This window comes from Eretmochelys imbricata, chromosome 8 (assembly GCF_965152235.1).
Source record: "Eretmochelys imbricata isolate rEreImb1 chromosome 8, rEreImb1.hap1, whole genome shotgun sequence".
NCBI lineage: Eukaryota > Metazoa > Chordata > Testudines > Cheloniidae > Eretmochelys > Eretmochelys imbricata.
The window spans coordinates 82,670,566-82,814,744 of record NC_135579.1 but is presented as its reverse complement, the minus strand read 5'-3'; the positions used below and the strand labels follow the sequence as shown (position 1 = coordinate 82,814,744).

Sequence of the window (144,179 nt, the reverse complement as noted above, 5' to 3'; positions counted from 1 at the left end):
CTGAGTTACAATTTAAGATCATTTTAATATTCATATTAAGGGCAGCTGAGAGTCCAGGTAGCACCTTTTCTGAGTAATTACAAAAAACCCAAATAGCAAAGCTTCATACAAAACACTGAGGTGCTAGGAAATAACTGTCAGCAGTCATAACATATGATGCACACTAATTTTATGGATGCAGATGCAAAGAGAAGGGAAGCCAAATGCTTTTGGAGTTAGCTACTGCTGTGTTCTCAGTGCAATTTAAAGAGGTCTGTGCTGACTACTGGACCTTATTTCAATGGCTTTGTATCAAGGAAAGTGGGCCTTGCTGTCCAGTACATGCAAGCTGCTTAGTGGCATGTAAGCATGAATTTAATAACCAGAGCACATGTATAAATTAGAAATATAGTTAGATTCTTGGGTTGAGTATTACTCAGTGGATGTGTGCTAAGATAAAGGGATATGAAGAAATATTTCTGGATTCCTTTTGACAACTCTACTGCAGGAAGGGGAAGGATGGTTTTGTAGTTGAGGTACTCGCCAGGGACTGAGGAGAACTGGGTGAAATTCTGAACTCTGTCATGGACTTCCTGTTTGATTCTGGGCAAGTCACCTCATCTGTCTGTACCTCAGTTCCCTGTCTGTGACAACGGATCTTGTTTCTTTAGCTTGTAGGGTCTTTGGGGCAGGGGTTTTGTCCCACTATGTGAACGTACAACATTTAGCACCATGGGGCTCCAATCCCAGTTGTGGCCCCAAAGTACACATAATGATAATAATATTACATTGGAATGGCTGAGAGCTGGCTGTGTCTTCAACAGATTCCTTCAATGAGCTGTGGTTAAGCGGAAAGGCTTACATCATTGTTTGAGAGTGCTTCCCTGCCTACTGTGTGTTCGATTAGAAAAGGATTTGGCTAGTGCACCCAGCATTACAAACTCTGCAAAGATGGCACAAAATAGATTTAGAGCAAACTTCCAGTTTATTTTTCCAGCAGGGATTTCTCTAGTTCAGTGGTATAAACATTTGCAGAGCTGAGAGTCACACGTCTCATGAGCCCAAGGGCCACAACTAATTTACGTATATATGTTTACTAAATCTGCACAGATGTCGTGTCAGATAGTATCCCCATGATGCATTTACAATATGGAACTTGAATACTTCAGATATATTTTGCTATCTTTAAAATTGTTTTTCCTTGCTTTTTATTTCCCTTTCCCCCCATTTTATTCCCTTTTCTCTATTCATCTGCCACTTTCCTTCTCTCGTGTAGTTTTCTCTTTCTCCCTTTTATTAGTCTTCCCCACTTTCTTCTGGCCTTTTTCCTGTTCCCATTTCCCATTCCCTTTCTCCATCCATTTCTTTTCCCTCTCCATTTCCCTCAATAACTTTTTCTCACTTTCATTGCTCTGTTCACTACTCCCACCCCATTATTACTCAGTTCCCTCTCTCCACTACCCCCTTTTGCCCTCCTCTTTCATTCTTTTGTTCTCTGTTGTCCTTCTCCAGCCTCCTTTTTTTCTATTATTCTTCTTGTCTCATTGTCTTCTCTTCCTCCTCCTTTATTCCCTGTCCACACTCTCCGTGTCTTTTGTTACATTCCTGCTCTCCTTCCTCATTTCCTTCTCCTTTACAACCCGTCTCCTCCAATGTCCACTAACTCATTCCCATTGTCCCACATCACCTACTCTTTTTCCTAGTGGCACCTCTGGAAGGCTGGATCATGGAGTGAAAACAAAGCTCCTCTCAATTACCTAAACCTCTTGGTTGCTAGCATTTTGTTCCAGTTCCTGCATCACACACGTTCTACATAAGTTTTCCCAGTGTCAATAAGTCAAAACTTATACCAAACTATTTCCACTGTGTACTCTTACAGCTCTAGTCAGAACAGAGAGCTCAGAAGGAGACAAAGCACAAAAGAGTTAAGGTTGAGAATATAGTTCACTTATAAAAACATAAAAATATCAGTTATATGGTAATAGTTTCAGTAATTATAAATATTTGTAACTATATTAAAAATAATCCTAAACATTAAACTCCAATGAAAGCTGAAGTTCCTACACCAATCTTAAATCTGTTCCAATATCTCTGGCTTCCCGCAATCATGCAGCAAAGAGTTTAACCACTTGCTACACGAGTTTTGATACATATTTGTTATATAGCAATGTATTTGCTGGGGGGATATGCACATTCCTTTGCAACTTGGCTTTTCACAAGTGTTGAAAGATCTACCAATGAAGGCTGCGAGGACCAACTCCTGGTCCATTGAATGCTATGTGGGTTTTACCATTGGTTGCAATGGAACCACTGTTTGGCCCTTTGAGTTGTGTGGTCTTTTTTTATTCAGTGTGTTGGATGGAGAAGATACAGGTCAATCTATGGCTTCTATATGGAGAGTACTTCCTCCAATCTATGGACTATATTCAATATTCTTTCCCCGGTCACTTAACAGCCCTTGAAGAATTATGTGATGTGGAGACAGGTTACAGTGGGATGATGAGCTTTTTCTCTGTCCTATATTTACAAATGAAGATGGGAAGTACAGTAGTTTCTAGCCATTAGTGAGGAGTTACGTTTTTTGAAGTTCAGTTACATGAGATTTGTTTTGCAGCTAACAAGATAGTATATTGAAAGAGTGAGTGCCTATGAACTGTATTGCAAAGGGAGTATGGAAGTCAATACTAAAGGTGGTCCTCAGTGTACACTTGAAAGCCTGGTGGAATATGGGAGCAAGATTGAAGTTAGTCTTAATGTTGAGGAACTCCAAAATGGCTAACCTAGGTCTAATGTGGCAGTTTTTATTGGGGATTGGTGTCTGCTACAATTTTACACAAAAGACTTGAAATTCAAGAATAAGCAAACTATTACACCAATATTTTTCAGAGGAGGAAGGTAACTTGAGTCATTTTACATGTGCCCGTGTATGTACACACAGACAGAATGATGCTTTCTAGTAGGTCTCTCAACTCACGTCAGAATGGTCTAAAAAAATCTAAAAAATACATTTTTGCAAAAGTATCTTGTAAAGGGGCTGTGCTATTAAGAGCAACTTTTACAGCTTCTTATTCATTAATAAAAGTTATTTATACGTGAAAGCTGAATCTTTTTCTTAGTTAACAGTTGTCAAACACTGTCTAGCATGCTTAATGATACTTTAAAAATATAAAAAAGTGCTAATTAAAAAAAAGCACTAAAAAGTGTCTAATCTGAAAGCAATTCTCATAGTTTAAGCCTTCTTTCACTCTTTTGCGGGAGTACTTGTGTGTTTTTAAAGAGGAACTGATTGCCTTGTCTAGGGAGTGAATTATTTTATTCTTCTGTATTAACAATTCATGAATGATGTCAATAGCTGCAACATGATCTTCTTCTCCCTGTCCCACCAATAACCTCAGCTGTGTCCTGGAGTCATGCCACATCATGCCACATCAATCAATGGTCTTCATGGTCTGTAGCATAGACATGTGAACTGTGGCTTACACTATGTTCTCTTTTGCTCTCTTGACTTGTGGGAGTTGGAGCTGTGCAAAAATGAATTAACTGTTACAAAGTTTCCCAGCATCCTGCTGTTTATGTGATTTGTAAATTACATTACTGGAAAGAAAAAGGAATTGGGGTTTTCAAAGTGTGGGCAGAGATGGTGATAGCCCATTGGGGGCCCTATTTTTGGAGACCTTCCCTCAAACAACACATACTAAAAAAAGCGAATACAGGGCCCCATTGAGCTGCTTGGGGCCCAAAGCAATTGCTTAGTCTGCTTATACCTAGCGCTGGCTCTGAGTGGGGGTCATGACCAGGTGTCAGGAAGTCACCATAACTATGCCCTTTGTCTGTTGCCCATTGATAGGGATGTCCTAGTAAAGCCAGAAGGACATTGTGGGGAATCAAGGAGTTCTTTATAGTATTGGAAAATTCGAAAACCACTGGATTAGAAAGCTAAAGAGCAGCTGAAGGGGGTCAAATTTTCAAACCAGACCATAAAGTTGCACACTCCATTTCTGTTCATGAGCAAAACCCTGCATCTGCATCCAGAAATGACATTTAATTATACACACACAAAACTGGGTAAACAAACATTAAAATGCCTGATTGGAAAAACAAAAACAAATGCAAGATTATATGCAGACAAAAATTGTATGCTCAAATTGGAAGGTGTAAATTTAGGCCTTGATATCGATCTGAAGTATGTACATGACTTCCTCCACTTTTGTCCTCTTTAACTTCAATGGGAGTGCTCACAGGAGCCAAGTTAACTTAAATGTTTGCAGAATCACACCCCAAGAGGCTAGATTGAGACCACCTGCAAAAACTGTGGCATGATTAGCATCTGATTTACACAAGTTTTACACTAGAGTAATTACACTCACTTCGTGTATGGCATGGTGCATGATAGATAGATAGATACATACACACACACACACATTGAGGGACTCTAGGCTTTCCTATGTACATAACAAGTCTTTTCAACAGACATTTCTCTCAGTTTCATGATTGCCTTTGGTATGGATGCTTGAATGGTTAGCCACAGTGGGGAACATATTGTGATTTAGAAAAAATAATCTTTTTTATGCCTTTCATTAAAAACAACATTTTTGATGACCGGAGCATCCGTAATAAGGCTTTACAAACAAAAGGTAACTTTGGTTGCCAGACAAAAAGAGTGAAGAGGCAAATAAGTGAAGCTAGTTTGAACAAAAGCCGCTGTGGCCTCTGCTATGAAGCATTTGATCTCTCTGGGGAGGGAGGAGATACAATCTATCAAAAACATGTTTTGTAAGGTAGCAAGCCGTATATCTGAAAATATAAAATCTGAGACGACTCCTCTTATAAATGAACTTGAGAGAAGAAGAGCTTGACGACAGAGCAGTTATAAACAAAGGAGAAAATGAAAGCAGTGGCAGAACGGCAGGGCACGTGAATAAAGAGGTAGGAGATCACCAAAAGGGAGCATGAGAATAAATATCAGTCAATGGGATGGGTTACCCAGGGTAAAGGGTAGACAGCCTGAAAAACTAAATCCAAATTTCTTGAACATCTTAGCTCCTAATGATGCAGAGCATGGTACTGTTTTTGCTTTTCTATTCATAGCACTTATAGCCGCTATTCATAGTGTATATTATGATTTTACATTTCGTTTTTTTTCTCTTGCTGCTTATATTGTCTTTTGTTGATTTCCATTACAATAATTACTAGAGAAGTTGTACAATAAGAACAAAACCAGGTCAGTTCAGGATGACTGTCTAGAGTATGTGTCCTTAGGATCCTTTCCCCTATCATGTTGATTAAAGTACGTTCAGATGCATTCTGTACTCCACTAATATATTTCAATCATATTTTGATTAAATTCTTAATGTGTGCCTAAAGAGCACAATGGAGATCAGTCCCCCTTAGCCCCCCGCTATCTTAGGCACTGTACAAACATATAGTTAGATACAGTCCTTGCCTCTGAGAACATACAGTCGAAGTGGACAAGACAGATACAGATCAGGGGAAAGGGAGCTGAGAAACAGAGCTGCACAGGAATTAAGTGACTTGCCTAGATTAACATAGGAAGTCCATGGCAGAGCTGGGATCTGAAGTCAGATTGCTCAAGTCCCAGTCCAGTGCCTCTTCTGAAAGATATTCTACAGCACATGTTATACAAATTTTCCATGCTGACCCCCTTTGCTCACAGTACTTTTTTGGCTTAGAGTCCACAAAATGTGTTCTGCATATGGGCAGCAGCAAAGTAAACTTCCCCACACTAGCCCGTCAGTTGCTAGGGCTGACCATTTACTCTTAGGACAGGACCATTCTTTTTGTTTTCACGACTGCACACTGATTAACATTAACATCAGGTCCCTGTGGTCTCAGTGGCACACTGGTCTTATGTATTGTGGCATGACCTCCTCCTTTCTGGGGCACCCCTTTCTGAAACCGTGTAGCAAAGTTCTGTAGCAGTTAATGGATTGCAAAATCATTTGAGAGTATGTGATTTTGGTGAAGTCTGTTTCAACTGTATTTTAAGTGGAGTATACACGTTTAGCAGTTTTTCATATACTTGCGCTGTGAATAGATCAAATGGTAAGATATACACAAATGTTTGATTTACTTTGAAGGAATGAAATGCCACCTGGCATGTGTACTCAGTTTGAAAGGAACCCTTGCCACCTCACATTCCATATACATGGGTTGCAAAGCTCCCTTTGTCTACACATTCCTGGCATGGAAATGCCACAAAGGCAATCAGAAAAGAAAATGAAAGATTTTTGTTTCAAGAAGGAGATTTCTGTGGCTAAATTCTGTTTTGGATTATCTGATTTCTGAATCACAAGTGAACATGATTAAATCTAATGGAAATTACACATGCGCATCCAGGGAAGTGTACACCCTAATGGTGCACATATCTGTACTAAACTGTGCCCAAACATTATTGAGTATATTGTGGGATAACCCTGTTAGATTCTATTTTATACTTTTAGGGCAATCATATATTTCCAGTCTAAATTACTTATTTTAGTTTGAGGGAAAACAACAGAACAAGATACAACAAAGTAAAGTCTTCACAGGAGAGCACAGTGGTTTTCAAAGATGATGGGTTTTTTTAGCCACCCAGCTCTCAGTAATTTCAAATCTCAGTGTGGGTGCATACGTCACCTTTGGAACAAACTACATCTGAACTGAACACAAAATGGCAGCTGCCTCCAGCAGACAACACAGATCTAGATATTTAAAGAGCCTGTACACAGAAACAAAATCACATCAAGTAGCTCCATACGCTGCAGCTGGGATTTGGGATAAGAAGTCTTTTCTAGCACTGACTTATATGATTATATGAAAAACAGTGGTTAAGGGCTGTATTTTCACCTCAGTTTCTGTGTGGATCCCATTAACATTAATAGGAGTTCACTATGTGTACCAAAAAAGAATATACTGTAGTAGGTATTAGAGTGTGCTTCAGTTTTAATGGCAGATTGCTGCATGACCTGATGCACTAAAATAGTTAAGTCCTGGGTTGTTTCAAAATGCACATTCTCTTTAGCTGTCTTTGTTTGTTATTGCTGTTTATATCTTCAGCCCTTATTGTCCTGGAACAGCTCTGAACAGTTATACAAGTAAATGATTTGAATATGACTCAAAAGAGTAAATAAACCCTTACCCTGCAATTGTTCTAGGCACCAGAAAGAGCAAACAATTATTTTGACAGGTAGACAGGAGACAGGTCAAAGTGGTCTGCTGAAAGTTTGCTTTCAACAGAGGTCAGCAATGTAAAGCTTTTTTTATTTCATGATGACCTGACAGCATTCACAGATACAGACTTCATTCCCAGAGAGAATGTTTGATTTCTCATAGGCAGTCGTTGGTTTGTCCATATCTTTTCAATGGTGTTTTATGTGCGTGTGTGTTAAAAATAAGTGTTTGTTTCTGAATCATGCTGAAAAATCATTGTGAAATCAATATGAAAATCATGATTAATTTAAATCCTTACCTGTCTTTGATGCGGCTTCAATTTGGACAATGAAACTAGGCAGGTCAGGTTCACTTTATATTTATAGTCAGTTTCACTTTCTGCTTCTCATTGTTGCACTCACAGCTTCAAAACTGCAGGACTGCCAACCTCAAGCCTTCAGAAATCATGTCTCAGTCCCCACAAAACCACAAGATTGGCTTAAAAATAATAAGATTTTAAGTAACAAACTTTGGCTTCTTTTTATTTTTCTTCTGGTCTTTGAGCCTTTAGTGGGCACTTGAAAACCACAAGGGCTAGAAATTTACTTTTTTTAAATGAAAACTGTGGTTCTCCTGCATTCACTTGATTCCAGCAGCTTTAAGCAGAACACCAAATCAAATATCATAAGAGCTGGCAATACTGAAACTGCAGGGGAATATTGGAATGTCAACAAAATAGTTTTCATTCAAAATATTCTGTCAGTGTTGTGTGGGATGAGCCAGTGTCCCTGAAAACGTGGAGTGTCCCTGAGTCCTAGTCCCTGTACAAAGAATGGTGTCTTGTGCTGTCAGTACCCCTTCCTGGGCAGACTGGTCTACTTGGAAGAGCCACTGAGCAGCTGAGCAAGTGAAGTGACACAGAAAGTGAGAGAGCAGGAGAATGAGTGCAGTGGATAGAGAGGAGACAAAACAGCAGCAGTTAGAGAGGAGACAAAACAAAAGAGACGTAAAAATACAGAAAACCCCCAAGTGGGGAGCAAGAAATAAATGGAGAAACCAGAACAGAGGGATTATAATTTTAAAAGGTGCTGGCTGGAGAGATGACAGTGTGAGCCTCCTGATACAGCACCTCACCCAGTACAAGGCTGCCTAGTGCCCACACAGAAGCGTTAGATACACACACACACACAAAGCTTCCTCCATACATAGATTTTGAAGGACATTCTGACCCACTGAAATGAGCTACCTACAGCATTCAGGCTGGATTATTCTCTTTATCTATAGATTGCGGATGTATTACCTTCCCTGGCCTTCTTTTAAAAGGGGCCTGCGAGCAACTTGCTCTGAGGGAGGAGGCCTTGTTAGTGCAATTCCATTGGAGAAGCTGGTAGGGAAGTACAAGGCACAGAAAGTTCTTTACAGTTAGTTACACAGTGATGTACAGATCACCTCCCTAATAACAAGGGAGAAATTGACTTGCTTTCTAAGGGCCTGATCCAAAGCCAATTAAAGTCCATTGAAAAACTCCTCTTGACGTCAATTGGCTTTGGATCAGGCCCTACAGCCAAAGCAGCATCTAAAACTCCAGCATGACGTATAACACTCTCCTGGGAAGGAATGTGTTGTCTGCAGAGAGCCTCCAATTACAAAGTTCATAGGAATGCAAGGATCCAGCAGATCCTTTAGTGTCTCACAGCACATAGGAGCTCTTCATTAGCAAACATTCCTCCCTTTGAAGATGAGGAAATACACAAAGAGCCAGATCCCCGGCTTGTGTAAATCATTGGAACTCCATTAAATTCAGTGTTTAAAATCCTCTTTTCTGGAACCACAATACATAGTAGACCAAGCTCATTTCTCGTGTAATTCGGAACACTCTTTTTTATAGTTCTTTATGAGACAGGTGGGTGCTCAGGTGGGATTTAAATGACTAGAGGGCTTTGCACACTAGTTTAGGTTAAGCAGAGCTTGTTCCAATTATATTTTTTCTTGCCTTGCTAGATGAGTTCAAGTAGCTCTCCTTAGATACACCATCATTAAACAGCCAATTACAAGTCCATCTTGGTAATTCATGGGTACAGTAAGAATTGCAGTTCTTGGCTCAGGATGACACTAACGCAGCAATGCAGGGAAATAAGGTAAGTCAGTTCTCCTTCCCTCACACAGCCTCCCAGCATGTCATCTCTAAGCAGCGTGTGTGTGTGGGTGTGAGGAGGGAATCTGTGTGGCCTCTACTCCCCCACTTGATGTGACCAACTAAGCAGGGAGGTGTAGAACCTTGACTCCAGCCAGTGGAGCACCCGGGGACACTAATTACTTCTTTTCTGGAATTCACAGTTCCTTCCTGGGGCTCCTCTTAGGCTGATGCATCTATATGCCACCTCCTCTTAGGGTGATGCATCTATATGCCACCTCATATTCAGGGCATCAAGCAAAGACTCAGTCTAACTCTCACTGATGAGTGTTGAAAGCATAAAGAACAGACTCTTCCCTCACACTACTTTTACACCAGCATAAATCCATTGAGTTCACCTGTGTCAGTTCTGAATACAATGCTGTTGGTAAGAAGGGAATCAAGTCCCTGGAAAGATTCCATTTGGACATGTTCTCACGGGGTTCTCCAGAAACTGCTTTACTATAAAGGTAATTTGTGTGGGGATTTGTGCTGAAGGAGGAATCTTTGTGGTATGGGTCCAAGGCTTAACCCTTAGAAGCTCCAACATGGTGGACCACAAGCGCAATAGGTATAAATGCAACATAAGGCAACATAATACACTTCTCCACTGAATTCTAGAGGCGCTGACTGAGCAACACGTGTTTAACTTAAAGTACTAACTTAAATTCCATTGAGGTCAATGGGACTTGCTCAAGTGCTTTGTTGAATTGGGGCCAGAGTGAGGTAGGGTGAGGCTCCCAACTCTCTCCAACCTCTCTCTAAGGACACTTACTCCCCCCCGGACACTTACTCCCCCCCGGCAATATCTTCAGCAGTGACTTCCTGAATCTCTCAAGCAGTGACTTCTGCGAAGATCAAGAGCCGGCTACCCCACCAGCCAACCCTCATGTTCCCAATGGCCTTACCTCCCTGACTGTACAGCACAAAGCTGCTTCAGGGTTTCATGCCAGGAAGTTACCCCCAGCAAATGCAGAGAAATAGTTGGGGGTGGTGGGTGGGGAGAGGGCGGGGGAAGGGTAGCTGTCAGAGGCTTACCTGTTTAACACCTATGTTATGAAAAATGCCACTCATATTAAGCCCAGATTTACTCCACCCTGAAGATCTATCGCCCCATTACTGTACCAGTGGATATGCTGACTCTTGTAGCTACCCAACAGAGTTTTCAGAAAAAAAAAAATCCCTATATAATTCCTTGCTCCCATCTTATCCATCTATCTATCTACCTAGGTGTTTAGACTGAGCTCACCACCATGATATCTGAGCAATTCCTCGGCAAGTTTATATTGTGCCCCTCATTTTGGTTTTTTTCCTACACCTCGGCTGACTGGGAGATATGATCTTAGTGCCATTGCTTCAGATTAGTTAGCTTCCTAAGCGTTTTCCAGCAGGTGGCGCTAAAATGCTGGGACAGAGTACAAGCTGCACAGCTTGCTTCTCAAATGTCACCCATTGGTGCAAGCTCTGCAGGGTCAGAGGGCTGGTAGATGGAAAAGAAGGTGTGTTTGCAAACAAAGAGTATTTCATCCTTGAAAAAAAATGAGCACTGTATAACTTGAAACTACTAGCAGCATCTGTCTTGAACTGGCCCTGCTAGTTGAGAGAAATTACATCCTTCGTACATGCACATAAGTGTGTGCGTGCGAATGCTGTGGGAAGGCCAGAGTATGTATATGTTTCCTGCAAAGAAACAAGTCTTATGTCTGAGTTATGTACTATCATAATGAATCTGCAAGAAACCAGAATTAAAAATGTATTTATTATCCTCAGGGATATATTCTCCTCTCGATGCATGGGGATTTGTGTGCACACTGTAAGCCCTATTAGTGTTAATGGGAATTATGTGTGTAAATCCCCAAATCCCAGTGCACAGAGATGAGAGTGTCCCCTCAAGGGTCTGAAATATGTATTTGAATTAAACCTGGCTGTTGGGAAACTCATCATGCTGCTGCTGTTATTATAAATTTATACTTACTAGGACTAAGTTTCACCTGAAACAACAGAGCCTGCAGTGCTATTTGTTCCAGCAAATTATTTTGTTAGATGTGATAATCAGTTCACAGCAGGACTGTAAGTGGCTACTCAGACTGTTGACAATTCTGGGTCCCTGCCAGCTCAAAATAGCCTCTGAAGCTGTTCCAAAGGTCACAGAGGATACTCCCAAACCTAGCTCCTAAGGGGAGGTATCCCTGGGTAACAACCAAATAATGCTAGCTCCAGTTTTCTGCCTCTGCTCCCACTGCCTTGTCCCGAGGAGTGGAGTTACAGATCTGCCCACCTCACTCACTACTTATGACAGTCAGGCACATGGGAAGTACATCTGTGGCTGAGCCCCCTGATATTTTACTGTGGAAAGTGGGGGGAAGAGTGAGCGTGTCAGGGAAGGGGTTTAAGGGGACTGGAGGCCCTAAACAGGCTTTTTTTGGCTGGCAGCTCTATTGGAGTTTAGTTAGGGTCACAACAATAGCACCATGTGGCCCAAGGATTCTTTCTCCTTCCCCCACAAACAAACATCAGCTTTGATATTGGTTCAAAGAAGGTCCTGCTCTTCTGCTTACCTTCCAACCCCAGTTCAGAGGTAGTGGCAGAGCTGGACTGTGCCATAAGGTTCATGCAAGCTACTAACTAGGCTACAGTACTCCTTCAGGCTTCACACTCTGGATTGTGGAGAGGAAACAGGAACATGAGAACAGTTACAAAATTATGGGAGGAAGGAAACTCACGGACTATCTTCTCTGCCCTCCTTCCCTGAGCTGCTTCCAAAATCCTCACTGGTTCCCTTGGTTAGCTTACCACAGAGCAGCCATGTATAACCCTGTGGTTTGCACAGCCCAGATGTTTGACTGAAACCCTTTGCATCTAACACACCAGGGTGCCTACATTTAAATAACATCAACAGATACAATAAAATACTAATTCATTAAAAAGAAATTAATTAATTGAACGTTTTAGACTCAAGCAATTATTTTAAATCTCAGCCTTCTATTGTGAGCCAGTGAGTGAGTACAACAAAAGTTCTGTTAAACCTTGAAATGGAATAGATGTAATTTCATTCCTCATTAAAAACACAGTGAATAACTGCAGCAGCATCGTTGTGTTCTTTGTAATGACTTGTTTCACTGATGGATCAAATAGGCTGTTGACAATGGTTGAATGCAACTGACAAGCTCTTCTAATAAGATAAAAAATTCTACATTTTATTGATTACAAAGTAGCAGTGCTAAAATTGTGTTTTTGTCCCTTTAAATTTTTTATTGACTACAAAATAAAGGCCCTTTGCCTTTGAAATTGAACCTTGCCAGGGTATTACAATGAATTATAATCCTAACCTATTTGTGCTTCCTCGAAGGCTTAAAACATTTGCCTTCATGGCAAGCATGTTGTAAAATGCCTGCATTTCCATAGATATTTTACAGGGCCTTCTATCCCACAACTGTAGAGGATTTAAGAAAAGGGGCCAAGTGAACTTAGAGTCTTGGGATATTAAAAGCTATGCTAGAGAATAGCAGAAATTATTTAAAGAGGCTCTTTGATTTGTGTTATGGAGGACGTCAGACTTCTGGTCCCTTCTGCTTTAAAAATCTCTCAGTCTATGTTCCTGAACTGCTTGCGCACTGAGGTCAGAGTCTCATAACACCACATGTTAACAACAACAACAACAACATTACACTGTGTCTTTTACCCGTAAAGCTTCAATGGCACTTAATTATTGAATTCTCTGATACTATTTAAAACTTTGCACGTTCAACCTCAACCCAACATTAATTCAGGGGAAAGCAAGGGAGGAATCATGTGAGCGTGTGCACACACACACACTTTCTGCCCACGGCTGTGTGAGCAGGCAGATCTGGGAAGGACCGTTTTTTTAATACAGGCCTCCAACTGCTTTAAAATGGTCTTCTTACAAAAATCAGCCAACAACTCTTTGCTAAGTGTATCCTAGCCACAGAGCAAACTATCTGTCATTGATCTTCTGCTACCTGTACTGAGACCTGCTTCCAGATCAGCACACCTTGTTTGTTAGCTGGAGCATGAATTTTACTGATTGGAAATTGGATTTAAAATTCCGAGAATGCTGTTTGCCACTAGTTGTGGGAACTTAGTGTTAGCAAGGCTAAATCCCGTGGTTAGGCATTTAAATAAGTGACATGATTCCAAAGTTGGTATCTGCAGGTGCTCAGTCCCCTTCAGTGTCAGGTGACTCCTTTCAGTGCCAAAGGGCGGGTCTACACTACAGCCGGAATCGATGCTCTGAGATCGATCCACTGGTGGTCGCTTTAGCGGGTCTCGTGAAGACCTGCCAAATCGACAGCAGATCGCTCTCCAGTCAACCCTGTACTCTACCCCCTACGAGAGCTTCTCCCATCGACCCCCCGAAGTGTAGACCCCACAGTAACTCGACCTTTGTTGCTTAGCGTAGGTCGACTTACCGCGGTAGTGTAGACATAGCCTTGGTATAGATGGAGGTGACTCACGAGCTTGAGAATATTGGCCTAGGTACACGGTATTGTCATAACCAGCCACTCAGCCTTAGAGGTGGTTGGTGGAGAGAAGCTTGCTATGCTGCTGCTGCTCATTCGCTCTTTGCCCAATGGATAAACAGAGCCCTTTAGTTTCCTGCTTTGTCAGTCTAGCACTTTCAGTTGAAGGGAAAAGAAAAATTTACAGTGCCTCTCAGAAATAGCGCATCTCTGTTGGGTGGCAGCAAAACAAATAGAAGTTGAAAGTAAACACTTTCTACTGGCAGACCTGTCCCTCTTTCTGTGGATGGAGTTACATTTCCCTTTAGCCAGCAGCAAGGAAAAAAGTTCTGCCAGTGAAATTAGTTATTTAAAAGTGTTCACACTTTAACTCTTTATTTGCTTTATCCCACTACACACAAAATGCAATAGTGTGTTAAATGACCCTGTTTTCTTCTGGCTGACTTTAGTGCCGGGTTAACAGAAAATAGATTTTTCTCTTTAGCCACACAAGAGCTACAGTAATGACAGCAGCAGTGCATGCTTCCCCATATAGTCCTCCTGGGGTGTGCTCTGACCCTGATCGGGAAGGGCCACTGCCAGAGGTGACAGGGCAAGGCAGCGCTACACCATTCACTTAGGACACATACTGCCAGGTGCATCTAGTGGAGAACACATCTGGGAATCTCGGATCTCACATCTGATATAAATTAGTGTGGCTCCTCTGGAGCCAAAGAAAGGAGCTACATCGTTTGACTCCAGATGAGAATCAGGCTCCCAGTATGTAGATATCAGGCTCTAAACCCTGCAAATATTAAAAAACATTGTTCAATACATTGAGTAAATTTTGTTTTACTAATTATCTGATGCATTTGCAGAGTCATAAGGCTAGATTCTGCTTTCATGGACACTGGAGTAACTCAAGAGTAACTCCATCAATCCACTGAAAGTGAGACCCAAATCAAGCTTATTGAAGCAGACATGTTGGAGATGTTAAAAACTTGGACTGAAAAAAGGGACAACTTTTTTTGTGAAAAGTTTTGTGAAAAATGTTTCCGTTTTTCAACTGCCTTTAACATTTCCATGTGGAATGCAGACTCCTACTCTTCTGGATCAGCAGTTAATAAGGGCTTTTGAAATGTTATTATTTATATAGTACATAAAATGTGCAAGGCATGTAACAAAACCTGCATGAAGACTGGGCCCTGCCCTGAAGACCTTATAATTAGTAGATGGGGGAAAGGATGTAACATACACTTCAAAGGGCATGTCCACACTTTGCCCTGGGGCTGCAAGTCCCAACTTGAGGAGACATACTTGCACCAGCTCTTGTTGAGCCAGCACTCCAAAATAGAATGCAGGATGGCCTGGTCACCCCAAGTAGTCCCCGTCTGAGACCCTAGGCATGTACTGCCTCTCGTGCTCATACAACTGCACTCTAATTTTAGCGCACTACCTCCATGAGAGCTAGAGTGAGCAGAGCTCTTTGAATTGCACCCCCAGCTCAAAGTGTAAATGTACCCAAAGTGACATAAGGAAAGTTAAGCACCAATCTGGTTGGTTTTGCATTAGTTTGTTTTTAAAATGCATCCATTTTCTGCAGCTCCATCCTCTCCCCATCTGCCCCAGTGCCCTGACCTTGTTCCTCCCCATTTCGAATAAACTCTCCCTCTCCCTTTCCTTTCTGACCAGCATTCCTCACTGCTGGCTGTAACTTGGTGATAAAGATACTCATATCCTCAGCCATCTGGAACTAAGATCAGAAGACACTGGGGGTGATGTTAGAGAATTAACTGATTGGTGTAAAACAAAAGAAAAAATGTTGTCAGGAAGCTAAGAACTTTTGAACCCATTTAAACAAATAAGTGGCAAAGGAGCAGGTTTGTCACAAGAATACATTTTGCAAGATGCAAGCCAAAACATGTAGGACAGAGAGCAATCAGACGGAGCCTTCTGAAACCAATGTTTGTTGGAAGAATGCATCTGTGTAAGGAATAAAAGTTCCTGTCTTTCAAAGAGTAAGATAAAATAGGCCAAATTCTGCTGATAGGTCCACCCTTTGCAAATTCACGCCAAAATCTTTAGCTTGCTCCAATTTGAAACACATGCAAGGACACAAGGAGGCGTCCCTGAATACTCTCTTTTCGGTCTTACCTTTACAAGCATAAAGCTGGTAAAAAAACATGTTATATAAAAATAATTATGCATTTACCGGTTTCTATGCGGTGCCTCATTTTATTTAGTTACAACTGCCTGGAATTTCCACTTTTCCATCAGCACAAATAGAGTTAATATGTTCCTCTTTCAGTAGCCTCCAGAGACTTTACTCACTGTGGCTCCAGATGGATTTCAGAATTTTCTAAAATTTTGCTGCGCTGATGTGGGATGACAGATGTGGGAGCTATAATTTGGTGATTAGGCCCACTAAAGTAAAGTGACAGGCTTACACACAGTTAATGAGTCTGATTCTGCTCTCCCACTGAAGGCTGGGTACTTCAAGATGCTGAGTATCTCCTGAAGTCATTGGGAGTGCAGGTCACTCAACAATTCATAGGAGATGCTCAGTAGCTTGCAGAATTGGACCCTTATATGAGTTTTACATCAGTGTAAATCCTTTTATTTCAGTGGAATTGCCCCGATTTACTATATACTAATGTAAGTAAAATCAGAATCAGAATCAGTGTTCTTGACCTTAACTGCTCCCTCTCACTGGTCTGGAAGTTGCAGTTTCAGTTGAGAGTGGACTGATTCTCTCTCTCTCTCTCTCTGATACAACACATTCTGGAAGCAGAGTCAAAGTATGTTTCAGATTTACAGTCCCTTTAGCTCTTCTTTCTATAGGAAGGTGGAAATCTGAAATGTGACCAGGGAAAGGATGTTTACTTTGGCAATCATCCAGTAGTACTGTAGTAACTGACAGGCGAAGCATCAGAGGTCAGCTTGCTGGAGTGGCACTACAAGGGCTGGAGAAGACATTGTTATGAGCTGGGTTAAACCTTGTTATGGGTTGAGTTAAAACCTCACTGAAATTGTTGTGTGAGCATGCCCTTCACTTAAGATAGTTGTGAGAAAGTTAAAGGGCCACACCTAAAGTAATGGAACTGGCCCAGGAGTTCTGGATCACGTGGGCTGAGGGGCTTTTTGCTGAGTATTATTTTGTGCATGTGTGTGTGAGGGAAGGGAGAACATACAGAAACTGAGGACAGACACAAACAGTAAGAGAGTCATAGGGAAAAAGCAAGAAAGCCAAGCAGTAGCCTGTGAGCATGGTTTATGACCTTGGCAAAAAACTAGAGAGACAGCTGTTTGGGGTTGGCATTGGCTAAAGAGGCTTCAGTTTGTAAGCTAAAAAACTGTTCCTTTTGGTCTTGGTTCTTCCTGCAATTGAAGAAGCAGGACATAGTATATTCCTTTTAAATAAACAAGATTGAATAAAAAAATAATAATACCAGACTCCATCAATTTCAGTTTCCACCTGGAACATCCCTAGGACCCTGAATTCTGACTAGCGGCTTAGGTCAAAAAAGGAAACAATAATATTGCTTTGTTGTCACTGCATAAAACTCTTCATAAAATCATAGAATATCAGGGTTGAAAGGGACCTCAGGAGGTCATCGAGTCCAACCCCCTGCTAAAAGCAGGACCAATCCCCAACTAAATCATCCCAGCTAGGGCTTTGTCAAGCCTGACCTTAAAAACCTCAAAGGAAGGAGATTCCACCACCTCCCTAGGTAATGCATTCCAGTGCTTCACCACCCTCCGAGTGAAAAAGTTTTTCCTAATACTCAACCTAAACCTCCTCCATTGCAACTTGAGACCATTACTCCTTGTTCTGTCATCTGCTATCACTGAGAACAGTCTAGATCCATCCTCTTTGGAACCCCCTTTCAGGTAGGTGAAAGCAACTATCAAATCCCCCTCATTCTTCTCTTCCACAGACTAAACAATCCCTCAGCCTCTCCTCATAAGTCATGTGTTCCAGTCCCCTAATAATTTTTGTTGCCCTCCGCTGGACGCTTTCCAATTTTTCCACATCCTTTGCCAGGTGCTGTTCACCTGTCATGTCAGTACAGAAAGCACAGAACAACAGTCACTTGTATCACTTCCCATAAGTATTGCTTGAACTATGAGGGGGAGAAAGGCGTCTAAAATTTGTAAAATGCACTCATTCCCGAATGGCTTAGAATGTGATTTAATTACAGGCATCACTTTGCAGTGACTTGTGTATACAGTTTACAGAGTCTAGATCATTGGCCATCTAGAGATCTTACTAATTCAGAGAACACTGGCCTCTTGAAAGGCCAATTCACTTTTTAAAAGTCTTTAGGTTGCTTTTGACAGATTTTCACATTATTCACAAAGAGAGAAAGTACAGAGTGTGCTTCAGTTCATCCTTCTCATTGCACATTATACCATATCGAGGTCACCTCTTTTGAACAATTAAGATATATAGAGGTAATTTGAAAACTAGATAAGGGTAGTGTAAATTTTACAGTCCCTAGTGTAGCATTAATTACAGTCCATCGGTGTCCCAACACACTAACACATCTCTCCCTTGTGAAGTGTTATACCACATCTGTTGGCTAAACACCTTCGCAGAAAGGCTGAGAGGCACTAGCATTAATGGCATAAGAAGGAGTATATTACAACATGGTGCTGATCAAATGATCAGTTACTGGGATAATTTCAGAACAGGCAAAATTTCCGGTGGCAGAACAAACTTTTTGGGTATACGTTTGATTATTTACTAGTGAGGCTACTGATTGGTCAAGATCTAGAAAAATATTACTTTCCCATCCCCACCCTGAGTTTGTGAAGAAGGAGGGGCTGAGGAATATTAGAAGTTTTCTCTTCAGGTAGTTTTGGCTAGCTTCCGTAAGCTATTTTTTAAGATTTCATAGTCTTAATTCACTTAGCTGTCCGGCAATGAGGCAGCAAGGGAGGGGTTACTAGCACAATCACCTTGCTTGGTTGGAGGCTTTATTATGTCCTCAGGTGGAGACGTTGTGCCTTTAAAGGCACAGTCGGTCTGTCAGCAGACAAAGGAGAGGTTACTGGCTTTTCACCTTGTCCTTCACTCCTGCTGTCCAGAAGGAGCAACAACACCAGAAGGAAAGATAGACCGATCATCAGTTTGGAGAGCCATTACAGTGAGAAACATGGGCAGGTAGTCAATTCTCGGCACTTCACAGCGGTGTTGGTAATTAATAGGACTTGATAAGGGTTTTTCAGCATGGGGCTAGGGCGGTTTCTTGCTGATGGACCTCTATGTCGATCCAGTCTCCTGGTTTCAACGAGTGCCAGGGCTGCTGTATATAACACATTTTGTTAATGCTTGACAATAATTAAGCATTGTGTTATTCATTAAATGGCTGTCCCTCTGAGCCAGGACCAGTAGGGGTGCAGCCAGTAGTCACATCGGGTGCCCTGTTAGAATTTCATGAGGGCTGAGTCCAGTCTTTCGATTGGGAGTGCCCCTCATATTTTTTAATGCTAATGGGAGGGCATTTGGCCACTTTACATTTGTTTTAGCACAGATCTTGGCCAGTTTATTTTTTAAAATCCCATTTTGACGTTTTACTGTCCCGGCAGACTGCAGGTGGTGGGGGCAGTGGAGATTGTGTTGGATCTGTAAAGCTGCACATAACTTGTTATAATTTGTCCAATAACATTAGGTCCACTATCACCGTTGCTACTCACAGGTATGCCAAATCGTGATACAAAATCCTTAAATAAAGTTTGACAACAGTTTTGGCATTTGCCTTTTTACAGAACAAAGTTTGACAACAGTTTTGGCATTTGCCTTTTTACAGGGAAAGGCCTCAACCCAGTTGGAAAATACATTAATTAAACTAACACACTTATAATTACAACATTTAGACATTTAAATAAAATCAATCTGAATATTTACAAAAGGTCCCCAGGAAGGGGGATGTGCTGCCTGCCTAACCTTGACAGCTTTACCAACACTATGTTGCTGGAAGATTACACACTGTTGGCAGTATTGCTTAACATATTCCTTTCTTTACAAATACCCTTGCTGATTGCAGGCAAAACTGAGGAATTACTTCCCATATTTTCCTGTATTTGTTTTATAGGCAGGTCAAGTTTCAATGGCTTCTATCTTTATTATTTAGGTGATTTGCATTAACACAGGCATTCTTGGCTTGCTTTTGGATTTAAAGTTATCAGCCGCTTAGAGACTTTGTCTCAAAAGGACACAATTAACTTCTAACTTTTAACTTTTACTTTTAAAAACACATTGATTTGAAAAGGAAAACACAACCCATGTTGGCTCCCCTTTGGCAAAGTGACCATTGATTACACAGAGCCACCTTAAGACTTAGTGGGGGGCACTGACTACAGCTTTTATCTGCTATTTGTTACCAAAACAGATTTAAAATATTTTTCCATTTTCCTGGCTTTGACTGCCCTCCTGCAGCCACAACTTTGGTCTTTATTTAAAAACATTTTAAATCTTGTAAAGCATTATGTCACCTTAAGGATTAAATGCTAAATACCAAAATTAAACAACACTAGTTTCTTTTGTTTGGCAAAAGTATTTGTTGGTTTTTTAATTTTTAAAACAACACCAATTCATCTTAAACTTATAAAACAAACATTGTACACACCAGGAGTGGGGGTTCTTTTTTTTCAAATTTGACTAACTTGTTCATAGTTAAATGATTTCACTTAAATAACCTTTTGCCTGGATTATTTACAGAAATTTTTTCCAGAGAAATGTGCCCTTTCTCCAAAGGAATGGCTGCAAAGAAATCAAGATTTTTTTTTCATAACACCTTCTTTTAACATTTGTACAAAGTTTTACTGATTAATTTCCTCCAGTAACTACAGAGTTAACCTCTCACTTTCTTTTTTTAACTTTTTCTACTGTGGTTGCCCGCTTGTCTGGGCCCAATCCTTTTTTCTTTTTTTTTTCTTTTCTTGTTGCATTATTTCTTTCCATGGGCACAGGCATTGTTTTACTACCAATTTATCAAAGAGGGTGGGATTTTTGATTAACCCCCCTTTTATTTATTTACACACACCTATTTACATACACACACATTTAATCCTCATATCTAGAGGCATTTTATTTAACAATAACCTTAATTCTTTATGTCCGGACTTAATACAACCTTTCCCTTATTTGAGGTGGTAACAACCCCTCAGCACCGGTGCTTTGTAGGAAAGGATAGTAGCAGGGCTAGGGACAACGGGAAAGGTAGGAAGAACAGCAGCATTAACAGCACAGTAAAATGGGGGAGTTACACTCACTGGCCATAGGAATAATGACTCCTTGCTGAATGCAGGAGGTAAGAACAGGTTGGATTTTCCCTTGGCCTGTTTTGATAGAGGGTACTGCTGCACTTCAGGAAGGGGTCTTGCTGGGTTCAGGCGAATCATAACGGGTTGGGCAGACCCAATGCACCCAACCTGGTTGGCATGATCGGCTCACAAGGCTTACAAGGAAGGAGAGACCTTAGCCAGCAGTTCCTTTTGCAACGAGGAAAGGCTAGGGTCGATCTTTTCCTGTAAACTGCCAGGACCTCATTGTGAGTGGGGATCAGGCACGTCCAGATACACACCATTTGGGGTACAGCAGATTATACCATTTAATTTACAGAGCAAATCTTTTCTGAAAAGGTTAGCAGGTGAACAAGGGCTTAGGAGGTCAAACAAGGACATTGACGGTCAAACAAAGGACCGATAGAAATGGAAAGAGGTGAAGAGACGGGGTGGGGAATAAGAGTATTGCCCACACCTACCGCTTTTGGATCGACCAGGGCGGTAGGGACATTTACTGTATCCAATGGCCCATCTGCTTGCAATAGTAACACTCACCATCACTGGGTGCCTAGGGGATGTGGACGGTGGGGACCTTGGTTTGGCCTTCCCCTTCTCCCCCTGCGATGGGCAGCTATTACGGGGTCCCTGTATGTTCTGGAGCTGGAATGTCATTAACATAGTTTTAATGTGGCGGTGAGAGTATTTGGGTTTTATTCAAATTCTTATTTTTACTTTGTTTACAAGTGCTAATTTTTGCTTCAGTCAGCTTTCTTTGGGCAGACTGTGAGAATTTTATCGAACAGCTTCTCCCTGATTTTATTTAACTTTTCCTGGTCATGGCCTGGATTTTGCTTGGGCCACTGAGCTTCTTCACAAAGGTGACTCAGTGTTTCCCTAGGCATGACTCCTCATAGAAGCTGGTTTAAATCTGCCCATGTAGGGTTATAACAGTTTATAACAATTTGCAATTCTTTTTTGAATTTAACAGGGTCCTCTCTTATTTTTGGAAAATTTTAAAGTAAATTATACAATTTCATAGGAAACCAAGGTGCATGTGCAGACATCGAGGTCTCATGACCCGAAACACCAATGCCTGGGAATTGGCACAAGGGGAACATTTCCTCAGTAAGGGGAGACACTGTCTGAGTGGTGAACATAAGGGGCTTCTGTTGCTTAATATTTCTTGCTGGCTTAGTTGGATTTAAATTCCTTACAATTTTCTTTTTGTCTCTTTTAATTGTGTTGTAAGTTTCTTCTGGGAGTCCTTGAGACTCCTTATTTGAGATTCACAGCACCGTTTTTTTTTCCTTTTGTGTCTTCATGCCAATAGAAATATGCTTTACACTGACATTGGCCAGAAGCGCACATCTGAGGTGCACAGTCTTGTCAAGGTCAAAACTTTCCCTCCAAGGGAAACCATAACTGTAAATTATCCCTATCCCTGGTATACCAATTTTAATTTTTCCAGAAACTTCCAAGTGAACTAGTGTGTGCCTTTTGGCGGGTCGGTGATTCTTCTTGACTCACCGGCCCCCATTTTTTACCTGGCAAGGCGGGAATCCCCTTGGACCCTCCGGCCCCCAGTATCCCAGGCCTTTTCCTGGCAAGGTGGGGATTCTCTTGGACCCTCCGGCCCCCAGTACCCAACTCATCACACGCATACAGTGAAGGTTTTGTTTAAGGCCTCCATGACAGTCTTACAGCCCCCTTCAGCAAAGAGCGTTGGCTGATACCGCATACTCTGTCGCTTCAGGTGAGGTGAACAGACCAGTCAGTGGCTTGTCAAACCATCTTCAGGTGGGAACCAGAGACAGGGGAGGAAAGAGGGTATGGAAACAGACCGCCCGACAATGGAAGGGATGGGATCACACACTCCTAGACCCAGATAGGGCCCTCGCTGGTCATGAGCCCATGGCTTCGCAGGGCACTCTGGGCGTCTTCCTGTGACTCACACTCACACCAGTCTACCGACCTTCACTTTCACACTGGCACACGGAACCAGGTCTATCCATGACCTGCCCAGGTCTATCCACGACCTGATGCAGTGGCTCTTCCTGGGGAAACCAAACCTGGATGGGACTCTAACCCACCCGAAGGGCATCAGGCATGTTTGGCAGCAAAAGTCCAGATAGAGCTTACAACTTACCCAAGCCCAGAGCCTACGGGCGGTCCTCCACCAGAAACCCAATATAGAGATTTCAAAAGGTCTCTTACCTTTTCAGATGGGCCTGGGGTCTGGTGGGGAACTGCTCGCGGTTCTCTGGCTCTCAGGGGTCACTGTCCATCCGAGTCACTGCACCAAGATTGCGGTGGAAAATTAACCACTCATTGTGTTTGGATTAGAACAAGCCTGAGGCTCCTTTATTCAAGTATTCAATGCATTTATTCAATGTGCATACAGGGAGAACCAGCCAGAGCTGCTCTGGTGTAAACAGAAATACAGGAGCTTATATAGCTGAAAACCACAATTTGTTAAGCCCACTTCCTTCAACAGCATTTTCCTTATTTGGCATATAGTGCAAGCTTCAACAGTAGCTTTGCCTTACTTGGAGTTTAGCAAAACAAGCTTTACCTGTTATTGACAGGTGTTTCTTTTGTGGTTAACGGTCTTTTTTAACTTCTAGCGGTTATGGTTACATTTCTTAAGCTGTGCTGTTGCAATTGTCCCTCAATGGAATTTTCCTCACTCTCTTTTTATGCTTCATATACACAGTAAGCTTGACCAAAGTTTTAGGCCTACTTGGATCTACTTTGTTTTTTCTCCAAAGGAGTCAAAGTTCAACTTCTTGGTTCTTCAAAGCCCTAGATTTCATGTAGTGATGGGTTGGATCACAGAAACCCCCTTGGGGCTGCCAACTGATGTGCCAAGACTACTTCTGCCCCTGCTTTCCTGCGATGGCAGCTTGGGACTTCAGTGCCCTGCCTGGTTTGAGCCAGACCCACTAGCCTGCTGCAAACCAAGACCCAGGTCTGAACCACGTCCCCTAACAACTGTAGGCTTAAACTGAAAGCAGCTTAAGAAGTCTTTAACACTCAGATGTCCAACTCCCAATGGGGTCCAACCCCCCAATAAATCTGTTTTATCCTGTATAAACCTTATACAGGGTAAACTCATAAATTGTTCGCCCTCTATAACACTGATAGAGAGATATGCACAGCTGTTTGCCGCCCCCGCCCCCCGCCCCGGTATTAACACATACGCTGGGTTAATTAATAAGTAAAGTGATTTTCTTAAATACAGAAAGTAGGATTTAAGTGGTTGCAAGTAGTAACAGACAGGACAAAATGAATTACCAAACAAAATAAAATAGAACATGCAAGTCTGTGTCTAATACAGTAAGAAAACTGAATACAGATAAAAACCTCACCCTCAGAGGAATTCCAGGAAGCTTCCTTTTACAGACTAATCCCCTTCTAGTCTGGGTCCAGCAATCACTCACACCCCCTGTAGTTACTGTTCTTTGTTTCAGTTTCTTTCAGGTATCCTTGGGGGTGGAGAGGCTATCTCCTTAGCCAGCTGAAGACAAAATGGAAGGCTCTCCCATGGGCTTAAATTGACTTTCTCTTGTGGGTGGAGACCCCTTCCTCTCTCCTATGCAAAGTCCAGTTCCAGGATGGAGTCTTGGAGTCACCTGGTCAAGTCACATGTCCATGCATGACTCAGTTTTTACAGGCAGCAGCCATGGTTTGTATGCTACCTTGAACGTCCTCATGTAGACTTCTTATGTGGATTGGAGCCTTCCTAGATCCATTGTGCATTAAGTGCTTCTTGTTTGGGCACTTAATTTGCACATTCCTTTCTCAAGAAACTGACCATATGTTTTATTAAGGCTACTTAAAAATCAAGCAAGTACACAGCCAGTATTCATAATTTCAAATACAAAAATGATACATGCATACAAATAGGATGAATAGATTAGGTAGATCATAACCTTTACAGAGATATATTACATGGCATATGTAGCATAAAACATATTCCAGTTATGTCATATATACATTCATAAGCATATTTCCATAAAGTCTTATGGGGTGCACCGTCACACATGGCTCGAGAGAAGTTGCCCTTATGCGAAATGCGCAACTAGCCTAGGCAGCAAATCCACTTTGAGTGTCCATCACTGATATGAGAGGCAGCTTTTAAACCACAGCGAATCAGGCACACCCCTCACAGGGAGGATTTCCCCAGAGGGAACAGAGCAAGTTTCTATAATCAAAAATGTGATTTTAAAAAATGTTTTAAAACAAATACTAAATGAAATACTACTAACAAATTAATGCACTAACTACTTAATTAAAGAGAACCTCTGTAATTTCTGTGGTAGATAAGAAGTGGACACCCTAGCTCTGTCTCAGGCCGAAGCAGTTGAGAAGGAGCTGCCTGGGTGGTTTGCCCAGGCAGCCTGATATAGCCTTGGTGCAGGGCACAAGGAGACGAATGGCACACGCACAGGCTGAACGGACACTGCTAATGAAAATCTCCAATTGAGGGCACACATGCCCCAAGAGTGGAGGACCCATAGGCATGCTACTTGAAGAATAACATTTTCTCTACAAGTGTCCCAGCCATCCCCATTTCCATCTCTTCCCACGCAGCAGCATCCAACAACTCTCCAGCAACCAAAATGAAATGCTGGTTCCTCAAACTATGAGCCTATGGCCGCCACCCTTTGGATTGCAGAATTTGATTGGAGCCTGGAAAGAAACTGTGGGCCCTAGGTGAAAAAAGGGTTATGAAAGCTGCTTTGGATCCCTCCTCTGAAATTTCAGGGATGAGCAAAATGAGTAGGGTTTTCTTATGCTTCTGAACACTATGGGCCAAATCCTGAAGCCAATAGGAGTTATCCTGCAAAACTTCAGGAATGACAGAGCACAAAAAAATGTGAGAAAGAAGGCTGTGGTCTGTTACAGCATGCATCATAACTTCAGTGAAGGGCAAAGCATGCTGCACTAACCCTAGCTTTTCACTGCCTCCATAGCACGAACAGCTAAAAAGCAGATGTAGATAACCTGCCTTTTACTTTAGTACCAGGCATGTCAAATGTGCTGCAGATGCTGCTAATTTCTTTTAGCTCCTAACTCCTTGGTGACAGGAACCATGACCTGTGAAAGAGTCACAGTGGCTGCATGATTTCTAGATCATTTTTGGGCATGATATTTTTGGGGATTTTGCTAATCCGTCATGGAACAAATTTGCAGATTATGTGTTGGAACCTGATCTTTCACCACTAACATAAATGAGCTGATGCTAAACTACAGGGCTTGTGATGAACATTTAGAAGTGTGTCAAGGGGGAAAGTAGTATTAGAGGGAAAGTATGTGCATTAATTAACAAACGAAGGAAGGGATGAAATTAACGATGGCTAAAAAGTAGCTGAGATACCAAACTTTAAAAAAAACTCTTAAAAAACGCCCCCAACTCTATATAATCAGTAAATAAGGAATAACTAATGAAAAATCACTACTGATAATGAGCAGATAAGGGAATACTGTACTTGGAGATCATGAATATACGCAGATCCATTAGTACAGATAATAAGCATCCTGATCGTGCAAATACTTATACATGTGCTTAACTTTATGCACATGAGTAGCTCCATTTAAGTTAATGGGACTACTCATGCATAAAGCTGAGCAAATGCATAAGTGTTTGCAGGACTGGGATTTAGGTGCTAAAGGAGAGTAAACAAATTGTATCACTGATAATTATTTTTGAAACTCATGGGGAGCCAAGGAGGGACCAGAAATCTGGACACTGTAGAAGCAATATTCCAAAAAAGGGAGAGAAGTTGATTCAGGAAACTACTACCTTTAAATCAAACTTCTAGTCCCAGAAAAATAATGGAGCAAATATGGAGGGTGGGGGAGGAAATCACTATCTAGAGTATAATTAAATGATGGATAAGAGCAATGTTAGGGGGCTTATTCCTTCACCCACTTACTTCCCTGGTCCTTCTCGCATGAACAGAGAGCAACAATACCCGAAGTCCAAAGGTGCAAACAATTTGATGTTTATTGGGGTGAACTTCCAGCAAGCATGATTCCAGTTTCCTTCCTTAGTGTCCTCCTTCCCAGCTCTGATACCACAGAGCCTTACACCTGTGTCCTTGTTCCCATTCCTGCCCTTAGCCAAACATGATTCCAATTTCCTTACCCCCATTCCCTGTTCCCATTTTTCCCTTTAGCAAAATGTGATTCCAATTTCCTTACCCACATTCCCTGTTCCCATCTCCCCCTTTAGCAAAACATGATTCCAATTTCCTTACCCCCATTCCCTGCTCCCATCTCCCCCTCCACCCCCCACCCACCCCCTTCACTTCCTGATTGACTGCAGACTAGTAAAACTTGAGTTCGGCTTAGCTATACCTTAACCAATCATTTTCCTGAAATTTAACTAACCAATCCTAACATATTGTAACATGATTATGTAACCAATTATATCCCACCACCTTAATTAGTTTACACCCAGCAAAATTAATTATACAGCAGACAGAAACAACCACAGAACCAGACAGAGATTATATAGACAAACAATAGCAAAGTGGGAACTATAATGACAAAACAATACAGAAGTGAGGATTTCACACACCAGCTATTGATAAGTGAGTTCTTGCCAGACAGGATGCTATCAAACTAAGTTTCCTTTTACATTTTCTAGGCACTTCCCTTTCTCTGGAGGTGATAGGCATTATCAGGAGAGGACTGTACTCCTAACAGCCCAATAGCACCTTATTTCAATGTGACTAGGTTGGAATGTGAGGATGTGACCGGTCGCTTCCCAGCTTATGGCTGCCTCTGTTGATTAGCCAAAGGCCTTAGCCTAAGAACAGGGCCTCAGACTGTCACAGTAAGAGAAGGACCATACACTGGCAGAGAGTGAGTTTGATTCTTTCTTTTATACCTCTAACTAGCCAAGTGATAAGAATACACCTAAATTCTTAAAGTACAGGCCTTCGCAGACAGGATATAGGATATCTATATCCTAACAAGCAACATGGATCTATAATGAACACATTTTGGCAGACAAGTCTTACTCACAAATTGTTCAGATTGGCTTGGGTTTATGTGCAGTGAAGGGGTTATACAAATACTTATGATACATACAAAGGATTAAGTCAGAAGGAGATTTCTAGGGTGTTGCTGTAAGGATTGGTGAGAGTAAACATCACCTCAATGAAATTCACAGATGGTACTTAAGTTTGTGAGTCTCCACCATACCCTCCGAAATGTTAAAGAGTCTCCACCGTACCCTCCGAAATATTAAAGAATAAGTACAATAGGAGATAATACTTACCTATTGGAGGAGAAGAAGATACAGCAGACAGTTGCAAAATGGCTGTTTTAGGGCAGCAGTTGCTTGCATCTGTCACATTTAAAGGGCCAGTAGCCCCTCAAAAGGTATTCTGGGAAAAAGGTCCTAGAAAAGTGCAACCACACACTGGGAGATTTGGTAATCTCCAGGCATTCACAGATGAATCAGTGTCTGTGTAATAGCCTACGGACCTGACCCAAAGCCTATTGTAGGCAATGGAAAGACTCCCACAGACATCAGAGGCTTTTGAATGAGACTCTGTGTCACACACTCCTACTGCCTGCTAAAATTGTGTCTGACTGTGAGTCTCACAAAACATTTACAGCTATTAAAAACTACTAACAGTAGCAACCAAGGAACAGCTTGCTTCAATTGCTTTAAAGAGATAGGATTGTGTTTCACAAGGAAATGATGTGTAAAGCTTTACAATGGAGAAGTTGTCTGTACAGAGCAGATTTAAGTGCTTCCATCTCCACTGAAGTTGACGAGTAGATGCTAAATAAGGTCAGCACAGTTTGTATCCTTTACACATAGGGAGGTGTAGAGACCTGCGTGTATTGTGAAATGCTTTAGCAAGTTTGACATTTTTCTTTAGGTGAAAGAGTGTGAGTTCACTGAAGAGGGTACAGTTTCAATCCTATATCTACCCTAACAACTTCATCTGATATAAAATTAGCTTTTCCAGTCTGGTTTGATGGGGCGGCATCTTCACTTTTGTGCACCGGAGCTGCGAGTGGCACCGTGAGGGAGTTACGTGTGTCTGAATACAAAGCAAAAAGGAGGAGCTCAGCTGGTGATGAGAAGCTGCCTAGCCCCCTCTCACCTTCCCTGGATGGAGGAAAATGTTGGTATTTTTAATGAGCTACATTTTGGCTTTTAGATCTCACTTGTAAGATTTCCCAGGAAGGGACGGGTCTTCCTATGTTTTCATACAGCACCTAGTAGGAGGGGGGCACTTCTCCCGAGTGGAGTCTTTAAGGGCTGCCACAGTACAAATAATAAACAGCTAGAATGGTATTGAAGCTGTGGCTCTTGGGGAGAGGTGCCTGAAGTATTCTGCTTATACAGGGGCAGCACTCATTCTGCCAGCGGCCACCATATGCAGCAGTGCTCCTAACAGCCGGTCCAAAAAGAGCACTATGTGCTACCCACATAATCTGACCTGGCCACACCACCTTGAGGCAGAGAACCACGGTTGGGCTATCCAAGCCTCTCACTGCTTCTCTAACAGACCACTAGGTTACCCATACTGCTTTCCTTGCAGCCACACAAGAAAAGACTGAATTTAATTCCCTATGCAGTTAACAATTTATCCAATTTACAAATGAGAAAATGGCCTATGTGAGAAGAGAAAACTTCCTTGTATGGGCAGACCCCCATACTTATGAAGAGTAGTTTGTAACCACATGGCCCATGTAGGGAATATCTACATGTAAAAATAGTACACAATCACTCAGAACTGAGATATGTGAGGTCTGACTATGGTGTATGTAAATAATTACTTTGCCCACCTAAGTAACATTATGTCCTATAAATAGTAATAATAATCACTATACATTAATGTTGTGCTGTGAATGCCCATGATTGACAAGTGGGACTAAATAGTGGAATAAATGGCCACACTGGGATACTGCCATTCATGAAAAAAGTTAGAGAGTTGAAAAAAAATTGGGAAGGTTTTAAGTGTAATTTGAACAATATTTGCGGTGGTGGTGGCACATACTTGTTTCTTCACAGCAGGCAAAGATTACAGGTGGTCTATTCTGCAGTGTTTCTCCTGCAGCCTGAAACTTCCAAAGCTGGGCTGGCTGTGAGGATAATTATCTCCTAAATGCTGCAGCTTCTTTGAAATTCACTTTCAATTCAGTGAGGAATGGAGGTGAAGTAATTATTTACAGAATGAACAGGTCTTTCTGAACCTAGATCTTATTTATAATGTTCTGTAGCACATCTCCAAATGGAACAGTGAACATAAGCTTTCATTGGTTTAGTAGAAACACTCCCTCTCTTCCAGCCAGCACAATTTCAGAGTTGAATTTTAACATTTTATTTTTATCTGTCTTGTTCACTAATTTTACCCCCTACTGGACCCAACTGGAGGTGCCACAAACTTTCAAAAACTCTTAATCTGTACGTCTCAAAGGAACTTAAATCAGTCAACAAGTAATAAGCTGGACTGACAAATGGGTCATGCAGATTTCTTATTGGCACTGCAGTTTGTTCATGTTATACAACTCGCCGGAGTATGAGTTTTCTTAGCAAAGCCATAGATAATGTGTAGGTGGTGTTTTCCATTTGGATATTTCTGTTGGTTCTGTTGGTTACAGTCTATGCTTTGGTTGGGGTAGAAGCACACAGAAATGAATTTTATTGTAATTACTCTGAACCCAGAATAACATTTCTTAAATTGCATCTGAAGAGGTGGAAAGGTACATCAACAAAACACACAGACTCTGAAATATGATTCGACATACAGACATATTTATGTGGTACAAGATTTATTGATTACACCCTGTCATATCACAAGACCTCTGCTAGTTTCATTATTATTTCATTATTGATTAAAAATGTGGTTTTTTATCATGATTTTATTTTTCCATTTAATACGTGTCAAAGAATAAAGCAACATAGTTTCACTATGTGGTTTTATACCTATTGTAGTATACAGTATTCTTCATTTGCTAAAGGTCCAATTCTACAAAGACTTATGCATGTCCTTAAGGTTGCAAGATTGGGATCTCCAAGAGAAATACAGTGTGGTAAAGTCTTCCACATATCTCAATAAAAACTAAATCAGTCTGTCAGTGACAAACTCATTGGTTACCTGAATACTAATTACACTGCATGCAGAAACTGCTCAGGTGAAACACATGCATCTAAAAATAATTAAACAAATTAAACCATAGGAAAATGGTCAGTACTCAGGTAGCTTAACTGAGGGAATAGCTATTTTCCAAGAGATTTGGGGAGCAACTAGAAAGTGCTGTGCCAGTATCCCAATGGAATTGAATCTGGTTCAAGACTCCTGTCTGCTCACAGATCCACCATGACAGGAACCATCTCCTCTCTTCCCTACCCTGCTGGCTCATTCAATGACAGCCATCTTCCACTAGTTGCTGAGCCCTTTCTCCCACCCTCAGCCCAAGAAGCAACAGTATGTACTTGCCACAGAGGCTGGTGTAGACCACAGAGCAGCTGAAGAACAGACTGCCACCAAAGCTGGTCAGGAAGTGAGAAACTGGCTGCTTCAATGTGTGGCTGAGGGCCAGTTTCAAATGTTCACAGCGGTAGATGGCTAAAGGTGAGGGAAAGGCTCATTCTGGCAATAGTATTGGAAATGAGAAACTTGTGTGGGATGGGGCATGTGTTGATAAGGTGATTGATGTGCCCAATACAATTATATTTATCCTCATTATTTAGTGAGGACAAATATATTAAGGTCCTAAGATTTAAGAATTCTAAGAGCCACATGATAGATCTTCTCTTACGTGCCTGGATCTTTCATCAGTGCCTGGGAGGAAAGTAACCCAACCCATGGATTGGACAGCAGAGTTTCGCTCTAAAATATGTTCTTTAATCATAAAGTCCATTGTAATGTAAACACTTTGTGGGATATTTTCTTTCAAAGGTACTTTTTCAATCTCCCTGAGCATACTGAAGTCATTTTGCAGTTAGTAGAGGTGTTTCTTTGCCCAGACAACCTTAGTACAGGTTACACATTTCTATATGAGATAACAGATGATGCTTTAATAGGGATTCCTGTGAAAACACATATGTAAGTGATATGCATCTGTATATCCCTACAGCTTAAGGAGAATATACAGCTAGCAAAATAGATGCAGCAAAACAGCTATAGAACTTGTTTCTTTATTTCTTTAAATGAACTAAAAGAAACATGTTGAAAGAATCAAACAAAACAGTTCAGTTTATTAACATATTTTACATACAGGTGACCAACAGTAATTACTTCTCTCTGAAAAAAAAAATGAAAAGAAGATTGCCACTTGAACTTTCAAAAGAAGATTTTGACAGAAACATACAATATGTTTAATGGGAAATGTATTGTAAGTAAAGACTTGTATGTAAGGAAAATAGATAAAAACCAAGCAAATTTGACCATTGCTAAAAAGCCTTCTTAGTTATAAATAAAATTATTAAGAGGTGTTCTTTATTTCAACAGAAAAAAGACAGTAGTAGAATTTTATAAACAGCTACATATTTACACAGCCCCCTACCAGTAATGGTACTGGGCCTGATTCTTTAAGGTGTGGGGCACTTCCTGAGAAGGCAGTGGGAACTGAGGGGTCTCTGCACCTCACAAGATCAGGCACTTAAAAGGATGATATGACAGCAGACCTTATAAGAGGACAACATTGGAAATGCTGAAGCAACATGTTTAGACTGCAATCGTGCAAAACTTACACGAGTAGGCCCATTGACATCAACAGAATTATCATGGGCTTAAAGTTAAACACATGTGTAAGTGCTCGCAGTATCCGGGGCCCGGATGGAAGACTATTGCGTGTAATAAAGGAAGCAAAGGAATCTGCTAGGTATTTACAATATATTTTACACTGAAACTAAGGCACATACCCTTGCATTTACACTTATATTGATTTGCCCTTGTAGCTTATGCTCCTGCATTTTCATTTGACAAATAAGGTCAGGATCCTCAAAATGTGTACCAGATGACAAACTCATAAAAACATTTATTTTCCAAAACCTTCCCAAGTCACAATGCTGGATGTAGTAGATATCAATCTTTCAATAGTTAAATAAAATCAGCACCAAATTCTTGTGAAGATATTCACAAAAGAAATTGGACTTACAAAATGTCTAGTCCAAGTTATTTTATTAGACCAGGCCTCGGAGAAATTCCTTGCAAGTTAAAAAAAAAGATTAATAATACAACTATATATTTGGGAGGAAGAAGAGAATTATATGAAACCACAAAACATTTTAAAAATCTACTTTAAATTGAACAAAAGCTTGGGCTGAAGCAGACCTGTCTCTATGAACACTTTAATGGAACCCGTTCCCTGTAGATGGTAATACACAACTTTATGTGAACAATCTCATTACCACAAAAAAGGCAACAGGCATGTTTCCACTAGCAAAGTGATTAATAAAATCTGCTGTGCCAGTTGGTTTTTTCTCTCCCTCTTTCTCTCTCATGAACTGCAAATATTTCTAATATTAGAAATAAACCCTAAACTACGAAAAGTCTCTAGCGTCTTTAGGAATTCTACTCCTTTTCTCTTCTTGTTTATGATATTTGTTTTACAATAATCCAGCTTCTCTTGTGTATGTATACCAATTGTACACAGTATAGTATAAATACTGTGCATGAGTGCACCTTTAAGTACAAGGCCTATACTGGAGAGACAGTTATTGAGTTAAGAGAGGTTAACTGTTCACTAGGTCATTTCATATTTTCACAATGCTATATTTTTCAAAAAAACAATAATAATGTCTGGTCTCCTCTCTTCTTCCATTGTACTGCTCATACATATTTTTCTTCCATTTACCTTAAGCAGCTGAAACAGCAAGGCACATTTTTGAACAACCTATAGTATTCTTCCTGGATCTGAAATGAAAAGATGGGATTAAAACATGACAAATTTATTAACAGATTAATAAAGCCAGTGTTCCATTTTACTTGGTTTTAAAGGTGGTCAATACTGAGGTACTGATTATGGCATTAGGAAAGGACACCAAAGACTACATAATCTCAGAACACAGTACTGGAATGTGAACAGTAAGCCCCAGTTCAGATCCTAATTGAAAAGAATGAAGACCAGATTTATTCAACCTTTTAAATTATTTCATAGAGTAGTTGCACTGTAATCATTTTTGACATTGAAATGCATTGTTTTTAAAACCCTAAACCTGGGAGAGATATCTGAGAAGATAAGAATTTGGGGTGAAATTCTGGCCCCATTGAAGTCAATGGCAAAAGTCCCATGGTCTTCAGCGGGGTCAGGATTACACCACTTATGCCAGAGGGCATGATCCTGTAAACACTTATATACATGAATAACTTTGCATATGTGAACACCACTCATTGACTTCAAAGAGCTAATTCAGATGCATGAAGTTACTCATGTGCGTAAACGTTTGCAGAACTAGGTTCCTGATTTTGTTGCTATATATGAATATTCACATGCAACATTTCCCACAGGAAAGATGGTACTTACTTTTCTAGATAAAACACAAAGAAATATGAAGATGAACATCCCCTGAAATGCATTGAAAATTGTAAAAAGATACGCAGTGACCACTGATCCCTGGACCACATGGAGCACCCCAAAGATCCAGGTAGCTCCAAGAAGGAACAGGAGAGCAAGAGCACCCCGAGCACAAGACCTAAGCAAAAGAAAAACATTGCAATCAATGTGGTGACCTATATCATTTTCTTCCTCTAATCTTTCCTTTGAAAAATGAATGCTTCACAAAGGTCTGAAAACATTTAGCTTTTTGCGGTTGCATGGTGTATACTTTAGGTTGTGCTGCAGTACTATTGCAAGAATATGCTCACAGTCATTGTAGAATAGTAAAAGGGTAAGACTGGATGGATTTAAAACATTGGCTTAATGTTTTTTTAATCTTCATATAAGTTTCCTCTGGTGTACTGCAGTGCTGTATGATTTGATTTTAAATCTACTGTGAGTGTAATTCCCCAAGGTAAACCATATGTCTGTTATGAAGTATTCTCCCCCCAAAACCAGGAAAAATGTACAGTATGCTGTTAGGTGAGCACATATGCATGGCATCAAAGGGATCTTATGGCTTCCTCATCAGAAAATGGGGCCAGCAGTAAAACTCTCTCTTTAAAAAAAAAAAGATTTTGCTTTTACAATGCAAATAACTTCACATAGTTCTAGCTCAGAATATTGCTGCCTTAATATTCTATACATTGATTGGCTGTGATTTATTTTTGCGAACATATTGTATAGCTCCCTTGCTCCAGCAAATTACAGTATGTTGTCTTGGAAATGAAACCACTCATTACTTCCTTATTCATTCTTAGCCCAGTCATTGCAGGACTTCCTTAGAGCAGAAGACATTTTTAGCATTGTTCCTCTGAAAATGAATAATTTTCAACTTCATTAAAACCAACTCACTACATGAAGCTATGAAGGATGAGGGATAAAAGAAAGTAATCAATCAAACAATTTCTAAATCTTAACTGTAAATCTTGGGCAATGCATTGAAACTGCAGGAGTGTTTCTAAGCAACACAAACAGTAAGTTGTTTTCAATGTTCCCTGTAGTACACTTCAGCTTTTCCTGCACAAACGGTTTTCAAGGTCCCTATAAATCAGCTTTAAAGAGAGAGAGTTGATGGAAAAATCATAGCAGCATGCAAAGTAAAAATCCTGGGGAAGGAAAAAGAAAAGAAGGAAACATTGAGCCTCATTGTACGATTTCTTCACAGATAATGTGACTCACTGAGAACTTGGTTTCTTCATATATTTATTATATGTCTCTTTACTCAGGGAGAAATCTTTCAGTTCTGATTCAGGCACAATTCATGAAATCAGTTTTTGCCCGAGTAGGGGCTGCAAGATCTGGTGCTTCAACTGGAGTGGAAAATTAGGCCTTTAACCCTTACCACCAGCCTTTAACTTGTTCTTTATAAAGGGCCAGATTCTGATACTCATCTTGTGTAGAGCTTGTTTACTCTGCAAGCTGTCCCACTCATGTCAGTGGGACTATCTGAGGAGAAAGTCATTGCTCAATGTGAGCAAAAGATGGCAGAATCTAGCCCAAAATAAACTTAATGTGATAACAGAGAATTAGTTTTCTTTCTACAAACCATTAAAAAAATCCTTGAGTAGGCAAATTCATTATTTTTGGAATGACCACTTTAATTTCTGATTGTATTTAAAGGTATGCACAGTATAATTTGTGTTAAAAGGGAAACTTACCTTATATTTTCATAACAGCTAACTTCGGGCTTTAACATTGCAGTGTGTTGAAATACTTTGTAAATAATCACCCCAAAAGCCAGCAAATTAACCTGAGGGAAAAAATGCTTTTGTTTTTAGTTCAGACTGATGTGCAAATCAGTTGTATGTTTAAATAAAACAAGTCAGATAAAGATTTCTGTGTACATGGACTCTAAAGAATCTGTTGTTGGGGGCAAAAACCCCTCTCTCTGATCCACTTATATTAAAAACAAAATTATGAGCCCTGTAATAAACAATGATCAAACAGGTCTGTAACTCTATCTCACCTAAACAGTATCACTGACAGTAGCCTGCAAATGTTTTTATTGATTTCATTGAGAAATCTCTTAGATTTTCTGCTCAAATTTTTTTCCTCTGTGGGTGTGTATATATATAAAAATAAAATCCTACAGATTTATCATTGTACTCTATATTGATAAAATATATGCTTTTTCTTGCCAAATAATATTAATGGCATCATATAATCTGAGGTCTTTAGGGTGAGTAAACTTTCAAGCGAAGTAAAAAACAGAGGTTTACACAAAGAATTTCAAAAATAACTTTGGTTGAAGGGTTCCTTGCTGGGTATTATGTGTTATATTTATGTTTGTTTGACTGGGGAATAATTGTTTTAGTGATTTTTTTGGACCTGTTTTATGATTATCGTGCTTTATTTGTGGTTGAAACAGAAAAAAGAACTAAAAAAGAGGTTTTGCAAATGATGCTCAATTTGCTTGCTTGGCTAGGCTTCAATGAGCTTTCATGTTTAAATTTCTACTACATTTCTTTTCCAAGATATATGGGTTTGCGGTCTTCCTTTTTAAAATTTCTTATTTTGGTTTGAAGCATTTAACATCAGCATCTATTAAAAATGTTAATAAATTAAGCAAGTTTCAGCTGGATGTCTTCCAGATTCTATTTGTAGATGCTTGTGGGTTACGGCTGTAGACTGAATAGAATTAATACCTCCCTCACTTGTTTCTCCAGAATGATTGTGTATTATTTTCCCCCTTCTCTTCCTTTAAAAAAAAAGCATTATAAAAGTGCAGCATCACTATTAAGGTATCAGTTTAATTTTCTAACATTTGCTGTGTATGGGCTCAGAACATTGTTGATTATGTTGGGGGGAGGGGTGGTATTAGGTATGTTGTTAAATGCAGGCTCTGCTTTAATTAGCCTGCTTTAATACAGTAATAATGTATTTACAATTTGATAAGACAGGAGAGAGAGCTGATTAGTAGTTTAGGGAATTAATTCTTCATTGAATACCTTGCACTTGCATAGATCAGGAGATATTTTCTGAAGCTACTTACATTTAAAATTGTAATCTATAATATCTCCCAACCCAGCAGTTTTTCAAAGTTAATTATAAGTAAGTCAGTAGTTGTGATAATTATATGCAGGGTTACTTTTTATCATATATTTATTGGTGAATAATAGATCAAGTAACTTGGTATATACAGTGAAGTTTGCATAGCCAATCTAATGTATTTCTTAAAATACTGTCTAAAAAGTAAGGTAAAATGTGATCCAAATACCGTACGCAGAGAGAATACTCATGGTAATTTCTCTATAAAGTGGCCTAAGATTGGAGACCTTTGAGTCATAATACAAAGCATGTGGCCTAGTTTCTATTCGATGGGCCTGCTACAAAACCCACCAATGCCAAATGAGAGCCTTTTCCATTGACTTCAGTGGGCTTTGTAGCAGGGCCTATGGGCCAAATCCTATTATTCCTTGCCTATAGACAAAAATGTCCTGAAAAGTGAGAATGGGGCAGCCCACAGGGAGTAACTGGGAAAGGGGTGTGTTGGTGAGGGAAGATTCCATTTCCCTGGATCCCAATCGGATTCCCCTACACAGACCATTGACTCTGTCTATTGAGCAAGGTACTAGGATTTGGCCCTCTGTACTAATGTAATAACCATTAATTCTAATCATTTGATTAATCAATTAATTATAAAGGGAATAATCTGTATGTATCAAGGGAATGGGTTAGGTTAACGGTGGCTTCATTGGAGTCTGCTGTCAGAACACAGTTATTGTCTCAAGTAGCCTCATAGGAGGTTGTGTTACAGGGTAATGACAGTGAGCTTTACTTCTGAAATTCAGGGTATTTTGCAAAAGTTATTAAAATCCTAAGTAGGTTTTTACCCCATGTTCTAACATTTCCAAGTACTCTGTACATAAAAAATAATGAGCCAAATACATTTGCAGTGTGTATAATAAAGTGAGAATGCTCAAAACAGTGACTTGTATGCAAATTTTCCAAACCCTAGCAAGAAACTTCTTGGACTGCAGCTTTCCCTGTTAGATGACCCAAGAGTAGGTGATAACAAAATATTTGCAATTGCCACCAAGGAGCCACATTTTTCCCAAGTAAGGAAGGAAGTTACGGTATGTCTTGTTATAAAGTTTGTTTTCAATATAACAAAGGCTGAACGGCTTGAGAAATTGATGCGTGTCCTGACGGGGGTTCTGTGAAGTATGTATTTGTTTTTGGTCTGCTGTTCTAACACTATATGATCTAATGTGGGAAAGGGGAACTGTAATGTCCCCTAGAGATAAATCAGGTCTGGAAACTGCATTCTCCTGCAAAAAACAGGGGAAACTGCAACGTACACTCATAAAAACCAGGTGCCACTGGGCAAGTGGCAAACTGAATTCTTATTATTCCACTTTCCTCCCTTAACATCAGGCACACAAATTAAAAGCTTCTGACATAGAGCCCAAGCCTGCAAGGTGCTGAGCAGCCCCTAGTCCCAATGATTTCAATGGGAACTGAAGGTGCTCAGCAACCTGGAGGATTGGGTGCTTTGCAAGTACAGTTTTTGAAATTACTCTGACTTTTTAGAAATGGCCTATGAAGTTCAATGACATAAGTGGTTGGCCAAAGAAGATAGAGCAGTGGTTCTCAAACTTTTGTACTGGTGACCCCTTTCACATAACAAGTCTCTGAGTGTGACCCCCCTTATAAATTAAAAACCTTTTTTAATATATTTAACACCATTATAAATGCTGGAGGTGAAGCAGGGTTTGGGGCGGAGGCTGGCAGCTCGCGACCCCACATGTAATAACCTCACGATCCCTGGGGGGTCCCGACCCCCAGTTTGAGAACCACTGAGAAAGAGAAACCGCCCCTACCATATCATCTACAGCGCGTTACCTGTTTCTAAATACATTTACAAAAACATATTTAGCCAGACCTATCTTACCTTCTAGTAGCATTTATGTGCACTGGTATATTTGTGGTTCTATAGCTTTTTATGTGAACAACAAAAAAAGTGAAGGCATGTGTAAATGAAAAGCCATTGAAAAAGGAAAATTAGCTATAATGTATGTTATAGATGGAGACAGCTATGTATATGAACCAATTTAATCTCAGATTCCTCCAGCGAGAGTCAGAAATCCAAATGACATCCTGGAATGCTGGCTTTTACGTTAGGATCCATGATGGATCAGAAAGATATCAGACAGCTCCATATTGGGTACACAACTAAGGAAACTCAAGGAGCATAAGTTATTTCATCTTTTGTTGGCACCTTCCAGACATTAGACAGCTGGCTTTAAATGCATTTTGTTGTCATACAGTAAAAGAAGCGCTATATTTTGATTTGTCCAAACACACCCTTCTTTGTAGGATCCTCCATACGCAGGACAGGAGGTGTCAGAAATCTGAGATAAAATCCTGGCCCCAATGGCAAAACTCCCATTGACTTTAGTGGTGCCAGGATTTTACCTAAGTGTTTTCTGGAGGAATAGTGGAGTATCAAAAGATTTACAGGTAAGAATCGACACTACTCTGAGCCCCATCAGATGCATAACTCACTCTGCAGTTTAAAGATGGCTCTCATACATGTATGTCATGGTCTGAATGATGCCATTTTGGAGAAAAACTCATAGGATTAAAAAATATGCAAATTTGAAGAAACCCACAGAGGTCTCAACTAATCAGCTTGTCATGAGATGGGGTTTGTTTGCCAGTGGAATCAACGAAGGTATGCCCTTCCAACCACAGTTATTCCATGATCCATGGAGAAATCTATTTGAAGTGGTTGTACTCTACTTGCTTGTCTACCTCAGCCCTGAGTTAGGATGGCTCCCTCTGAAGCCTGGGTCTCATTGCTTCCCTGCCTCTGCTCTCCTACCCTTCCATTGACAGCATGGAGTTGATCTCTGAAGTTTTCTGGGAACTGGTGATATAGGGAGACAGTCCAACAACAGTGGTGTGTGCTGTCTGGGTACAGCAAACATGCCACTCCAAGGACTCAAAAAAGTACTGAAAAATAGCATTATGTTATTGTCTAAGCAAATTAAAAACTTCCTTGTTGATCTCTAACTGTATGTTTCAAATTGTGTAATCATATAAAGATGATCACATAGGTTTTAAAATGCTAAATGCCCCAAGCTGTTGGAGTCCTGCTAATAGCATATTGCTTAGCAACTGCTATGTTTTAAAATGATCTTTAATTCCACTGTTAAAATGTTAAAAATGGAGTATTTTATAATGGCAGAATAACAATGTTATATCCTGGAGTACATATTATGTTTCTGCTTCGCATTATATGAAACACTTCTGTATTTAGCATCAAATGCTAATTATTTTTTGATGCGTGCCGAATGTTACAATGTATAAAATGTATTAATGCATGCAAAATAACTGCCTGATTCTGCTATCCATACTTATGTTGAGTAGCAGCTTACTCCATAAGTAGCCCTTACTAAATCACTCTGACTACTCGAGGAGAAAGGGTACTACTCAATGTGAGTAAGGGTGATAGAACTGAGAGCTTACTGAGCAAGGAGATTTGCCATCATTTTGCTCCATCAGTTTATGTTACAGCTTTCAGATTTTGCAACCAAGAGAATACTTATTTTTTGTAACGTACAGAATGTGTGGCACAAGAGCAACTGATTGCACAAATATATACAGTGGGTTTCTGCCAGATGCTTTGTTATAAGGAAGAGCATCAGAATAACTGTTAAGATGAAATTTCCCAGGACTATCTAAACTTAACGCTTTATAACAGAGCAGTAATAGTTTAATTTGAAGCTAAGCTTTTCGAGGCTATTTCAAGTACAAATGTATTTACCGAAGAGAAAGGGAGTGTGTACTTTCATAAATGCTATTCTGGTCTAAGAACACTGAAAACACTGTTTAGCTTTTCAGAAGATATTAAAGTCCTTTGAGTTCCAGACTCTAAGGCTCTCCATCATTACAAAGCAGAGCTAGTACAATAAAGAAGGAGCTAATTCTAAAGAATCAGACGTACTCGTTCTGATTCAGTCTGAGCACTCCACATTCAAACTTCAAAAATGACGCCCCCAAATCATTCTTTTTTCCTTTCTCGGTCTCTGTCTCAATAATTGATGAAACCATCTATATGCTGATGTCAGATCTCACAAAAAAGAATGAGAACATTTCTCCTGCTGCTCTCTTAGGCATATACTTGACTTTTTTACATACATCAGATTGATTTTGGCTCCTTCAAACAATGTCTGATGTTCAGCACAGTTGTATCTGTATCATTCCCTTCAATGACCCTTATTATCAGTGGTGGAATTAACGAGTCTGTGATGGTCTGAATTCTGCCATGAAGCAAGAGAGAGAGAGATCTGTCCGGGTACCTGACTAATGGATGGATAAAACAACAACAGTTAGTGGGACATTATTTCTGAAAGGGTAGAATAGAGTTAAGCTGCTAACAATATAACAGTTCAAGCTTCAAATTGAAAATGTATGCCATCTTAATTGCATAAAATTGCACACAAGCTGGCAGTCAAACAGTCTGGGTTTTGTTTCCTGTCTGATTTCTCTCATTATCATCTCCCAAATGGCTACAACTTCTTAAATGCTTTACTTATACAATAGTAACCTTACACAGCAGTGGAAAATGTAGGGAAAAAATTAAGAATTTGTTTAGAATAAAGGAAAGGTCTGCAGTGGTACATGTTAGATTTTGTGACTCTAATTGTCTAAGTAACTTCACTTATTTAAAAGTATGAATATGTGCTGGTTGAGTTCATTTCAGACCCTGTCTTAATAATTATAACATCTTCTCATAAAGTTTTGTCGCTATGAATATTTCATAATCTTTTTTAAACATCCCAAGTTGTGGATTTAGCAATTTGATAAGTGAGGAGTTGTCAACATTTCTGAGAACCCTTTTAGGGAGGCCTCAATAAATAAATAAGTGGTTTTCTGCATTTCTCACGGGAGTGCATAGCTTCTGTTCTCTGAATCACTCTAGATTCAGTGCAGTGTGTCAGTGGATTGCAGGGGCTAGATCCACAAAAAGTGGATAATAAAAAAAGTGGAAAAAAATACTTTCAGTATTGCCCTGTCTAATGCGTAGGGGCCCTTCTGCCTAGTGGAATCCGCAGCACTGAGTTAGGCATCCAGGCTCCCTATATGATGCATGGGAAGAGTTAGACACCTAAGAATGGGATCCACAAAAGCCAGTAAGCTGAGCAGGGAACCACGTAAGCTAGCTAATAGGAAATGCTGAGGAGGGGAGTATGGCCTAACACCTGCCCTTCAAAGGTAGTGAGGCACATCTTTCCATATAGGATTCACAGCCAGGAACCCCCTCCTGGAGTTAAGTGCTGATGCCCGGTCAGTCCTTCCACAAAGGAAATGAGGATATTGACATGGTGATGGTGCTGAAGTCCCTGCTCTGAGTCAGACAACATGAAGATTTGGGTCTCCCATGCAGGTGCCCTGATCACTGGACTACCACCACTTTCTCCCCTTCGGTTTTGAGTAAGGTTCATTCCAGGAGGCTCTGAAAGCACTTACTGGATGGGGTTCCACAGGTGACATAGGCAGGAACACCTAGTCTGAGAATCCCATTGAGGCTTAGATACTGATTTAGGTAGCTTTGCACACGCCACAAGCAGAAATTTAGACAAATTTGGAATTTAGGTACCTAAAGCGTTTGATGACAGCTTTGTGGAGTTTTGAGGATCTAACTTTTGGATATAGGTGCCTAATGAGGCAGTTAGGCTCCTAAATTTCTTTGCGGCTCTAGCCTTGATTTACTAGTTAATTCTGAAATAGCTTTCTTTAATGTTGGTCCTGCAGCCAAGGGTAGACTTCTGTGCCAATGAAGAGCTCCACTGACATCCATGGAACTCCATTTGGGTATAAAGGTGGCCTGCTTGTATTCTATTGTAGGATTGTGGTCTATACTGGTCAATATATGAGAGAAAGTAATAGTTCTGATAGGTTTATATGAATAAACTATTTATTAGATTGAATCTGCCCCCTTTTCTACAAAGAATCTGTACCCTTTGGGCCAAGTCTTAGGCACTTCTTAAGTCCCCACACACCTTCATCAGTGCAAAGGGGATTTAAAGCTGCCTTAAAGCAGTGCCTGAAGATTTCCCTTGCACAAGAGCATCTTTAACTGGTGTAGAGCTGGCTACACAGGGGTCAGCCTTCCTCCAGGACCCCAGGCATGGTGGGCATTAGGGGGTGTGCAGGCTGCTGGGAGGGAGAGTGCCAGCTGTGGGGCAGAGTGACCAGCAGCATGACACCTGGGGATACTCGAGTCAATTGGCAGCCTACAAATACAGGGTGTGTGTGTGAATACATAGCAGACAGTCTCCTCCTTCCCACAGGTGCACAGAGTGCTGCTGTGATGCACAGGGAATCTGTTTTTTTTTTTTTTTAACTGGATTTGTTCATTATTTGATGTATTATTTATCAAACACATTTTGACGTATGGATTGCTCAGCAACTATTTGTTATGACGTGTTCCCTGAATATTCACTATTTCAGCTGTGTGACTGGTCACTTAAATCACATGGTATTGTTTCCGATCCCAGGTTGGATGACTCGAATCCACGGAGCTTACAGGGGCTGGCCATGTGACACTGCCAATGAGAATACTCCTATGAATCTGTGGTCATGGGAATATTTGTAACATTTTTTCTGCAATCATTTTTGTGAATAAAAATTCCCTCCTGAGAATGTTTGTGAAAGATGAATCGAAGTAGTAGAGTGGAAGCAAATTCCCATTTGAATAAATACTTATGCTCATGAATATTTTTCCATAGAATTCACCCATTGATGTTGGTGTCAGAGAGATAATCACAGCTCATCATTAGGAAAAGTACAGGGGACATCACTCTTCTCCGTAGATTGTCTGAAGCAAACCCACACATTCCTTTTAATGAGCACTTTAAAGAGAGACAAAGTAAAGTAGCTCCAATAGCATTTTAAGGGATAGAAAAGTAAGAAGAGAAGTCATCCAAATGTCAGTGGCTTCAGTGAAAAGCAGCATGAAGGTGAAACACACATGTGGATATGATTTCCATAGCTAGAAAAGAAACAGGGTTCTGCGTGAAAATGTGGGGGATTGGGCTGGCTGTGGGATGCAGGGTTGCCAACTTTCTAATTGCACAAAACTGAACACCCTAGCCCAGCCCCTTCCCCAGGACCCACCTCTTCCCTAAGGCCCGACCCCCGCTCACTACATTCCCCTCGCTACGTGGCTCGCTCTCCCCCACCCTCACTCACTTTCAAATTGGGCAGGGGGTTGGGGTGCAGGAGGGCGTGAGGGCTCTAACTAGGGGTGTGGGGTTTGAGGTACAGGAGGGGGCTCCAGGCCAGGGGGGTGGGGCCAAGGAATTCAGAATGTGGGAGGGAGCTGCGGGTTGAGGCAGTGGGTCAGGGTGCAGGAGGGGGTATGGTCTCTGGGCTGGGGTCAGGGATGAGAGGTTTGGGGTGCAGGAGGGGGCTCAGGGATGGGGCACGGTCTTATCTCGGGTGGCTACTGGTCAGTGGCATAGCAGGGTTAAGGCAGACTTCCTGCCTGTCCTGGCACTGCACTGCAGCCCAGAAGCGGCCACCAGGTCCGGCTCCTGGGCAGGGTGGGGGAGAGGGGCGGGAGGCTCCGTGCGCTGCTCTCGTCCACAGGCACTGCCCCGCCGGCTCCCATTGGCCGGCATTCCTGGCCAATGGAAGTGCGGAGTCAGTGCTTGGGGCAGTGGCAATGTGTGGAGCCCTGTGGCCCCCGCCACCTAGGAGCTGGATCTGCTGGCTGCTTCTGGGATGCAGTGCGGTGCCAGGACAGGTAGGGACTAGCCTGTCTTAGACCCACCGCACCACCAACCAGACTTTTAACAGCCCGGTTGGCGGTGCTGACCGGAGCCACCAGGGTCTCTTTTCAACTGGGTGTTCTAGGAGAAAACCAGACACCTGGCAACCCCAGTGGGATGATGTCACAAAGTCTGCAAGGGTAGCTTGCACCTGACCTCCATTCCTCTCCTCTCCTCTCTTTCCTTGGATTCTTTTCCACCAATTTAACTTTGATGAGTGGAATGTTCCTCCAGTTAGCATGTGTGAGCATGGGCCTGGAGAAAGTGGCAGTGGGCCCTCCACATGCTGGCAGAAACTAAAAAGGGGCTGCCAGTGGGAGTTGGGGCCTTTCTTATACCACTGCTAACAACCTGAAAGTGCTCTGCACCCACCAGCATATGGGGTTGTCTGAGAAAGAACCTTTTAACTCTGATAAGCAAAGTTGAAGATTGGGCTTTGTGTGGCAATTGCTTCCATGGCAGAGCTCGTTTGGATTGATTCTCCCTCACGTGCTCCATCCAGGGTGAAGCTGGTCACCATATTTGGCGTTGGAAAACATTTTTTTTTACCTGTGGCACCACCATCCCCTCCCCCTGGAGCATCCAGCTATCAGAGTTTGATGTTCTCAATGTAACAACTTAATAGGAGCACATTCCCTTATGGTGGAAATTTGTGGCCTGGCCTCTTGCTCCAAATTTTCAGCTTGGAAAAGAGGCGACCAAGGGAGGATATGATAGAGGTCTATAAAATCATGAGTGGTACTGAGAAAGTAAATAAGAAAGAACAAGGGGCCACCAAATGAAATTAATAGGTAGCAGGTTTAAAACAAACACAAGAAAGTATTTTTTTCACGCAATGCACTGTCAACCTCTGGAACTCCTTGCCAGAGAGCGTTGTGAAGGCCAGTACTATAATGGGGTTCAAAAGGGAGGAAGATAGATTCATGGAAGATAGGTCCATCAATGGTTATTAGCCAGGATGGGGAGGAATGGTGTCCCTAGCCTCTGTTTGCCAAAAGCTGGGATTGGGTGACAGGGTATGGATCACTTGAAGATAAACTGTCTGTTCATTCCTTTTGGGGTACCTGCCATTGGCCACTGTCAGAGGACAGGATACTGGGCATAAGGGACCTTTGGTCTGACCCAGTATGGCCATTCTTATGTTCTTATGTAAATTATTTGCAGGTGCTTGGGAACAGGTGTATTAAGGATGATTTGGGGAAGACATGCATGAAGGTTTGGGTCTTCCTCTCATGCACAAGTACCAGGGCCTCAATGAGAAAACAGTTACCCCTCCAACACTGGTAAGATTAGGGAGCTATAGTTTGGAGGCTGCATCTGATTGGTGTCCATGGCACAAGGTAGGTGTCCTCAGGTTTTGTGATTATTTAGCACAGCAGGGTTTATGGATTGCTGAACAACACTACAGTCTGAACTACTGTATTTCAATCAGGCTTGCAGCCTTGATCTTTAAATCAACTGCCAATTTTTTCCACTTCATCCAGAGAAATGGAGTAGTGGAACATTTTTCTGAAAGGTGAAAAGGTGACTATTAAGACTTACTTTTCTGAAGAATAATAAAGCTATAGAAAGTCCTTGAAAGAAATTAATTGCCACTAAAAGGCAGACTTAATAACCAGCGTAGATATAAAACAAGTGGTTAAAATGGCTTATAGTTTCTGGAAGATGCACTCTAAACACTAGAGACCAAACAATACACATCTGTGTAAGAAATGTAAATCGGTATCTACAACAATGTAACCTCCAGGAAAGCTTAAACTCTAAGGAGCATAAACGCTAGCTGAAAAGTGTGAGCTGGTGGTAAAGTTTGTTATGGCAGGTGCTGGAGGTCAAGGAACCTTTTAAATAACTTATTGTAGGCTATCAAGAATACTGGCCATGAACTTCACAATTAGAACAGAAATAATGATATCAAAATCTGAAGAGACAATGGGCCTGATTCACCATCCCATTAGTCCAGTTGCTGTTGTTGCTTTTTAAACCAGTGGAACTGCATTGATTTCAGAGGAGCTGCACTATAAAACTGGAGTGGCAGAGTAGTAAATCTGCCTGATATCTGAGGGCTGAGAAATATTTTTTATGCTGAGCGTATTTTCAACATGAAAGATGTGATCAATCAGAACAATCCAGATTAAAGCATTAAGTATGGGAAATTTGCTACATGGGAAACAGTGCAGTAATAGTTTTGTCTAGAACCTCTTTTGCATTGATTACAGCAATATTACTAATCCTGAATCAGCCTCAAATGCACAGAACTAGTATTAAAGCTGCTGAATACTATTTGATGAATGCACTATTCAGTTCATTTGACCATTTTTGTTGAATAAATAATTTGACCAAAGCAGCAAAATTCATCAAATAAATAAAATATATTTTTTTAAGTAATTGACCAGCTCTAATGAATATGAAGGCAGTCCCTTAATGAAAAGCATTAATCTACTGGTAGCCTGCTTTCATCATTCACATGTCACTCTTCTGAATTGTGCAACTGCAATCTGTATATTTTATTCATTTACCCATTCATTTATACACATGAAGTTCAAAATACTATGGTCAATCACTGCAATTATTAGAATATTTCTATTGTACAATGTATGATTCACACATACCATGGTATGTAACCTATTGCTTTTCAGCCTCTGTACCAGATAACTGGTGGATAGCTAAAATAATGCTGATTTTTGAAAAAAACAAACAAACAAACAAAAAAACCCACTCCAGAGGCGATCCTGGTAGTTACAGATCATTAAACCTAACTTCAGTTCCAGGCAAACTGGTTGAAGCTATAATAACAGAACAAGGAGTAATGGTCTCAAGTTGCAGTGGGGGAGGTTTAGGTTGGATATTAGGAAAAAAAATTCACTAGGAGGGTGGTGAAGCACTTGAATACGTTACCTAGGGAGGTGGTGGAAACTTCTTCTTTTGAGGTTTTTAAGGTCAGGCTTGACAAAGCCGTGGCTAGGATGATTTAGTTGGGGATTGGTTCTGCTTTGAGCAGGGGGCTGGACTATATGACCTCCTGAGGTCCCTTCCAACCGTGATATTCTATGATTTATATAGAGGCATTATGATATTTTCTGTCTTGTTATCTATCCCTTTCTTAATGGTTCGTGACATTCTGTTTGCTATTTTGACTGCTGCTGCACATTGAGCAGATGTTTTCAGAGAACTAGCCACAATGACGCCACCATATCTTTTCTGAGTGATAATTAATTTAGACCCCCATTATTTTGTATGTATACTTGGAATTATGTTTCCCAATGTGCACTTGTCCTTCAGATTTCTTTTGGCCCTGTCATAAATATAAAGGGAAGGGTAAACACCTTTAAAATCCCTCCTGGCCAGAGGAAAAACCCCTTCACCTGTAAAGGGTTAAGAAACTAGGATAACCTCGCTGGCACCTGACCAAAATGACCAATGAGGAGACAAGATACTTTCAAAGCTGGGGTGTGGGGGCGGAGGAAACAAAGGCTCTCTCTCTGTGTGATGCTTTTGCCAGGGACAGAACAGGAATGGAGTCTTAGAATTTAGTAAGTAATCTAGCTAGATATGCATTAGATTCTGATTCCTTTAAATGGCTGAGAAAATAAGCTGTGCTGAATGGAATGTAGATTCCTGTTTTTGTGTGTTTTTGTAACTTAAGGTTTTGCCTAGAGGGATTCTCTATGTTTTGAATCTGATTACCCTGTAAGGTATTTACCATCCTGATTTTACAGAGGTGATTCTTTTTACTTTTTCTTCTATTAAAATTCTTCTTTTAAGAATCTGATTGCTTTTTCATTGTTCTTAAGATCCAAGGGTTTGGGTCTGTGTTCACCTATGCAAATTGGTGCGGATTTTTATCAAACCTTCCCCAGGAAAGGGGGTGTAAGGTTCAGGAGGATTTTGTGGGGAAAGACGTTTCCAAATGGCCTGTTTCCCAATTATATACCTGTCAGACGTTTGGTGGTGGCAGCAAGATAAAGTCCAAGCGCAAAAGGCAACATAGTTTGTATCTTGGGAAAGTTTAACCTAAGCTGGTAAAAGTAAGCGTAGGAGGTTTTCATGCAGGTCCCCACATCTGTATCCTAGAGTTCAGAGTGGATAAGGAACCTTGACAGGCCCAATCCTCTAATTTGTCTAGGTCCCTGTGGATCCTATACCTACCCTCCAGCGTATCAACCTCTCCTCCCAGTTTAGTGTCATCTGCAAACTTGCTGAGGGTGCAATCCACGCCATCCTCCAGATCATTAATGAAGATATTGAACAAAACTGGCTCCACTTGATACCGGCTGCCAATTAGACATGGAGCCATTGATCACTACCCGTTGAGCTCGGCGATCTAGCCAGCTTTCTATCCACCTTATAGTCCATTCATCCAGCCTATACTTCTTTAACTTACTGGCAAAAATACTGTGGGAGACCGTATCAAAAGCTTTGCTAAAGTCAAGGAATAACATGTCCACTGCTTTCCCCTCATCCACAGAGCCAGTTATCTGGCCATAGAAGGCAATTAGATTAGTGAGGCATGACTTGCCCTTGGTGAATCCATGCTGACTGTTCCTGATTACTTTCCTCTCCTCTAAGTGCTTCAGAATTGATTCCTTGAGGACCTGCTCCATGATTTTTCCAGGGACTGAGGTGAGGCTGACTGGCCTGTAGTTCCCCGGATCCTCCTTCTTCCCTTTTTTAAAGATGGGCACTACATTAGCCTTTTCCCAGTTGTCCGGGACCTCCCCCAGTCGCCATGAGTTTTCAAAGATAATGGCCAATGGCTCTGCAATCACATCCGCCAACTTCTTTAGCACTCTTGGATGCAGCGCATCCAGACCCTTGGACTTGTGCTCATCCAGCTTTTCTAAATAGTCCCGAACCACTTCTTTCTCCACAGAGGGCTGGTCACCTCCTCCCCATGCTGTGCTGCCCAGTGCAGTAGTCTGGGAGCTGACCTTGTTCGTGAAGACAGAGGCAAAAAAAGCATTGAGTACATTAGCTTTTTCCACATCCTCTGTTACTAGGTTGCCTCCCTCATTCAGTAAGGGGCCCACACTTTCCTTGACTTTCTTCTTGTTGCTAACATACCTGAAGAAACCCTTCTTGTTACTCTTAACATCGCTTGCTAGCTGCAACTCCAGGTGTGATTTGGCCTTCCTGATTTCACTCCTGCATCCCCGAGCAATATTTTTATACTCTTCCCTGGTCATTTGTCCAATCTCCCACTTCTTGTAAGCTTCTTTTTTGTGTTTAAGATCAGCAAGGACTTTACTGTTAAGCCAAGCTGGTCGCCTGCCAAATTTACTATTCTTTCTACACATCAGGATGGTTTGTACGCCCATTGTACGCCCACATCTTGAATACTGTATGCAGTTCTGGTGGAGGATTAAAGGCAAGTTTGAAAGCTGCCGGTATATATAGTTTTATATCTGAAAATTCTGTTGCTCTATCTGTTTATCTCAGAAGAAAAGTAGCATTTCTTTTTCAAAGTATGTAATCGTTTTGTGTTTTTTCTCAGAGATTTCTCCACTGATTTTGAATTAATTAATCTTTCTCTGGAATAGCAACCTTGGAAAGCCTTATGGAAAGAAACAGGGCTTACTAATTTAAAAGGTATTTCCAAGTCCTCATTGCCTTGGAAAAAGCATACAATTGTTACATTCCCCGCACCTAGCACACTATTCAGGAAGGACGAATAGCAAGAATGGAAATAATGCCATCAGTATCCATTCCACAGAACTTAGTACTGACTTCATTTCCTAAATCAAGCATTTCATAAGATATTTTCTATTTTCTCCTTGGAGAGTTACCTGGGTTGAGGTTTTCAAAGTAGAGCAGGCAAATTAGTGAATCCCCTGAAGTACTTTGAAAACCTTCCTGTGTATGTCACTTCTTAATTTCTGTTTTACCACCCAATCAAAACTATCAAAAAGTCACACAGCAGCAAAACAGTCCACTGTGAATGGAGTACATTCCCTCATGGATTTAGTAGTGTGTGCACACATGGTTATTAACAGGTAATAATCAGTGTGTAAGAATATTGTTAAAATAAACAGTGTCAGAAGGCAATTTCATTGCATAAGCAACCACAACAAAACAATTGTTGATCTGGTTTCCTGATCTGCTACAGCCATGTTGTGCTGCTCCACGGATGGAAAGGGATTGGAAACTAGTCAGAGTGGTCTCTTCCTGGAGAGGGAAATTATCTGGTTGTGTAGAACTGACATAGTGGGTCTAACCCATTCCAATCTGTGCCCCGTGATCTTCTTGTTGTTGGGGGCATGGCAATCAGGTTATCACTGTATATCACATATTCCACCTACTACTGGATGATTGGACTGCTTCTGGGGTCAAAGGTGACTAAACATAAATTAGAGCAGTTCTGATGCTACTCTAACTTATGCCAAGGGCTGAGCGGGCATAACTGGGGAGCCACAAAAGTGGGGTCAAGTATCTTTGCATCTTTTCTTAGGTCCTGCACCAAGCACAGCTCAGTTGGACCTGAGAATTGAAACTCATATGTATATATTGTGACAATTTTTATATTTGGATCCCCTAGTTTTATAGACTGGAGTTTCCTTATACTAACAGTGAATTAATCTAAGACACAGCACTGCCAAGAAATTAATGATAAAAGGAAAAACTGATACCCCTCCCCCTCAGAGATATGAGGATGGGAATGGCAAGAACAAAGAAATGTGGACCTTGTAAGTTATCCTCTCAGAAGAAGTGGATAGAGTCCATAAAGGAGGCAGGGGAAATGGCATCCTAAGTCCGCAAAGCCCTACGATCTAGAAGACAGGAGAAAACTGAGTCTTAGTGAGGAGTTGTCTCTCCTCACTGCTCTTCTTGCCCCCTTTCAGCCCTGACAACCTGTCTCCTGCAAAATATACTTCTGCACTACTCTGATGCTGGAGTTACTCTCCACTGGTCTGGTTCCCATGTAGAAGTTAGAATGACTTGAAATTTGCCTTTGGCTTCTGTGCTGGGCTTGGAAGGGATGGGTGAGTGGGGGCTATATTGTCCTGAGTGAGATTGTCCTGTATCTAGTAGAGTTCTCGCAGGAACGATGCACAACTAGCGCGACAGAGCTCAAGATTTGGACCCCTAACTTCTGTGGGAATTTTTGGTACACACATAATGCAAGTAGAATTGGGCCAAAATATATCTGGTATTTTATTCAGCATTAAAGAGGTTAATATTTTCATGTATGTAGTCATTGCTTAAACTCTTTTGCTTTCACTCTACTCATATTGAGCACTGTCACTTTCTCCTTTTAAAAATCCACAAATTTATCACCAAACACATAAAAAATTAGCTAAGGATTGTAACTGAACTGACCATAGAGGCCATAAGGCCCCCACTATACCTTCTCCTTCTTAGAGCTCCTGCTATTGTCTGATCACTGTCAATCTTTTTATATACAGTGATGCCCAATTACAGATGGAATGGTTTGTTAAACTTCAAGAGCATTTCTAGGTGCTGTAAAGTACCAAAAGATGTCTTATTTAGAATGGAACATATAATACCTGCCAAATATACAGGTTTGAAACCACTTCCAATAAGAATTAAAAAGGCCCTCTTCCTATCTGAAATAGGGCTATCAATACTTGACTTGTCTGCCCACGTGAAATAGAGGGTTCTTGTCGTTGACATCGCAATTTAGTTTAAAATAGCTTTGATGATGACAGGGTACATAGGAAAGATAAAACCATAAAGATGACAGTCTAATCTTCTAAGATGACCGATCACTGATAAAAGATTAAGTAACGGAACATTTCAAATACTAGATTATCTGTCTGTTGGCACAGTGTCTGTATACACCTCCTGCTGAGCCTTGCTGAGATACCACTTAAATGTGAAGATGTTGCTTCTTACAGACTAAAAATGCTGCACTGAATTCCTAAAACTATCAAGTTAAAAGGAAGAAAAAAAGTATAAAGAAACAGCCCTGATCTGCCATGGAGTTTTGTTAGTCAAACATTTGTTTTCCAGGCTAGCAAAGCATTTAGATGTACAGCATAGAAATAATTTAGAGACACTATAAAAATAGTCTAAAATAGTCAATCCTGCCCCACAGTTAGCACTCACAGATAAATTGCCAATAGTTTAGTGATTATTAAACACCTTTTATTATCAGTTTTATGAACTATAATAAAAAAGGAAAATTATACTTACAAGAATTATTAGACATGCTGGTCCTATAAAACTCCATATAAAGTTATTCTTTGTGCTGAGCCAACATCTGAAAAGTAAACAGCACAGAATGTCTTGAAATGTGCCCAACTCCTGCATATACTTCCTGTGCATTCTTACATCATGTTATTGACTGAAACAGACATGTAAAACAGCAACTTACACTTCGGTAGTGCCGTAATATTTATATCCTAGCGCTGCTGAAATTCCGACCACCACTGCTGGACTCACGTAACCAAAGATATAGAAGTTCTTGTGTAAGAATCCCTTGTTGTAGATGACTCCCACAACTATAAGGTACAGGTGTATGCCTTCAATGCACATCCATGCAAAAGCAGCTAAAAGGAAATAATGGAGTAATCCAGCAGTGATTGAACAGAAGAGCTAGAAAGTCAACCAGAGAAAGCAAAGTTATAAATAGTAATTAATTTATTACTATTACAATATATGACCTGGGGCTCTGTTTATTAATAATTATGCCAAAAGGGTATCATCATAGTCCAAATTTAACCATGATTTAGAGATACTTGGCCTAAACAGAAAACTAAACGTCTTCATTATTATTTTTCTGTAGCAATCTGTAGGGCAAAGAAAATATATTTAACTTTTAAAATCGAGCTGTGGATATGTCTGTGTCTCCCTGCCCAAATCACATCTATAAATGGACACTCTTGACCCCACAATTGCTGTTTAGTCTATATATTGTGCTGAATTAATCAAGATGCATTTTTCCTTGAGATACCAAAATTAAATTGCCTGACAAATCATTATTTAAAGTTTTATTTTAAAGCCTATGGACATCCTTTTAGTAAACAATGCTTGTAAAATTACACTCCTCAGTCAATCAATACCGGAGAGCTGTCTCAGGAATTTCAAGTGATATTTTTCAATCAATTTAAAATACTGTTCTTCAATACATGAAAAAAGAGAAGATGTCAAGCTAATTCAAAAATTATAATTATTAATATCTTACTTGTACATAGCAACTTTCACCTGAGAATCTCAAGGTGCTAAAGAGGTCTTTTTACATCACTGAGGTAGATTATGCAGGGATTACGTCACAACCCCCACCCCTACTGACTCAGCCACCTCTGGTGTGGTACACATCAATGCTAACCAGCAGTTTAAGGCAGGAAGTGAAGAATACCATATTCACTTGAAACCACAGGATAATTTAGGTAGGCAGAATATATCTAACTGAACTATAATCTTCCCAGGAAGCAGGGCTCAACATTCGTACTCCACTGAAGAGTGTCATGGGATGATTTAATTGGGGATTGGTCCTGCTTTGAGCAGATTTTTAGATACCAAGACAAATATATGACAATGGACTTGATGATCTCCTGAGGTGCCTTCCAACCCTGATATTCTATGATTCTATGAGGTCTTAAAAAGGACAGGAGTACTTGTGGCACCTTAGAGACTAACAAAGTGACAGTGAATGGTCAAGACTTCACTTTTAGATCTTATCTGATAGATGGCACCTCTAGCAGCACAGTATCTTTAACACAAGCCTGGGGCTTTGATTCAGGACTGACTCTGAGGGAAAAGTGCCATCCATTGATTCGCCAGCATTGCTTTGTACAGCACCTAAATGCTTAGTTGGTGGAACTGTTAAAGGCCAAAACATTAGGGTTGTGAAACAGCTGAAATACCAACCACATGGAGGCCAAGGTCTCAGATAGTGTAAACTGGCAAAGCACCATTGAATTCAATGTAGCTATATCAATTAATGTGGCTCCATTTCTTGAACTAAAGCATGCACAGACAAAACACTTTGTGTTCACCATAAGTACTGTGGAGACTCAATAGCACTAGAATATTCATATTAACATCAGAAACTATTGCGTGCTATATGGAAAATGGTACTTTATACTGTATATTTACTTTGCAAAAATGTAAAAATCAAGGAAAGACAAAGGCTACACACCTTATTATTGTTCATATTAATTCCAACAAGAAAGATAAGTTCTGCCAGGAAAAGGCTGCAGCAGAGATTTTTGTGAATTGTCGTTCTAGTGCTTTGAATTTCACTGAAGAACCAGAAGGTAAAAATACACATGGAGAGGCAAATCAACGAAATAATTATTCCTAGCTGAGTGATTCTTGTAAGAATGTTATAATTTGTAACACCCTGGGGGGAAATTATAATATAATAGTTAAGAGAATAACTGTGTACCTTGTCAAAAAAGCATCATTCTATAATATAGTCCCTTTTACCTTTTTACAAAACATACATCAAAACTGTGTGTAGGGTTGCAGTGCAAATGCATACTTTTGATCATCTCAGAAGTATTTTTTTTTTTGAGGCAGATATAATGCTCAGGAAAACCAATAGTAAAATAAATATTTCAATGTTCTTAACACCAGTGATGTGTTATTTCCTTGCATAATATCATCTTAGTATTGATATCTGGTAATATGACTTTTAAAATATCTGATCTATTACTAAATGATAAACATATTGGCAATATAAAATGTATTAATACTTGACATTAAAATATTACCCCATCAGAGACTCATTCATATTTGCCTACATAGCATAAGGGCATCTCTTTTCTTCAGTGTAAACATGAGCAATAAAAGACTTGGAAATCACAATTGCTTAAATCAAATGCTAGTTCAAGATACATAGCATGGATATGGTCTAAAATATTATGGGCTATTTTTAATGATTATGTGCACGTATTTTCTGTTCAGAAGGACAGTTACATTGGCTACTTGGTATTCAGCAAAAAGAACCTCTGAAATACGTGACCGCATAAGGACAGGCTGTGGCTGGCCATAAAGTATATCTAAATATGGATTCTAAATACAGGCCCAGAGATTATCCTCTTTTTAAAATAAACTACACAAGGACACCTCAAAAGTCTTAAATTTGAACGGAAGACTTAAGATGCTATTTAGCAACTAAGACGCACCCTCTATCAGACTGAAGTGGACAGTGTGGAAGAATTGTCTCAGCACAACGTACTCATGCTAATGCTCTTCTTATCGCCGATTCTGATGACTAAAAAAAGCTGCCTCCCAAGGCTAAACCTAGGCTCTTTATATATCCTGTATGGATTCCAAAAATCTTAGGGGCCTTTTAATGTAAGTGGGGCCCAAAGTGAGGGGTCATTTTCACAATTCTGTGATGTTTGTGAGAGTCTCTCTTTTAATGTTCATGAACTCAGTCCTGCCTTGCTATTCCTATACAATTTTCTGACAGTGCTATTGCAACTCAGGGGATACATTTAAAGGAGACATTCCAGATTTTTAGATACCAAGACAAATATATGACAAAAAGCATTGTGAGAAAAATCCCAGGCCATATGTCTTGCTGATCACTTCAGATACCAGTTAAATCACATTGTAGCCTTGAAGTGGGTTTTGAAATAAAAAGCCACAGACTGCAGGTTTGGAACAAGATTCTTTGCTGCATCACTGTCCTGTCATACTGCAAAATGGACACAAAGAAATTCAGACAGAAATGGGAGGAATTGTGTTTGCACTGTTCACAATAAACTGTGTGTTTGCTGAATGAGGAAAAAGAGATGGAACCAAAAGGAGGGTTGGGGGAGGGGAAGTATATTAGTGGTAATGAAAAAAAAACACATTAAATGAGATCTAAGTATCTGGTAAAACACTAAGTGAAAAATAGCACTTACAAGAGAGCCGCCTGAAGACATCAAAACAGCAAAATGAGTCAGATGATTACATTTGCATGAGGTATGAGTAGTGTTGGAATGTGTCAGCTCACAGCCTTCGGTAGACCAGTTGCCATTCATTGTATCTGCTGAGTAGTTCCAAAATGCACATTTAATATCCTTATCTGCAGTCTGGAAGAGAAATAAGATGTTTTACTGATGGTGAAAGGCAGGAAATTTTCCATCAAGAGACTGTTGTTACATTAGCCAGAACAATTCATTAAACATTGTATTTGACTGAAGGAAGGTTCAAGAAAAAAATAAAACCCCAACCTAGACACAACCTGCCCCCCACCCCAAACCAACCCTCAGAACATAAACCAAAACATAAAACAAACAAACAAATCTATCCCAGGCAATTAAAAATGGCACAACATTGAAATACCTGATTCACCTAGTTAACAGCAGGCTAAACAAGCTGGACTGACCCAATTACCCAACCTTCCTGGCACTTAAAAAGGTGTCAGAATCTTATATCTGGTACACAGCTATATATACATACATACATGCACCTATTGAATGGAACAACTTGCAACATTACAGCCACATTGCTGCCCCTATCCTACCCAATAGAACAGCTTGGTTCCATTCTTTCCTTCTCATTTCCTGCCTCTTCATTTGCAGCCCGAAGGCAACATGGGTCTTTCTGTTCTGTCACACTGAAGACCTTGGGCACTTGTAAAGCAACCTGGGGTGCCTCCATCTACAAGTAATGTGAACTAGAAAAGGACTTGAGGCTTAGCTCACTGCTCATAAATTATCTTGTGTTGCAATAGTCACAGCACAGGGAGAAAATAGATTTCTCCTCTACATTTTGTAAGTCCAGCCAGAGGGTCAGGTGGGCAGGGGAGGAGGAGGAGGGAGTCAGGTTAATTGGCACTTAAGGCCATTTGTGGCCCAACATCAACACACTGACATCAAATGTGATGCTAGCAACTGCCAAGACCCATATTATTATTATTTGTATTTGGGGTAAGACCTCGGAGTGCCAGTCATGGTATGGCACGGGCCAGGGCCCTGATGTGCTACACTCGGTAATGTGCACACAACAAAAAGGTTCTGCAGTCACTTCTCCTACGGAAATCTGCTTCAATCTGATTTGAAGTGTTTCCCTTTTATGGATATAGCTCTAATCATCTGACCAACTGTTGGCGAGATTATCCTAAATACAGAAAGGTCAGAAGCCGGAAGGATTCTCTGATCGCACTCATAACTTTTTCCCCACCTTTACAGCCCAGTGACTCTGTAGTTATTACTGTTGACATATTCTAGCAACATTTTCCCATGGTAGCCAACATATCCTGCAGGTACAGTTATATCACATCAAATAATTACAGTACTGTTTTCCTTTCTTCAGATGTTAATTAAAAAAAATCTTACCTTGAAGTACTTTAAAGTAAATGTTATTTTCTCAAGCTCATAGAGTGTAGGTGGATTTGAATTAATTGCAACAGCAATAACTGATGAGCTTACTGTCTCTCTCTGCTCTGAACTATCTTTCGATGAGAAGTTTTTAGATGATGAAAGCAAAGGACCAATATTGCTATACCTCAGAAACACAACTGCAACAGTGCCTATCAATCAAACAGACTGTGTTTAGTAGTTTGTGGGGTTTTTTTTTTTTAATAGTAGAACAAAATTGAAGACATTAAGGGAACAATAAACAATAGACATTATTACTGCTATGGCATAAAATATGCAAAACAGATGGAATCTTTGTGGAATACTTACAAAAATGGTTTAGAGACAGTGAAATATAGCCTGATTTAAAACAAGGTAATAATGTCCATTGGAATTAAAAATGCGAGTTTATATTGGGTATTCCAACAGGGTAGATGCATATTTTTTTCTGGAGCAATGTATGCTTGAAGCAATACTACCTCCGGCTGCAGGTCACGTGTCAGATCTTGTAAGATAAACAATGTTAATATTGGGGGTGAAATCCTGGCCCCATTTTTAAGTCAATGGGAATGTGGCCATTACTTTTACTGCACCCAGGATTTCATGCCTGGTCAGTAGCTGGATAGGAGACATACAAGGCACAGAAACCCCCAGTAATATGTAGAATGCTTCCTCCTGAGTCAGTACAGATACCATGTCCTTCTGTGGCGTTTGGGAGTGAGGTTTTGATTGACTGCAAACCCAGGTAAAGATGGAGAAAGAACTCAAGGTTGGTTTTGCCAGATTTGGGGCACTAATTCTGGTGTTCTGGCAAAAGTCTAATTTCTTCTTATTATCCATATTTCAGTGACACCATAAGGCCCCAACTAAGATCAGGACCTCATTATGCTAAGTGCTGTCCAAACACATAGTAAGAGAGTCCCTGCCCAGATAAGCTTACAAACTAAACAAGATACGATACGCTAGTGCTGGAAGAGGACACAGAGATACAGTGAGTTGTGAAGTGACTTGCCCAAGGTCACCGAGCGGATCTGTGGTTGACCCAGAGACAGAGCTCAGGTCTTCTAAATCCCAGAAGCCAGTGCCCTACTCATTGCACTACACCAGCAGTTCTCAAACTTCCTTACACTGTGACCCCCTTCTGACAACAAAAATTACTACACAATCGAGGGCACAGTGGAGGTGGGGCTGTAACCTGAGCTCCACCTCCCAGGGCTTAAGTTGAAGCCTGAGCCCCACTGCCCAGGGCTGAAGCCTTTGGGCTTTGGCTTCAGCCCCAGACTTCAGCGAGTAAAACGCCAGCCTTGGCAACCACATTCAAATGGGGTTGCAAACCACTTTAGGGTCCCAACTCACAGTTTGAGAAGCGCAGTAGTACACCATCTCTCGCAGATCATTTTGATACATTATGCCTGCCAAAATTCTCCACCTTGTTTCAGCTAGACATTTTTTCTTCACTGGCTGTCCTAAAGTTATACAGTGGTGCCATGTGCTATTACACAGCTGATGTGTTTCAGTTTAGGGGGATAGATTGTCATGTGTGAGGGGATTTCACATAAATGGTATATTATCCCTCTAGGTTCTCAATATAGCCACCATCACTTTCGTACGTCTCTGTGTGGTACTCCCACCACAGCAATCAGGGTAACAGCATCTTGGTTTCAAAGGACATTTGATGGGGTATTTTTCAGGAGGGATAACTGAGTCTGCAAGTCATTCCTTCCACTTAATCCAACTCTGACAGCTTGTAAGACTTGTCTACTGTCTTGGCTTTCTTTTTGCTGAGGAGTGGGTTGAGATGTGTGGGATGGTTGGGAATGGGAAGTTTTATTGTGCTGCTGATCAGTTCATTCCTTGGGGGTTGGGGTCAGTCTGGATGGGCTAGTTACACTTGGATCTTACTTTACATATTTTTAATATACGTACATGCACCTCAAGCTTTACGATAGCTACAGCAATATGCTTCCTTGTAAAGTGCTTTAGATGTGCCAGTATGATCATTAGTATTTTAGTACATTTAAAACATATTGTAATAAAAAAAAAACAGAAATGGAGGGCTGTACTCATACAAAAACAAGAGGCATAATTTTCCTGCAGTGCATTACAGCAGTGGAAGCTGTAGAGCAGATAGGACACAGGGCTAGACAACAAGGTGTTACAAATGCCTTTCTCTATTGCTATCAACATCACAACTGCACAGTTAGTGAATTATGTATCTGATTTTTGCCAGCAAGTAGGTACCAGGAATGCTGCTTAAACCAAGCTATTGTTTAATGGCTTTTTCTTACCATTAGAATTAGGTGATTCCTTTTTCTTTGGAGATATCTTTATATAATCTCCTCCCATGCGTGCATGAGGGTGAATATGTTTCGTGTGGTGCGAATCAAAAGCCAAAACCTTGAGAGCTGTAAAAAGAAAAATACTATGCAAATCACTTCCATTACAGTCTAACATAATTTTACAGTTAGGTTAATAAATGTGACATCGGATTGCATAATTATTGTGAATTTTAAGAATACACCATTGTGCCAAATATTTCAAGGAGAAATGCTATTAATATGGTACATGTTTGCTTTAAACCTCTAGACTTTGTTATTCTAATGCATACATTTTTCTCTCATACCTTTTATTCTTTCCATGAAAAATATGGTCTTTTATTTACTTTGCATTAAATTAGGCCCTGGAAAGAATAATGTAGGTTACTTTAGGAAGAGCTATTGCTTTATTAAAAATTCATTTCTGAAAGGGACCACAAATCACAATTATAAAAAGCAAAGGATAAAATGCTCCATTGAATAGTAACATTTGAAAAAGCCAATTTTTGAAAAGTGAATACCCTCACAGTTATCATTCCCTGGTATGAAATGCACATTGCACCATGACATAATGACGTGTGCTGTCAACAAACAAAACAAAAACAAACAAACAATCATCGCCCCTCAGGACAAAAACTACATTAGAGGACACTGAGCTCTTTACTCAGTTCATTATAGTGCAGAGTTTCAATCACCAACAGTGGGGAAAAAAAAGTCAATCAGGCCTTAAAGAAAAAGAAAAAAAATCTAAAACTTGACTGATGGGCTAGAATCACTAAACTAGACCATCTGCATTGCTTATAGTGCAGCACACAAAAACAATATGAGCTTTTCAATAGACCAGCTGTCAGAAAATGTTTGTCAGGACATAAGAAATAGTTCTTCGCGGCTGAAGTTTTGGATAGCCTGTAGTTAAAGAAGCTGTGCCATGAAATGCAATGGAGAATGAGATATTATTGTGGGACTGGTCTCAAAAATAAGTTTGTGAGAAACACATCAGCATTGTGGGTAAGATGTTCGTAGTGCTGAGTAGTAATGGGAAAACTTCAAAAGGTTTAGAGCTTGGGTTCAGTTTGGATAAGTGCCCATAAATTCAGATTCTCAAACAAAACTTTGCCAGAAAATGACTGAAATTTTCAAAGCTCTCCATTGGGTCCCTGTATTAGCATCTGCTCTCTTTCGGGTGTGGCCTAGTAAACTGGTCCCACAGTTGGCCATACAACTGGGTCCATCTGTGCTACAAATTACAAATGCAACAGGCTCCCTGGAGTGTATGAGACAGAATGAACCACTGTGTTCTCTCCCTCATTTCATCTGACAGCAGCAAATCTCACTGAAGTGAAAGAAGGAAAAGGATCTGTGCTTCCTCAGAAACTGAGGCAGGTTTTTTCTCAGTATCACGGTGCATTTGGGGAGTGATCTGTAAAGGGTGAGATTGATGTGACCAGGGGAAGGAATACTGGATTTTACTACACCAGACCAGGAAACCGGGTCAATCAGAGGATATATGAGTTGCTCTGGAAGGAGGAAAGCAGAACGGCTGGTCACAATCAAAAAAAGGGAAACAATAATTTAGGCCTGGTCTACACTGCGCGGGGATGGGGGAGAGGGGATTGATCTAAGTTACGCAACTTCAGCTACGTGAATAACATAGTTGATGTACTTAGACCTACTCACCGCGGTGTCTTCACTGCGGTGAGTCGACTGCTGCCGCTCCCCCATCGACTCTGCCTGCACCTCTCGCAGTGGTGGAGTACAGGAGTCGATGGGAGAGCGCTCTGGGGTCAATTTATTGTGTCTAGACTAGACGCGATACATCGACTCCCGCTGGATTGATCGCTGCCCGCTGATCCGGCGGGTAGTTTAAACATACCCATAGTCTTAGGATAGAGTCTCAAAAAATGCTCAGCACTCGCCTTACTCTGCTCCCACTGAAGCCTCTAGTAACACTGTTATCTTCACTGCATCGCTGACTTCAGTGAGAGGAAATAGACCAAAGCTGAGAACTTTTGAAAATCCCACTCTTAGTGTCTTCCTAAGACCACAATACAGAAGACAAGCAACTGATACATGGAGGGAGATAGTGGAAAGTCATGAGAGCCAAGTTGAGATCTTCTCCAATATCCTTCTCTGAGCTTTCCTGAAACTCAAAACACAGCTGTACCATCACTAACACAGGGCTGGGCCTTCAAAGCACAGACTAGTTCAAAGTTTGTTTACATTGCTTTTCCTGAATCAAAAATAAAACAAAACATGGCTTGTAGAGTTCTGTTAGCAACTCTAATTTTCATTCTGTTGGTGTTTTTAATGCATCTGTTCAAGATGTACAATGATTTGCTAAAAGATGACTGCCACTTTGGTCATGAGTGAGGGTTGAACTGGGAAACATTCAGAGCTGAAAGCATGATCCGCTACATCATCCCTCTAAGAACCAAGCTAGATCTTCAGCTTCTGCACCTGGTCTTACCTTCATTGAAGTCAATCAAGTTAGCTGATTTACATCAGCCGAGCGTCTGGCCCAAAATCTGTAGGTGTTTTTTGGTTGCTCATACAAACCAAAATCTGTGGGGTTCCCATAACACTACTTTAATCTCAACAGCTTATACCGAAAAAACTTCATAGTGTAATTCACATCTAAAGTATCACTTACATTCATTTTCTTTTTCTTACCCATTTCACTTGCATTAACATCTAGCTGTGTTGTCTTTTTGAAGTTCTGTGACATGAGCAGCGTTGCCTGTTCCGCAGCATGCATCAGCTTAGTGAGACTTGTTCTCCTGTTATCTGTAGGGAGTGCTTCCCAAACTGTAATCTTTTCCTTTTGAACAAAATTGTTCACGGTGTTAACAAAAACCTGTCAGTATAAAAATATTTTTGAGCACAAAAGCCTTATGCTATTTATAAAAGAAAAAAATACAATAGTAAGGCTCAAGTCACTTACATTAATAGTCATATTAGTAAGTGCTTCCTTGTCAGAAATTGTGTTATTCATGGTACTTAGTGATGGGTAAGATACAGATAATGCTTCCACATATGAAATCACATCTACAGGTGAAAGTTGTCCTACAGTGTTCCTATTGATTTCTTGCAGGAAAGCCAAGGGTTCTTTTATAGTCCTAATCTGAAAGAAACAGGAAATCAGTATACTTAGGAGATTCCACTGGCATTTCAACCAGCAAAGCCACAACGGGTGACTTTTTAAGAACACAAGAGTTGCACAAACGATGGGGAAATAAATTAAGGATTTGTGTGAATTAGTGAATAAGGGCCAGCTTCTGCACACAAACAGGGCACAGCAGGTCAGTGGGTCTACTTATGGAGCTACTCCAATTGATTAGGCATGCCAGAATTTGACCAGGCAAATAGCCATCGTAAAAGTATAATACATAACCAGCATACCGTCTTAATTTATTTTGACCAGTACAACTCAGTTTTATTTAGAATAATGCTCCATTATGTACTAGTAAATGTTCTGTTGCATATTTTGTAAAAATAATTAAGACTTAGTAGTACGGCAACTTACCTACAGCCTCTTCTGTTAAATCTTTGCTGAGAGGTGGAAACAGATAGCCAGTTTTTTTAAAAATGAGGACTATAAAGCACACAGATTACCAAAATTTCATTGCATTCTTAATCCTCACTGCTAAGGGTTGAAAACTATTAAATTACTTCCCTACTGAAAATATTAATATAAAATAATTAGATGGAAATGTTTGTACACAAATGTTTATAGTAGTAATGGGCTGAGAAGATTGAGATCTGGATCTGTATGAGGTTTAGGCTAGGGTTCTGAATTCAGTGTCATGGCTGAATCAGAGAAGGGTTTCAGATTTCCTGGCATTGAAATCCAATGAGATTTCATCCCTAAATAGTAGAAACTTAATGAGATCATCCAATTTGGTGAGATTCCTGTGACCTCAAAGGTGAATATCCCCTGAGATAGTGCTCTCGTGAGATCCGGACTTTATCTTTGGTTGCATCCTAATGGAACTGGAAAACAGGCCTCTTTCTGTTTTTGATCTAACTCAGAATCAAAACTACAGGGGTAGGTTCAGATCCAAGGGCTCAAATTTAAAGCATTAATTTTTCTTCAAAATTTAGATTCAAGGTTTTGACCCAGTTTAAACACAGGTTTAAAACCCTAGTTTAAATACAGGTTTAAAAACAGACAGCCATTCGGTTTTAAGTTCAGATGTTGTACTTATTCTGTCTTCTCTACTTAATTTACAGTAAGCATGTTAATATAATGTATACCTTAAAACTGAAGAAATCAAACCTCTTATGTTAAAAGACTGGGTTCTTTTAAATCTGATCATTGAGGCAAACTGCTTGAGATAAAAAGCAAACACGCCCATGGTGATTCACTTACTCAGTCAAATCAGAAACAGATAGTCTTGCGGACTCACCAGTTTATTTAATTTGCTGTTTGAAATGTAAGCTTCTGGGTAAAAATCTGGTTCCCCAGTTCTTTCACATGCAGCCTAACACACAGTGTTTTGAAGGAGAGAAAAATATTGGTACCCAAGTGTATTATTGCTCTATTTTATATTTTGTCACTTGCCTTCACTGCCTCTATAAATTATCTTTCTAGGTTTCATTCAGAACAAACAAATAGCTGCACATAATTAAATGTAGAAAGGTGTAATTTCAAGAACTTGCCATTCAGAAACTGTTGAGTGATTACCACACTTCTGAATTCTATGCAAAACATGATTTAGTTCACTGGAGATACAAACAAAACAAAGCTTGCAGGCAAATTAACACTGCGATTCAAATACATAACCCATTTCAAATAAGCTGGAAGTATTAAAAAGACTTCTATATGTATGCTTACGTTCAATTATATCTTCTTCAACCATTTGTTAAAAGCGCCTCAATAGATATTATAATCGAAATAACAATTTTAAAAGAGAAAAAATAAAAGAATTTGTAAATTAATCTATAAACCATTGCTACTTACTTCAGCTAATGTTCTAGTAATATTTTCAGTTATACAGTCATTATGTAACTTGCACTTTGCCTTTGGATTTTCTGTAGAAATTAAAAAGAAGACTAATCAATTACAGTATAACAGTTCTTATATAAGAAAACTCAAACCTCTACAGTATTTGGAACTTGCACATGCATATGGATCATTCACAAGCATAAACTATTAGGACCTGATTCTGACTTCACTTACTGGTTTGACACTGGTATAAAGGCACCAAGCCACATTCTCTACTGGTTTCAATGGGAGCAGCTCCACTTACTTCAGTGGAGTTTTGCTAATTTACACCAGCAGAGAATTTGGCCCATTGACGCACTGTTTACACTGGTATGAGTGAGAGAAGAAATCGGACTTATACAGTTTAGAATACACATCAACACAATGTCAGGTTGGGTCTTCAATATAGAACAGATTTCATCATATTGTTCAGTACAAATATATTGCTAAGAGTATATCTCAATGATATTCTTAGAAAATGTAGGTATGAGTGTCTTGCCTCTTTTTCATGTCTGGCTGATTAATCTAACTGAAGATAAAGAGACACTGGTGGGTTTCTCAGAAGATGTAGTTCTATAATAACACATAAACCTTTATAATATCATTTACCTTGGCAGGATGTGCCATCATTTGGCTTAAACTGTAATTTTCCTGTGGATGGTTGATAACCTTCCTTACAGGAGCAGTTATATCCTCCATCCACATTTTCACATTTCGCATGATCTCCACAGGCAATAGTTACTGCTTCACTGCACTCATCTATATCTGCAAATATTGTGAGAAATTGAATTTTTTATTAAGTATTTAAAGACTAACACTTGCTGCCTTGTTGATAAGTTATGCATACAGCAATTTCACATCAAGATTTCACAAAATAACATTAAAGAAAAAATAGCAAAAAGCTAAAAAAGCCAAATTGAATGGCAAAGACATCTGCTAATTATATCACTTAGGGTTCGGGACAATAAAGCACAATTAAGCATCTCTTTAATATTAAAAATATTCTTCAATGAGAGACTGCTGATTTTTTGCACAGCTATAACAACTGTTCACTGAAAAAACCTTCTTTGTACATATACTGTATTTTTCATGTTTTAAAGGTGAGTTTACAAGTTAATTCAACAATATCAAAATACTAGATTATGTATGATGAAAATAATCTAAAACCTAATTTTTCTACATATCATACTAAAATAGATTGTACTACCTTATTATTCAGTTAGGAAAGACAGAGGAAACTGGTATACACAGCCTTTTGATTTAAAATCAATGCTTTATTATTTTAGTATTTAAAGGATCAATTTGCCTGTCTAGTTAATCTAATATTAAAGTCAAAGGCTGTTCAAAGTGCTTGACTTGTCTATTTTATCCACATTTAAACTTAATTTCCCTACAATTGATGATTCCTTCCTAATTAATTTGGGTAGGTAAGTTCAGTAATTCAATTGACAGAGTGAGAGTGGGTCAGAGAATTAAACTGATGAATTGTTGGAAGGAAAGCTGTGAACTGATGGATTTGGAAAGGCAGGGCAAAAACTGATTTGATGCATGGGAAAGAGGGTCTTGCATTATATTGACTGACTGGGGATAGCGACCAAAGAATTCAACTGACACACTGAGCCTTGGAACTATACTGAGTAATTGTGAACAGTGGGGTGAGGATCTGAGAAATTATGTACTGGGGGAGGAGGGAAGAACTGAACAGGCTGGAAAGAGGAAGGACCAAAAAAAGAATTGATTAATTTGTAGTTAGAAGCCAATACATGTATAGATTTAGAAGAGGAGGGGCTGAGAATTGAATTGAAGGCTTGTGGACGTGGAAAACAGAACTGATGATCTGGGAAAGGGGCCAAAATTAAACTGGTGAATTGGGGATAACTGAATACATTGGATAGGGGTTGGGGGGAAACAGTGCTTGTGGGAGAGTGCAAACATTGATGAATTGATGGAGGGGCTCATGCTGATAAGAGGGGCTTAGGAGAGAACAAATAGAGAATGGATGGGGGGGACTATGAAATAGGCTTTTAGTTTTGAGGAACTGATCATTGGTTTTCAGTGCTGGTACTGGTTAGATTAGAGAGTGGATTTCTGGTGACAGTGATTCTGTGAGGCAGAGAATGTGTGAGGCAAAAATGCGTAAGAAAAAGAAGAATGACTGGATTTGGCACAGAAAGGGGAGAGTACGGATAAGGAGGAGTGGGAATACATTTGTGGAAAGTAGAAGTCAGGGTATGTGGACTAGAGAGAGAAGGGAGAAATTCAGGGAATAAAGAAGAATGGGAGACATTTGGAATTGGAAGGAAGAGACAATGTTAGGGAGGGGTTAATACAATAAAAAATAAATATTAGAAGAACAGAGGAAGAAGAACAATGAGAATGGAGGGAGAAAAAAAGATTTTACTTGTCTGAGTGCGGGGAGGGAGGCAAAGATACATAAAGGCATTTGAGGAATACTCAAAGGGCTTCTGCTTTTGGTGGGAATTATTTGTTGGTAATTTAATAGAACATAATTTGCCAATGGCAAGCATGTCTGGTTAAAAAAATCAGATAAATGCTTTAAAAAAATCTTTTGTACATGGAATTGTACATGGCATTTGAACATTTAATGGAGGAGTCTAAGAACCATCTCACCCCACCCTTTTTTATGCTTTATCCACGGTCCCCCACAGCCTCCTATCTTCTACTGGTTTAGACTAAGGCCTTCCTAGACAATTACAGGGTGCCATAATCACACTGGAAGGCACTAAGAGTTATTTTGAAAGATCAAGTGTGAGACTAAGTTGCTGACATCTGTATTATGTTGATAATTCATTTCTATACTTAATTAACAAATATTGAGTCATTTGACTTCAGCATATGGGCTTTTGCATTATTTATATCTGAATGGTTTTTTATAACCTGCCTGCTGAGGTGTCAACCATGTCAAATCTCCGTGGATTGATTAAAGTGAGGAAAACAAAAAGAGAAGTACCATGTGAGATATTCCTACACAAAAGGTAAATCATAATCAAATGCTGTCATTTGAACGCATGGGGCCAAAGACACTAGTCCCGGTATTTAAATAATCCATTCACATCAATTAATTGTATGGCTCTTTTTTGGAGCACATAAATGTCACTCAGTGTCCCACTACTGTAACATAGATGCACTTGGATTAAATTGAAGAGCCAAGGGTGAGAAAACAATGACAACACCAGTCTGCATAATGGTTCCACAGATGAGCCTCACCTCCAGGGATTTTCTTGGCCTTCTCAGCTATGAAGAGAAGGATGTGTAAGTCCTAACAAGATCTCCAGCATGCAGCTCATTGTGAAATATCAATAAATGACAAACTTCACAACAACCTGAAATGCCTGATTCGAATGTGTGCTAAAATAATCTATTAATAGTTTGATTTATAACAACACTTATAAAGTTGGTATTAAAATCAATAGATGACTAATAGCAACCTTCCTTTCCTAAAAATTATACCTCCTAGAGATGTGCATAAATAATTGAATGTATTCCAGATCATCATTGCTAAATATCAGGTTGCTATGTCACTTACCATTACAAGTTTTTCAAAGTTATTGTACTTGTCTTGCAACATATGATAATTTGTTTTTCATAAACCCAAATCATTTATTTGTCATTATTAGGTATTTATATAAATTACCTTTCTTTTCATACTGTTGTCACATATTAGTTGTAATGGAGACCTTAATGAGGAAGCAGGATTTTAAAAACAGAAGTGGAAGCTCATGGACAAGGCATCAAAGATGCTAAGGACATACAAAACGACTGAGGAGTATATACAAATAGTTTATCTGCAGCTAAGTTGTCTATACTGAATGAATATATATGAAACCTAGCTAATACAGTGTTTACTGGAGAAAATAGTTACTGGAGTAGATAACTAAAGGTACTGATCACCTTCACATTTTCTTTAAATCAATATGATTTGTAGGTGCCATCAACAATTTTACTGCCATTTCAAGGTAGACTGTATGTTGCTTTTAAAAATGTTAACAGTGTCAGTTTAAGTTTTCTTCTGTACTTTTTGCATGGTTTTGAGGGGGTCACTCTATTTTAGATGCATGTGCAACTTTAGACCACACAGGAGACAACAGCTTGTCAATGCTTTTAGAAAGTGATCCATTTCCACTTGAGGTTTATAGCTAGGAGCCCATTCATTCTCCGATTATCTACAATCGGAGCAAGTTTGGGCACCAAAAGCCCAGTCTTGTAACTCTAACTCACATGAGTAGTCTTTAGTGAGAAGATTCATAAGTGATGGTTGAAGGACTGGGCCCTTTAACGAGAAGACCATTTGCCATGGCTCAGCAAGGAACCCTCCCTTTCAGAAAATATTCAAAACAAACTCTGGAACTGAGCTTCGAAGCCTTTATAATAGCTCCGATCAGAAAGAAATATTAAAGCAAAATCCCCCAAAATAATACCACGAGCACCAGTTAGCTAGTATGAAAAGAGATGCATAACTTTTTATTATCTTTCTGCTTTTTTGTCACTGCTCATTTACTACAGCAGGCAAGATAATTCCAATTAATATAAAGGTAGTGAGAATGGTTATTATGTTCAGTCTTGCCAACTACGGGATCATAGCTATATTTCTTTGATTCTTCATCAGCCAGTCAAGATAGCTTGATGTCTCCATTATAAATTATGCTTATTATTAGCTTGTAGGGTATTGAAAAGTCCACTGGTAAAGGACCAGATGTCCCTTTTGGTTCTGTACTGTGGAGGGGAGCAATGTACACAAAGTGGATTCCAAATTGTCCTAAGAAGGGCATATGCAAAGCGATAACAGCTACGTGGCATAATGCCATATCCCTGCACAAATGGCATTCTAATGTGCTGACAAAGAAGGGCATATGGCCAATCAGCTGGGGGAAAAGTCAGGACCCGAATGCAGAAGTGCATGCTTGGAAGAATGGTGCAACTTCTTCCAGAAATTGTGATGCAGAGATGTCAAATTCATTCTGGACAGGAACAAATTCTATTTTTGACCCCTTGGACTGGGGTTACAATTTAGGGCTCCATTCCCCCATTGACCCACAGCAGAACATTCACTCATATACAAAGATCAAGGGTGGAAAATGGCTTTTATGTAGTAAATAAGCTTATAATTGTTATTTAGCTTATATAGAGCATCACAAGTGGGAAAATATCCTCACCTTCAGGACCACCACTATTTCTACTTTGCGGTTTTTTCATTCTCTATTCTCCCTTCTCAATTTCTCTGTCCCTTGTCTTTGTGACTCTCGTCCTTCCTTCCCTCTGTTTTTCCTTCTCTACAGCAACCTCCAGTTTTCTTCTCCCTGTGGGTGTTATCATCACCCCCTTCCCTAATCTATCTGATATAATGATCAGCCATGAAAAACTTACCACTGACATGTAAAGTGTCATCATTAGATATTAGAGTTAACAGCCCAATTAGATTAATGGTGGGGAACTGCCATCTCCCAGAAACAGTGTTTCAGGCTATCTTTAGACCCAGGAATACAACATTGCATCAGTTATGCTTGCTTCACATTTGAAAGGTTAACATGAAATCCCAGAGGGATAGAAACTTTTTGTTTGTTTGTTTAAAGAAAGCTTAGATTGTGCAAATTCAGAATAGTCCTGTGGCACCTTATAGACTAATAGAGGTATTGGAGCATAAGCTTTCGTGGCTGAATACCCACTTCGTCGGATGCATGTAGTGGAAATTTCCAGAGGCAGGTATAAATATGCAAGCAAGAAGCAGCCTAGGCATAATGAGGTTAGTTCAATCAGGGAGGATGTGGCCCTCTTCTAGCAGTTGAGGTGTGAACACCAAGGAAAGAGAAACTGCTTATGTAGTTGGCGAGCCATTCACAGTCTTTCTTTAATCCTGAGCTGATGGTGTCAAATTTGCAAATGAACTGAAGCTCAGCAGTTTCTCTTTGAAGTCAGCTCCTGAAGTTTTTTTGCTGCATGATGGCTACCTTTAAATCTGCTATTGTGTCTAGGGAGGTTGAAGTGTTCTCCTACAGGTTTTTGTATATTGCCATGCTGCTTTTACAGATCCAGACTAACACGGCTACCCTTCTGATACAAATTCAGAATGTGTCTTGGGGCCACATAAATACATCAAGTGACAGCACTGTCCTAGTGCAAATTAAGCAGCTCTGACTTGTACAGCATAGCCAACACTACTAGATTCGTATTATAATACTGGTGTCCACTCCAGAAATATGGCACTGCCTGCCACCTAGGTACTCCACTAGGGTGCTACTGTCTGTGTGTAGAAGACATGTCTGAGACCTCTCCCCCCTGTAGCAGATCCATGGGTTACAATGTAATCCCCTATGGCTTCCTCGATAAACTGCAAAACTGAATTTATTTATTTTGTACCTGTATTTAATGGCATAATATGCCACGAGGTTATTTTTGTTTTGGAACGTGTCAACTCCATCCACACTGATTTGCACAAAAGAAGAGGAAAGCCGACAATCAAGGACCACTAGAGGATTACAGTAGAATGTCTACACTCTGAACAGCAGGGAAAAAGTTTATTATTAATTTATAATACCTTAGGCATGGAATAGGACCCCATTGAGCTAGGTGGTGTACAATCACAGAACAAAGAGATGGTCCTTGCCCCATCTAGATATTTACAGTCTAGGACAGAGGTGGGCAAACTACAGCCCGCGGGCCACATCTGGCCCATGGGACCCTCCTGCCTGGTCCCTGAGCTCCTGGCCAAGGAGGTTCACCCCAAGCCCCTCCCCCACTGTTCCCCTCTCCCCAGCAGCCTCAGTGCACAGCGCTGTCAGCGCAATGCTCTGGGCAGCCGGGCAACACAGTTGCAGAGCTGCGGCCTGACCCGGTGCTCTGGGCAGTTTGGCTGTAGCGCCACCAGCCACGGGTGCTCCAGGCAGTGCGGTAAGGGGGCAGGGAGTGGCGGGAGGGGTTGGATAGACGGCTGGGGAGTTGGGGGTGTAGATAGGGGTCGGGGTGGTCAGAAGGCGGGGAACAGGGGGGTTGGATGGGGAAGGGGTCCTGGATGGGGCAGTCAGGAAGGAGGGAGGGGGTTGGATGGGGGGCAGTTTGGGGCAGGGGTTCTGGGGGCAGTCAGGGGAGAGGGAGAAGGGGTGGTCGGATGGGGCAGGGGTCCCGGGGGAGCCGTCAGGGGGTGAGAAGTGGGGTGGGGTCGGATAGGAGGCGGGGGCCGGGCCATGCCTGGCTGTTTGGGGAGACACAGCCTCCCCTAACCGGCCCTCCATACAATTTTGGAAACCCGATGTGGCCCTCAGGCTAAAAATTTTGCCAGCCCCTGATCTAGGATACGACTGCTTTGAAATCAGGGACTTCAGCATGTGTAGGCATATCCAAGCTAGCTTGGATCTAGCTAACTCGAATAATAATAGTGAAGCTGCAGCAAAACAGATGGCTAAATTGGTTAGCCTCTTGAGTACAAAGCTAGCAAGACCAATGCTAGCTCAGGTATGTCTACACGTGCTTTAGTCACACCTATGGCTGCAGTGTAGACATAATCTTAGTACAGGAAAAGGGACAACAGATGGATATAGACAGACAAATGTAATAATAAAAAGTAATCTTTCTCAACTGGCAAAAAAGTAAAGCAAAGCTAGGAACAGTCAAGTGAAACAACTTTGAAGACATGATTTCTGAAGCTTATGGTAAAAATCAAGACATCTTCTAGAAACAGGTAATTTTTACAGCTCATTGTGCTCACAACATGAATCCCAGATAACCTGAGAACAGATTCACAGCAACGTAGTAAAATGGAAACATGATATCAGGATGTGAGAAACATCAATGAAATTTTGACTAGATCATTCTCTAGCCTAATATGCAACTATTTTGCTTATATTTGGAATGGTAAGAAAAGACAGACATTGTCAGGACTGTCAAGCTTTGGAGAGAGATATCTGGAACTAAATATAATCAGCCCAAAGATGATATACCTGTGTAAAGAGGCAGTGGATTTACTGCTTGTTTTCCCATTCCCAAAAGAGTATCACAGCACAAAAAGAAAATTACCAAAGGATTGAAAAAAGAGAAATAGTTACAATTCTTCCAATGAAGGGCAATCCTTAAGGACTGCACAATTGTTCAGAAATAATATTTTCCCAGAGAACATTTCCTGTCTTGTAAGCCTAAATGTGATCCATCAAACTGCTATAGAGGTAGAAACTGAAGGACTGCACAGAAGGTAGGGTAGATACTCATCCTACTCACTATCTTAAACCAGAACTGAAAAGAAGAATCAGTGAGGGATGAAGGGCTGTTTGGAATATTGCCCAGAGTCTGGTGCTGAGGTGTGAGCAAATTGAATGTGGCTGGGACAAACCCTAAAGGCCATTCTGCTGGTCCAGGATCAGTGGATTGCCTTGAATTCTGACCAAATCCCACCTGGCCCCTGCCAGGCCCATTGTGTTGGTAGACCCAGGAGAAGGTGGCATAAGGTGGAAAGAATGTGGGCCACCATTTGGCCTTAGATCTACATTCCTATATAAAGCTACTGCATTCAGGTTAAATCCTGAAGTTCTGTTGAGGTCAATGGGACTTTTGTTGAGTAAAGATATTAGGAAGAAGTCTTTAGTTATTGAGACATAGGGGCTTGAACTGGAATACCAGGTCTGTGCCACTCTGAATTATGGGAAGCTCTCATCCAAATTGCACAGATCAGGGCACCTGAATTTCTTTTACTGGATTTCTCTAATTAACAGGATGCATAAGAAATAAGTGACAATTTAAAGCTACCTGGCTGACATTACAGTAACTTACCCACACAAAAGGTTCCATCATTAGTTACAAACTTCTCTTGACCACTGCTAGATCTGAAACCAGTTGCACACATGCAGTAATAACTCCCCACAGTATTGGTACAGTTGGCATTCTCTCCACAAGGTTGTGTAGCATTTTCACATTCATTATCATCTGTCAAGACACAAATTACATAAACATAATTTTCATTTGTCAGTTAAATAAAATAATGGTTTAATCTGGACTCCAGTATTTTTTGTTTATCGATGTTGAGACTGACATGCTGATTATCTGTTTAACACTGGCCTCACAAATGCCAAGGACTTAATCATGCTCAAAGCCACATAGGTATCCAAAGTAAAATCAGCCATGTATTAGAGGAGAACAGAAATGCTTGTACTAAACTGATGTTCTAGCAGGAATCCCCACTTCCAAACCACATATCAGGTCAGATACGCTCATGTTTAGAAGATCTCCAAATAGAGACCTGGTGTGATATCCTGGGTCTCAAACCCAGGCCTGAGAGTGTCCAGATAGCTGTCGCATTCTCACCTCCACCCAATGTCTGCTGAAGGCTGGTGGGTTGAGAAGCTAATAGGACAACAGCCTCAGCCAAGGAACCCCACACAGGTGCCTGGACTGGAGGATTGCCAAGCTCCACTGATTGGTTCAACCATGCCACGTAAGCCAGAAGGAGGCATAGGAAGTTGTCTGAGCAACTAGGTGATTCCCTGTTGCTGCTGCATTGGATCCTGCTTGTGCCTGCTTCCTTCATTCTGCACCCAACCCTGTTCCTGATTCTGCTCCTGGCTTCCCCCTGCTTTTGTTCCTGCTCACCACCATGTTCCTGCTCTGTGCGGGATCTTTGCCTCTCTTCCAGTTCCTGTCCTCTTGCCTAACTTCTGACAATCAGTTACCAGTCCCAGCTCTGGCTCTGGTAATTGGCAGTTGACTCTGGTGCTGACCCTTGACTTTGTTCACTGACCTGGACACCTGCTGTACCCACTAGACCTGACTTCTGTTCTGATCCTCAGACAGTTGTCCCAGTCCTTAACATGTGGATGGTGTCCCGAAATCCACATATGGAGGATGGGCCATGGGCAGGTGCCAAAAAAATGTGCACAGATATACAGTATATTGTTTTCCACTTCGATCCTTCTCGAGATTTTTTGGAAAAGAATGCATTATCTTTGCTATGGAGCCTTCTCTCCTTAGGGTCCTTGGGACAGCGAATGCCAAAGAGCAGAGGGCTTCTGCCAGGGGCAAGTGTCCTGACCTAGATAACCTTCATCTCCCACAAATTCTGGAGGATTCACCGACTATAAAGGCAGGCCCACTGGTATATTTCAGAAGGGGGCCAACACATGCTCTTAATGGAACAACAGGGAAAGAACTTCATAAGGGTATCTTTCTGAAGATTACCCCTCTAGACACCTTTCCTGTGGGTTTTATCATAGGGGTGAGGGAGGAGAAGGGGAATGATCTAAGTGATTTGACAAAACATACTAAGAAGCCAATTGAATCAATACACACAATACAATTATTTCTTCTATATTCTTCCATACACACTGCATTCTGGATGTTCTATACAATTAAATAATCCTCTGACCAACTTTAGGGAACAGTGCAAAACCTTCCTCTCCAGTAAAGTATATCCACTATAGCAAGAATGACACAACACTGATACCTCCATCCACTCAAATGTTCCCCCGAAAACTTCCCCCAAAACCCTGAAGCAAAAGAAATAAATTAATCTAGCAAGAGCTCCCCAGAACCAAAAAATACTCCAAGAAGAGTTTTTCATCCTAAGAGAAGGAGGCCCTGGCTATTCTCATGAAGTCCACTAGGGACTTTGCTCTTACTGTTATATGGAAGATGCTCAGAGTCTACAATGATGGGGAGCAGTATAAAACCCTAAGATATAGCTACTAATTGCAGAAATATAATTATATTAAGAGGCATGGTAGCAGGGAGAAAAAATCATGGCAAGTGTTGCAAATCTAGACTGTTCTCAGTGGTAGCAGATGACACAACAAGGAGTACTGGTCTCAAGTTGCAGTGGGGGAGGTTTAGGTTGGATATTAGGAAAATCTTTTTCACTAGGAGGGTGGTGAAACACTGGAATGCGTTACCTAGGGAGGTGGTGGAATCTCCTTCCTTAGAAGTTTTTAAGGTCAGGCTTGACAAAGCCCTGGCTGGGATGATTAAGTTGAGGATTGGTCCTGCTTTGAGCAGGGGGTTGGACTATATGACCTCCTGAGGTCCCTTCCAACCCTGGTTTCTATGATTCTCTGAAATAAGGTGTTTTCAGACACAGGTGCCAGCAGATAAGGACGATACCAGTGTGCCAAATGAGTTGAGAGAGTGGCAAGAATAGAGTGAGCTGACATTTGTAAGGCTATAGCAGGGACAAATGTCTGCCTTGTAACTTATTCTGAACCCCTGGAATAGCCCTTGCACAGGGACCTTTTCAGATGTAAAGTTAATGGGAAACCCTTTTACTACATGTGATTTAACACACCTTTCAGTTAGTTCACAGTGCAAATGCCACTCAGGAACATCAAATGGATTTACAACATTCTCCAGGGGACTTTGGGTCAATGCTAATGAATGGATTACACTCATTATAACTAATATTGTAATTTAATTTAATAAGGAATCCAAGTGTAAAAGCAATTTGCTAAGGTATGTTAACAATATTTATTTTATGGCTTTAGCAGCTGTACTTCTGAAAAAACAATAGAGAAGGGTGTGTGATTTGGCTCTCACTTACAGAACACTGGTGTACACCCGAATTATCTGCAGTGAAGTAATGGAATTGCATCGGGGGAAAACTGGTGTAAATGAGATCAGAATCAGAGCCCAGAAACTAATATTTTAAGATATGAGCACTTCATGACCTGTGGCATGTTTCTCACTCCAATGACAAGCATGCTAGAGTACATGCCATAGAAAACTTTAACCTTCGCGTTGTTTTCTTTTAGAACTCACCCTCTTGGGGACAATGACTGTGACCATGGAATTGCATTTTGTGTGTGTGTGTGGGTGCGCGTGTTTGGTGATCTTGTTCAGCATGACCTATTACTGTGATGCACACTATCCATTAGAACCCTAGCCTTTCAGCTGAAAAAATCAGCGTGGCTATGAGTGCGCCATACAAAGTCTGCAATTAAAATCGAAAACTATGGTGTTGGGGCAGGCAATGCAATGGTTTCTAGAAGATAAGACGCAGTGGTTTTGGAAAATGTGGGGTGGAACCCTTGGAAGAACAGAAGTGGGTAAGAAGACTGGCTGCATGGAGATTTATTCAAGGCCAGGGGGAAATAGGGCTGAACAGACAGAGGTCATTCCATTTTGTGCGTGGAAAAAACAAAAACTCCTGCCTGTGTTTTCTAGTGTCTCAGACATAAGAACGGCAGTCCTGAAAGCCTGGCTGTATGACAGCTCTCAAGTGGCCCGAAGAACACGCTCAAGCAGTATAAACTGATTTATACAGTGGACACTGTTAAAATCTTTACAGTTTTGTCTAATTAACTTTCCCGTGGTACTGGCAGCATTCCATATATTTTGGGAGCTCATAAATATTTTAATGGTAATCATTGTATATTGGAAGGATCTCCTGTTCTGGGAACCTTTTCAGATAAGTGCTCCTGCTGGCCCCCACTTTCCTGAGAGGAAACAAATCTCTTTTTTAATCACCCTACAAGCCTGGCTTGTTTTCATTCATCTGGCCTGACTAGCTAATGAGCACAGAATTTTAGGTTGCTTACACAGAGGCATCGCAGGAACTCCTTACAAGGAAGATTATGAGAACTAACTTCCCAGATCACTTAACGTCAGATTTACATGGATGCAACTCCATTTACATCAATGGTTCTAATCCTGATTTTCTCCCGTGTCACCGACAGCAGAATCAGGCCTGATCTATGTATAATTTGATCCACAATGTCTATGAGGGTCCTAAGAACTGTGTACAAATATTTGAAGTATCTCAGTACCAAGAAAAGAGAGAAACTATTTAGTATTGAACCTACAAGTGCTGACGTGATGCACAGCAGGAAGCAGATGGCTATTGCTCTCCAGCACTATCTGTAAATGCAGGCTATGTCTATGTACAAGCGTGCAGAGAAGTAAGTCTTAAGCCTCTTGTATGTTTCCTCTTTTACTCTGCTGTAACAGTGCAGTTAAAATGAAGGGTAGGATATAACAAGACAGAAAATGTGTGTGTCTAATGACATATAGGAGTTAAGTGTGAGCCTTAGCATCCTTGAAGACAATGGACTATGCACATGCTGTTAAGTACTTTACTGGATTGGAGCCAGAGTTCTGAGCTTCTTGCAGGATAGAGCTCCTAGTCCAGAGGAACTTGGTGGTCACACTGCATTGTTTTCGTTAATGCCTGATAAAATTCACCAATTGTTCCCTGCCATGGTCATTACCTTTCCCTCATGCTTGCACTGTGCAAGATAAACTTTTCTGATGTGGGACAAGGCATTAGAAATAGGAGTAATAGGAGAAACTATTACTATTGGAGTTGGGGTGGTCATTTAGACTTGCGCAGAGTGGTTGCAAAATCAGAATGGCAGCATTTTACAACATTTTGCATATCGGTCAACAGTGACACAGGGTGTGCAGTAGAAAATTAGGCCAAACATGACCTTAGCCATCTCTAACCTGGCCACCAACTCTGCTTTCAGGAATACATAAAGTTTGACATAATCTAGATTGGAATGAAAGAAACCTCAAAGTCATCTGAAATGAAACCTAGCAATTTACATGTCAAACACAAGCAAAGTGAGCATCTGAAGTGCTAATATGATATCAATGAAGACTTGACAGTAAGCTTTCATTTAGCTTTTCCTACAAGCTCAGATTTCATATATGTGAAATTTTGAGTAGACCATGCCAGGGATATAATTTAGTGGACCAGGTCCTGCTCCCATTGAAATTAATGGCAAAAGTATCACTGACATCTGTGGAACAAAGGGGATGCTTGCTATGGAAAAAAAATCACTGAGTTCCTGCAAGGGATAGAAAGGGAATGTGTTTTCAAGAAAAAAGAAATTTCACATAAACTTTGAATTGTCATATTTAAGTATTCTGCTTGACTTCACAAAAATATTTAAAAACCACTAACAACAAAACATATTTTTCAATTCTTTTTATAGTCAAGATATTGAGCTACTGTATAAAAAAATCCAGTGTGAAGCCTAGGAGTTTAAAGATGTTTTCCAATTTTTACATAATTTATAATGCTATCAGATTTGTGGTTTATGGGGAGTCAGACAAAAATCAGGATTTATAGATTAGATAATTTCTAACCCCTTCTTAAACAAACTTGTTTAGCAATATGGACAGAAAGGAGGATACGCTAAATGATGAACAGGCATATGAGCCATTTGCTTTGTTGCTGCATAATCTAATTATGACATGTGTATGCACAGTAAAACAACTGCTGGCAAAAGAAACCCATGAAGCATTGCAGGCAATATTTCAGGAATGCAAACTAAAAATCAAGGGAAAGAAATGACACAAGTGAAACAGGTATTGTTTAAAGATTTTTTTTAAATAACTGATGAATAAATATGAATGACTTTTAGAAACAAGAGTGGTCAAATTACAAGGGTAATTCTTGTGCCTGAATGGTAATGTGTCATTCCAATCTATTTGATACACAAGATGTTCACAGAATGGCTGATCAGTCTTGAATTCATTTTTTTAAGCAGAGTTCTATAATATTTGGTATGCACTCAAATTGTTATAATTAAATATCACAATGGGAGGAAACCATGAATAATTTGTGACTTAGTTACAGGAAATTAGGTTTAAGTAGCCCAAAGACCAAAAAGGACTGTACATGGGGGCGTGTACATGTGTTACTATAGGGTAGGGTGGTTTTTTTTCTTATAAGTGTAAAATAAAAATGATTATACATGCTGGTCTCAAAATTACAAAGATAATGGACATCTATTTTCAGAGAACACTTTATATTTTATGATGCATGGGCATATTTATAATCAAACAAAAATCCAGTTAGTTATTGGCCAGACTCAATTTCTCGGCTAGTTTACAGGCTATATATAAAGATGTTCTAAAAGAATAGGTCTGAGACACTGATGTGCTTTTACTTGCCCGCTGCATTTTGAATCGGGCTGATGTTATTTCTGTATGAACAGTGCATGACATTAGTTCATGAATTAGTTTTTGGATTAGAATTATAGGGTCTAATCCAAAAACCACTGATGCCAAATGTGTGTCTTTCCATTGACTTCTGCAGGCTGTGCATTGGACCTCCCCACCCCCAACCCCATAGCTACTGTTAAAGAAAAGCTATAACTATGTCTTTCAATGCAGTTATGAGAAAGTTTTACATATGGAACATTTCTTATGCATGAACTCTAAATTGTGGATGAAATACAACTTTTGGCTTAAAATAATAATTTATGTGTCTTGATGCCACCATGTTACTGAAAAATGCATCGTTGTGCTATTCAGCATGACTTTAACAATCTGAATTTATAGTACAAAATTCTCCATCCCCATTCCACTCGACATTTCAGTTTCTCTGGCATTACCCAATTTTAGTGCACCATGGAAACTAAATTACAATCTCCAATATGGCTATATTGGAACTATTACAGTTACAAAATGATATCACTGGTCAGTAATATGGCAGTAGCTAAATAGAAGCCCCTGAAGTGCCAACCCTAGTTTAAACGTATGGTTTGATTTGAAATACCCTTTTCATTTTTTTCTTGAGAGAAAGCATGAACTTTCCGGGGGGAGGGATAGCTCAGTGGTTTGAGCATTGGCCTGCTAAACCCAGGGTTGTGAGTTCAATCCTTTAGGGGGCCACGTAGGGATCAGGGGCAAAATTTGGGGATTGGTCCTGCTTTGAGCAGGAGATTGGACTAGATGACCTCCTGAGGTCCCGTCCAACCCTGAGATTCTATGATTCATGGCAGTTAGCTGAGCAAAACAACTGCCTTCAAGGATTCCCATTAAAAATTAGTGAATCTCCATGATAAACTTTGTTACAGTGAGAACAGCTGGTTAGCCAAGGAGTCTCAGGTTCAGACCTGGCATATTAGGCCTTAGCCAGGAAGCAATGGCATTATTTTTCTTATTAGAAATTTTGAAATGAATCACTTTGATTTTTTAAAGAGAGAGAGAGAGAGAGAGAGAGAGAGATTAATACCTTTGTTTTCCCCCAACCACAAAATATTTCTACAACAAACTCAGTCCTCTTGGACCCACCCATAGCAAGCAGCTTGCTAAAATGATGCACTGAGTTTTAAAAATCAACAACTGAACAGGCACAGTAGCTACTTGCCATAAAGGCAGTTACACATTTGATGTTATTATGGCTCATAAGATACACAGCTCATACTGCTGCTAATGATACGCTCGCAGCTTTATCATCAGACTTTCCTCCCTCCCCGTATCGCCTTAAAAGAAGCAATTAAAACAGAGAATCAGATTGAGCCCTGATTCAGGCCAGCGTAAACCAGGTTCCCTGGTGGTCAAAAACCTGTCAGGATGGTTGTGACAGCACAAGCCTGGGGACTAGCGTGGAACCATCACAGTCTGAAAAATGGACAGCACTGGCTGGGAAGGGAATGTAGCCAAGGTGGCTGGGGAATACACTGATTCATTGCATTCTGCTGTTCTCCTTTGACAGCAGCCTCGCCTGCTAGAGCTCCTGAAAAGCCTCTGGGGGAAACTTAAAGCTGACCTTCCCCAGCATAACCCCCAAGAGAAAGCAGTGGTGAAGTGCTTCACTTAACCCCTCAAAAGCAAGGAAATGAAGGCTTCCTGTAAAACAAATTCCAGTGCTACTCACCCTGCTGTGCTTTGCCTGTCTAGAGGTCTCAGAACAGCAAGCGATCTTACATACAGTGCTCATGTGCTGCAGTACAGTATATCTACAGTTGTAAGAGACTGACCCGAGGATGGCAATCTGCCTTTCTTTTCTGCAATATGTTACCATTAATGTTAATTTAACACAATTTATTTATGATTCTTAAAATATTCAGCATTTAGGTTTGGTTCAAATCAGCAGGAAAGAGCAGATGCTTAGATGAACCATTTGAGACTGCAAAACTGGGCTGGAAATCTCATTAGGATTAATGTCTTTCATAATGGGCCTGATTCATCTTTGACCTCTGGTGCCTTTGCACCAGCTATGCTGGCACAAAGGGAATACACAGCAGCCACACAGCTGCTATGGGAAATACCTGTGCCTCTTTCCCGCTGTGCTTTCATGGCTGTGCACCTCCTTGCAAGAGTTTATGGCACTGGAGATGCCCCAGGCATTCTAATAGCATGCTGAGGTCTTTTAGGCGTGTGGGTATAATGGTTCCACACCCCAGTTCCAAACTAACCCCGGAAAGCCCTGGAATCAGTGAGGCACAAGTCTTCCCTCTCAGTCCCTGCACCAGGCTCTGCACTGATGCATGGGCAAATTGAGGCCAGTATTTCTTGTGCTTCTAGCTGAAAAATGGGGCTGCATATTCCATGTAAACAGACTCTGAGGTCCTGGTTTGAACCTTGAAGTGCAAAGCAGCCCGCGCAAATGAAGGACAGTGGGGAGGAAAAGGGTTACACTTTTTTGAAACCAAAAAAACATTCAGGATGGTTTATTCAGAGCTTGGGCAAACTTTGGAGAGGTTCTTACGTTACCCAAAAAGCTTTCCTCATTATTGTTTGTAAAATCAGACATTAGAAATTAAATGTGAAATGCATTTACTATTGGGATAAATGCTAGTCATGAGAAGTGTCATTTGCTTAGCTGCACAGAACAATGCACTTGTCCAATGTGTGTGGAGTATCATGAAAAGAAAATCTATAATCTGTGATCATTCATATGTGGAGAACAGACTGAAAGAAAAAAAAACATCGTTAAAATGCTACTCCTTGACTGGAAAGAAAACATTTACCCTGCAAAGCATCAACTTGGACTCAAGAAGAAGAAGCAGGTTCTCAAATTAGTCAGGTTAGAGAAGGGAAAGTGAGCATGGGTGTGGGGGGGGGGAGGGAATTCAATCATTTTAGGATCCATGTGAGGTCTGGAACAACTGCGTACGATCTCACTGTTCCCATACAGAGAGGGACACGTTTATTTAGCAGCGTCCTGGGCACTGTCACTCCTCTTCCCTCAGAAAGTCCCATGAATGTGTAGGGGAAGGAGATGTGTCACAACCTCCCCACCTTGGCATGATTCACCAAAAATGTGTGGAGGTCTGCAGCACTGTAGTGTTGAGGGTGGGGGTGGGAGGAATCTCAGAAGCAGCAGTGGACCGGAGAAGACTCAGTAGCCCATCTCCTTTACAGCTGCTTGGAAGCTTATGGGTGGTTCCAGAATTCATGTGAAGAAACAGAGTCAACTGCTTGTTTCACTTAGGTGACTCCTAGCCCCCTCCCTGTTCAGAACAATTTGAGGAAAACTTCACGAGCGGACATTACAGAGAATTCCTCTCTCTGCTGTGAATTTTCCCATAGGAGGCGGCAACTCCCCCCACCCTCCAGGAACCCAATAGCACTGGCTGTTCTATGAATTCATCACAAAGCAAGTAGAAATTTTACTTCAATGACATTATGTCCATTTACACCAGCAGAGCATCTAGTCCGGTGAGATTGTTACGACGCAGACTGAAAGAAGAAGAGCGAGTGACCTGTTTGTAATAGCTTAGTTATAACAGAAAATGATGAGTCACAAACAAAATTGAAATGCTGGCAGTCCAGGTTAGCAGTGAGTTGTTTGAATTCTCAGTCTGTGACTGTGAGGAATGGATTAGTTCTCTGGAAAATGGGCTGATGGAGACTTGACAAGAGGAGATGAACAATGATCCAATTTCTACTGAGCAGTCACATGCATCTTCTATACCTGAGTAGTTACAAATACACTGAATTTATTTGGAGAGGATGTGAGCAAGTGAGACACCGTCATGCGTGTCTAAACATTTTGGTCCCACACCAAAGATTACAGAAAAGAACACAACAGCAAGCAGTTTGATTTTAAAAAAAAGAAGAAAAGTTTATGCTCTGGGCAACACTCTCCCAAATTTCCAGACCCTGATCACCACCAGCCAGAAAATGCATCATAACACTCTGGCTTACAAACCCTGTCATTGCAGTGTGGATAAACAAGTTTATACCTTGAATTAGGCAGACATACCTACAGCTTTATCTTACAAGCTATTCATAACATAAAACAGACAACAAAGGGCTTGAGATAAACAACACTGCATTAGGCCAACATATATACTCACATTTTGTTTATACAGGTTCAAATCCTGGAGTCCTCAGCCTGTCGACATTAGGCCCAAATGGCAGCAGAAACTGCCATTTCCAATTTGCAGGTGGGAGCTGGGGTGGGAAGCACTGAGGAGAATTTCACAACTCCTTGCCTGCTAGGAAGCCCCCCTCAGGAGCACGGAGGGGAGTTTTGAGCGGGACTGGAGTTAGGCTGAGATCTAACTGTACTCTGACCATGCGGTATGAAATGGACTGTGCTCACTGGCTATAATGAGCTATATGGGACTACTCACATGCACAAAGTTAGGCACATCCTTGCATACACTGCTGAACTGGGGCCTACTGGACGCAAGGGAAAACCACATTCTGTTCTGGTTTGGTCCATTATAGAATTAGAGGCCAGACATGAAATTTGGATCCAGAGTCAGGTGGGGATTCTGACCTCCCTCAAAGGATGGGGATGGGTGTTTGGATTTAGCTCAGGCTCATCTCCACTGAACTCTGAAAAAAAGAGCATTTTCTTGCATGAACTGCACTATCACTCCCACCAGGTGATATGATGTGAAATGGCAGTACAGCCTCCACATTCACCTGGAGTGAATGGATCCACAATTTATTCATATATTTATATTTTAAGGGTGGGAAGAGTCTGGTACCGAAGTGGGGCCAAATCTATAACTCATGGAAATTAATGGAAAGGCTCCCTTTGACTTCAGTTATTTTTTATTAGGCTGGTGGAGACAAAAATGGCACAGAAACAGAAGGAAGAATGAAAAACATATGGCCCATACTCTTCTCATCACAAATGGATCAAGTTTCCAAGTTCCTTCCTCAGGGAAACACAATCTGGCATGCACCCTTTGTCAAACATCCCATTTGGGTACTGGACACAACATGCTTGAGACATTACGGCAAGAGAAACCACCATCAGATGCCTGGATTTCCTCCACTGAAAAAAATGAATTAAAACAAGGTGATGTACTTTGGAATTGGAGTACATCGGATGTGGCTTGTCAGCAATATACAGGTGTGAATGTTTTTCTGAACACTACCAATAAGGGTTTTGGAAACTTCCACGCTTATTACATTAAGTCATTCTCAATTTGTGTTATTTTTTTTTGTTGATAACCGACTTATTTTCATTAAACCACATCTTCTAACCAAGAAGTAAAGAAGCATATGTACATTCAGAAAATGTTTTCTTTTAAAAGGAAAGTGAGAAGTGAAGCAGTGTCTAGAATTGAGAAGGATTCTTTGGTTGACAACAGTGTCCACTGCAGCATTAAATATACAGTCCAAATGAATGATTAATTTCAGCAGGGTAAGTAGAGCAGTATTTGTTTTAAAACTAAAAATAGACAACATCTCCATTGTAATTTCTTGTGGACTTTCCACTGTATTTTCAATTTGCCATGGTGCAGATATTATACCAGCATTACAGAATTAGAAGGATCAGAACCTGTGATGCTCAATTCTAAGTGCACAGTCTCAAATTAACCCTTTTTTGGCATTTGGGAATACAATGGTTTCTTCTAAGAAATGAATACCAGAATCCACTCTACAACAACATTCAGGAAAGTCAGAGCTAAGGCTACCATTCAGCCCTTAATTCACTCTGTTGTAGCTATTGCAGAAGACAGATCACCCACTTCTGAATCTTCCAGATGCAGAACTGTACGATTTATATGATCTTATGAAATACATAAGCCCAGTAGCACAAGTTCAGGATGGAACATCAGCCTACATGTGAATTTACTCTCTTTTGCATGTTTAAAGCAGAATCTTTACACCAACTATCCTCAGGAAAATGGTTTCACATCTAACTACTAAGTACCATTTTATGTACAGCACAGGTTGTGCGCATCTGCAAAGTAGTATCGTTGTATGTTTGTGTGTACGTGTACCCTCAGCATAAGTTAGTGGATCTCTCAGGCTGTTCTAACTCGTGTCAATTGCTAGCAGCTCCAAAGGGGCTGCAAATGCAGTCAGAGGCCAGAAAGGCACACGTAAGTATTGGCCACAGCCCCTTTCCTCGAGCAACGCCCCATCTACTGGCAGCATGAATGGGGAGGGGTAAAAGAGCCCTATGCAGGCTTCAGGGTGTCGTCTGTAACCCAAGGTGATACTTCAAGATTGCCTATGCCAGGAGTGGCCATCCTGTGGCTCCGGAGCCACATGCAGCTCTTCAGAAGTTAATATGCGTCTCCTTGGATAGGCACCGACTCCGGGGCTGGAGCTACAGGAGCCAACTTTCCAATGTGCCGGGGGATGCTCACTGCTCAACCCCTAGCTCTGCACAGGCCCTGCACCCACTCCACCCCTTCCCGCCCCCTCCCCTGAGCCTGCAGTGCCCTTGCTCCTCCCCTCCCCCCAGAGCCTCCTGCACGCCACGACACAGCTGATCGGGAGGTGTGTGGAGGGAGGGGGAGGCGCTGATCGGTGGGGCTGCCAGTGGGTGGGAGGTACTGGGAGCGGGGTGGGGGAGCTGCTGGGGGGCTGCTGACGTATTACTATGGCTCTTTGGCGATGTACACTGGTAAATTCTGGCTCCTTCTCCGGCTCAGGTTGGCCACCCCTGGCCTATGCCAACACTACACAGCTTAATTGATTAACAATATTTTGGGAAGGAAAAAAAAATCCATCCCTGCTGAAAACTTATTTGATATCATGATATCGGATGAATTAAAAGTCATTATAGGAAATCTCAGCTCTGAGAAACAATGGCACATATAATATGAGCCATTTGGTACCATCAGTATGGAAACAGAACTCCTGCTTCACGTCACTGGGTCTTCCACTTAAAAACTGGTGCCACATTATGGCACTATGTATGACATATATATATAATAGTGTGTTACCTTTCTCTTTAGAAATGCCAAGCTTTTTAAAAACAAATTGCTTTAAAGTATCTGAAATAAAGTATTTATTAATTTTCTTGCTTGCTCTTAGATTGAGGTCTGTTATAATAATACCCTCTGTCACAGTTTGGGGCAACTGTATTCCACCCTCTATGGTTTACTGAGGGTACCGACCTTCAGGCTTCCTGCTTCCCAGCTGTCGCTGTCTTGGGTGGAGACTCACATCTCCCTACCTCCTGACCAAGTGTATTTACAGGTTGCACATTCCCTGCCTACACTGTGAAGCCCCCAGCAAGTCAGGCCTACTTTGCTTTTCTCCTCAGAGGCTATAAATAGCATAATTCCCCACAGTTATAAGTTACCACCCAGCTTTCCCTATGCAAGCACATTAAATTCTTATGATGAAATCATTACAGAGAAAACATATTAAAACAATGAAAGAATTGACACACGTGCTAATAAGCTTACCAGAGATCATCCCATCTCCAACAAGGGCTCTGGTAAGAAGTCAATCCATCAAACCCCACAAAGGGGTTTTCCTGAGGACACAAGTTCATAAGTGCCTTGGCTCAAAACAAGCACACCATGAATCTGAGAGTCACCCCTATGTACTTGCTGGGCCTTTGATCTTGTCCTCATGCAACGGTGACCAGCAGACAGAAGTCACCTCCTCATGGTGAAGTTTCAAAAGGCTGTTTTTTTGCATTACCCCGGGGGATACCTTTGTGTACACCTCCCCTTTAAAGATTTCCTGGGAAACGCACTTGACTTAACAAATTCTTTCTTGTCTTGCCTGTTGTTTCCAATGGCCCTTTGAAGCTAACAGCACTTCCCAGGGTTTACATTAGTCATGTCTCCCCCCTTGAGATGTTACGTACAATCCCACAATAACACAAACATTTGCAGTTTAATATAATTAACTCCTAAAATACTCCAACTTAATTCAATAAGGTTTGTCCTGGATATTGCAGGAAATTGCATATCTGTCTCACCCTCCATTCTGGGTAATAAAATAGACCAAAAGATGTGGTAAAAATTGCATTGACAGAAATAACGGTTCAAATACAACAGAAGCCCTTAAAGAAGGGCCTTCTGCAAAAGATATTTGCTCTGTGTGGAGCAGCATTCACTGATTTCTAAAACCAGGAGCTAATTATCCTCTGTGTGGAGAAAGTCCTTTTCAGAGATCTGTCTGGGTATCAGAGATTGAGACTATGATATGCTTTAGTCAAACACTAGTTATGGGGCTCACTGCAGAGGTAACTGGATGAAATTCTATGGCCTGTGATACACAGGCGGTCAGAATAGATGATCTAATGGTCCATTCTGGCCTTAATCTGTGACTTGATGAGAGACACTGAGCTATGTCACTGTGGTCTCCTTTATTATTAAGGCTGAGTTATTAAAGGAAAAACAACCCCAGTAAATAAACCACTTGATGTTAGCATGGAGTGGACATTTTTTTCTTAACTGCCTCTGCTTCATCCTTTTTTTCCGACTGCACGTGAACCATAAAGCTACCATGTCACCAAACAGCTACATGATGACGCCCCTACTATTAATGTGACTTGGTGATAAACAAAATGCCTTCTATATTACTTGTAAGCCATTCAGTTAAATGCTCTGGAATTCAGTAGCTTCACTATTCAATAACAGAGTAACTCACAAAAGGAAACCATTTCAATCTATAATTGAGAAAAGCCATTACTTTTTGGAAAAGTTCCAGTCTCCAAAACGGAAGATATCATGTACGGTCTGGCAAGCTGAGACCTAGGAGGAGACACCCAGACTGAGGTATTCCGCCCAGAGGGAAAACATCCCAGCCATACTTCAGCTAGACTAATTACTTCAACTATAATAACTACTGTAAGTATTTCTAGCTACTGTAAATACTATAAGTATTCAATCCCTTGGTGAAAATCCTCTTTAGATAAGGAGTGTGTATATTACTGACAGTCATGTTCTTAGACCTGGACCCTAAAATTACATTTCTGGTAACAGGGGTCACCATCAAAAAGATAGGTCCTGATTGCCCTATACCTTACTCTGCTGTGAATTAGGACTAAGTCCACTGACATCAATGGAGTCACATAGCGTAAGATGGGGAGAAACAGGCCCCTCTTCCAAGTAGTAGCAGATTTTTGGGTTCTCACAAGTTAGTTTCCTCTTTGGAGCAGAAATTGGTGATTTGGAGCCATGTATTTGCTTAGTGCAATTTGTTTATTTACAAAATGAACACCTGCTTGGTTTTCTGGAGCAGAAGTAGAAACAAATAGCATGTAGACAACATTCTCTGGCAGAAACCTCAGGCTGAACACCTGTGCCCTGTCCAAGAAACAGCTCTCTTTCCTCTGTCTCGGGACTCACAGTATATCTACACTGTTAAAAAGTACACTCTTAACACAGGTTAGCTTAGCCAAGTTAAAATAACAACCAAGACACAGCAACTCAACTTGTAACTTGGGTTAGCAGCTTGGAGTTCAACCTGAGCTGCTAAACTGAGTTAAAAACTGTGACTTCACTGCTCTTTTAACCGAAGTTAAGAACACACTTTTTCCCCCCAGGGTAGACATATACACAGTCTTTGCCAAAACTGAGGACTTTACAGAACAATTTTCCTCTTACAACCCCAGCTTATGAGCTTTACAGTTGTGTAACACTGGCAGCCCCAAGCTGCCTTGAGACCCCATGGTTTGGTGAGCTGGGTTTCAGCCCTCCTTTTGTGCCTGTTTACAATACAGAGGATTCTCAAAGCTTGAACTCCAAGGGTAGAGTGAGTTAACCCACTCGTCGACTCCTGTGTGTGTAGTTAGAATATCAGAGAGACAAGGTGGGTGACTGCAAACGTGGTTTATGGCATCTTAACTCTTTCCATTGGGTAGCTTTGCCTTTGATGGTTACATCAGTGTTCCCTAATGGCAACCCATTACGGTATTTGTCAATAGAGATTGCACAGTGGTTTCAAATACCAATAATGTACCTGAGCAACTTATGTAAATAACCTTGTTAGCTATTACTATGTTTGCGCACGCACACACACAGAAATGCTTGGCACTGAGATGTGAAACTCCCAGTTTATACAGTGAGCAAGCTTGAAATGTTTCCGTTTCCAAAAAAAACTATTAAAGGTTTAGAAAAAATGACCTACGAGGAAAGACTGAGAAAATTAGGTTTGTTTATTCTGGAGAAGAGAAGACTTGGTGGGGGGAGGGAGAGGAGAGGGGCATGATAACAGTCTTCAAGTATGTAAAAGATTGTTATAAAGAGAAAAGTGATATGATGTTCTCCTTAACCACTAGAGGACAGGACAAGAAGTAATGAGCTTGTGGAAGGTTGTGGAATCTTCAAAAATTGTTGGAAATTTTTGAGAATAGGACAGACAAACACCTGTTAGGGATGGCCTAGATTAGACCTCAGTGGTTCAGGAGTCAAATTAGCAATCAACATTACCCACAAGAGCTGCAGTAGTGTGAATTCATTGTTTCATTTACTCTCTCTATATATAATTCTCACAGCAAAATGACTAACCAAGTATTCTAAAATTGGTTAATAACATATTAAAAGTATCCTATTTGGTTAATAACTTAGATTGGTTAATAATTAAATCACACAGTGTTTTAACATCATGTGTTCCAAAGAGCCGCAGGAGACACACTGAAAAGACACTCGCAGCTCCTGAGCTTCAGATTGAGTATCACTGGTCTAGATAATACTTATCATCCTGCGGGGACTGGATTAAATGATGTATTGAGGTCCCTTCCAGTCCAACATTCATATGATTTTGACAGATTCTACTGGCTTGAGAGATAACTTGCATACATATAACAGGGAATACTGCTGAAACTCGTAATGACACTTCAGGGTTGTGTAACTGCCTGCCCTGCAACACTGAGTGCCTTCAGCGCTATTCTGCTGTGGCTCACAGCCCTGATACCAACAGCCAGTCTACAATCCTGCAGGACTCACCCTGGCTTCCACCACCCAGTTACTTTTTGCAAGGTGACCGCAACACCCTCCCAGGCCTGAATTTTCCCCAACCTGTCTGCCAATGTGACAAACTGCTGAGGTTCCCAGAATTGTGAGATACTGGGTTACCCCTCTAAGCCTCAGCAAGTAAGAGTTTTGCTACTGCTAAGATGAGTGACAGCTCCCTGCCATACTAGTTTGCCTGCTAACTCTTCAGGACTCTGCCAGTGTTAACAAACAGCACATTGCAATGGCTGAGTTCCCAGAGATGTCTCCCTGCAGTGTCCAGTCCCCTCCTTACTGAATACTTTCAGAAGTTATTTAGTTTGTTGCTCCTTTAAAGAGTCAAGACACTGCAGGTCATTAACTTAACTGGGGTTTGACAAACACTCTTATTTCAGTCACAGCACTGAATAGGTTTATAGCTCCTGAAAATATAGTTTCAATCTTAATTTAGGACTTAACTTCACCAAAATTAAAAATGGAATTTGATTACATTTTATCCAGTTTGGGTGACTTCACCTTAAGAAAGACAGAGATTAAAAAGGTGCAAAACAATAAAATGGGTAAGAGGTATAGGAAGACAGATATGAGGACATGTTGCAAAAATTACTATCATGTAGGTTGGAAAGTAGTGACTGAAGGGATTCAAAATTATGAAGATTATAGCCAAAACTAATAACATCTGCCCCTTAATCTGAAAGCAAAGGGGAAACAATGAATTAAAGTGGCCATACATTCAGAAGAAATAAAAGAAAAATACACAGAATATAGTTAATACAGGGAACTCACTTCCACAAGAGGCCATCTAAGCAGTTGTACAGCATTCTCTCCTGTGTTGATTGGCTACTTGCTCCAACCCTCTCCCATTCCTTCCCTCAGTCTGCTCACTTCAGCCTCACTCCCCACATGCTCCCCCTTCCTCCCCCCTCTCACCTGCTCTGTCCTCTTTTCCACTCTCCCTCCCCTTGTCTTTTTATTTAGCTCATCTCTGCCTAATTCAACCCCTATCCCTCCTGCCATCCCCCCAAAGTGTCTTGGAACTGCATGTTTCTTGTCATCACATTGATTTCTCTGCTCAGATGTTATTTCCCTTTCCTAGGATTGCCAAGTTTGGCTGGACGTATTCCTGGAGGTTTCATTACATGACAATCTTTAATTAAAGATTAATCTTTAATTCCTGGAGACTCCAGGGCAATCCTGGAGGGTTGGCAACCCTACCCTTTCTACTACCCTTGAGAATGTAAGCACTTCAGAGCAGGTACTGTCTATTCCAGTGCCTAGTAGAACCAGGCCTCATTCTCTATTGGTCTCTAGGCACTACTGTAACACCCATGGTTATTACAGTAAACTATCATAATCATACCATTTTATCTCTACCAACTAAAATAAAAAGAATAACCAAATCTCATGCTTTGTGATCTTTTGTGGGGTTTCCACAGTACCATTTCCAGCACTGCACAAACATCTGGGTGTGTTGGTCAGTTTCCTCTCTGATGTATTGGTGACTGCCAGAGACAGAAAACCAAATTAAATGAACTAGTGGCCTGGAATGTCATGCTAAAATTCGAGGGCAAGATTCTTAACTACGTTCCAACTCCTTTGTGCCTCATAAAAGGTCCAGAATGGCATAAAGGAGCTCTGAAAGGTCAGGGAAACTGCCTTCCAAAGACCCTGCTGCAAGCCCTGGTGTAGAGAGTAAGCCAGAGCTGGGGTCAGGAGGGGAACATCAGGGATGAGACCACAGCATATCACACTGTAAAAATTCCAGGCAGCACTATGACTCAGGGAAGTTGTTATAACTTAGAAAGGCCCCAAGGGCTGTGCAAGTTATACAGGGGGCCTCTCCAGTCCCCAAAGCAGCCCAGGATCAAGAAGTTCACGGGTAGCTTAAAGTCACCCCTCCTTGCAGACTGTAAGTTATGTGCGGTGCTAAGATACAAGGCAAAGAATCTTACTGTTATTTCCTATGTTAAAACACAGTAAAGAACAAAGAAAAACCGTTCAAAATTAGCCCAGTTTTAGGTCATCTTCAAGGTGCAAGATAATCATGATTCTCTTGAGGAGCTGCACATTCCTTTAGTGCCTGTTTTAGCCAAAGGCTGTATCACTCTGTTGTTTTATGTTTAAACACAGTCTATTGTGACAAGCCATAGAAGTCTTGAAAGTGTATCATCTTTATTTCAGACACTACTTTGAGCCACGTGGTAAAAAAGGTCAACACAAGAACCTTAGAATTTAAGTTGTTTACATCCCACATATGAGGTGAATAAGGGAATGTGGCAAGGACATCCAAGGGAGATTAAATGAGGCCATTTTTTCCCAGTTGTACTTTAAATGTTTTTGTTTCTGCCTACTGTGGCGTTAACAATGTCATTGTGATATCCAGTGAAATTCCCTTATTTAAGTCCTTTCTTCCAAAATGCTTAATCAATCAAAGCACAGAAGTGCTCCATCATAGGATAATTGCAAACTGGCATGCCAACAGAGGGCATCCACATGCCATCCAAACTGGCATGCCAACACAGGTCCTTGGTTTCCTTATCTATACGGTAGGCAGAATGACAGCCATTTTATTATCTGAGAAACTGTTACCCTCACCAGATAAAAAGCTGTGCTTTGCCACTCTGATGTTTTCTGTCAGTGGAACAGAGCTGACTGTTTCCGCTGCATATTTAAAGGACGGGTGCAGTGGCAGCATATGTTGCTTAACAATAACGTTGTACGGAAACATCTCGTGAAAAGAGATAAGCAATGTACTAATTGCACTTCATCAGAAAGAGAAAAGAAAAACTCAACACAATTTCTGCTGCAGTCACTTCCAGTCAAGACATAATTGCAGAGCCATCTTTCTTGTCTACATTCGTTCCCCTGAGGAAAGAAGATAGCCGGAGAGAACATTTGTTCTGAGAGGAAAGCTAATGGGGCAATACACCCCAAAAAAGTACACCACCCAATGTTATAAATCCATAAAATATTTAGTAGATTAAAACAACAATTTTGGAAAATATGATAAAGGGAACCATTGCTTATATTTCATAGTTCTCCACAATAAAAACAAATATTACAGCACTCAGAAACATGTATCTTACTTCTACATGCTTGGTTAGAGCATGCAGACCTTGAAGGCTAACAGAAAAATCTGTCATGCAGAGCAATATGCAAACCCATTTAATTTTCTGTTGAAATCCTTCCTGACAGAGTGGACTTCTCTTGAATTTCAAAACAGCCAGCCTGTTAACTAAACTCTGAAGGTGGATAAGTCTGCTTGTCAACGCTATGCTTATCTCACTACACTATCACCTTGGCAATAATTATATGAAGTGCTGTAGACACAATTTTAAAATTCAGCATTTGCCAACTGCTAACAACAGTCACCCTGATACCTTCTACTCTAAGTACAGAGGGAGAGCTGCAGCACCTCCAATAGCACTGTGTGATAACTGCTGGGAAATGCTGACTTTTGAAGGGTGACTACAGTGATGTGGAAGGTGGGATATTCTTGTGGATACCAACTGGATAGTTTGGAATGATGTTCAACACAATACACTGGGCCTCATCATCTTCTTCACTGGCAACACTCAGACATAGGAGGTTGTCCAGGGTGGAAGAAAGGAAAAATGATCTTGTGGTTCATCACCAGACTGAGACTCAGGAGATCCGTGTTCTGTTCTTGTCTTTGCCACAGACTTTTAGTGTGATGTTGGGCAAATCACTTAATCTGTCTGTGCCTCAATTCCCCATCAGCAAAATTCTTTCTTTGTCCTTGTTTATTTATTCATAATCCCTTTCAGGCAAGTATGGATTCTTACTATGTGTATATATAGCACCTAGCACAATGGGGCCTTCATCTCACTTGGGACTTTTTGATGCTATTGTAAAACAAGTAATTAGTAAACATTAGTAACAAAATATTGCAAAGTCTCCCTCCAAATTCCCATGTTGTTGGGTGAAGGATAGTAAAAGATTAGGGTGTGACTTTAAAACAGGCTAGCTTGGAGTCCTCTCACATTAAAAACTAAAGGTGGAACTCCCAAACTCTGGAACCCCTGAAAACTGTGCAGAACTTGGAACATCCTTTTGAGGCCCAAGAGAATTTATAGACTCTCTGCCTCTGCGTTAGCTTCTGAACTCCTTGTTACTGTCCCGGCTCCCAGTGCTGCAGTTCCATTGGAGCTGAAACAAGGTTTCCACAGCCAGTGCCTGCTCCCTTGGGTTGTATTATTTTGTTAGTGGATTTATGGATGAGTGGATAATGCACAGTCCTAAGGCAGGACCTTAACCTGTAGAAGATTGATCAGGAGGAGTTCTCTACAAAGACATTCCCTCCATAACGAAACACAAAACTTCAGGCAGTAGTGGATTTAAGAGATAAATTGTAGCAAGAAAAAAAAGCAAATGCTAGACATACTTTGGGAAGCATTCCCTGTGCTATTTTACTGTGAACAACACCATGATGCTATGAGGATCAGTTGCTTTAGAAATATTTAGATTGCACAAAATTAATAGTTTCATGATATTTAGTATTTTTCTAAAGTATTAGCTCCTGGAATCATGTGATTACATGACAATTTTAGTTTACATGAGGAGAGAAGACTCTTCCCCCCCCCCAGTTCTAACCCTGTGGCTGCAGAGAAAAGGATCAAAAACCAAATTTAAAAAAAAAAATCTCATTTTTATGACAACCTCATGACTTTTTGATACCTGACTCATGATATTTTGAATGCTTCATCAAGAGTTGTTGCTACTTCCAGTGTCAAATTCTCAATACCATCCAGGATATGCTGTAATTCTTTAAAATTAATAAAAGAGAGGTATGCCATTATTCTACCTATCTCATTCTATTAAGGCCTCAAGAACTAATGTCTGGGAAAATTATGGGCAGAGAATTATTTACTTTATCATCTCTAATCAGTCCTTCAAACAATAACCACTGCAGCATTCTTGATCAGGCCAGACTAACTAATGTCTATTATCTGACCACCTAGCTAGGGTGACCAGGTGTCCGGTTTTGGACTGGAACACACAGTCAAAAAGGGATCATGGCAGCTCCAGACCACACCACTGACCAGGCCATTGACTCTCTGTTTGGCGCACCGCCACGCCATGGTGTCTGTCTGTCACCCCATCACTGGCACCCAGGAGTTCAAGGTATGTGTATCCCCATCTCCGAGTGCTGGGAATGGGGCTGCACCCCCATCCCCCTACCTGCATCCCTCCCCTATCCCATTCTGTCCTGCCCCCCACACCTACCCAGCCCAGCCCTGTATCCCTTACAGTGCTCTCCCACCAATCCTCTTCACTTCCCAGAGTTGCCACCCCTATGTCCCTCACCCCCGACACCCTTGCACCCCATTCACCTCCATACACAGCTGAACTCCCATTATATCCTTATACACCTCTGTGCCCCTCATGTCCTCATGCACCTGTAGCCTTCTGCCTCTCCCTGCATCCCTATCCACCCCCCTGCATCCCCATCCACCCCCGATATACCCCCCAATCTCTCTCTTCTCTCCTTCACTGCCCCCTCTCACCCCCACCCTGCTCTCATCCTTGGCCTCTTTCCCTCCCCATCCTCTCTCCTCCCCCCCATCTTTTCCCCTCCAGCCCACCCTCCTCCCTTCCCAACTGGGTGATTTAGGCAGCCCCTGGAAAAGTGTATGAAAAAGTGTCTCTGTATAGGCAAGTGTGTGCATACATGCATTGTGTGTGTGTAAGAGACTGTGTGTCTTTGTGCAGGGAGGTGTGTGTATTGCCGCATGTGTGTATACCTGTATGAATAAAATTTGCAGCCTAACTCTTTGACTTTTGTTCATTTTGCTGGCTAGTGCACAAAAAAATTGATGACATAAAATGTATATGTATTTATTTCATAAAAATTTTTAAAAGAGAAGGGAACTCTAAAAGAAATGTATTATTTCTTAAAAAGTGAATGTTGTTGACTAGTAATTGCAGAAGAGCCAATGTATCATACATTTCTCCTCACCTTTGTCTAGTTACATTATAAACTCTTTGTTGCAGACTCTCTCTTTTTATGTGTATGTCCAGCACCTACCACCCTGGATCCCTGACTTTAGTTGAGGTCTCTAGGCACTAAACAACAATTGTAATATTAAATAATGTGGAAGTATATGTGTTAGTGCATGCTAGATGTGTACACATGAATACTGTGTGTGTATCTGCATGTAGGTGTGGGAGTCAGGTTCTACAGATTTATTTATATAGGTATCTGGACAGGTGTGCATTTCTGTGGTTGCGCTCTATGGCAGTGGTTCTCAAAGCCGGTCCGCCGCTTGTTCAGGGAAAGACCCTGGTGGGCCGGACCGGTTTGTTTACCTGCCGCATCCGCAGATTCGGCTGATCGCGGCTCCCACTGGCCGTGGTTCGCCCCTCCAGGCCAATGGGGGATGCGGGACGCGGCGCGGGCCAAGGGACGTGCTGGCCGCCCTTCCCACAGCCTCCATTGGTCTGGAGCGGCGAACCACGGCCAGTGGGAGCCGCGATCGGCCGAACCTGCGGACGCGGCAGGTAAACAAACTGGTCCGGCCCACCAGGGGCTTTCCCTGAATAAGCGGTGGACTGGCTTTGAGAACCACTGCTCTATGGATTTGTGCTTGGGCTTAAGGAGTGGGCCTTTAATGGACCCACTGCAGCTGTGATAATGTGTGGTCCTAATTCCACACATAAAATTACAATAACTTTAGTGAACAAAAAACATGGAGCTGATTATGAAAAATAGGAAGAGGGGAGGGAAAGAATCATGAAAACCTTTGTGAATTTTTTTTAATTACCCTTTTTGACTACATTGCTGCCAGCTCTAAGGTCCTATAACGAATAAAACCTGAACTTAGCATAATACATCTGTCAAAACAATAAATATGCTTGTTTGGGCCTTGCAGTGAAAATGAGCATGTTTCCTCTATACATTTTCCCCTATACATTTCTTACATCTCTAGGTGGTGGGCTAACGGGGGATGGAATGAGTTGGGGGCAGGGCAAGAGAGTTCGGTTTTCTGGAATTAGAAAGTTTGCAACTCTAGCTCACACTTATCTATTTGTTTTACGAAGAAAAAAAGTATCTATGGTTACCACTTGCTGGGCTTTCTTTAAAATATGGAAAAGGTTTTCTTTGTCTTGTTTCTGTCTGCTGCTTGACACCTGGCTTGAAGCAGGGTAGCAGTGACAATCCCACTCCTCTTCCTGTCTCTGCACTTATTAGAAAAAAGACATGAGTTGGTATTTGGAGCAGAAGGGCACAACAAGCAAATTTAATTGGCATTCGGAACAGATGTGTGGCAGATATGAAGCGTTCTGTGTAAATCATAAACCTCCATTATGAATTGTAACACAGAACCACAACACCAGGGTGGAAAGGATCCTTAGCGGAAGAGGTGGCCTAGCATTTGTACACATTGTGGTATAGTAAAGGATTATTAAATTATCTAATAATCAACCCTGTAGACAACGTACTGTATGTGAAAAGAAAATCAACCACCAGGATTTTACAACAACAGATGCAAAACAGACACTTCTGCCTCCCTCCATGCTGGCAAATTGGTTGCTTTAGTATGTTCCATTTGTTGTCCTGCCAATTGCTGATCTCTTGTCAATTCAGTCTCAAACTTGGAAGAAAATTAAAAGGTTTAATGACATATTGGTTTCTGTATTTTATCTTTGAAATGCAAAATATATTTTTCAATGTTCTTAGTAAGAAAATTCCCCTCCCCACACCCAAAAATTGCAGCAGGAAGATATTGAACTAAATGGAGCTTTGCCGATTTATATCATCTGGGAACTGGCCCATTGTTTTACTGCATATTAACATAGAAAGTATTATTTATGTATTTAGATCTCGACACCTTACAAATGGGTGCATATCCATATGCTTTAGGCACCCTGAAAATACATACCCATGTTTTCTTTTAACATCTTTTAACATACCCAAAGAAATGTCCCTTAGAGTAGCCTTGAATAGCCAGACTAAAGACAACCCAGACACCATGACCAAGAAATCAGAGGAGAAATGAAAAATGATAGCAGCAACTACTGCCATAAAAACTTGCACCAATGAATATTAAAATGATGGAACCAGTAAGTTGGCCTACATTTTAAGGAGTAGCTAAAATACCAGGCAGGTCCAATATCTCATTTTACAAGTGACAATAGTTATACACCATTTATCAAAATACATCATAGAAAGAGTCTTTGTATATTGTCACACAGCCCTGGTTGAACTCCTCCAGCAGGACACTCACTAGGCTGCTGTGTTTGGGTTCTACCAGACAAAAACCATGTGCGTCCTTTGGCCTGAGTAGGCAATAACACTGTTTCCTTGGCTGCTACTTCCTAGGCACTAGCTGTCTGTTTGTTACCCCTTCATGGAAATGAAGGCCTGCAGCCCAGGTGCCCTGGACCCCAGGACTAGTGCTGACACCATAAGCTTAAGCATACCCTTTCCCAGAGCACCAGTCTTGTGGCCGCTCTAGGTTTACAGTTCAGTTCTTCAGGGACACCTGATGGTGAAAGCAAACTGACACAACTGACAGACTTTGTAAGCCTCCCAAAACACCAATCACTCTTCACTTTAGCTGGCCCAAGAAATATGAAGATCTAGACAAAATAATAAATACCTACATGCCTTTCCCTGCCTCAGTTTCCTCACCACTATTGAGTGTTCTTTGTGCTCAGGTCAGAGTCCTGTAGTAGTCCACGATCCCCACTACTGCACACAGCTTCTCCTCTGAATCTCAGAGTCTCTCTCCTTTGGGGCCAGTTTCCTGCTTCTTCACCTGTCACGGAGTCCCCGGGCAATGCTCAGGAACTGCTTCCTACGAAGCCAGTCAGGACTCTGGTGAGGTCTCCTCTCTGTGAGCAGACTATCTGGAGGGCAAAAAGCTTGCACGGCTTCAACCTTCCTGGGTCTGACCTCTGAGCATTCAGCATCCTCTGCCCCTCCGTACGCTTCCCACAGTGAGTCTGCTCAGGTGAGGTCCCAGGGAAGCCAGAGGGTCCTGCACCCCAACTTTGCAGTCAGATGTGACTCTTAGTCAGCCAGTTAAAACAGAGGTTTATTAGATGACAGGAACATGGTCTAAAACAGAGCTTGTAGGTACAGAGAACAGGACCCCTTGGCCAGGTCCATTTTGGGGCTCAGTGAGCCAGACAACCACGTCTGCACTTCACTCCTCATCCCCAGCCAGCCCAAACTGACTAATCCTCCAGCCCCTCCTTCTCTGGGCTTTGTTCCTTTCCCAGGCCAGGAGGTAACCTGATTCCTTTGTTCTCCAACTCTTTAGCTATCACTTTGCAGGGGGGAAGGGCCCAGGCCATCAGTTGCCAGGAGACAGAGTGTCGGCCATTTATGTACACTGGCCCTTTGCTCTGCAACAATTACACCCCGTTATCCCACCACCTAGAGATGTAAGAAATGCATAGGGGAAACTGAGGCACCCCTAAAATATTCAGAGGAAACATTAAGAACAGTTCCACTTCATCACATCACCTAGTCCTGAAATTAAATAGGTCCCCTTTGCTATGAAAGCTTTCCCCTCTCTCTTGTTCATGCTTCCTTTGTCTCCCTCTCAGACTTACCCAGTCTCCAAGGCTTTAAAAGCTAGCATCAACACCTTGGTTCTTTGTCCTGCTCTGGGGAAATTCCACTACTCCAAACCCAGGCTGTCTCCAAACACTCTGGCCAGAACTGGTTTCAGTCAGGTTTCAACAACCCCATTATTCTATTATGGCCTAGATCAGTTCAGATGGTGGTAATCATTTATGATTAGCCTATTCAAGGCCTTACACACCTGATGTGCTTCCCTCATCCTGGACACAAGGGGTATGATTTAAGAACACAGTAAATGATGGGCATAAGATATAAGGATACAGTTCATAAAATCAAACCAGAATTCCTAAGCTGTACACAGACTGATTCCCCCAAACTGTCACAAGGATGGCCCAATGGTTAGGGTGCTAGCCTTGGACTCAGTTGGCTGGGGTTTCCTGTGTGACGTTGGGCGAGGCACGTGGTCTCTCTTGCTTCAGTTCATCATCAGAAAAATGGGGATAATTGTACTTTCCTACCTCCAAAAGTGTTGTGAGGGAAATGATTAAAGACTGGGAGCTGCTCATATAATGTGGTCCTATGAGTACCTAAAATAGATTATTTACATAAAAAGGAGGGCCTGATTCTTCTCTCACAGTCACTAGTGAAAGGCTACTGGTGAAAATGATGACAGAATCAGCCCCACAGTCTGTCTCCTTATCATAGTTATTGTTTTTTCTTAGAACTAATCAGCAAAAATTGGAATAGGAATAAAATACACAACCTTCCTCATATCACAATAAAACTATAGTTTGGGGGCCAAATTTCCTATTTGGGCATACAAATGTAGGTATCTAAATTCATAGGCCTTTGATCTGCCACCAGATCATCCCCTGTTGGTGCAGATTTTCCATCTACTGTTTGGAAAGGAGCTTTAGCTGGCTCGCTGGCACAGTCCCCAATTCTCTGCACCTGTGGGGTCCTCACTGAGGTAGTAGGTAGCATAGGCACCGACTTCCTCACTTTCTTGTGGGTGCTCAACCTCCCCTCTGCCCCAGCCCTGCTCCCACTCCACCCCTTTCTTGAGGCCCCACCCTGCCTCACCTCTTCCCATCCCTGCCTCGCCCCCATTCCAACCCTTCCCCAAAGACCCCACCCCAACTCTGCCCCCTCCCTGCCCTATTCCAACTCCTTCCCCAAATCCCTGCCCTGGCCCCGCCTCCTCCTCTGAGCACACCATGTTCCCGCTCCTCCCCCTCCCTCCCAGAGCATGCTAACACTGCCAAAGAGCTGTTTCGCAGTGGTTGGGCAGGAAGTGCTGGGAGGTAGGTGGAGGAGTGGGGACGTGGAGCACTCAGGGGAAGGGGAGGTGGAGGGGATGAGGGGAGCTTGGCTGCTAGTGGGTGATGAAATTCAGAGCTGCTGAGCACCTGCTACTCTCATTGAAACCCAACAGCTGATAGGAGCCACCAAGGTCCCTTTTCAATCAGGCATTCGGGTCGAAAACCGGATGCTTGGCAATCCTAACCAGATATCTGGGAGCAAAATCCTCAAAGTTACACTATCACCACCAGCTTCCTAACTGAGTTGTTTGAATAGGCAGAGGATGTTAACTAAATTGGCAGCCAAATTCCAGTGCGTGGAAGTGACAACATCTGCCTTTCTGATTGTCTGCTTGTCAACAGAGGAAGTATGTCTTTCTGCTGCTCTATCAACCATATGGAATGCAGGTCTGCAAGAAACAAAAATCTTCTGTGTGAGCTAATGTTGTTTTCTTCCAGGAGCTGGATCAAGATTTTTGTAGCATGGACAAAGTGTCCACACTGTCCTTTCAAGTCAGACCTTCCATGTTTTCAACACCATTGTTTTCACAAGGAAATCCTTGATGCTGTTCAAAATGAAACCCATTATCCTTTTGAGGAATGTCGTTTGGCGAGAGAGAGAATAAAGATTGGGGAATGAGATGCAGAGAAAAAAGGGAAAAGTGTTGGAGAAAGATGACAAGAGATGGCAGCAAAGGAAAATAATGTTTGAAAATAAACGAGAATGTTGGGACCCCTTGATACAAAAGATTAGGAAACCCACCAGAATTGATGGCAAATTAGCATCAGCAGCAATAAGTTAGCATTTTCCTAATTTGGCACAGTGGGATACATTAGTTTGCACTACAGCTCAATTAGGCACCAACTTGAGAGTTAATCTGGGTTGGGTAGACTCCTACACTCATGCAGAGTCCCATTGGGTCCACACAGAGTTGTTTCCTAGATCAGAGCCTGAGAGTGCGGTCTCCCATGATCCCCACTGATGCTGAGCCACTATTAGAGTTTCCATCCTGTCATAGCCAATTTTCTCCATTTGATTTTCTTCCTGCTTCCCTCCTGCCATAGGTTCTTGAAACTGAACCATGTCACCAATTTGCTGCCATACAAAAATAATTCCACAAAGGATGTGATCCGGCAGTCCTCAGGCGAGTACAACTCTGACTGAAGGCAGTGAGAGTTATGCCTGTGTACTGTAGACTTAAACCACAGGATTGGCCCCCAAAGTGGGATCACAGGTATAAAGGTTATCCTCCTCAACACAGCAAAATGCACAGATGGTACAAGAAGAGAATCACAGATTAAAGGTATACTATACTAGAAACAAATGCATCACATTTCACAAACAGAAACTGGACATTAACCTTATGATCAGCTTCTAAAATCACCAATGCAATGCCCTGAATAAAGCAGTAACACAAGCATTACCAGAAAAATGAAAAGCCAAGACCCTTTCATAAAAAATAGCAACTTTAGGAACTACTGAAATGAATGAAAAATTATGGGCCCTCCACTGTAGTCCTCATCTCCGCCGTTATCCTAGAATACCAAATACAATTCTGGTGTGCACAATTTAGAAGGATGTTGAAAAAATGGAGAGGATACAGAAAACAGCCACAAAATGATTTGATGGCTATAGAAAATACCTTACAGTGAGAGATTTAAAGAGCTCAGTCTGTTTAGTTTATGAAAAAGAAGACTGAGCAGTGACTTGATTACAGCATATAAGTATCTTCACAAGGGCAAAACTACTGGATACTAAAGGGCTCTTTAATCTAGCAGAGAAAGGCACAATGTGAACCAATAGCTGGAAGCTAAAGTCAGATATATTCAAGTTAGTAATAAGATTTTTACCAGTGAGGGTGATTAACCATTGGTGCAAACTGTCAAAGAAAGTGGTGGATTGTCCACATACATGGACAGAGTTTCATACCAACACAGGGAGCCTGATTCAGCCCATAATCTATTTTGGTTTTTCATGCTATGTGGGCTACAAAGTAGACGAGAGAGAGAGAGAGAGAGAGAGAGATCCACCTCCATCTCTCGATGTTTTCAAGACTGGATGCCTTCCTGGAAGATGTGTTTTAGTCAAGCACACATTATTGGACTCAACACAAAGGTAATAGTAAAAGTTAATGGCCTATGACATACAGGAGATCAGACTAGATTATCTAATGGACCCCTTTGGCCTTAAAACTTATGAATCTTTGAACCTAAAAATTTGTTAGCAATCTCCAAAGTAAAAGGAGAAGGAAAGGGAGAACAAGCCTGGCAGTTATCTCTAGCAAGGCTACATTCAGTCCCATGTAAAATAATGGAACAATTATTAAGGGGTGAAAACATTGGGAAGAGGATAATAGAATTATGACCAATAAGCAGCTTGGATCATGCCAGGAAAATGTAATTGCTTTTTTGATAGTTACCAGTTTAGTGGATGGAGGGAACACAGTTGCTGGAACAATCTTGATTTTAGTACAGCATTTGATAAAGAGGCTCTCAAAATCTTAATAGATTAATATTCTTGGGTAGAAGTGCTGTCATGTGGATTGAAAAATGGTTGATGGAATGTAAACAAAGGATAAGGATGAGTCATGACAAATGACACTGTACTGAGTTGTGAAGAGGTGGCCAGTTGGGTTGCCACAGGATTCGGTGGTAAGCCCAGTTTTATTTTACATATTTATTAATGTTCTGGAAGAAGAGATGAACAGCCAGTGAATTAAATTCACAGATGATACTGACTTAGGAGGTGTTGTTAACATCAGTCAGACAAGAGAAATAATACAAACGCAGGCAAAAAGGTTAGGAACAGCAAGAGTCAATGATAATATTTACACGTACTAAATGTGAGCATCTGTATGTCCTATGGGAATATTTGGGCACAATTAGGGAGTCTCATTGACAATTCGTTCATGCCTAATCAACAACTGGGGCAGCTATGACAGCCATACCATGACACAAAGTCCTCTGTACAAAATCTCAACCTAGGGATTTCATTTCTATAGTCCCAACAGTCTTTATACTTGGAGGTGCCTGGATTTTTTTTTTTTTTTTTGGTCTAGAATCAGTTTAGAAAGCTATTGCAATGAAGCCTCTTGGGAGCAGATCTCAGAGCCTTGCGTGTTGATTTCCTGTTGAAAAAGAAATCACTGACGCAGAGTGTTGACGTTTTCTTAGGGTTACTAACAAGAAGATTAAGGGGTGACTTGACTACAGTTTATAAGCATCTACACGGGGAACAAATATTAATAATGGGCTCGTCAGTCTGGCACAGAAAGATATAATATGATCCAATGGCTGAAAGTTGAAGCTAGACATATTCAGACTGGAAATAGGTGGTAAATTTTTAACAGTGAGAGTAATTAACCCTTGGAACAATCTACCAAGGGTCATGATGGATTCTCTGTCCCTGTCAATTTTTAAATCAAAATTGGATTTTTTCGAAAAGATATGCTCTAGAAATTATTTTGGGGACGTTCTATGGCCTTGTGCTACAAGAGGTCAGACAACGTGATCACAATGGTGTCTTCCAGCCTTGGAATCTGTGCATCTACTTGTTTTATTTACACTATATGCACCAGTCCTTGAAAAGAAGTGGTCCAGCAGGCACAAAAGCAATCTGCTCTTTCAGGAATCTCAGCACCAACACAATGCCCAGTTTCCTGCAAGCAATTCTACCCAACAATTGATTGGTTACACAGATTAAGGCAGAGAGTAACCTCCCTTGCTATTTGCAAGAGCTTCTCCAAACTCAGTCTGACTCATAAAACTATCAGTGCACCATTCTTCAAAGACTGCTTATATGAGAAGAAGAAAAAAAACTTGTCAGACTGTATGTAATAGTGCCATCTGGTGATTCCATCTATAATAGCAAATTTAGTACCTTTGGGTACTTCACATTTAATGGGTATTTTTGAGATTTCACTATTATTTTTTCTGTTTTATGTACTGTGGCTTCCATCTCGAATGAATGAGTTTTCTATAAAAGGCAAGTCACTATGCTTTGCAATTTGTCCATTTACATGGATTCCTGATCCTTGCTGATCAATTTCCAGTATAAGAATGTGAATGTAACATCTTGTTATACAGTGAAATACACTCAATTGATGAGAGTGCCTGCAAAAAACTCTGTGCCATTTCAGCTACATGGAAGACCAGCCACCACATTCCATGTGCAGCAGGGAGGGGAGGCTTCAAAGTGTGTCAGAGAGGGGAAGTTCCAAATGGGTTGATGTAGCTGGCCGGGAGAGGGCCAATGGAGCAGATCATAGCATCTGAGAGATTATCCTTTGATTTTCATGGGGTCTAGATTAGATTATTGCAATGGCCAGGAATTGCAGTATAGGGACTGTGCCTACAGAGTTGTGTCATAGAATCATAGAATATCAGGATTGGAAGGGACCTCAGGAGGTCATCTAGTCCAACCCCCTGCTCAAAGCAGGACCAATCCCCACTTTTTGCCCCATATCCCTAAATGGCCCCCTCAAGGATTGAACTCACAACCCTGGGTTTAGAACGCCAAAGCTCAAACCACTGAACTAACCCTCCCCCAGTAGCCTGTCTGTAGACTGGGATGTGTGAATTTCTTCTCCAGAATCTCTTACTTATATCCCTGTCCAAAGCCATTTTAGTCAGCTTTGTGCAGGGCAGAGGATATTTCAGCCATAGGGAATCTGATTTTTTAAATATATTTATGGAAGCCAAGTACCTCATAAATCAAATACTGATCCAAATTTTCGACCAGAAGGTTTTGATCTCTCAGCAGATTTCAAGAAATGTAGATATCATTTATAATTTTTATTGTATTTGCACATGCATATAGAAAGAGATAAGATGTATTTACCAAGAGAAAATATAGGAATCTCTCTTGCCTCTACTTTGTAGCCCACACAGCATGCAAAATCGAAACAGATTATGGGCTGAATTAGACCCCCTGGGTTTGTATGAATCTCTGCATGTTAGGATAATCATCATGTTTATCACATTTATCAAATTGTAGCACAGCAAAACAGTGATGTATACTGCATGTATAAACACTCCTACATATGTTCATTATTCAGTATTAGTATAGCATGAAAAGAAAAATAAAGCAACCTATTAAGGGTTGCAATTGCCTTCTCAGAAACAGTGTCTAACCTGGCCATTAACAAAATACAGATTAATTATTAAAAAAAAATGTATAAGACATATGGTATCCCTAGTGGGGCCCTGCAAGCCAGTGCAAATTTAGAGTAGCTTTAATGGTACTCTAAGTTATGCCATGGATCAGGGACAAAAAGAGGATGAAAAGCCACCATTGTCCCCCTCTTTTAGGTGCCCTGAGCACTGCTCCTGCATACCGAAGGATCTGGATGAGAACACCTAACAGGGTGTAGGACTAAATCAATGACTTTAAAAGAGATTCAATTTTTCAATCTTTCAGATCTGCAGCATTGCCAGTGTCCAGTATTACTTGCAGAGATTACTTAGGGGCCAAAATTATCTGCAGAAGATGTTTAGCTATATAAGCATCTGAGTAAATATAGGTTTTGTTTTCAAGCAGTATTATCGGTTTCACCAGATAAAGCTGCCACTTGAATGTTTCATTCTGAAAACAAATGTTAAATTTCAATTAATTCTCTTTCTCCTTTTTTTTTTTTTCTCATGATGTAGCGAGGGAAGATCATTGGACCAGATCCTCAGCTGGTGTAAATTGCCATAGCTCTCTAGAAATCAGTAAAACTATGTTATTTTACATGCTGCTGAGGATCCTGTGTGAGGAGAGCTTCAAGTGGAGTTCTGCGCAGAGTGGCCACACATTATCTTGCACACTGAGGATGGGTCTCTGTGCTGGCTCTGAATAGGATGGAATGGAAGGCTCTTGCCGGAAGCAGACCGGCTGAGGTGATTACACAGATCTAGTGCCCTAACACTCCATGCAAGTAGTGCAGAGGGATTGAAGCTGGAATTCCAGCCCACAGCTGGGGATAGCAGCCATTGGCAGCAAAGGGGCAGTACTGCTATCTTGTGCATTGGAGTTTGCCATTCCCTTCAGCCACTCCCACTCTTCACCCGCAGCAAGCCAATTACTCTGATTTTCTGCAGGCTATGTGAGTTCCACAACTATAAGAGGGTACCAAAGATAAACACAGGTTTATAGTGGGAATCTGATGAAGTGTCTAAAGAAAAAATTACCAATGAGGGGAGGCGGATCCTAACTAAGTGAGGAAGATACATCTGGTTAAATTGACTGTATCGAGCACAATAGATGAATCATGATGTGATGGTATTATTGGAAAGGATGTTACTGATGGAGCTGTCAGCAAGTATTCTAATAGCAAGCCTTCAATTTCATGTTTATGGGGGTTTAACCACCAAAAAACCTCAAACATACGTAACAAGAAGGAATGTAGGAAATGTTCAGTATTGTGCTGTTCAAAAGAAAGAAAACTGTCCCTCTATGTGCACTGCAGCTGATAAAAATTGTCAGAATGATTTTTCTCCATTTACTGACGTTAAACATTGTAATAGTGTAATGTCCTTATGATTTTCTAAATCTCATCAATAAGGAGATTATCTGCTTATTTAATTATTGAATCTCTTGTGGCAGAGGAGTCATTACCACTAGCAGATCTAACTCATCCATATATTTCCCTCCCTAATTAAAGGGTCTTTGCAATTTCAAAATAAGTAAATCAAAAGTAAAAACAGCTAGAAACAAGGGCATAAAATGAAGCGCCAGATTTTCAATTGCTCAGCACCCACAAGCAGGACCATATTTTCAAAACAGCTCAGCTCTCATTTGGACACCTAAATTAGAGCTAGATTTCAACAGTGCTCAACTCTCAACTTTTTGGAAACTCTGCCCCAACCTATAGGTATATGTTCTAAGGCTGTTGTGGCTTGTAAAAGTCATCTACATGTCACTGCCCCATTACATTATAGTCAGCATCAGCTCCCCCTCAGTGGACTTATGATGGAAGTTTGGCATACAGTATCATTATAGTGATCATGACTGTTACTGATTCAGTAGTTCCTATCACTAAAGGGAGAGTATAATTTACATGGCAACCAAGTAAATCAAAGGGGATTTTTTTTTTATCATAGTGCCACAGAATACAGCTAAAAGCTGACCCAAGGGCTACTGTCTGAGTTCCCTCACTGAGGGCCAGGTGTCTGCTCCGCTAACCAGAAAATGCAAAAGTGGGGCTTAGTCGTTTCAATACAAAATGAAGGGAAAACCCTAAAATCCTGTCCGGACAAGCCATAGCATGTATCCACACTGCAGAGTGGCTCTCTTAATAGCTGTCAACAGCACTTGTGTTTCAGCCTGTACCTGCTGACAGGCCAGCTAGCTTGGGTATAAAACACCACCACACTCGAGCTAGAGGTTTTTGTGTGTGGATGAAAGGCAGGCTGGGGACGACAAACAGTCAAGAGCCCAATGTGTGAGACCAAAGAATCCAGCCCAGATGCCAGTTGGAGCACCCCCACGGCAAGCAGCATTTGGCAGTGCATGCAAACCAAGAGGATGTACAAAAAATTCAGCTAATGAATGTTTTCTTTGCAGCACACAGCTGTGTAAATATTACCTCAATATCTCCTGCCACATCCCTCTCACTCTTAGACATTGTGTGTATAGTGATACAATGGAACTTAGCATTTTTGTATCCCACTGTTGTATCCTGACACACCTAGGCCATAACACATTTGAGCTCTTAGCCCTGCCTGTGAAAACAACAATGCCACATGATGCAGACTATGACCTCATTTTTCTAAAGACAGCTTTACTAAAACGTTCCAGGATCCTAATCATGGAACTAGGTCTATTAAAAGCTTAATCATATTTACAATTACTGCAGCAAGATTTGCATGACACCCACTTATTATACTGTGGTAGATGAAAAGGAGCTGAGCCAGGGCCATGCCCCATTTACAGCTGCAACCCAAGTTCATTTCTATTCAGATTAACCTACATGAGAAGCTGTGTTAAGTTATAGAAACTTTCCTCAAATCTGCTTTTAAGTCAATATTCATTTGAAGCTATTTGCCTTTCCTATTTTCTCTGTGGTTGTTATGGAGATAAAATTCTCTCTGTATGCATTATGTATCCTTTATACAATAGGACAGTGAAGCTGACATTTTTGCATCACTCACTCACCGTTTCGAGACAGATGCTTGCACCACCATGGACATAAATAATGAAATACTTTACTATGCTTTTTGGCTGGACACAAGGGACCTGTTGATTATTGAGCAGCCTCAACTTCCACTCACTTCCCCTCTACACTATGTGCTAATTTTGGGCCAGTGGAGCTGCGTAAGGGCAGATCCAGTCACCCCTCCTCAGGCTCTGCGCTACCTCCCGTATTACTCTCCATGATGATTTATTTAAGTGAAGGGAAGCTTCTGCTGTAATGTGACCTCTCCACACAAAGGTGGGCTGTGGGAAGCATGGCACAGACACCAGCTATGCTAGCTCTGCAACTGTTTGGGGACTCTCTCCTGTGCTATGGAATCCTCATCTGGGGAGATGCTGGTGATTTCTGCCCCTTTTATGCTGTGGTGTAAAGGAATGGAATGGAGGGCAGCGGAGTGGTGTTCCTCTGTTCAGATGGGACAGGAATGAATTTTCAGAATTCATCCTTTATTTGGCCTCTTGCACTTTGGCTATCCATTGGCCTTTGCAGAGCAGCTTCTTAGGGATGAAAAACAATCTGTTATACTTTCAAAACGCTACAAACTAGCCTCAAATCCTTTTCAGACACTGTTTGCAACAAATAAATATTAACTATATAAACATGCTCGTCACCATCTATACTTATGCCCTCCCTCAAGGTAACTTATTTAGATAGCTGTCTATGTGAATAGCTTTCATTATGAATAAAGCATAAAAGCCAGTGCATATCCACAAGAACTATTTTTCTATATTGAATACCTCTAACATAAAGGAAGATTGGATTTGACTGTTTTTGAACAAATAACCATTTATTGTGGAGGATTTTCATCCAGTTTCATTTTCTATTTTGAAGAAACAAGATCCTTGTGTCAAGGTAACAAATGGGTCACATTAAATCATAACTAAACTAATGAGACTATCTGCCACATTGGTTTACAGAGACAAGGTGAGTGAGGTAGTATCTTTTACTGGACCAACTTCTATTGGTGAAGGAGACAAGTTCTTGAGCTTACGAAGAGCTCTGTGTAAGCTCAAAAGCTTGTCTCTCTCACCATCAGAAACTGGTCCAATAAAAGATACTACCTCACTCACCTTCTCTCTCTAATATCCTGGGACTAACATGGCCACAACAACTGTGTAAACATTGGTTTTCCAACAACTTCAGACTGTCACACTTGCTTGAACCTAAACTGGGCCAAAAATTCAGTCCCAACATCAAACAAACATAACATTGAAAAGCCACCAGAAAAATACTCTGGGCAGGTTTCTGCTATGCACAGTTGCTGCTACACACCATAAAACTGGTGCATTTTGCCCCCATGCTGAGCTGCAGAGATCTTCTCCTCACAAGGCAATCCACTGACACAGAAGTTCTTATGTTAGTGCCAATCCACCTCCCTGTTGCTGGCATGGTATAGAATAATGTGAGCGGTCAAGATGGCCTTTCACTACATCAATTTTCTGGTGTTTGGGAGTGCGGGGGCCTAGCAGAGAGTGTAAATTAGAGGAGCCTCAGCCAAAGGTGTCCGGTTCCGTATACAAAGGCAGCAGGATCACAATGTTGCTCAACTCCTGAAACTTCCTTTGCACATGCAGCCTGACTTGCTCTGTGTCCAGCACAATTGTAGCTGTGGTTCTGGCCCTCTGTGTTTATTCAGTGTTAATTCACCCACAAATCTCCATTTTTAAAATGATCATGAATCTCTTAACCTTAGCTCTAAATCCCAAAGTAATCACATAAGACCCTACCCATTAGACAATGAACAGAGATTATTCAGTTTCCTTGTACCACATCAAAACAGCAGCTTCCTTCCTCCCAGTGATTACAGTTGTGATTAACTGCAGGGTTCAAGGTGAAAAAATAATATGGTTCCAAGCATATATGGATTCCTCTAATCACCACAAAACACAGTGCCAGATATTTCAATTAGAGTATACCAACGTCACAAAATCAATTTCTTATCAGCCAAAAACACACATACCATAAAATTTTATTTTCAAAGCATAATCTCCAAATTAAATCTGTGTACCTAAAAAAATACACAGTATAAAAAACTAGTTCTTGGGTTCCCATATTCATAAATGGCACCGGCTTTGTGCTCTGTATTTGGAATACAATGTTTGGTTAGATTCTAATCTTCTTGGAGAATGTCATTATCTCTTTCGACGGCAAATAGAGGCCCAAAGTGTCAATTTCCTTCTTAAAGTCTTTTATCCATACAAGCTTTATACAGGGTTAGACATCCTGTCTGCCAGTAGCTCAGTTGGCAATTTTTCACAGTCATACACAGAAAAATTGTGTGCCGGCATATCATCCTAGATAAATTACACATTTCAGACGAGGCTTGTATGCACAACACCACCACCTCTGCCCAGTTCATACCAGGGAAAAACTAAGAACAAGTCCTCTAATGTTAAACTAGATAAGTTATGCAATGGGGACACAATAAATTGAACAGACCAGGCCAGCCACGCATAGAGAAATAATTTACATACTTTATGGAAAACAGCAAGGTACCTGCACAAAAATTATATCATTCTCTTTCACATGTATAATTCTTTGGGATCCTACTAACACATTTTTTCTCAGCTCTCTGCTTAGCCACAAATACAACTGCAGTGACTAACAGTTGGCAAACTTTACTACTGTCTAAGTCTAGATACTGGATCTAAACATCTAAAGGTAATGGATATTATGCAAGCAATTCCTTCCCATTAAACCCCAGTGTACATTTTATCTTTTCAGAAAGTGTTAAGTCTTACAACCTAAGTAAAACAATAGCAATTTTACATTCTTTACATTTTCTTGTTAGAAAGATAGCTTCATATTTTTGTTCCAAATATTTTTCTAGGGAATATTATTGCATGTAAATTCAATTTCATACATATCTGTATACACACATAGGTGTATACTCACATTAATATACACACATTAATACATAGACACATGCTGGAAATACATACCTTCAGTTTATTTCAGACAAACAAGCTAGCTATACATATTTGTTACTTCTGGACCTTGGGACTGCTTTACTTTTGATACTAGAGATACCGGATATAAAATCATATCTCTGGTAGACACAAAGTAGAGCAGACTCTAAGATAATACATTTACAGCTTCTTAAATGAATTTCCCCACATCCTCTAAACATGTAATATGTTGATTGATTTTAGAGCCACAAAGCAGGATGAAAAGGATCTTTCTTAGAGAAAGGAAGTCAGCAACACTTGGCGAATGTTAAAGCACATTTTAAATTAAATGTGTAATCCATATTTGGATAATCAACTTGAAAGTTTAGGAACATTTCTGAGAAGGGGAAAATAACGCTTTTCTATCACATCAGCTACCCACCTTTTTTTTAGCTCTAGTCAAAGGCCACCAGAAGCAATTTAAAAGAGTAGGGATATGATTAAAGATGTGAAAAGAGGAAGTTTTGTTCCTTCTGGCCCATTCAGAAAGTTCACTAACTGAACTTTACTCATGTTCAAAGTATGATTTCAAATGAAATAAAATATAAATAAAACAAACAAAAGAGGATTTTTTCAGTCATCTGAGATACATAACTTGTAGAACATGTAAAATCTCATCATTTCTTCACAGTAGGCTGTTTCAGAGGACCTATTTCCATTTTAAATATGCACCCTAGCCAAGAAACAACATGCCAAATTATTTTCAATTTGTTCAAATCCATCTATCTACTGCTGTTTTGTTTGATGATGAAATAATGACAAATACAACTGTTTGGGCCCCAATAAGTATGTATGTAATAATAAATATTACTTAGTGCTCGTATAGTGCTTTTCATCCATAGATCTCGAAGTACTTTTTCTAAAGTGGGTAAGTAATTGTGATCCTGGGAGCCCCTAATGCCAACTGGCAGAGTACCCAACATACTGAAAGTCATATCAGGTGTGACACTGTCCCCTGTTGTCATAATACGTATCAAAAAGATGTCTTGTAAGCAATCATACGTAAACTGGTGACATGCTGGTCCTGAAAATCACTGAGTGATATATGTATGGGTTACATACAGGGAGTTATAGAGGTGTGCTGAGAAATATGTTCTTCAAATGTGGTTGAGCGGCAGTGCATATATTAAGCCTACCCTAGACAAAGGAATATGGTTTCCCCTTTCTGACCGGCCTGATAACAGGCAGAGGACAATTAAAGTACATTTACATACAAGGTAAACAACCTCATCAAGCTAACAAGCAGGGATAAGACAGTTTAACAATCATGCCAGGGGACAGAATCTGCATCCCAGGAAGCCCTCCTAGCCCTTGAGTCAGACACAATGGACTTTGGGTAATATCAGAAGAGGAAGAAGACGTTTTAGGAATCCATCACTTAGGGAACATGGGGAACAGCATCCTCTGAGCCTGTGAAAGCTGGACCTCCTGGCCAGGAGGGCTACGGCTGCTGGTAAATTAATGTAAGTAAGAAAACTGCTTTAGACAAAGATTGTAACTTGCTAAAATTAAGTTTTAGTCTCTATAAAACGTGTTTTGTTTTGTTTGTAACCATGACTGTCTCTTTTTCCTCTTGCTTCATATAATTTAGATCTCTGTTCTTTGTTAATAAACTTATTCTTAGTTTGACCATAAACTATCTCAGTGCCATTATATTGAATTACAGTGCGAGTTCTCAGCTAAGTTAACAGGCTGGTGTACACTCTGCTCTTTGGAGGTAGTGAACTTAATAATTTCTGAGTGTCTAGTGAGAGGGGACTGGACACTGCAGAGAGATGTCTCTGGGGACCTGGCTTCACTGATCATTGCCACGAAGGCAAGGTTTGACTGACAGAGTCTTGAGGACTATGCTGGTAAAGCAGATGGGCCACTGTGGCAGGGAGCTGACACAGTCTAATCTCCAGCAAAGCTCACTCCCGCTGAGACAGCGGGATAACACAGTGGCTGACAGTTCTGGGTCTCCTCAGCGGAGCATCCCAGTAATATTATCCTCATTTTCCATGTGGGAGAACTGAGGCACAGAGAGGTGAAGTGATTTGTCAGAGGTCAACCTGCAAGTCAGTGGCAGAGCGAAGAATAGAACCATGTCCAGTAACTGACTCCATGCCCTATCCACTGTACCCCTCTGCCATTTGGTATGAGGACAGATATATGCACTTGGTTCTTTTTCAGCTAATCTATCATCTGGATCCTTGCAGACATGTGTCTTATCCTGAAAGAATGAACCATAATCATATTTTAAAAAACCTCATCCAATGAGTTGGATGACACACACTGAACAAAATTTTAAGATCCAGGCCGGCATCTTTGTTGGGATCCCACACAAGGGTTTTGCATTCCGATGTCCCTTTGCTTCCCTGCCAGCTCTGTTCTTGACAGATAGCACAGATTAAAATTAATATGAATCCTTAGTTACCTCATCCTGTTGGCGCCCAAGAAGAGCAAAGATGTGGAGGTACAATGTAGTGGGCTGGCTCACACCACATGCGTATCCATATCCACAATGAACACAGCATATCTTGGATTTTCTTCTGATGTCTCCAGTCAGCCACCTAGGATGTTAAGATTGGGTTGGCTGCTTGGGAGAGCTGATAAAATGAGTGCAGTGTTTTTTATTTTTGTTTTTGTTTTTTGTTTAGGCAGAAATGCAAATAAATACATACAATTGAAAAAATCAAGTTTTATGCAAAAGGTCATACTCAGCCCTGACAGCATCACTTTAAATAAGACACAACTAAATAATTTGTCTTTTAAAGTGTTGGCCTTTTAGACAGGTAAATATAGCATTCTCCATCAAAGAATGTCATGTTACAATTATTAATAAAGTAAGCCTCCCTCACCTTGGGAAAGGAAGTATGATTATTCCCATGTCACAGCTAGGAAAATGAAAAAATAACATGCCCAAGATCAGAGACACAAAACATTTCAACAAATATATTTTTTTTCTATCCTGGATTTTCTTCTTCAGATTTTATATTGCTCATCCAGAATCACATATTTTCTTTAGAGAGGAGCCAATAAAACAGAAGCCTTGGTGACAGCTCATGTACAGAAACTCTTCAGAAGAAGTTGTGGCTGCCTAAATCAGCACCATGCCTACAACTGCCCTTTTTCCGGGAGGCAGAAATAGGCTTGGCCCAGCCGTCCTGGCATGCTTTGAGAATGCTCTGAGCATGTGTAACCCACACACCTCTTGGGTGTGTTGTTCTGTCCCATCTAGTGGCACCGAGACCACTTAGAGAGAGAGATTAATGAGTCTGCTCTACAGCCTTAGCGAAGAGTCAGTTGGCTTTTAGCTCATGCAGTAGAGGCTCATGCACTAAGCTCCAGAGGTCCCTGATTTGATCCTGCCCTCCGACGACCGGGATCTGTTGGTGTTACAAGTGGCGGCTCTTCTGGGATTTCAACTGGGAAGTCTCTGAAGCTTGGGATGTGCTTCCTCAGCTAGGGGAAGTATGTAACCCACACATCTCCTAGGTGTGTTGTTCTGTCCCATCTAGTGGCACCGAGACCACTTAGAGAGAGAGATTAATGAGTCTGCTCTACAGCCTTAGCTAAGCGCCAGTTGGCTTTTGGCTCATGCACTAAGCTCCAGAGGTCCCCGGTTCGACCTCACCCGCTGACGACCAGGGTCTGTCAGCATTACACACGCTCAGTATGCCTCAAGTTTGCTAATGAAGCTGTTAGTCCATGTGGAGGAGAGGACTGGACACAGGAGTTAAAGTGCTCATAACCCCTTGGGACTCTTTCACAACTCCATGTTGCAGAACTGTGCTTCAGGTCAGCCTTTCCAGCCTCCTGATCTGCAAGAAGGATTGACTTTCCTAGGTCAGCAAATTTCAGAAGATCCCTTACATTATTTACTACATAAAGTACAGAATTTTAATAGAAGCACAAAGAAAACTTGAACTCATATCTGTGTGCTATACCATATACCAAAGTCAGGCACCTTATTCACAAGACTATGCACACACTTCACTCAGCTAGCCCCTTCTCCCTGAATGATGATCAGTCTCCCAGGAGGACCCTACCTAATAATATGAATGTCAAAGTCAGCCAATATTAATGTAAAGAAAAAAATTAAATTGCTTTCAATAGAAGCTAGGGTTTGAGTACAATGTGTTGGTACCAAGCTTTTCATTACTTCAGATCTTCATGAACAACAGACTGAGGACTTGATACTGCAAACTCCTAGTCAAGTGAGCAGTTCTTGCCCATTGACCTCAGCATAACTATTCTTGTGAGGAATAGTTTGTAGGCTTGGGACTTTATTTCACTTTCATCTTATTTATAGCTAAGAAAGCCTGAGCTGCTGTGACAATGATGAGGAGGTGTAGTACCCAAATGGTGGCCTACAGATAGTACATGAGCTTACAGAGGTCAGGAGTACACACAATGCTTCTGGGAACCCAGGGTGAGTACACTCAGTGATAGCCCTATTATATTTGTACAATTTCCTTCTTCACAGACCCACAGCCTCTGGCCAGCGCACAGGAAGTGTAGACTACTCTGAGTTGCATGCATGGATGTCAGCAATGGTGTCTCCTATCTTTGCACTACTAGGACATGATCAACCACATGGCCTGTATCCTGCATTGACGGATGATGGAGCAAAAGGGTTTAATAGATTTCAAGGCCAGAAGAGACCATTAGATGATCTAGTCTGATCTTCTGCATAACACAGGCAAAAGAATTTTGCCCCATTAACCATGTATTGAGCCTGATAACATGTGTCTAACTAACGCATATCATCTCCCAACTCCTCTGCACTATGCTAAAGCTGCTGTAATTTGGCCTTTATGGTTTCTGGTTACTGATACCAGTGAGATGGATTTAGAAGTGGGTGGACTGGATCTTTTATGTCAGTGGTTTTGGGTTTTTTGGTAAACATAGAAGTAAAAGCTTTGTGATATTTGATGTGTATCTGCTGCTAACAACAAAAATTATCCTTTGCTGGGCCAGCATTTAGACTAGACTGTTTGCTGCTAAAGACCATCTTTTTATAGAATAAAAATGACTAGAGACAGTGGTTTTATAGGGTCATGTTACTTTATAAGGAAAAATCTCTCTGGAACCCATACACCTATACCATTTAATGACCATAGGGACACTGATGAATCAAAATGAATTCAGTGACTGCCATGAAGGCTGGTTGGTAGAATATGACAACATCACATTAGGGTAATACCTGGTATCTTGCAGGAGAGATCATCTTCAGAGTTGGCTAAAGCCATAAAGCCAACACCGTGCCTCTCAATAAAATGAGACACATTAATAATATATCTACATTTGGATTTCCAGTAGGCTTTCAATTTGATTTAGCTGAATTTAGGTAAATTACCAACAATCAAACAGGGCTTCTGTATTTTGGTATAAAATATTACTTTACACTGTGATTCTAGGAAACTGATAAATATTACTCTATTGCATATTGAACAGAGAGACACGACAGCTTTTCAGAGCCCTGTGTCCTACTAAAGTTTAAAGTCGTCTTGATGGCATCATTTCCTTCTCGCTATGTCTGAAAAAACTGCATCTACTTTACAAATAAGATTGATTCATCTTTTAGAAGGCTAATTGTCAATGGACATTTAAAAGGAAATCTGGAGGGATATTGTGTTCCTATTTTTCCTGCCTGCACGCTTGGAACAAACAGCACTGCTTCATTTTCCTGCCATATTTTAGAAAGTTAAAGTAAACATGGTGATCACACTGTTTACTTTAATTTTCTGCAGTGTGCCAACAAAGCCGCAAATTGGCAGTCAGCATGCAAGAGGCAGCCAGTGTTGAAATGATAGAGCTGCTTGAGAAAGCTTAAATGGTGCCAGGCCATTTTTCTCTGTTTCAAAAATAAAAGATTGACTTCACTTAAGCTTCACTTCCACACTCTGCTTTTCTCCAAAGGTCTGAAAGTTTTTTGGAATGGAGGAAGTCAGGATTACAAGCAACATGTAATTTACATGGCCAGTTCAGTTCTCTGTAGCTTGTAAGGATGTTTTGTGTACAAAAGAAAAAGGTCACCCTTTTTATATAAAGAAAAGGATTTATGAAAGTGGTAGATATATTCTATTTATTTGTGCAAAGTCCACAGAAATCTTGCATGAAAGGAAGTTAATTCTCTGATAAATCAGTCCTATTTGGTTATATTTTCACCATAATGCTAGCTTCATGCTTTACCTTGTTGTTAGCTGTGCAAGTTCAATTACAGATGTCAGGAAATATGCAGGCCACATGCATTATATTCAAATAATATACAACCACATGCATTATATTCAAAATATACTCCCACTATTATATATGTCTCCAAACCGAGCCCCAGAAGGCAAATGGTTGCATTCTGTAAGGTCATTCTCTCTGTGTCATATTATAAATAGAGAGTTAGGGACATAGATCTTTTACAAGAAATAAGAGAAATGTAAGGTTATTTTGCAGCAAGGAAGTGTAAAGTTTGAAAAAGTGACTCATCTGTAGCTTTCTGGAGGATTATATGCAGACAGAATTTATCAGGGGGTAAATTATAATGCTAATACATAAAAGATGCCAGTTCCTGCAAACAGTCATTTCCATAGCCATGCTCACTCCTACACATATTCCCACTGAAGACAATGGGACTAGGCACGGAAGTAACTGTTTGCAGGATTGGATGAAAGCATGCTTCCTGAAGGTCCAAAACATGACCTAATTGAAAACGCCTGGAGTCTGGTGGGAAAAAATCCACACGGTTCTAAAAGGATAATTATTTTAAAATCCATGATTTTGACACCAGGAAATTAAATTCATATATATATATGTGTATCTCTATCTAGACACAGTGAGTCCAATAATTTTGTGTGCTCTGCAGTCACTTAGCCAGCTGGCAAAGAGAGGACAAGTTAACTAACAAACCCCATTCCCTAAGGTATGCTGACATCAGTGATTCATGATTGATCAATGATAGTGCTGGGAAATAAGTAACAGGACTATATTGCCTTGTGCTCCACAATAAACTCAGAGGGAAATGTCTAAGTGCATCACATTGAAAAGACAGACTTGGCACGGAAATAATTTTTACAAGTACTTAAAAGGTGTTACAAGCAACTGAGTGTAAAGAGACAAATTAAAACCACTTAGAAATAATTGAAAGTGTCCCTTTAAATAAAGAGGGACAGTTTTATATAAACTGACTTGGAATTAAACTGACAACGGGTGTGTTTTGATGTTAAAAGCATTTTACAGAGAGAAAATCATATCATGAAGACAAAAATGGAGCTTGAACTTCTTTTACAAAAGAAAGAGCTACTGTGGTTTGGTTGGTTATCAGCGAAAAGATGCAATACAGAGTAGAAGATAGGCTTACGCAGTGCAACATTATTCATGTTAATGACAGTAATTATGACTGTTACAACCTTTCTAAATAACAAAAAGGGCTAAAATTCTTACATAATGACATTATATGCACTATTTAGAAAAAAATGCTTATGTTAACGCATGATTGATGGTCTGCTTTGAAGGTGACTGAATTATCATCATAAAAGCCTAAAATTATTAATTGAGGAGACATGTGTAGCTTGCTGTGCTGCATGCTCTATCTAGAACAACAAGATCTAATATATCATTAAACAACTGCAGCTTTGCTCTACTTTTTTTAGCTTTAAGCTAATTATGATGGGGTGTAGCTTGACTACATTTTTAATCCTTTTTAGAGCCTATCCAATTAAATTGAACCTGTTTATGCTATTAAAAGAATACATACAGTGTTGACAATGTTATGCATAACACAGCCTCTCTTTCAGAAAGAACATCCCACATATGAACTGCGCTATTAAGCTGGAGGGTAAGTGACTTTGGTGATTTTAGAGGTAGTTTGTTATAGAAACTGTTGGTCTCACCTAACTGAGGCCTCTAAGGGGATGTCTACACAGCAAAGAAAAACCCACGCTGGTCCATGCCAACCGACTTGGGCTCACAGGGCTCAGGCTGTGGGGCTGTTTCATAGCTGGGTAGACTTCCAGGCTTGGGCTGGAGCCCGGGCTGTAGGACCACGTAATGGGAGGATCCCAGAGCTCAGGCTCCAGCCAGAGACTGAAAGTGTCCATAGGAATGAAGCAGCCCTGCAACCCGAGGCCCACAAGCCTGAGACGGCTGGCACGGGCCAGTCCCAGGCTTTTCTTTGCTGTGTAGACACACCCTAACAGTCTTGATTTCACCGTGATGCACCATGAATCGGCCTGGAAGCTGCCTTGCTTGAACACTTTTAGGAATTTGGTTTGAAGGCTTGAGCTTCCTGACACTTAGCATAACTCTATACAGCTAATCAAGCCTGAGGCTTTGAGAATGACTGATACTTTTGTCTTAAACTGCAGCTGGTGTAAATGGTAACCAATAAGTGTCTCTAAGTCTTTGTGGGGGGGGGGTGTTAAAATAAACAAAATATAAACATTAAAAATATCTCAGACCTTGGGGAGGAAGGATAGTGAAAGAGGAGATAGTGATCTTTGCTGTGAATTTAATTGCTGACTCATAATTGCTCCTCACTGAAAAAATATCCTAGTGACATGATAATGGGGTAGAAGGAAATGTGAGTTGCAAATAATATTAATTGAAATTCTTGGATTTTTTTCATTGAATAATTATTCACAAATAGAGATTTTGATTCTGCAAACATGTATTCAACATTGCAATCAATTAGATTAACTGGTCTAGTGGATAGATCATTGGACTGGGATTCAGGTGACCTGGGTTTTTTGTCACTACAGTTTTTCATTAATTGATCAGGTATATTTACACTTAAACATTCCCTAGACACATGCAGGGAAGGCAGCTTTCCCAGGCAAGCACCTTCAAGTCCTATGCTTTCATAAAAAGAAAGTAAATTTCTAGCCTTTAGGTTTATAAACCTGAATCAAGGGCTCCCAAGTGCAGAGATGTTTTCTTTATTTTTCTCACAGCTAGCTCCGTGCCTTTGTTTCTGCTCAGAGCTTTGCCAAGGTGCACTAGGGGAAGCTCTGACCAGGGTCCGGTTACAGTTCATGACTGCTATTAAAGACGTAGTGAGCAGCAGTGAAAACCGGCAAGAACCAGGTCACAGTGCTGCAGCTGGGCATAGCCTGACGAGCAGCTGGAGCAGCAGAGGTAGGCACTACAGCTATTCACTGCAAAGGGCAACTCACAAATGAAGGCTGGGGGAGAGGAAGAGTAGAGAGACCTCACTTACATCAGCCTGAAAGCAGAGAGAGGGATAGAGTAGCAGGACCTCCCTTTCTCTCCGCATATGTTCCAGAAGCCCAGAATGCTGAGAGTAGAGATTGGGATGGGAGAGGGGAACAGAGAGAAAGAGAAATTCCTTAGCCCTTCCAGCAGCCAGAGGGATATGACCGGAGATGAGGGAAGCTTCAAAGTAATCAGATACCTATCAGATACCTATGAAAGATGGAGTCCCCCAGGGACAGATTCCTGTTAGGAATCCCAACTTCCTTCCCTTTCCAGCAGCTGGGGTGAAAGGGGGAACATTGGCTTATCAGTTATTAATATTAGGTGTCTAGAAAAGTTAAAAAGCCTTATGTGCAAGAGAATCGGTGTGAAGGAGTATGGAAGTGGCAGTATTGCCTATCCAAGCTTCAAAAATACTGAGTCAGGCCCCTCCAAAGTCATGTCATCATCTTAAAATCCATGAGATTAGCTTGAAATAATGTATTTAGGACTCTTTTTATTTGTCTTCTGTTTTATTAGTCTTTAGGGTTCACTTTTTCAAGCTTTTCTCCACAGAAAGTATTTTTTTTTTATTAAAGTTGAGACTCTCACTTAGTCACAGAGCTCCAGGATCTGGGGCTTTAGGAAAAACATCAGATATTATGAGAGTTGGTTGGTAGCACTGAGGTGGGCAACAGTGGAAAAAGGCAGACAATCAATGTAGAACTTGTGGCACCTTAGAGACTAACAAATTTATTTGAGCATAAGCTTTCGTGAGCTACAGCTCACTTCATTGCATGCTTATGCTCAAATAAATTTGTTAGTCGCTAAGGTGCCACAAGTGCTCCTTTTCTTTTTGTGGATACAGACTAACATGGCGGCTACTCTGAAACCAATCAATGTAGATGATCTATATAACTATTCTTTCCATAAATTGTGTACTTCTATTCTTGTAATCTTTCCAGAGGGGTGGGGGAAGAGGAGGAAATAAGGACAAATAGCTGACAGTAACCTGGGGAAAATATATAATTATCTATCATAGGAAAGAAAAGACAAAGTGGAACGAAGTCCAACAGGGAAAGCAGGTCTAATAAAACAAGAGAGATGTAATATGGTAAATTATATTAGAATATTAGATAGAAAGTTGATTGACAAGTTGCAATAAAATACAGTACCCACTATTACTTTAAATGACCAGGGATAGCACTTCAGTTTTTTAGCCTTGGTAGCATGTCAGCATAAGTATTATTCTGGTTATAAATTTAGTCCTCAATAGGTACTGGGTATATTTTTCATGCCCTGTAGCAATGTACGTAGGTAAAATATGTTTACCGTGACAGAAATGTATGCCATTTCCTGTGAATCCTGGGGAGCAATAGCAGCCTTGCACTCCACCCTTAACTTCACACTCCGCATCTTTATGGCACGTCATGTTGCAGTTCGGAGAAGTGTAGCCATAGTCCAGCAGACTGGACACAAACACTGAAACAAATGTAAACCATGTTTGTTTGTTTCTAAAATGCATACTGAATTCTAAAATCAGATATGGGCAGGACATACCCAGCCAACTGGGGGCGTTCCAGCAACCAGACACGTAGACGAACACAATATGTTAGGGAAGAGCCAGCACAGCTTTTATAAAGGGAAATCATGTCTCACCAATCTATTAGAATTCTTAGAGAGAATTCTAAACCCAAACATGTGGACAAGGGTAATCCAGTGGATATAGTGTACCTGGATTTTCAGAAAGCCTTTGATAAGGTCCCATCTTTAGCCAAATGGGCAATAATGGGATAAGAGGGAAGGTCCTCTTATGGATGAGTAACTGGTTAAAAGATAGGAAACAAAAGGGTAGGAATAAATGGTCAGCTTTCACATTGGAGAGAGGTCCCCAAAGATCTATACTGGGACTAGTGCTGTTCAACAAATTCATAAACGATCTGGAAAAACAGGTAAACAGTGAGGTGCCCAAGTTTGAAGATGATACAAATTACTGAAGATATTTAAGTTCAAAGCTGACTGTGAGGAATTACAAAGGGATGGTACAAAACTGGGTGACCAGGTAATAAAATAGCAGATGACATTCAATGTTGATAAACGCAAAGGGATGCACATTGGAAAACATAATCCCAACTATACATATAAAATGATGGGGTCTAAATTAGCAGTTCCCATTCAAGAAAGTGGTCTTGGAGTCATCGTGGATAGTTCTCTGAAAACATCTGCTCAATGTGCAGCAGCAGTCAAAAAAGCTAACAATGATAGGAACCATTAGGAAAGGGATAGATCATAAAACAGAAAAAATCATAATGCCACTATATAAATCCATGCTATGCCCACACCTGGAATACTATGTGCAGTTCTGGTTGCCCCATCTCAAAAAAGATATATTAGAAATGGAAAAGGTACAGAGAAGGCAAAAAAAAAAATGATTAGGGTCCTGAACAGCTCCTGTAAAAGGAGAGATTAAAAAGAGTAGGACCTGTTCAGCATAGAAAAGATATGATTTAGGGGGCATATGATAGAGTTCTATAAAATCATGAGTGTCATGAAGAAAGTAAATAAGGAAGTGTTATTTACCCCTTCATATAACACAAAAACCAGGGATCACTCAATGAAATTAATAGGCAGCAGATATAAAACAAACATAAGGAACTACTTCTTCTCTCAATGCACAGTCAACCTGTGGAACTCATTGCCAGGGGATGTTGTGAAGGCCAAAATTAGTATAACTGGGTTCAAAAAAGAATTAATTAATTTCAGGGAGGATAGGTCCATCAATGGCTATTATCCAAGATGGTCAGGGACACAATCCCATGCTCTGGATGTTCCTAAACCTCCGACTACCAGAAGCTGGAACTGGAAAACAGGGGATGTATCACTCAATAAATTGTCCTGTTCTGTTCATTGCCTCTGAAGCACTTTGCACAAGCTACTGTCAGAAGACAGGACATGGGACTAGATAGAGCATTGGTCCAACCCAATATGGCCATTCTTAGTTTTTATGTAAACATTAAAGAGTATGGTATCACTGAAGTGGTACAAAGGATTGAAGCTCCAGTCCTGTAAAAACGTACTCAATGAGACTTCTTACATAGTCAAAATTCAGTACACATTTAAGCCTTTGGAGTATTGGAACCTGTGTTCAACAAGCTTAAAATGATGATCAACATAAAACGTACATAGTGGAGTGGGAAAAACCTTTGAAAGGTTTTCAAAGCTTTCTACTCCTTCCCACTGAAGAGGCAGATACTTGCCTTTGTATCCAGAATTATGCATGGAGTGTAATCCAAACTACTCAACAATAACCAGGTGAAAAATACCAGTGAGAGTTCCCCCGATCAGTTTTTAAACCACGTCTACCCATATCTAGTTAACACAGAACGTAGTCACAATCTGAGAGAAGATTTAATTCCCATGGAACAACATTTGTAGCATTATCATTTTAAAAAACCCTCCAAATCATTTTAAAGGAAGTCTTTTTAAATATCATGTCTGTGTTCCAAAAGTGCTACCTTCTACGTTCTCTCGCTAAATGATTCCTGAATTAAGAAGCTGCTTTCCCATTGTATACATGTGTATAGTTTTCAACACAAAGAAAGACAGAGGAACTGCTGACTTTGAGGAAACTAACAGTTCACAAAAAATTATACATGCCCACTGACATAAATATAAATCATTAAGAAAACCAGGCAGCTAACACTGGAGGGGAAAAACACTTCTGACTTTGTACTTTATAAACCATGAGAAAAGACATAAGGAAAGTTACAAAACATAAAGCCCCTTCTTGGTACTCCCTTCCCCTGCAATTCTGCTTCTCTCTGCCAAAATATCATGCTGGATACTTGCTAGTCTAGTGTTACAATTACAGCTTTCACTGCCCCTGAAAAGTTCACTGAAAAGTTGCTTTACTGGACAAATAAAAATGTCATGAAAAACTCAAAATATTAAAAATTACATATTTGTTTAAAAACTATATACAAACCAGATCAATTCATTTCCTCCCAAATTTCATCTTCTCGTTCATTTATTTTTACTGTTCAGAGTATCTTTCAGATATCAGAAGCAAAAAAGCTAGAGGAGAAGTGAAGTCCAAGAACATCCCTCACCAAGACAAATCAATAGCTTTGGCTTTACAGAGCAGATTACAGAATGAAATAAATGCAAGCATTTGAGGGATTCAGAGAGCGAATACCGATGGCTTTGAGATGTTGGGGTTACCCTGATGCGATGGGATAGTCAAATGCAGCAGCAGCACTAACCAGAGTTCTGGGAAATGTTTTAATCATTGTTACCCATGAGTTTTCCCCTCAGCTGCCACTGATTCTGTCCTTTGCCTAGCCCCTGCAAAGTTGTCCCCCAGTTTCATCTTTCCACCCCCCCGCCACCTTCTTCCACCTGCCCCTCACTTATTTGGGAAGGAAAATCACCTACCTAGGAGAGGGAGTAGTTTCATTGGGGGTACTGCTATGCAGTGCTTGGCGTTGAGCCCCTGTGTAACAGAAGAACCTGCCCTGCCTTAGAATGTATGAGCATGTGCGAAGTGCCTGTACACGCCCATTAGGAACGTGAAACCCCAGTGAAGCTGCTGGCCTTACCCTGCCCTTTACCCTCAGCCTCATTTCCCCCCACAAAAAAACTCCTTAGTGACTCAGGAGCTGGAGAGGCAGGGTAGAAAAGGAGAGGAACAGATCTGCAGGGGAAGATAAGGAGCAGATGAGAGAGCATAGGGGAATAAGCCAGCAGGGGTATGGTATGGAGTAGATCAGGGGGTGAGTAGGCTAGAGGAGTAGTTTGAGGGGCTCAGAGGGCAGTGGAGGGATGGAAAAGCAGATTGTTGTGGTGGTGGAATAGATGGTGGGGGTGGCGAGTGGCAAGACAGATGAGGGACAGATCAGTGGCAGGGAGGGTGGAGGCAGATTAGATAGTGGAGTGGGGGTGGAGCAGACCAGGGACTGGGAGGGTAGCAGTTGCAGAGTGTAGAGAGGGAGGGGTGGTGGCGCAGATTGGAGCAGGGGAATAGTGGACAAATCACAGAGGATGGGAGGAACAGACAGACTGAGGAATGCAAGGGGTTGGTAAGCAACTCAGAAGCTGCTGCATGCTTCCCCTGGCTAGTCCCTGTCAGAATCTCTGAGAGAAGACCCCTACTGTAGTTGCTCGTCCCTACTGCTTTCCTCATTTTGAGGAAAGTCCTGATTTCTGCCAGGCTTTGTCACTTTAAGGGTAACAGCCTGAGAAAAAGTACAGGAAATCCACTGAACTCTGCTTTGTGAGGAAAACAAAGACATGGAGACAGGGAGGAAGGAGGCAGGAAGACAAACACAGGGCTGGGAATGTCAGGAGTAGAAGGAGCCAGCATTTCTAAGGATTTATGTGACTGAAGCTGAAAGTTATGCAGTAAGGCGTATTCAAGAAGGTTGATTCAGCAAAGCACTTAGACACTTGTTTACTGCTAATGATTGTCATAATCCCATCCCTAGTTAGCAAAGCATGTGAATCAACAGGATTTAAGCATGTGCTTAAAATTAAACATGTGCTTAAATCCTTTGCTGAATCAAGGCCCAAGCACGCAAGGAAGGATGGATTGTTCAGACTAGGAAGATCATTATACAAAAGACACCCTTTTTCTCCCTGGAAATTCATGGTATCTTGTATTGAAACGGTCACTGGTCTCTTGTCTCTGGCCTCTAGCTAAAAAAGGCAGGAAATGTCCCAGGCAGGCTAGGATACTGTCATCATCCCAGCTCAGACAGTATTGCTGAGCTTCCTTGGACTAGGGTGGCCAGATGTCCCGATTTTATAGGGATGGTCCCGATATTCAGGACTTTTTCTTGTATAGGCCCCTATTACCCCTCACCCCCTGTTTTGCACACTTTCTATCTGATCACACTACTTTGGACCCAGGCATAGAGATTAGAATCAAAGAAGGTTAGACCATAGGTTGGAATGGTAACTTCTGATGAATGGCTTTGGATGTGCAGAGAGCATAAGGGAGATAGATGCTAAAAGCAGAACAGAAGGTGTAAGTTGTGAGGGAACTGAAAATGATATGGGGAACTCAGATCAGATTGAGTAGGCAATAGGGAGCCAGAGATTTAGGAATGTATGAATGTGATCTTAATACTGGGAGGTGTGCATTATTTTTGCAACAGAGTACTGGAAAAATTGCATGATGTGTCAATTGGATTCTGAAGAGAATAAGATTGCAATAATCAAGGATGATGGAAGGATTTCTGTGGTGGGAATGAAAAGGAAAGGGAAGATTTCAGAGACATTTTGGAGATTAAACCATCTGGATTTACGGATAGTGTCTACCAGTATATGGGGATAAAGAGTAGATTGTCACATAACAAAAGAAAAGTAGGTGAAACACATGATAATACAGATTTCAGAGTAGCAGCCGTGTTAGTCTGTGTCCGCAAAAAGAAAAGGAGTACTTGTGCCACCTTAGAGACTAACCAATTTATTTGAGCATAAGCTTTCATGGGCTACAGCTCACTTCATCGGATGCATTCAGTGGAAAATACAGTGGGGAGATTTATATACACAGAGAACATGAAACAATGAGTGTTACCATACACACTGTAACGAGAGTGATCAGGTAAGGTGAGCTATTACTAGCAGGAGAGCGGGGGGAGGGGGACCTTTTGTAGTGATAATCAAGTTGGGTCATTTCCAGCAGTTGACAAGAACGTCTGAGGAACAGCGGGGGATGGAGGGGGGAAATAAACATGGAGAAATAGTTTTACTTTGTGTAATGACCCATCCACTCCCAGTCCCTATTCAAGCCTAAGTTAATTGTATCCAGTTTGCAAATTAATTCCAATTCAGCGGTCTCTCACTGGGGTCTGTTTTTGAAGTTTTTTTGTTGAAGAATTGCCACTTTTAGGTCTGTAATCGAGTGACCAAAGAGACGGAAGTGTTCTCCGACTGGTTTTTGAATGTTATAATTCTTGACGTCTGATTTGTGTCCATTTATTCTTTTACGTAGAGACTGTCCGGTCTGGCCAATGTACATGGCAGAAGGGCATTGCTGGCACATGATGGCATATATCACATTGGTAGATGTGCAGGTGAATGAGCCCCTGATAGTGTGGCTGATATGATTAGGCCCTATGATGGTGTCCCCAGAATAGATATGTGGGCACAGTTGATATTTCAAAACCTTCACTGTCATAGTGAGATGTAATAAAAAAATATTAAATCAATATATGCACGATCGTGTCTATAGACAGAGAGGGGCAGGGGTGTGTGTACACATACATACAGATCCCTGTGCATTTGAAAAGGACATTCAAATAAATGACATGTGAGAAGGTGACATGGCGTGTCAGTGCTGAAAATTCTCTTCCACTTTCCTACAAATAAAGAAACAAACATAAATGATTCATGACATCATGGTAAAGAAAACATATACCTTCGTTTTTATAATCCATATAAGGCTCAATGGGACTCTGGTTCTTGCCCTGCTCCTGGGACAGTGCAGTTTACTCAGGCTGGATTGCCCATTTTGATGTGGCATGTACGCTCTCTTCTTGCAAATGTTAACAAACTTACCTTCAGCACGTTCATGATACCTGTAAATAAAGCAGCCTCCAGCAAAGCACAGACTTAATAGTTAACTCATTGTCCCACTAAACGAGCTATAGGCATAGCTATAGCTATAGCTTGATAGTCTTTTTTACCAGAGATGTACATTTGCATATACCCGATTAGCAGGTTTTACTGAATATTTTAAAGAATAAGGCCCCAGTCCTACAAAGATTTATGCATATGATTAACTTTACACATGGGGAATAGTCCCATTTGTGTATTCAGGATCAGGGTCTTAGTTAGGCATGAGCATATGTATATGTACAGATGAGGGTCCCTAAATTTTAAATTCTGACTTTTGATTACTGTAATCACAGAGATTGAAGTATCCTGTGTCAAACTGTAAAGTTCTGAAATAAATAGCTGTGTGTTTGATGGGAAGACATCAGTCTCCTCTTAGAGATCATTGGATATGTGCCAGCCTCTGCATTATAAAGTTGATTTACCTACAATATTTTTGAAAGGTAATTAAGATGCTGATTATGCAGACAATGTTATAAAGCTAACACCCCACTGATGATGAATGGGAGTAATTCTTACTTCCTAGGGCTTTGTCTTAGTCAGCTTGCATAACAGATAAAAACAGAGCAATTGTTTTATTCCAAAGACCACCTACAACATCAGAAAAAATTAGAAATCACGTAAATGAAGAAGATTAGGGTGTCCAATACCCTTCAAAAAGAACCTTGCAACAGACCTAGGATGCCAACAGGTGAATGACTACAGGCAGTCTAGCTCTGGTTTTGCAGATCATATAAAAATGTAGACAGACACACCGCTTTGAATGTGCTCATTTATAGATCAGACATTAAAGTTGGACATTTTCCGAGGGGTGTTCCACGCCCCACAGAATATATTAGAGTATTGTACATTTTGAGGCAAGGTCTATCACCTTGGGTTTTAAGCATGCGTATGTGTGTCAGGGACTAAAGGTCCTACCAAGTCCAATTAAGGTCCTTGCATCCCCAGCCCACATGCTGCTGTCTCCAGTATACTTTTACACGTTCCCCTCTTCACACATTCTCACACACACAGAGCTCTGCTCCAGCACACACAATGCTAGACTGTCAGAAACTTTCATCTATATATGCAAAGAGCTCAGCAGCCAACCAACCACACACACACACACTCTTTCTGTTTCCATTATTGAAATAACTAAAAAGAGCTGGTGAATATTTGATGTCAACAGTTAAGAGTTATCCTAGTTGTTCTTTTTTATTTTCCCTCTTTTTTTTCCCCTGACAAATGGAAACTTGCTCAAACCATCAATATTTCTGCCAAAAAGAAATGGATTCAAACACAACAGACTGAGGAAGCGATGTTTTGGGAAAAGCCTTCGTTCTTCTGATTCTCTTTTTGTAAATATCAAACTAATTCAACTGTTCTAAACCAAATATACTACAGGAATTCAGATAGTCTCTGTGCCACTTAGGAAATGTTTCATTTATCTAGTCACTGAAAAGGGCAGTTATGCCATTTTTTCCCCAGGCAACACAAATCTGAATACAATTGAAAATGTGACTAGTGTCACACCAAAATAAAGAGTTTCCTGGGTTTCCAGAAGTTATTTTCACAAAAAATATTCAGCAAAAATTTTCCCAGAACACACAGGTCTATCACAGAAGCAGTCTTTGCAGCTTCTCCTGCTTTCCCTCACCTCCTTATCTTAATGCCTTATGAATCCTTTTCATTTTATGTGCAAACACCATATTGCATTGGGACAAATAGGACTGAATATACCCATTGGGATGATGTACCTAGCCAATCCTCCAGCAATAAACACACACATCCTACCTAAACCTATATGGCTGACTCCAACTATAGGAGACTGCAAATTTAAATGGAAGAAGCCAATTTCTCTCTACTCATTCTTGTTTTGCTCCAGTAAAATACATGACAATATGAGGCTTTATATGTTAATTTAATGCTTGTGAAAGCCAGACTAACAGCCCTGCAACTGCAGTCCTCTATTTTCATTCACAGACCAGGTACAGGATGGGAAGCAATAATACAAGGATCCTCACAAGCAAACTCTTCCAGGGATAAAGTAATTTAGTTCCCATGACCATTTACCTTCTACTGGGACTGGCAACAAAGGTGCCAACCTTAGGTTCAGTGGTGGTGGTTTTTGTGATACAGACACCTCTCCAGAAGGATCAGGACTGAGACCACAAACTCATTTTACACAGAACACTGAACTAACTTCAGATGGTAATGACTTTTAGTAACTGCTGATGTGAACTCATTTTGAACTGCAAAATTAAAGGTGAAAGGCTCATTTATTATGGTACCAATCCCTTAACCTAGAAGTTTCCAACCTGAGGGTCATGAACAGTTTCAGGGAGGTCATGATTGCCTCCTTTTTCTTTATGGCTATGTCAAGGTTCTTCCCCCACTCTGAACTCTAGGGTACAGATGTGGGGACCTGCATGAAAACCTCCTAAGCTTACTTTTACCAGCTTAGGTTAAAACTTCCCCAAGGTACAAATTAATTTTATCCTTTGTCCTTGGAATATCCACTGCCATCACCAAACTCTAACTGGGTTTACTGGGAAACACAGTTTGGACATGTCTTTCCCCCCCAAAATCCTCCCAATCCTTGCACCCCACTTCCTGGGAAAGGTTTGGTAAAAATCCTTACCAATTTGCATAGGTGACCACAGACCCAAACCCTTGGATCTTAGAACAATGAAAAAACATTCAGTTTTCTTACAAGAAGACTTTTAATAGAAATAGAAGTAGATAGAAGTAAAGGAATCACCCCTGTAAAATCAGGATGGTAGATACCTTACAGGGTAATTAGATTCAAAACATAGAGAATCCCTCTAGGCAAAACCTTAAGTTACAAAAAAGACACACAGACAGAAATAATCATTCTATTCAGCACAACTCTTTTCTCAGCCATTTAAAGAAATCATAATCTAACACATACCTAGCTAGATTACTTACTAAAAGTTCTAAGACTCCATTCCTGTTCTATCCCCGGCAAAGCAGCATACCGACAGACACAGACCCTTTGTTTCTCTCCCTCCTCCCAGCTTTTGAAAGTATCTTGTCTCCTCATTGGTCATTTTGGTCAGGTGCCAGCGAGGTTACCTTTAGCTTCTTAACCCTTTACAGGTGAGAGGAGTTTTCCTCTGGCTAGGAGGGATTTTAAAGGGGTTTCCCCTTCCCTTTACATTTATGACAGGCTATGTCATAAATATAAAGGGAAGGGTAATCCCCTTTAAAATCCCTCCTGGCCAGAGGAAAAATCCTCTCACCTGTAAAGGGTTAAGAAGCTAAAGGTAACCTCGCTGGCACCTGACCAAAATGACCAATGAGGAGACAAGATACTTTCAAAAGCTGGGAGGAGGGAGAGAAACAAAGGGTCTCTGTCTGTCTGTGTGATGCTTTTGCCGGGGACAGAACAGGAATGGAATCTTAGAACTTAGTAAGTAATCTAGCTAGGTATGTGTTAGATTATGATTTGTTTAAATGGCTGAGAAAATAGCTGTGCTGAATAGAATGAATATTTCTGTCTGTGTGTCTTTTTTGTAACTTAAGGTTTTGCCTAGAGGGATTCTCTATGTTTTGAATCTAATTACCCTGTAAGGTATTCACCATCCTGATTTTACAGAGGTGATTCTTTTTTACATCTATTAAAAGTCTTCTTGTAAGGAAACTGAATGCTTTTTCATTGTTCTAAGATCCAAGGGTTTGGGTCTGTGGTCACCTATGCAAATTGGTGAGGATTTTTACCAAACCTTCCCCAGAAAGTGGGGTGCAAGGTTTGGGAGGATTTTGGGGGGAAAGACGTTTCCAAACTATGTTTTTTTCAGGAACCCAGATAAAGTTTGGTGGTTGCAGTGGAAGTCCAAGGGCAAAGGGTAAAATAGTTTGTACCTTGGGGAAGTTTTAACCTAAGCTGGTAAAAGTAAGCTTAGGAGGTTTTCATGCAGGTCCCCAGATCTGTACCCTAGAGTTCAGAGTGAGGAAGGAACCTTGACAGGCTAGTTGAAAGGAAAATCCCTAAACTACGGAAGAGGAGTCTTGACAATTTATTCTGTTGGGATACGTGAGAATCTCTGCCTTAGCCCATCTAGATCATTCCATCACAACATCCTGGCCCAAATTTCCACACAGTTATTCCATACTGGCTTTTTACTATCATTTTCTTTATTTAGAACCTGGGCTCTCAAACAAGGTTAAATTAGGCAGCATATCTTGAAGTCCTTACTCAATTAAATTCCAATTAGCTTGAGGAATGAAAAAACACTGAACAAGGATCTCAGGATTTAGCCCTATTTTTTCACATGATGACATGCAAGTCTTATAGACTGTAGGATACAATCATGCACTCAGAAAGAGATGGACTAAAGACCCAAATAGTTCTTTTCCATCTCTGAGGTCTATGATGGAATGAGCTGTTAGTAATGCTAAAAGTTAAAATGGTAAGGTTATAAGGTGATTGATTTTTTAAAATAACCTGTGGCCATTGAGCTGCAGAATAATCTCTGATGTATAGATGCAGGAAAAGGTAATTCTGTACAAATTATCTATCTGTTCATGTAGACAAGGTGTTTCTATATGACATCCTCTCTTTCAGTGCTTCAGGACACAGATGTGCATTGGGAATGTCTACAGGGGAAGTTGGGAGGAATTTTGGCCCTAGTCCATAAAGCACGAGTCACTCCATGGAGGTTACTCCACGGCCCTAGTAACCACTTCATAAGGAAGAGAACCAGAAGATCTGTGCAGGAGTGAATCCTCCAGCGCTATCTCCAGCTGCAATTCTGCACTGTATTGCCAGTTCAAACTTCAGCACCCCTTGAACGTCAAACCACGCCCCTGAGGGGCCAGCTAGCTTGAGTTTAAAGCACCACCTAACTCAAGCTAGAGACCTCTGTGTATGCTCACAAGAGTTGGGTTAGGGGCACCACTTGAGTTATACCTCAAGCTAACACTACAGTGAAGGAAGTCCTGAGACCACATGAGGAGTAAGGTAGCGTCTGGTGTAAGTGTGGCAGAATCTAGCTCTTTCTTAATTATTATTCTGTTTGTATTATTGTTCAGGAAGTTCCCTGAAAGGTTTGATGGAGTGTGTGTATGTGTGTGAGGGGACTTTGTAAATATATTTTTTCCATCTAAGATGATGATTAATGTATAGAACCAGTGGGGTGATTTATTAGTAATAAGCCCTTCCACAGGGCTCCACACATGTCTTTGTTTGACTCCTCCCTGCTTTATTGCCCATATAAAAGGCTTCCCTGAAAACATATTGCTTTTCTTTGCTATTTGGTTTTAAAGCATCATTTACCTCCTCCTTTCTTTGGTAGTTTAGAGCAATACCTGAAAGTAATATTTATCTCTGGCCCTATTATTGTTTAACTCTGACCTTTCAAACAGTGGGATAATTAACCATGCTCTATGACAGCTTAAAGTCTGCCATTCTTTCCAGAATAAACCCCAATTTTCAGGGGATTTATAACTCTGCTATAAAAATGTCCTGGGCTAAAGCTTGACAGACAAGATCTGTTTTTAGTTCCGTTTAGATGCGCTAAAAAAAAAAAAGTCTTAGTGATTTTAGATTTTATTCTTTAGTGTGTTGCCATAGTTTCCAGCACGGAACATAGGAAATGTCAAACAGACCTTCAGAGCTCAGTGAAAAGGCAATTATGTGTTACTTTTTAACCCATAAGTTATAGTATCTTCTCTGCCCCAGCTACTGGATCCTGTTATGGCCTGAAGAATCTTTTATGATAAGAGATAGTAAATAGGAGCATCTGACAGGCTTCTGTTATACTGTACATTATCACATAGGCCCTTATTACTCTTCTGATTTTCAAACTAACTAAGAATGCTTTTAAATCTCTCCTGCATGCCTTAAGCCGCTGATCATGTCCGTTGCTCTTCTCTTCACCTTTTCTGTTCTGACTATATACTTTTTGAATTGACTTGCCCAAATTTTGAAAGCCATCATCAAAATAAGAATGCAACTATATCACTTACTACAAGGTGTAAATCAGTGTAGAATCTGGCCAAATGTCAGTGATATTTTTTACCATTTATTCTCTGTGTTAAAATTGATCCCTGTGCAGAGGCCTATGCACCAAGTCCTTTTTCAATAGGGCTTAAGTGGGACCTAAGCGGTGCATCGGATTTGTGTTGGCTCTCTGCACAAGGGTAAGTGTCAGCCTTTTTGCTTTCTGACTGCTGCTATGCACTATACCCACCCTAACTCCTAGATCTGTTCCAGAGAGGTTACAGCTAAATCAGGTCCCATCAATATGTGCAAGTAGTTCCAATGACTTTTTCCAGTGTTCATTATCTCGCTGTATCTGCACTGAACTTCATCTGATATCTTGTTATTCAGTCACCTATGTTTATTGGCTCTGTCTGCAATTCCTTGCTTTATCCTTTGGTTTATATTAACTGAAATCATTTTGCATTGTCAGCAAATTTCAGCTCTTTGCTATTCATCCCATCTCCCAGATCATTAAATATGAGAGGAGAGCAAATAGTGGAGGAAATGATTCATGAATATTTATTTTGAAGTCAAAAGCAAATTGCATTTGACAGTGTATGTGACCATTCCTTCTTCACTTCCTACAAATACTTAAGTGATTTACTAGTGCAAATACATGCCAAAAATTCAAGTTAAGCTCACAAATAGTCACCTAAAGCAAAATTCTAATTGTACGTATACATGTAAAAGTCATGCTGTACATGTACAGGGTAGGAGTGTTACAGCTACATTGCCTCTCCTTTCTCCTCCCCCACAATACCCCTATGCTGTGAGGGCCAAGGAGTCACTTCCAGGAGCTATGTGCCACCCAGAGTCCCCCACATGCAGGAGGAATCTGACACCAACTACATCAGTGGCATTATAGCTGTTGTGTGCCACCAAAGAAGTGCAAATCACTCATAGTGAAGCCAGGAATGCCACTCCAAGTCCAGAGGCCCCAAGTTTAGAGCTTCATTACACCAACTCCTCAATCTAAATGGACATGACATGACAGACAAAGGGTGGGAGGGAAAACAGAGAAGTGAAGTGAACTGTCCAAGGTCAGTGGCAGAACAGGGAATAGAATTCAGGCTCCTAACTCCTAGTCCAGTGGCCTTTCCACTAGCCCCTGTTGCTTCCAGTTTTCCCAGGCATTTATCGTCCACTTGCCACACAGGTGTCTGAGTGCCTTGCTCTGGGACTTAGGTGTACAATTAATACAGCATACATTGTAAATGTTTACAGTTAATCAGTGCTATGCACACTAAGAGCTTGATTCACTACTCGCCTCAGCCAAGCTTGGATGGAGTGACAAGGTGAGGACTGCAGGGAGCTGGTTGTGACACCCTGATTCATAGGGGCCCGGCCTTGGCACTAGTTGGGCTGCACAGGGGCAATCCTAATTTATTCCATGTCAGTGGAGGGTTGGGCACAGAGGAACTCTGCTATGCCCTACTTCCCTGTCCTGCTCACATCAGGCCTTGGAACATTCCTAACCTGTACCTGCCTTCCCCTGGTGCCAGGTTGGAGGGGCAGCTGACACAGGAGGTGGTGGAGCCATCATCACTAGATCTGTGCCAACAGAGAGTTCCCCTACATGAGGGGAATTCTCCACTGGCATTCTCCAGATGCTTTAAGGATTCTTTGGCCTCCTTACAGTGTGCAAAGTGGCCAGAGCAGTCAAGAGAACCCAGCCCTCAGAGTTATCACTGAAGAAATTCACAGACCACGAATACATTAAGCAATTCAAAAAGCTGCTTATAAACAGAAAAAATAGGTGAACTTCATTAGTTACAAATCATCACTGAATACATTGAGAAATACTGAGCTTAGAACTGGTCCCTTTAAACCTATTACCATCTTCTTATAGTCCTGTGAATGGGCTGTTTATTCCTAATTTCTCTATCTCTGACCTTATTTTATGATCAGTGACTAGATGATCACAAATTCTCTTAAAAACCTCTTGTAAAGGTGTGACATGGGTACTAGGGGAGCCAACTGAGGTCACTCAATTAGGGTGAACTGCAAAGAGTGAGGCAGACAATCCCCAAAACTGGTGGATATTCCAATACTTAGATTTACCAAGCCACCACAAAACAGCTTCTGTAATACCTCACTGGTTACCCTGAAGCCAACAACACAGTTTCCTTAAAGTAACCCTGCCTTAGGCCTCCACCCAGACACCCAAGTCAAATATGATGAGGATAACTGAAAATCTTATTCATCATATAAAAAAGTTCTACGAATCCCAAAGGATCAGACACATTACCTCCCAAATTAACAAATAGTCCAGATCTTACACAAATACATGCTTACAGCTAATTCTTGTCAACTAAACTAAAATCTATTAAAAAGAAAAGAGAGAGTATTAGTTAAATGATCAGTATACATACAGATATTAATATAATTCTTAAGATTCAGATTCATGGCAGAGATGGTGAGCTTTGCAGTTGCGAAGAGTTCTTTCAGAATTAGTTCATAAGTTATAGTCCAATGTTTATACTCAGGGAGATCCAGTCAAGACTGGAGATCTCAATCTTGCGCTTAAGCTTCCCCTGCATGAAGCATCCAGCAGATCTGAGATAAAAAGGATCAGGACCAAAGGGGTTTATATACAGTTCCAGGTCTTCTTTGACAGCTCAGAATTCTCAGGCGAACAATAGGCAATCATGGCGACTTTTGAAGTAGACTTATCTCCTAAGCATCACTGGTAATTAGTTACACAAATTAACATATGGCAATTATCCATTAGGCAGTCTATCACAGATTTTAAAGAGACATACAATGACATTATTGCATCCAAGGTTCATCTAAATGTCAATATTCCCTTTTGATCTCTGAACCAATAGCTATAGTGACAGACAGGAACTGTCTGTTTACATGGCTAACATTTAACAAGATTTGAGTACACACATACAATTAGTATCACCTCTAATGTCTAACAATATAGGTTTGCATTTCAAAGTTCTAGCCTATCTACCATGGAATGGCCCTAATTGCCATTTACATACCTTTCTAACATCTCTCTAATGGTTGACTTGGGGTCAATTATCCTGCAGGATGCTTAACCCTTTTCGGCTATGCGGCACATTTTGTATAAGATTTGTTGCAATTGTATAACAGTGGTAGCAACAATGATTTGCATGGTCATATTTTAATTAGACAACATCACAAGGGGTCTTTATAGAATATTTCTAGATAGGCCAGATAAATTACATTCACCAGCTCTGCTTTATCCACTATTTTGCTACCAGTCTCAAAGATCCTTCTGTATCAAGTTAGGGAAACACAAAATGGAGCAAACCCTCCCTCTCTTTCAACTCCTGTGAAACTCCAATAGAAATCTTACGGCTGGATTGTATTGCTTTGCACCCTTAAAGCCACATTGAAATGAGTATGGTAAATGAGTGGAGAATTGGGCTTAATAGGAGTAAGAAGGCAGTAAAAACTGCAAGCTTTGGAGCTTTATAAAAGTCAGGCCATCTGTTCCTCTAAGTTACACAAATGCATCCTTATCGTACAACTCTGTGGAATGCATGGGTGAAGCTGAAAGAGGAAGTTGACTTTTGTACAGGTATTTAATCAAATGGGCTTGCGTTGGTGTGGCTAAGAGAAAATTAGTCTGCCACACTGATTTTTATCCCTATAATTATTATTTATTATTTGTGCAGTACCAACAAGGTGCTCTCCAGACAACTCTGAAGAGTAATCATTTGTATTACACGAGGGTCTAAAGACCTGTCATATTAATGTGAGTGAAATATATGGGCCCAAACATGACCCTGTCACTGTCCAATATTAAATACTGTTAAACAACATTTGGTGTTTCATATATAGACTTGTGCCTACTTAGCACCATGGCAAACACATTAGGAATTTCATAGTAAAGGTTAGAAATTTATTGATTGGAACTCACAAAAGGAAAAAAATTAAAAGAAGATAAAAAGCACTGATGCTCAAATTGAGTGTTTATGCAAAACAATCCAAACTTATTAAAATCTCTTTCTAAAGTGGATGACTATTGGGTAAAGTCTTTTATTCTGTCAAACAGTCCCTCTTACTGGGAAAGCAAGCTTTAGTTCTGTCGTTCAGTTTGTGTTGGTAATAATGATAATCACTTTCCTGTCCAGACAGACACTGATGGGAGAGAAGAGATAGGATAGGAAAGATGGGGGAAATGCAGATTTTGCTAATTTTCTCAGGATACAGGGTGGTTGGTCAGTCATAAGTGATTGCTTTAGTCTGGCAGGTCAGCCATAACAGCTGTTTTTCTGGATACTGGCTTGCCGCCCTGGTCTGGGACATTTGGTCTGGTCAGGTCCCTCCCCTGCCAAGCAGAACTGGATGGACTATCTCATCTTGCTGCACTGATGCCACGCAGTGCAGTTGATTTCAGATCAGGTGAAAAGTAGAGAGAGAGGATGGGGGAAATTAGTGGGAGACAGAAAGAGACACAAGAGGGAATCTCTCATGTAGCACCAGGTTGGGTCCTGGATGGGGCAGTGATGGTGGTCTTCACTGAGTCACCATTAGAGTATTACAATAAAATTCCTTCTGATGCAGATGCAGGGGTGGTAGAAGTTCCCTTTCCCTCCCCCCAACATCTATTCTGGGTGTGATCACTGGAACAGTCCATCCTCTCATTATTCTGCCCACCATTTAGCCCTAATTTCTGAAGCACCAGTTTTGGTCCAGTGATTTCTAGTTCCCTACTTCTTTTGTATTCCAATCATGATTTAACACAGTCATTGAGTGGTATGAGTAGACCCTCTCTATTTAAATTAATTTAGTCTGTCTCCTTAAATCTCTTCTTGTTACCATTTGTTGTTATAGATTATTGTGTCATTTTTATGAACTTTCACTCACTTTTCACAGTTGAACTTACACTGAAGATAAATTTGTAGGCCCAATTATCACAACAGGTTCCAACGAAGATTGTGCTAGGTGCTGTACAAACACAGTAAGAGGCACTCTCTGTCCTGAAGTGTTTATAATCTCAATAGACAAGGCAGACAAAGGGTGGGAGGGCTCAGAGAGGTGAAGTGACTTGCTCACAATCACACAGCAGGTCACATAGCTGTGATTAGAATCTTGGTCTCGTGACTCGCAGGCCTGTGCAGTGCATGTATTCATTAGCCATGTTATGTATTACTCTTTAAAAGAATATTGTGAAATGGTTTTCCCAGCACAAAGGTGAGCCACAACAATCTTTAACGCCCAGGATTACCCTGTGCTTCTTTTGAAAGTGCTCTGTGTTCAGCATCCTCCGGTCCCCTGATATAATTACAGTTCTGAAAGCACATGATATCTTTTAATAGTAGCTCAGCTGCTTAATTCTTTGACTCCTTCAGAAGCTTCAGGTAAATTGCCTGAACTTTTGGGTCACTAGTCTATGTGATTTTCAAGTCAACTGTAGAAATCAGTAGAAGTATGATTACCAAAGTCAGGATGAAAAATATTCTCTGGTGCTTTGTAGTATCATGATGAAAAGCAACAAGAAATACATATTTATGACAGTCTCACAGTAGTACCATGAGTGAGGTTCCTGGAGAGCCAAGCCACGCAATAAATCACTGAGTAATCCCTACACAAGCCAAAGACAGTGGAAGTTTTGCTGGTGTGGAGCTGCAGGTTTGGTCCTTCAAAAGAACTGCACTATAACGAAACTGTTCAGGTTCTGGTTGAGCTATCTCCACTGAAATGTTCACTGATTAATGCAAAAGCGCTCAGATGAACTATTTTAAAATAACTATTTCCAATAAATATTGCTGTTAAATTTTTATCTCTCAGTGGCTTGTCTGTGGGGTGGTAAGGAAGCAATTTGCAGATGTGCAGATATTCATATGCAACTTCCTTCATAGAAACGTCTTTGTAGTCAAAATGAAAAGGAAATTAAATTGGGATTGCATCTTTTGGATGTGAAAGTGCAAAGGTTCAGGACTAAATTAAAATAACACTCATTTTGACCCACAGACAAAGTACTTAAGAGCTTTCCAATTAAGACATCAGCTTTATTTCGTACTTATTTCTTAGTTTACATTGTTTTAATTGTTTAATAAGTAAAACAATCACAGATTTACACTACATTTGTAGCCATATTTATGATAATCTGGACCTTTGTTTCATGCCAATGCATTTGCTTGAATTTCAGTGATGTTATTCTAGTCTGTGGGACTTTAAACTATAATTCCCCCCCAAGAATACTATGGCCCCGATCCTGCACTTATGCACAAGAGTAAATATATGCATGCAAGAAATTCCACTTAGTTCAGGGGAACCACTCAGGCATGTAGGATGGGGGCCTATATTTGCATTTCTATATTTCACGTTGTTTGCCAAACCTCATTCTCTAAAATCCTTCCCTAACTATCTTATGTCATCTTTGCTGTAGTATTTTCAAAGCCTCCTTATCATGTAGATGGTTTTCTTAGAGATTTAAGGACAGATCCTGAGGTCACTGAAGTCAACGATTTATGCCAGCTGTGCATATAACCTCAAAGTCTCATCTTTGTAAATATGCAGTACGATGGATTTATTCAAACTTGTGAAAAAGAAGTCAGATAACATTGTAGTACTGTATATCCCCTGTTAGTTTAGAAGGCTGAAATTAATTTTTATTCACTGCTTATGCTTTCTACACTGAGATTGGAAAGGTTGATGGATACAATATAGTTTTAAATGATGTATCTTTTTTATGCTGTTTCCTTCTGGTTCATTACTATAGGATTTGAGTGGAACCACAAGATTATAGTCTTAGGTTGTCATGCAAATGCACTCATTTTGTTCCATTTCCCATTCTCCTTACTGTCCTTGTCAATACGATGGATAAATCTTGTGCTGTTTTCTGTTTCTGATAGCCTTGTAAGACTGTCATCAGTGTGGATTAATCTTGTGCCTGTGTTACCACAAAATTCTGTTTCCTAACAGAGAGTTATCATTGAACTTGAAGCCCAATATACTTTACACTAAGTCTGTAGTGTCAATCCTGCAACAAAAATTGTAATGAGAACTAAAAATGGCACAAAATGAATCCATTGTTATCAGGATCTTTAAATTGTAATTTCACGGCCTTCCTTGAATGCAGTATTTACTGAATAATACCGAGGAAGAATATGGCAAAATAACTGATTGGAAAATTCAACTTTAAAATGTCACTTTAAGTAAATTTCCAGATTGCTTAATCAAGTGACTATAACCATAGTCCTGAGTATTTCTAGCATACAAGCAATTTCTTCAATAAAAGCCATTATTCAGACAGGATATTACTCTTCAGCACATAAAAGGAATATTAAAAATAATGGTAATGGCTGAACTTAAACCTAGAAAAACAAAATTTTCAGGATTACAGCTTCCCCATTTAATCCCTTAACTCTACTCTTTGGGCTAGTTATTACATAGGTTTGAAATCAGAGTGTGATGTTGTATGTCATGTAATTTAATTCCTTTAAGTGTTGAGACTCACTAGTCTACAGGAAAATGCACTTCAAATATTGCTTTTAAAATATTTTTATGTTATGTATGTAAGAGATTCAGTGAAACCACAATTTTTAATGTTCCTTGCACTCCTATACAATATATAAAGGGCCTAAGTGACATGATTTAAACCAGATTTGCAAAGGGCTTGGATATTAA

At 40.7% G+C, this 144,179-nt stretch overlaps 1 protein-coding gene across 1 annotated transcript; it reads right to left on the bottom strand.

The window, feature by feature from the left end:
* Window positions 1-33,884: 33,884 nt before the first annotated feature.
* On the bottom strand, window positions 33,885-127,421 carry ADGRL4 (adhesion G protein-coupled receptor L4). The gene is made up of 15 exons (XM_077825130.1): window positions 127,400-127,421; window positions 124,298-124,447; window positions 74,750-74,902; window positions 65,951-66,021; window positions 63,932-64,111; window positions 63,661-63,844; window positions 60,964-61,080; window positions 58,655-58,848; window positions 57,236-57,406; window positions 55,516-55,719; window positions 53,749-53,969; window positions 53,568-53,634; window positions 36,291-36,382; window positions 34,558-34,726; window positions 33,885-33,947 (listed from the first exon to the last, which is right to left on the bottom strand). The coding sequence occupies exons 1-15, from the start codon at window positions 127,419-127,421 to the stop codon at window positions 33,885-33,887; spliced, it is 2,058 nt and encodes a 685-aa protein (XP_077681256.1).
* Between the last annotated feature and the right edge of the window lie 16,758 nt (window positions 127,422-144,179).

Coding starts and splice junctions, on each gene's coding strand:
- ADGRL4 (XM_077825130.1), bottom strand. CDS start 127,421: ATGAAACTACTCCCTCTCCTAG. Junction 66,022..74,749: donor TGATGGAACCTTTTGTGTGG/GTAAGTTACTGT, acceptor TAATTTCTACAG/AAAATCCAAAGGCAAAGTGC. Junction 58,849..60,963: donor GGAATCACCTAATTCTAATG/GTAAGAAAAAGC, acceptor TTTGATTGATAG/GCACTGTTGCAGTTGTGTTT.